The sequence below is a fragment of the Protopterus annectens genome, chromosome 2.part1, assembly GCF_019279795.1.
Source record: "Protopterus annectens isolate FY-2018-M chromosome 2.part1, PAN1.0, whole genome shotgun sequence".
NCBI lineage: Eukaryota > Metazoa > Chordata > Ceratodontiformes > Protopteridae > Protopterus > Protopterus annectens.
In genome coordinates this window covers 642,471,745-642,615,923 of record NC_056729.1, presented here as the reverse complement: position 1 = coordinate 642,615,923, position 144,179 = coordinate 642,471,745, and the positions used below count along the sequence as shown (strand labels likewise).

General features: G+C 44.2%; 1 protein-coding gene across 2 annotated transcripts in view; it reads right to left on the bottom strand.

Annotated features, from left to right (window-relative positions):
* Window positions 1–135,406: 135,406 nt before the first annotated feature.
* The window catches only part of FDFT1 (farnesyl-diphosphate farnesyltransferase 1), a 387,885-nt gene continuing 379,112 nt past the window's right edge, over window positions 135,407–144,179 (bottom strand). For both annotated transcript variants that reach the window (XM_044062382.1, XM_044062381.1), the window contains exon 9: window positions 135,407–136,784. In XM_044062382.1, coding sequence (XP_043918317.1) covers window positions 136,569–136,784 — 216 coding nt within the window. In that variant the 3' untranslated portion in view covers window positions 135,407–136,568. The remainder of the gene's footprint in view (window positions 136,785–144,179) is intronic.

The window sequence follows — 144,179 nt, the reverse complement described above, 5'->3', positions numbered from 1 at the left end:
TGCTCAACAGAGGCACAGCAAAATAATGGGTATAGTTCCCCATACTAAAGGGGTGGCGTAGTTACAAAAACTAGCTATAGGGCTTGTAAATGCCCTCGGGCAGATAGCCTAGTATGAACCTATGAACCTATGAACAACTGGTCACTACTCCCACAAGAGGGAACAACATATTGGACCTGGTCATCACCAACATGGGGACTCTCTGTTCCAAATCAGAGGTAAACCCCTCATTGGTAAGATCAGACCATAAACAAATTTCCCTGGACATCCATATCCCGTCCCCACCCCCAGCCAAGGAAATCACGGTAAAGAATTTCTCAGAAGCCAACTTTGCACTTCTCAAGACTGAGGTGGAATCCTTCAAAGCCCCCGGGCCAGAGGATAATACAGCCCAATCCGCAGAATCCTTTACAAATGCATTCTATGAGCACCTGCAGGAATGCATGGATCATGCTATCCCAAATAAAACGAAGACTCACTCCTCCAAAAACAGACTACCTGTCTGGTGGACCCTGGCCATAAATAAAGCTATACAATAGAAGGAGAAAGCTACTACATGACAGAGCAAAATCCCCAAAAGGGAAGGCATCCCTGATCAGTATTGGCAAGAAACAAGAAACTTCGATCCCTCATAAAATCATCAAAGGCCAGTTTCGAAAGAAAAATTGCCCTAGACACTAAAGATAATCACAAGGCCTTCTTTAGTTATGTCAGGAATATGGGTGGAAACTCCCAGATATGCTCTGAATTGTTGCATAACGGTACAAAATATACCGAACCTACAGACATAGCCAACATCCTGGCAGACAGATTCAACGCAAACTCCCCCCCCCCCCAAAGGAGCAAATGCCTATCCCAACTGAATGTAACCTCCCTGACATCACAGATGCACAGGTGAAAGCTGCCCTCTCCAAAGCAAAAAACACAGTATCTATGGGACTGGAAGGTGTCCCAGGCTGTGGCTTACACGAGTTCCAAGAACAACTTAACCCTCACATTGTCACTGTTCAAACTTAGCCTTACTACAGGATATGTACCCAAAGAATGGCATACAGCTACAGTGGTCCCACTCCACAACGGACCCCGGGAACTATCGCCCCATAAGCCTGACTAGTCTGGTCTTTAAAGCTACGGAGTGTTTTATCATGGAACTCATAAACAAAGACATTGGGAGCCTCCAGACACTGGGCCCTACCCAGTTTGGCTTGAAGGGCAGATCTTGCCTCTTAAACCTAGCTGATTTATTTGAAACAGTTACCAAAGCCATAGATGAGGGCAAGGTAGTCCACACAGCCTACCTGGACCTCGCAAAAGCCTTCGACACAATACCCCACTCGGGCATCATAAATAAGCTTACCAGCGTAAATATCAACCCCTATATCACAAGATGGGTTGCAAACTGGCTCAGGGAAATTACCCACATGGTCAGAATCGCAGGTGCCATGTCCGAATCCAAACCAGTTACAAGTGGCATCCCACAGGGCTCAGTTCTGGGACCTCTCTTGTTTGGTGTATATACTTCTCTGAGGTTCAGGCTAACACGGGGGGATTATGGCTGACAAAGTTCGCAGATGACTGCAAACTGGGGGCCATAATCGAATCTCCAGCCGACACAAGCATCCTCCAAAAGGGTCTCACAGAGACGAATGCTTGGTGCCAGAGCCACGGCCTCAAGCTAAATTCTAAAAAGTGCATAGTCTCCCCCTTTGGGAAAAACAAGGTGCCCACAAATTACCACATAGGTGGTAATCCATTAAGTACAGAAGAAGTAATTAGAGATTTGGGGACCAACGTAGATAGTAATCTCTCCTTTGATAATCACGTTGCCAAAGTGGTTAGAAAGACCTTCTATATAGCCCACCTTAAGGGTTCGCATCTAGATCGAGAGGTCATTGTGCCCCTCTACTCGTCACTCATCAGGCCCATAATTGAATACAATGCCCCATTTGGGATGTACCTTACCCGACACCTGCAGCAACTGGAGAGACCCCAAAAGTACCTCACCAAGAGGATCATGGGCTACAAACAGATGTCCTATGCAGCTCGACTAAAGAAACTCCAGCTCTACTCAGTTGCTTACCGCCTACTCAGAGGTGATCTATGCCTGACGTACAAAGCCATGTCAAACCCAGAATTAATGGACATGCTCCACCTCAAAAAATCCAAGTCCTTTAGAGCCACACGCTCCAGGGACTTAAACCTCAGCACAAAAATAAATAGGACATGCTGGAGGGACAGATTCATTTCCCATAGGCTCCCCTCACTCTGGAATAGAATCCCAATTCATGTTAGACATAGCCCCTCACTGACCCTCTTCAAGCGAAATCTGGACGCGTGGATGGGAAATCGCATATTCACCCCTGGGATCTCTTCTGTGTCCCTGCTAGACAGAGGCACAGTAAACTAATCTTAAAGGGTACCTTCTGTGACCTACTTTACAGAGGCACAGTAGGCTAATCTAATAGGGAGGCGGAAGCCAAATACACTCTGGCTAGGCTTATAAATGCCCTAGGGCAGATAGCCTAGTATCTACCTATGAACCAAGTTCCCCTGATATATTCTCACTATTGCAAATCGGGTTCCAGTACCTACTGATGTTTACTGAAAGCTCGTTTCTCAGAGTTCTCCTTAGCTCCATAATACTATTTTTCTTGACTATAAATACTTGCCAGCATAATCGTCCTCCCTTACAAGTACCCCTTAGTAGTTACCATGGTAGTTTCCCCCCCCCCCCCCAGCACAGGAGCTCCTCTTGCAGTCACTATTACCCCCTTTTCCTTTGTCTTGGATACTGTTCTGAAAGTACATCCTGAAATCCTTTTTATCAAATTCACACTTATTTCTATCCAAATGCATCTACTGTAGCATTGCTATTTGTACCCTATACTTAATATAATTAAATACAATTTTGTCTGTACCTGTAATGACAGTCATAGATATGCTGATTAAATTAATAAGATAAACATTTCAGTTTCAACATTTTTTTATATATGATTTTACACATGAGTTTATCGGTAGAAGTTTTTACTTATTACTAATTAATTTCTGATGTCATTTTATGTGTGTTTAAATAGGTTCAAATGAAACAAGTGTTTATTCTGATGAAATCCCCGGTCAGGGGATGAAAGAGCTCAATCCGGTGGTTTTCCAGTTTTACTATTAGTGGATTTTATTGCTGAATTCTTTGGTTGCTGGTATTTGTGTTAGACTACACAAGAAAACCTTTTTGAGATGTCCTGACTGCTGACAGTGTGTGTTTTGTACTAGTGGTTTTGGTCAACACTTTTCACTCCATTTTGTACATTGATGTACCTGTAATGCCACTTATATTCCATGTTAATATTGACAAAAAGATATTACTACCACATTGTGTGCATCAGAGTTCTTTTTGAGTGTTTCATTTTGCAGCTTATATGCACACACTAGTGTTTGGCAAGCTGATCTTTGTAGCTGCTTCTCCTAATCTCTGAACCCATGTCAGATTTTCCGGACTTTTTTTTGGTTCAATAAGATATCTGGGGAAAAACTACATTTTCAACCCAACCAACCCCTTTTAACACACAGCCAACACATAAGGCAATACTCCAGATAGGAGCAGTTGCCATGAATTGATGGCTAAAGTCATTTTAGAGCCTCTGTTCCCAGTTGTATAGGTTTCTGTCTGTTGTCTTACTGCCATTTCCTTCTCATATGTAAAATATACAACCTGAATGATTTTAGTAAGCCTTAACCTTTAGCCTTTAGAAAGTGCAGTTGCCACACTTAAACTAATTGTACACTAATTTGCATTAAAGTACGGTAGCCGATGGAGATGCAGCTACTTGTATAATTATTCTGAACCCTTAGTTTCAGAATTCATATACTTTCACTGAACAGCATTTAAATTTCCTATAAAAATGAAGTACATTTTTCTGTGTAAATTTCACTTGGAACACTGTTCAGATCTTTCACAGTTGGTTCTCTGCACCTGAAGATCAGAAAGTAATTAATTTTACAAAAAGCAGTAAGGATCCCTTGTAGATTTCATTTGAAACACAGGTCAGACTTGTCATGATTAATTTCTTGTACCTATTTGCCCTTTGTCCCCAGTTAAAAGCAGATACTGATGGAAAAAAGGCATCTAATAACACTGCAAATGCAACAAATCACTACCATATTTTCATGCCTTTCATCATTTTATTTTGTTTTTGAAGCCTTTTTGCATAAATCTTGTCTAACTTAAACTAAGGAGATTTCCACCTCCATAAAAACAAGGGAAATTTAAATTATATGTATAATATGGTCATTCACTTTCACTACCTGCAGCAGCCAAATGACATTAACTTTTCTTTCCATCCTTTACCTTATAAATCCTGGTAAGTTGCAGTTAAGCAAAGGTACCATATTTTTTTTCACTAACAATGTGCAGCAGTCGCTGATAAACTCCCCCATCTTTCATTTAAAATATCTTTGGCTGCATATTGTACAGAACTGCTTTACAATATAACACACACTTGAAATAACAAAAAAAAAGCCACGGTGGTGCAGCGGTAGCATTGTCGCCTCACAGCAAGGGGTTCTCCCGTTTGATTCTCGGCTGGAGCGCCTTCTGTGTGGAGTCTGCATGTCCTCCACGTGGTCGAGTGGCATTCGAAAGACATGCGTGAATGGGTGTGCCTTCGTTGAAGGTTGGGGGTTGGGCTGGCACCTCAGCACTGTAAAAATCTACTGCCAATCATTAGCGGACCGGAGTTCCGCTGTGGTGACCCCTAACTGGGAAAAGCCGAAAGAGCAAGAACATTAAGAAAAATGTTTTACTTATTCAGTCTCATCAGTGTCCCTCTAAACATTAATGACAAGGTGGGATTTATGCTGTAGAATTCTCCCACCACTTTAACACAATCAAATAATTTTCAGCAACCTGTTGCAGAATCACATCTTAAATGTTTAAAGTACATCTAATGGGGTTCATGCTTTATACTTCTCCCATTTATTATTGTTGCTGGTTTTCATGATCATCTTGACCTCCAGCACTGATGTCTGAAGGTACTCCTGATTCTTGCGAGCTCCTGTCCTTTTTTCTGTCACTCAGTGGGAGCAATGGCAAAGGTTTCACAGGCAAAATCTCTCTAGTTTTTATTACTGGTGATTGAGGAGCAGAGCCCCTTTCAAATTGCCGGCTTACTGTTTGTTGGCTAAATGCTATTTTCTTAGCCTTTTTCTGCATCCAAAAATATATCTGATCCTCCAGGAAAAAAAAACTGAAAACCGTTGAGTATAGAAATTTAAGTGTCTGTGCCTGTCTGAGTTTCCTGATTTTTGGGTAAACTTGCTTATTTTTGCATAGTTTATGGAAATCCATTTCCACAAACACTGTAGCATATACCCATTTAGTCCTTTTCCATCTGTAGTTTTGTTAGGCGCAGCTCTTTCTGTTGGTGTGATTGCATATTTACTAATAGGTTTTAACTACTTTCTCTGTCAGATTTGGTGCATACCCATAAAGTACACTCTGAATTAACACATCTGCTGTAGAACACCAGTCCAGTTGCTTGTTTTCTTAAAATTAAAGTTTTTTTTCCGTACAGCTGTTTTTGAGAAACTTTGTTCAGCCAGTCTTTCCTTTATCTCAGCCTCTGATTTCTGCATTTTTTATTGGGTCATTTGAATAGCTGCTTAAAGCATGTTTTTTTTTCAGACTTGTCATTTGACTTTATTCCTTCGTCTTTCTTACTTATTTTAAACAGAGTACATTTGATTTATTTTTCCTCTAAATTACTGGAAGCCATTTTTTATTCTAAAGCTGAAAATTTTTGCTGACCATTTGCAAAGATGTTCATCGTGTTTCACTGTTGCAGTCCTTACAAAATGGGTTATCTTGTCCCAGGTAGCCTGCAGCCGCCTGGAATACCAAAGTCCTTGGTATGTGACATCGGCTGCCTTTGGATTAGGCCTGATGTCAGAACATCAGGTACGAAAGAAGGCAGCAGACGCCATTTCCTTAGTCTTTCTTGCCGCGGAGCCCGAAGCAGAAGCGTTTTGCACAAGTGCCGGTCGGCAGAGTACCTTTTGTATTCCGACTGCTTAGTTGAAGACATCTTCATAAGTACCCCATTGGGGACCCTCTTTTCTTACTTTCTCTGACATTTGTTAAAGCAACTGTTTTGCCTGTGGAAAACAGATTCCGCACCATGATTTTCACTCCTATTGTATTACTTGTTTGGGCCTTGAGCACGACGTCCCTAATTGTGTTCTCTGTGCTTTTTTCAACCCGCATACCATACACTGTAGAGCTAGGATCTTGTTCAAGCATTTTGGTGTTTGGCTTAAGTTCGTTGGTATGGCGTCTTCTGGTCTCCCAACTTCAGATGTTCCTAAGAAGCGCAAGGATAAGGACTGTGACAGGCTTAGGGTCAAATTAGCAGACGACGTCCCTGTTAAGTTGGTTGTCGGACCAGCGGTAGATAGTGAGCCGCTTTCTTTGCCCCTGCAGTCTGCGGAGACCTTTTCCAAGTCCTCCATACCGCAGGCTTCCACTTAGTCTTCCAACCCTCTGCTGGTCGCCGCCTCTGGATCCGGAGCCACTAAGCAGGCGCTGGCTTCTGAGCCCTCTCTTCTCTGCCCAGAGACCAGATCCAGACAGACTACCTTAATCCAGACTTCTGTGGTGGCTAGGCCTTCAGAGTCCCTCCGGCTTTCTAGCAGACCATCCAGCCAAAAATTTACTCCTAAGTAGGCATCTGCCTCACCTCAAATGCCTCAAGCTCAGATGGTTAAAATGGCTAGTGATCTCTTGACCCTTATCAAAGGCTCCCAGCCTCCTCCTCCTGAAAGGATTAGGGAATTGTCCCAGAAGTTTTCTTTGCCTCAGATTCTGAGGTTTCCAGCAACTCTGCTGATGAAGAGGGAAACTGCACTTTTTTCTGGTTTTAAGGATTCTAATGCAGAAGACTCCATCCCTTCTGCCTCCCTTCCAGAAGATTTTTCTTTTGGGGATACTCTAAATACTCTTAGGGAGCATTTCAAATGGGAAAGTCAGGACCACCCACAGTCTGAGTAATGGATCAGGGGATTGTTGGATTTGCCACAGCATAAGCCTTTGGCTATCCCCCCAGTTTTGGAAGTTGATGTTTTCATTCTGTTCTTCTTGCTCCCCGAAAGCCTGACCGGTATTATAGAGTTCCTGATTCTTATCAGTTCCTTTTCAAGAGTCCTACTGCTGATCCAGAGATTATTTCTCAGGGCCATAAAGGTGTTAAAGCCACAGTTGCTAAAAATCCTGCTCCTTCTGACAGGGAATCTAGGGCCTTGGATAGGTGGGGTAAAAATGTCTTTACCTCTTCCACCATTGCTATTATGTCTGTTAATTGTCCTTTTCATATGCTTAAGTATCAGCGGCATACTTGGAGGCTATTAAGGCTAAAATTGCTGGTGTTCCTTCCCTGATGGGAGAGTAAGGACTTGCATGATTTATTGAATTCTGCCACTCTTGTCACTAAACATTCTTTACATTGTAGTTTTGATACTTTGGAGGCTTCTTGCAGGGCAGCAGCCACTGGTTCTGTCATTAGAAGATGTGCTTGGCTTAAGGAACAGCCCCTTTCTGAACCTGTCAAATCTAAATTACTGGATGTGCCTTTGCACAAAGAATCTTTTTGGTAGCAAAGCAGAAGAGGTGTTTAAAAAGTTGGAGGAGAAGCCCAAATCTATGCAAACTGTTAAGGACTTTCTGCAAGTTCAACCTCCTCTTTTAGTAGACATTACCCTTCTAAGAATTGGACTTTTCCTGACCCTAGTAAGCAGTCGCACTAGGTCTACGAGTTACAGGTCTTCTAGGTGGCAAACTTCCACCCCTCAAAAGGCTAAACACTGGCAGGCTTCCTCTTCGAAATCAGGGAGTTCTAAGCAAACTTCCCAAAGCAAGCATTCCCAATGACTCCGGCCTTCCCCTGCCTGCCTCTTTGGGCCCAGGGTTTCCTTTGGGGGAGGGTTAGCCATCTTTGCAGATGTCTGGTCTGCCATCACAGATGACAAATGGGTGCTCAAGATAGTATTCCAAGGCTACAAGTTCTCCTTTCACACCTTCCCTGCCCACCAAAGGTACCCAGATATCCCCCCAAATCAAAGGGCAGAAGCAGAAAATAAAGTTTCTTCTTTGCTAAACCTGGGAGCAATAGAGCCATTTCCTGCACCGCAGATAGGCCAGGGTTTCTACTCAATTTTCCTGGTTCCCAAAAAAGGGGACACTTGGTGCCCTCTTCTGGATTTGTCCATTCTAAACACCTTTCTGGTGATTCCCATGTTCAAAATGCTCACTCTTCAGCAGTTGCTGCCAATGCTGGCCAAGGATTCCTGGCTGGTGACTTTGGATCTCAAAGAAGCTTATCTGCACATCCCAATAAGGGAAAGCTGCAGGCAGTTCCTTTGCTTCCGGGTGGGGAACAGGCACTTCCAATTCTCTGCACTGCCCTTTGGTCTTCTCTATTGCTCTGAGTTTTTACAAAATGCCTGGCTCCAGTCATTGCTTTTTGCAGACAAAGAAACATTCAAATTTACCCATACTTGGATGATTGACTTTTTCAGGAAAACTCTCCAGAGCAACTTCTGAAGGATTTAGACTTCTTTGGGCTTACACCATCAACGAAAGTCAAAACTGGTACCCTCAAGGGAGATTGTATTCATGGGAGCGAGCCTGAACACAGTTGCCCAGATAGTATTTCTCCCTCAAGAGAAATGAATGGATCTTTCGAATTACTGCATATGAGGAAAATACAATGGTACTCCAAAAACCTTTGGTGTCAACACGCTCAGGATTTAGACTTGATACTTCCTCTGATTCCCTGCCTGCAGATGGAGCTCCTTTGGTGGGCGACAGCCTGTGCACAGAACGGAGGCATGCCTTTGTCCACCACCTGCCAGCCAGACTCTCACCACAGATGCCTCTGACTACTCTTGGGGAGCACATCTGGAGGGCAGATGCATTCAGGGGACTTGGAACTTTCAACAGGTGCATTTGCATATAAATCTGAACGAATTGATGGCAGTTCAGAAAGCTTTAATGGCGTTTAAGCATCTTCTATCTCCTGGTACTCTTCTGGTCAGGACAGACAACACCACAATCATGTGGTACATCAGCAAGCAGGAAGGGACCAACTCTTACCCCCTGTGCAGACAAAGCATAATACTATGGTCCATAGCAGCTTCCATGGGCATTCATCTGATAGCGCACTTTCTTCCAGGAAGGCTCAACACCTTGGCAGACCACTTGAGCAAGGCGGGTCCTGGATCTTCACGAGTGGCAACTAAACAAGACCATCCTCTATCACATCATTCAGTGTTGGGACACTCCCCAGGTGGATCTCATCTACAACCAGCCTTCTTCCAACCTTTTGCACCAGGGATCTTCACAACAAAGCTTGGAAAGTGGATGCTCTGTCCTTCCCCAGGATGCAGCTCTTGATCTATGCATTCCCTCCTCTGCCTCTTCTTCCCAGGGTGTTAAAGATAAGGGACAAAAAAAAAACCAAGGGCCATAGTCATAGCTCCAGACTGGCCCAGGCACCATTGGTATCCACTACTTCCCAATCTCTCCCAGTTTCAGCCTTGGGATCTGCCCCTGATACCAGATCTCAGGAAGGGGGGAGAATTCTGCATCCTCATCTTCAGACTGCATTTGGCAGCCTGGCTCATCATTTGAACCTTTCCCAACAGGTGGTGGAGGTCCTTTGTGAGGCCAGGAGGTCTAGCACTAGGAAATCTTATGCAGATAAGTGGAAACTATTCTCCATTTTGATGCAGGTCAGAGGGGAAGACCCTTCTCAACCTTCTCTTCCTCTTAATCTTGCCTATCTGGCAGGCTTGCTTAATGGTGGACTTTCCTTTTCTTCTGTCAAGATTCATGCTTCAGCTATTTCTGCTAATTGTTTTTATGAGCAGCCCGTTTTCTCTCATCCCTTGATGACAGTTGCTCAGGGGAGCTAGCAATTTAAAGCCTCCCAGAAGGACCCCTAATCCTGCTTGGGATCTTAAGTTTGTACTTGAGAAACTTCTCTGCCTCCTTTTGAACCAGCTGCCTCAGTAGATTTGACGTTTCTCTCCTGGAAAACTGCCTTTCTCTTGGCTATTACTTCAGCTAGAAGAGTTTGAGCTGCAGACCTTAATGGCAGTAGAGCCTTTTATCATCTTCCATGTGGATTGGGTTTCTCTTCAAACTAACCCCTCCTTTATGCCTAAGGTGGTTTCTAGCCTAGCTCTTAACCAGTCTTATACACCTGCCTACCTTCTTCCCTAATCCTCAGAATAAAGGGGAAAAGTTACTGCATTCCCTGGATGTGCATAGACAGCTTAGATTTTACCTGGATAGGACTAAACCTTTTCAAAAGTCTGATCAGTTGTTGGTCAGTTTTGCTCCTGGATCTCTGGGCAAAGCTATTTCTAAACGGACCATTTCTAAATGGATTGCTCAATATATTCACTTTTACGTGCAGCATGGCAAGGTTCCTCCACAGAGTACTGGGACCCATTCTACTAGAGCAGCTTCCACCTCAGCAGCTTTAAGAGGTGTACCTACTAGGGACATACTGGAATCAGCTTACCTGGTCTTCTGCCCACACTTTCACTAAACATTACAATTTACCTTTGTTTTCTAAATCCAGGGCTGGTTTTGCCACTGCAGTGTTGCAGGGCATCCTCACCAACCCTTAAACAGTGGGTGTTCCTCCTCTCTTTTGTTTTTTTGTCCTGGGCTTTGGGAATCAACCCATTTTGTAAGGACTGCAACAGTGAATACACTCAAACATCTACAATGTTCTTCATTCCACATTGCTGCAGTCCTAACTATTGGGTAGTCCGCTGTCCAGTCGGCCCGAATACCAAAGTATATGGCTGACGTCGGTCAGGGCGCATTAGACTGACGTCAGTACGTCAGGGTACTAAGGCGCATGACCGACGTCATATCCTCAGTCTTTTTTGCCGCATGGTCCGATGCAGAAGCAGTTTTGCGAGTGCAGGTTGGCGTTCTGAAATTTTCTGAAGTCGGAGTTTCAGACCGAACCAAAGTTGGCTAAGTACCCCGTTGGGGAACATTTTGGTTTTTTCTTGCCTCGTAATTTTGCCGGATGTCAGCATAAGTGAATAACTGTATTTCTTGTGGGAAACAGATAACTCATAGGGATTACCATACCTTGTGTATACCTTGTTTAGGGCCTGAGCACGACGTTGTTGGATGCCGCTCTTGTGCTAGATTTAACAAACGCACTATTAAGAGCGGTTAGACTGTGCCAGGTTAGTGTTTGGGAAGCGTTGTAATTATAAAATGCCGTCGGATGCTCCGGCGCCCGCTTCAAAAAGCGCAAGGACAAAACAGCGAAGCCTAGGGTTGATGAACCGGCAGTCCCGGACGTCGGTTCTTTAGAAGGCTCGGTGGAGCCAGAGGTTTTGCCAGGAGTTTCTTTGGAGTCTCAGGCAGAGACTTTACTGTTACAGGATGTGCCCTCTCAGGAGGTAGGCCAGGCTGAGGGGGCTTCTTAGGTAACTGTTCTTCCCTCTCTTCCCAAGGTAGTTAGAGCCTCTCCTTCTGTTTCCAAAACTTCTTTGAGAGGTAGGCCAAGTTTAGCTTCAGGGGGGGCTTCTCCTAGCACTTCAGGTTCTGTGCCTAAGAAACATATGCTTAAAATGGCAGAAGATTTGATTTCTATGATTAGAGGTTCCATGCCCCCTCCTGATAAGAGGCCTAGGGTGGAACTAGAGTTTGAGAGTTTTGAACAGTGTTCAGAGGCTTCTGAGTCTTCTGCGGAAGACTTGCAGGAGTATCCTCCTTATTCTGATTCTGATGTGGATGATTCCACTCCTACAGCTTCTCCTCCTGAGGATTTCTCATTTTCAGAGACTCTGCATTCCATGAGGGAGCACTTTAAATGGGAAGGCCAAGATTACTCTGATTCAGGAAAAGGCTTAGGGAATTCTTGTTTTACCCCAGCATAGGCCCTTAGCTATACCTCCTGTGTTGAATGTGGTGGAAGATGTTTTGCAGAGGCTTCCCTGAACCCTGATTCTTTGCCTCCTGCTCCTGTTAAACCTGATAGGTACTATAGGGTGCCTGAAGCTCATAAGTATCTTTTAAGAGTCCTAGGGCAGACCCGAAACTGTTTCTCAGGGACCTAAAGGTGTTAAGGCCTCTGTTGTTAAAAACCTGTTCCCACTGATAAAGAGGCAAGGGCTTTGGATAGATGGGGTAAGAAAGTGTATACTTCTTCCACTTTAGCCATGAGGCGTTGAATTGTCAGTTTCACATGCTAAAATATCAAAATTATCTCCTTTCACAATTGAAATCTAAGGTGGATGCTTTGGCGGAAGGTATTGAGTGTAAAGAGTTGCTGGATTTAGTTCATGTGTCTGAACAAGTAGGTAAGCATTCTTTGCAATGTGGTTTTGATGCTGTACAGGCCTCCTCGAGGGTGGCTGCCACTAGTTCTGTTCTTCAGGCATGCCTGGTTGAGGGATCAGAATTTAGCTGAGCATGTTAAGACAAGGATTTTGGATGCTCCTTTACAGTCTGATGTGTTGTTTGGTTCGCCTGTGGAAGCAGTTTTAAAGAAAATGGAGGACAAAGCTAAGTCTATGCAAACTGTTAAAGATTTTTGCAGGTGCAGCCACGGAAGTTTAGTAGAAATTGGCCTACTAAGGGATGGACATATCCTGCTTATGATTCCCAGTCTAGGCGTAGGTCTAGACGTGGTAGGGGCAGAGCTCAAGGTTCTTTTAGGCCTAGAACAGGGAGTTCACCTGCTCAGACTTCTGGTGAGGGCAGGGGTCAGTCCTTTCGTAAACAGACCCAATGACCTGCCTTTTCAGCTGCCAGTAGATTCTCGTCTGGCAGCTCCTTTGGGAGGAAGACTGTCTCTTTTCAAAGAAAATTGGGATTTAATTACTCAAGACAGATGGGTGTTGGATATCATTCACCACGGTTACAGGTTTTATTTCCATACTTTGCCCCCTTTCAAAGGCATGCCAGACGTTCCTCCTCCACAAAGGAAAGAGGCTCACAAGCAAATTTCTCTGTTACTCCAAACAGGGGCCATTCCGCCAGTCCCTGTATCAGAAAGGGGCCTAGGATTTTATTCTCGCCTGTTCCTAGTACCAAAGAAGGGGAACACGTGGAGACCAATTTTGGATTTATCTATCCTCAACACTTATCTGGACATTCCCAAGTTCAAGATGTTGACGTTACAACAGCTTTTACCTCTGCTGGGCAAAGATCACTGGATGGTAACTTTAGATCTCAAGGAAGCTTACATTCATGTGCCTATAAGACTAAGTTGCAGGAAGTATCTGCGTTTTCGAGCTGGAAATTCTCATTATCAGTTCTCTGCATTGCCCTTTGGCTTATCTACTGCCCAGAGTATTCACAAAGGTTCTGGCTCCAGTGATAGCTTACTTCAGGCTAAAAGGAATTCAAATCTATCCTTACTTGGGCGACTGCCTGATTCTGGCTCAAGAAAAGGAAGACCTTCTACAGCATCTGGAATATGTTATAGCAGTGCTAAGATGCCTAGGGTATTCTATAATCGAAATAAAGTCCAGTCTAGTACCCTCTCAAGACATGTGCTTTCTGGGTGTGAGACTGAATACAGCAGCCCAGATGGCCTTTTTAACCCCGGACAAACAAAAGAGTCTATCCCTTTACTTCCATCAACTATCTCATCAGTCCGTGCTGACTGCAAGGACAGTCCTTCAAGCATTAGGGTTCATGGCATCTTGTATTCTGGTGCTTCCCAATGCCAAATTGCATATGAGGAAGCTGCAATGGTATCTCAAAAATGTATGGACACAGCACTGCCAGGATTTGGACACTGTCATTCAAATAATACCTTGCCTTCAAAAGAATTTTTGTGGTGGGCTCAGGAATGTCACCTAAACAAGGGACTCTCTGTGACCCGGCCAGAGGCGAGTCAGATTTTAACGACAGATGCCTCGGACATTGCTTGGGAGCTCATCTAAATGGAAAGTGGATACAAGACAAGTGGCCTGCCAGACTACAGCATCTACATATCAACATGAAGGAGATGTTAGCAGTCCAGTTTGCATTAATGGCTTTCAAGGAGTTACTTCTTCCAGGGCAGGTGTTGATTCTAACAGACAACACAACTGTCATGTGGTACATCAACAAACAAGGGGAACACATTCTTATCCTCTATGCAGGCAAGCAATGATTTTATGGGAGACTGCGCTCAGCTTGCAACTAACTCTTCAGGCAAGGTTTCTGCCGGAGCACAGAACTCCTTAGCAGATGTGTTAAGCAGACAAATCATGGATCCCCACAGTGGAAACTGGATCTTCATGTATTTCAGAAATTGACAGTGTCCTGGGGAACTCCAGACATAGATCTGTTAAGCTTCTCCACTAAACCACCAGCTGCCAAAGTTTTGCACAAAGGGGTTTCATCACACAGCTTGGAAAGTGGATGCTCTGTCTTTCAGTTGGAAAAATCTTCATGTGTATGCCTTTCCACCTCTGCCTCTTCTTCCAAAGGTGCTCTTAAAGGTCAGACAAGACAAGCCAAGGATGATTTTAATAGCTCCAGATTGGCCTCGGCAACACTGGTACCCACTACTAAGGAGTCTGATAAGGAAACCTCCATGGCCTTTACCTTTGATTCCACATCTGTTATCTCAGAAGGACGGTCATCTGCTCAATGTCAAGCTTCACTCTCTTCATCTAACAGCCTGGCATATTCTGTTGAAACACAGCAGGTCTCAACTTCCTCAACAAGTTTTAAATGTGATTATGGAAGCTAGAAGACCTAGTACCAGGAAAGTGTACGCAGAAAAATGGAAGAGATTTTTATTTTGGAGTACAGCAAAGAATTTGGAGATTTCTGAGCCTAATTTGAGTGTGGCTCTTCAATATCTTACTGAGTTATTGGACAAAGGTTTGTCCTTCTCTTCCATTAAGATTCATGCTGCAGCAATTTCAGCTCACTATGATTGTGACCCACCATTGTTTTCGCATCCTTTGTTCAAGCAGTTTCTTAGAGGGCAAAGAATATAAGACCCCCGTAGAGCTCCTACTCCTGCTTGGGATCTCAATTTTGTGTTGGAAAAACTTACTCTACAACCTTTTGAGCCTGCGGCTACTGCTGAATTGAAATACTTGTCATGGAAGACTGCTTTTCTGTTGGCTATTACTTCTGCAAGAAGGGTGTCTGAGTTGCAGGCCCTTATGGCAGTAGAGCCCTTTTTGATTTTCCATAAGGATAGGGTATCATTACGTACTAATCCTTCCTTTATGCCTAAGGTGGTTTCTAGTGTGGCTTTAAACCAAACTATTCATTTGCCTACTTTTTATGCAGACCCCCAAAATAAAGGGGAAAAGATTTTGCACACTTTAGATGTACACAGGCAATTGCGTTATTATTTGAGCAGGACTAAGGATTTTAGGCAGTCTCAGCAGTTGTTTGTTTCTTTTGCTTTGAGTTCTCAGGGCAAGCCTGTGTCAAAACAAACTATTTCTAGGTGGATTGGGTTTTGCATTGCATTTTGTTATTCCCATCATGGCAAGGAGATTCCAGCTGGGATTAGGCCTCATTCCACTAGGGCTACTGCCACTTCAACAGCATTTCTAAGGGGTGGCAACTAAGGATATTTTGGAGGCAGCTACTTGGAGTTCAGTGCATACTTTCTCTAAGCATTATCACCTTCCTCTCTACTCTAAGTCTAGGGCTGGTTTTGCCACAGCTATTTTGCAAGGCATGTTGTCAGCTCCTGCTTCTTTATGATTTGCCAGCCTCCCTTACCTCTGCTTTGGGATTCTACCCAATAGTTAGGACTGCAGCAATGTGGAATGAAGAACATAGTACAGTTTGTACCTACCATAAATGTAGATGTTCGAGGATCCACATTGCTGCAGTCAATACCCTCCCTCCTTCCCCTCTGTGTTTAGGGGTGGTTGTGTAGGTGAGGTTATATGCTGATAATTTTGTATATATTGTACATATTTTTGGTGCAGGTATATTGGGCCTTGTCTTTTTAGGGTCTTCTGACATCTGGGGCAAGAAAAGACTGAGGATATGGCGTCGGTCATGCGCATTAGTACCCTGACGTACTGACGTCAGTCTAATGCGCCCTGACCGACGTCAGCCATATACTTTGGTATTCGGGCCGACTGGACAGCGGACTACCCAATAGTTAGGACTGCAGCAATGTGGATCCTCGAACATCTACATTTATGGTAGGTACAAAACTGTACTTTTATGGTAAGTGTACACAACTGTACTTTCTTCCTATACAGAGCTGCTGCTGCTTCTCTTTCAAGCTGATTTTCTTGTTTGTTTGCTGGCATCCAGGCTGTGTGATTACTAGCCAGTAACTGAATTTTACCTAAATAGATCGTTAAAAAGCCAGTAAAAGGTTCAGTTTTCACACTGGGAGAGGTTTATTCAACGTGCTGCTCTGTGCACAACCATCTTGGAAGTTGTGGGTTTATACCTTAACTGACTGTTGGGCAGTCCCTTATTAAGCCCACCCCCTTCAGTGGCAATCACCGTGGATGCCTGTGCCCTAGGGGAGAGGGGTTGGATTATTATCAAGGGCAGACTGTCTGTGGAGTATATGGTCACAGAGGCTGATGCCATACTAGTGGTTTCTATGCTAATCAGTAGCACAGAAGATGTTCTGTCACTGGTGGAAAGCGTTCATGCAATTTATTTGAACCTTTGAACCCATGACTAGTGAAGCAGTTTCTACTTAATTTCTTCTCAGCATTTCCTGGATGTACTTGCCTAACATGGCCCTCAGAACTCCTTTACACTTTACTCTGAGCAAGATCCTTCTTGTAAGTTCCATTTTTGGCTTTAAGTGTTTCCTCTCTGTCTTGGCCTACTCTCCTAGAGAAGCTTCTACGTTAGCAGTTCTTCAGAAATAGTCTTGACCCACCCATCCAACAGGCCTCATCCAGTCCTTCACTCCCTTTGTCTGCCTGGTTACTCCACTTTTGATAGCCAGGAACCGTTCTTACTATGACATATTGTATAGATTCTTTCCTCTGCTTAAGTTTCAGGAATCTTCTCTTGACGAGCTGAAATTTTAATGCAGAAGGGGTGGAGGTCAAGGACCTGATGCAACTAAGATAGGAGATGCTTGACTTTTTTGCTTTCTCTACCATGGTGGCTAGACATAAAAAGAACACTATCATAACACCATGCAGGGCAATGACTACAGGGTCACTGATTCATATATATGCCTGGTTGGTGAGACAGTACCTGCCAGATTGTGAAGCTGAACTCCTTAATGCCCCGGGACCTCCTCTTTGTACCTCTGGCTGGGAAAGTTTTTATGAAGCTTGGGTACACTATATACATAAGGTCATTTTTTTTTTCTTTTATTTCAAGGTTTCAAAATATAAATAGAACTACTAAGTCATGCTTCCCCAGGTAAGAGAAGCAACATAAAGAGGAGGCACACATTTGCTGTCTGACAGATGTTGGCAGACAATGCAAAAGGGATAATCTGATGACCCTCGGGACCAAGACCAGAGGCTGTTACAAAGTCCCCCCCAGGAAATCTCACTCCAGCCCTTCCATTTCCTAGATCTAATCCCCATTCCTTGTCCTTCAATAGACCCATGAAATGCGCTATTTGGGTAGGAATAGGAAAAATCACCCAGGACAAGTGAGTCTTCGACATCCTAAGACATTTAAAGAGCAGGCCCAGAAATTGGTCTTCCCCTGTTCCAAAGGAGCAAAATCTCCTTGTGCCTCTTAACGACCTCCTAAACCAAGGATCTATAGAAAGTACCTAAATAGGAAGAAAGTGGGGTTCTAAAACAAGCTCCTTTTAGTGACAAAGCTCAGAATGCTAAACTTAAAGGCCTGTTAACTCTTCTAGTCCAACTGGCCTTTTTGGTCACCTTGTAGCTAAAGGATGTCTCCACATTTCCATTTTAAAAATGCACAAGAAGGAATTTAAGATAAGCAGGAGGAGCTCACTTCCAATTCACTTTGTCTGCTGTACCTGGGGTTTTCAGAGTACCTGGCTCTGATGTAGCATTTTTGCCAGGACCAAAGGCAATGTATACTTACACTTATCTGGATGGATGACTCAGGTGGTCTTGGGGAGAGGGGATTCAGAAAAACTTTGCTATTTAACCTGGCAAGACTAGATCTGTGAACCTGTCCATCACAGGTGAATCCCTGCAAGAAAACCGCTGTTACTAGGGCATTAAAGCATCACAGAAATGACTTTCTCCCTGAGGGCCAAATACTCTGTACCCTTTTCTCTGTAGAGTTTTGGAAAATAACACTATCATAACAATGCAATTCTGGCCTGTATTGCATTTTGCATATTATTGGTCTCTCTAGTAAGACTGCATATAAATAGTTACAGTGGTACCTCAGAAATAACATTGTTGCCTGCAGATGTTCATAGTGCTATACTGCTGCAGTCATCACACTTGGGTTATCCTGTCGTCAGGTGGTCCCGCAGTCGGCCGAATCCCAAAGTCCTGGTCCGGCGTCTGTTGTCATCGCCTCTTCCCTGACGTTAGTGTGTCGGAGCAACCGACATCAGCAATGATTAAAAAAAACGCAAAGATAAGGACCGGCAGCCAAGGCCAAGACCAGACACCGAGGCCTCAGCAAGGCCAGATGCCGGTTCTCCAGTTTTCAGCGAGGCGCCTTCGCAGCCCCTGACTACCGTTGATTCAGAAATTCTGACGGCATCCCAAACCGAAGCAGTTGGGCCTCAAGATCCGGTTCCACCTCACTCCTCGGACGCCAGCCCCGACGGGGATCCAGAAATTTTGGATAGGCCTTCGGTCTCTGAAGGTGTTTTCAAACCGACAACTGTCTCTGCCAAGCCTTATGCTAAGCTCAAAGCCCCCTTGAAAGTTAGAAAACCGGGTGCACCCCCCCCCCCACAGGCCCCTATTCCTAAAAAAAACAGATGCTTTAGATGGCTGAGGATTTAATTACCCTTATCAGGGGATCCCAACCCCCACCTGACAAAAGGCCTAGACCGGAGGAAGATATCCTTCCTCTGACCAATCATCCATTTCCTCAGGCAACTCTGATGACCAGGATTACTCCTTCCCTCCTTATGAAGACTCAGATGCTGAAGAGTCCATTCCCTCCGTCTCCCCCCCCTGAAGACTATTCTTTTGGGGAAACTTTACACACCATGAGGGAACAATTCCACTGGGGAAGGCCAAGATTACTCTGACTCCAAAAAAAGACTCCGTGAGTTTCTTCTTCCACAGCATAGACCCCTGGCAATTCCTCCAGTTTTAGACATTTTGGATGATGTTTTCTCTAAATCCAGTTTAAACCCAGATTCCTTACCTCCAGCACCAGCTAAACCAGACAGATACTACCGAGTTCCTGATACTCATAAGTTTCTATAAAACTACACAAAAGCCCTAATGCAGACCCCGAGACCATTTCCCAGGGCCCCAAAGGGGTTAAGGCCTCTACTGCTAAGAATCCACTTCCTTCTGAAAGAGATTCCAGAGCATTAGAAAGATGGGGAAAGAAAGTGTATACGTCTGCCACTTTGGCCATGAGGGCATTAAACTGCCAATTCCACATGCTAAAATACCAACAGTATTTGATTACACAGTTAAAGCAGAAACTGATCCCTCAGACGGATCAACTTGATTTGAAAGAGATGCAGGATTTGCTGCATGCAGCAGAACAGGTGGGAAAGCATACCTTACAGTGTGGTTTTGATTCATTGGAAGCCTCATGTAGAGCAGCTGTCACAGGGTCTGTCATATGTAGGCATGCTTGGCTTAAAGAACAAGCCTTACCAGAACATGTCAAAGCAAAGTTATTGGATGCCCCATTGCAGAGAGATGTGTTATTTGGTGTCAAAGCAGAGGAAGTTTTAAAGAAAATGGAAGAAAAGGCAAAATCTATGCAAACAGTTAAAGATTTTTTACAGGTACAACCTCCTCGTTTCAGCAGAAACTGGCCATCAAAAAACTGGTCCTTTCCTGCATCAGACCGACCCCAAAGAGGTAGGTACAGGTGCCCAAGGGGCAGAGGCCAGCCACAAGGTTCTTTCAGGCCTAGACAATGGCATACAACAACTCAGAGGTGGAGACGAAAGATCTCAACCCTTCAGGAATCAAACACAATGACTTCCCTCTTCGCCTGCCAAGCAAAATGGCCCTGGCAGCACCTTTGGGAGGGAACTGGCTCTATTTCCACAAAATTGGCGCATCATAACAAAGGACAAATGGATTCTGGACATTATTACCCGAGGCTTCAGATTTCATTTCCACACTACCTCGGATGACAGGCATGCCAAATCTGCCTCCAAACCAATGGGCAGAGGCTCAAAAGCAAATTTCAGCTCTCATGGATATGAAAGCAATTCAAAAGGTACCTACAAAGGAGCAAGGTCAAGGTTTTTACTCAAGACTATTTCTAGTCCCAAGAAAGGACAAAGCCTGGAGGCTCATCTTAGACCTCTCAATTCTGAACACATACCCGGAGGTACCCAAATTCAAAATGCTCACACTACAGCAGCTCCTTCCCATGCTGGGCAAGGAGTCTTGGCTGGTAACGTTGGACCTCAGAGGCATACCTGCATGTCCCTATCAGACAAGATTGCAGAAGATACCTCAGATTTTTGGCAGGTACAACGCATTATCAATTCTCTGCATTGCCCTTTGGCTTATCTACTGCGCCCAGAGTATTTACGAAATGCCTGGCATCAGTAATTGCATATTACAGACAACGAGGAATACAAATTTATCCATATCTGGACGACTGCCTGATCCAAGCGGACAGCAAGGACATTCTATTACAGCATCTGGCTTTTGTAACACAGCTGCTCAGTTGCCTAGGGTACACAGTAAACAAAAAGAAGTTAAAACTAATACTCTCGCAACAGATAATATTCGTGGCTGCCAGCTTAAATACAACGGCCCAGATGGCTTACCTCACGCCAGACAAACAAACAATTGACTCAATACTTCAAAAAGATAGCAACTTTTACCCAGCTCACTGCAAGGAAAATCCTGCAGGCATTGGGGTTCATGCCATCATGCATTCAACTAATCCCATATGCAATGAGAAATTTACAATGGTACCTGAAAAGTGAATGGTCTCAACACAGGCACAGCCTTGAAACAAATATACCTATCATTCCCTGCCTTCAGAAAGAGTTCCTATGGTGGGCTCAAGCATGTCAAATAAACAAAGGTCTTCCTTTCGTCTTACCTCCAGGAAACCATGACAACAGATTCTTCAGACTACGCCTGGGGAGCACACATGGCAGGACAGTGCATACAGGGCAAATGGTCTGCAAAACAAATGCATCTTCACATCAACCAAAAGGAGATGCTAGGTGTGCAAAAATGCACTGACAGCCTTCAAGGACCTCTTGCATCCAGGACAACTTCTAATAAGGACAGACAACACAACAGTTATGTGGTACATAAACAAACAGGGAGGAACACACTCCTACCCTTTATGCAGACAGGCTATAACCTTATGGAACACAGCATTGACCTACCAAGTACAACTACAAGCACAATTCCTGCCAGGAAAGGAAAACATATTGGCAGACGAATTAAGCAGAAATATGGCAGACCCTCACGAATGGAGACTACACCCACAAGTATTTTCAATGATAACTCAAAGATGGGGATGTCCAGACATAGATCTATTTGCCTCCCCCAACAATTGCCAATTACAAAAATTCTGCACAACGACGTATCACTCCCTAGCCTGGAAAGTGGACGCTCTATCATTCAGTTGGACAACACTGACAGTGTATGCCTTCCCTCCACTACCTCTATTGACCAAGGTATTATTGAAGGTCAGATCAGAGAGACCACAAATGATCCTCATTGCTCCGGACTGGCCACGCCAGCACTGGTACCCATTACTAAGGAACTTGACTCGCAGCCCTCCATGGATCTTGCCTCAATTCCAACTACTGTTGACTCAGAAAAACTATCAAACCCATCACAGCCAGCTCAGAACTTTAAATTTAGCTGCATGGAGAATTCCTTAAATTATCAATCAACACTTCTCTCAAAGGACGTCCTGAATGTCATTTTGGAGGCCAGGAGGCCCAGCACCAGGAAGACTTACTCAGACAAATGGAAAAGATTTTGTGCATGGCACCAGGCTAAAGGTCAAAATCCTTGGATACCAAACATTCCTCAGATACTGCAATACCTAACTGAGATGCTACACAAAGGCCTTTCCTTCTCCTCCATTAAGATCCATGCTTCAGCCATTTCAGCACAATATAATACGGATCCCCCAATTTTCTCACACCCTTTACTTAGGCAGTTTCTCAGAGGGGCTAAGAATATAAGACCCCCCAGAAAACCACCAACACCAACTTGGGACCTGAACTTCGTTTTAGAAAAGTTAACACTACCTCCTTTCGAACCAGCATTCTCAGCAGAACTACAATACTTGTCTTGGAAAACAGCCTTGTTACTTGCTATTACCTCGGCACACAGGGTCTCAGAACTACAGGCACTTATGGCAGTGGAACCTTTCATCATTTTCCATCAGGACAGAGTCTCTCTACGAACTAACCCTATCTTCATGCCCAAGGTAGTATCCAGTGTGGCTTTGAATCAGACCATTCATTTACCCACCTTTTATCCTAACCCACAGAATAAAGGAGAAAGGCTCCTTCACTCTTTGGACATTCACAGACAGCTACGTTACTATTTTGATAAGACAAAGATCTTCAGAAAAACTGACCAACTCTTTATATCATATGCTGCAGGTTCACAAGGAAAGGCTATTTCAAAACAGACCATCTCCAAATGGATAGCACATTGTATCCGCTTTTGCTACTCGCACCATGGGAAGGCAGTGCCTGTCAATATTAGATCCCATTCTACCAGGGCTACTGCAACCTCAGCAGCCTTTCTCAGAGGGGTTCCAACCAAAGACATTCTGGAGGCAGCTATTTGGAGTTCACTGCACACCTTTACCAAGCACTACCACCTTCCATTATACTCAAAAACCAGAGCTGGTTTTGCCACTGCAGTTCTGCAGGGCATCCTAGCATCACCTAACCCAGTTTAGTACCAGCCACCCTTCCATAACTTTGGGATTCTACCCAAGTGTGATGACTGCAACAGTATAACACGAACATAGTACAGTTTTGTACCTACCATAAATGTAGATGTTAGAGTGGTTATACTGCTGCAGTCCAGGTTACCTTCCCTCCATTCCCTCTACATACCAGGGTGTTAGTTACAACTCCATGTACATCAATCTATTGGATGCATGTCTATATGGTGTATTTGCTAAACAGCTAGTACTAGTGCTTATCTACTAAGGTATTGTTGCATAGCTATTGTATTGCCTTCCTAGTTGGGGGCACCTGACATGTGGGGCAAGAAAAACTGAAGAAAATGGCGTCGGCTGTCTCTCTTATAACCTTTTTGCACTGATGTCAGGGAAGAGGCGACGACAACCGACGCCGGACCAGGACTTTGGGATTCGGCCGACTGTGGGACCGCTTGACGACAGGATAACCCAAGTGTGATGACTGCAGCAGTATAACCACTCTAACATCTACATTTATGGTAGGTACAAAACTGTACTTTTCAGTTTTTGGAGATCCATCCCTATTCTATCTTGTATAGAGAAGAAACCCTCATGGTGGAAGCATCAGGTACATCTCAGCCTGATTTACCTTTCAGATTGGCTCAGGAAGCTCAGACCCTTTTCATACATTCCCCACATAATGCACAGGGAGCCCATGTAGGAGATCTGCTGGTCCAGGGTATGTGGGACAAGGACATGAGAATAAATTTAAAGGCAACAGTGCCAGTCCTAGGTCTAAATACTTTTGGACGCTGGCGAGACTGCACATCCTTATGGACAGTAACTGTAATGTGTTTCAACAGGCAGGAGTGGGGTAACCCATTCTTGCGTCCTCTGCAGACATGGGAAATGGGCCAGAACTCAGGCTTTAACTGAGGGCATGTTACAGTCCGTAGAAGAATGTTTTGGCTGGCTGAGCAGGTCAGTCAGCCCATCAAGAATGGGTACTGAAGAATGTGTTTCCTGTGTTTGTTCATATGTGTCGTGTGACAGAAGTGGACCTTTTTTGCCTCTCCATTAAGCAGGCAACTCTCAAACCTTTGCTAGAAGATGTCAGCTTTAGGAGGCTGGAAGATCGATGCCTTCTCTGCAACTCTGTTTTTGTGTGCTGCCCTGCCAATATGCATGATTCAGGAGGTATTCTCAACTGTCAAGGAGGCCATTCCAAAATACTACTAATGGCTCCTTTTTGGCCAAGGCAGCACTGGTTGATCGTGTTTCACTGTTGCAGTCATTACTCTTGGGTTATCCTGCTGGCAGGCGACTCGCAGTCGGCCCAAGTTCCAAAGTCTTGGTCCGGCGTCGGTTGCTGTCGCCTCTTCCCTGACGTCAGTGCGCCAGGGGTATAAAAGTTGCAACCAACGCCATTTTCTTCAGTCTTTCTTGACGCATGGTGCCAGAGGCAAAAGCAGTTCGTAAGTGCCGGTCGGCCGACTCCTGAGTTTTTCAAAATTGAGTTTCAGAACCGAAGTCTTCAATAAAGCTAAGTACCCCGCTGGAAACTTTTTCTTGCTCCAGACCGATGTCAGTAAAAGTTAATTGTATTTCTTGTGGGAAGCAAATACCACTGTATTCCTTGCCTAGGCCCTGACCACGACGTTACTAGTTGTTGGTTTTGTGCTGGATTCAATAAACGCACTAAACGTCTGTTTGATTTTGCTTTACATTATTTTGGCCGAAGGTTTAATTACATAATGCCGTTGGAACAACCGATGACCGGAATATATAAAAAACGCAAAGACAAAGAAAAGGGAAGGCATCCGAGGTCCAAAACAGACTAAGCCTCTTCTAGGCCAGTCACCGGTTCTCAGTGAGGCGCTTTCGCAGCCCCTGACACCTGCTACCTCAGAGCCACAGGCCTTTACCAACAGCCACGTGGAGACACCGAGGCCTGTGGAAACTCAAGGTACTGGGCCTACGGAAACTATTCCCTCAGATGGGTCTGGAGTCGCTGAGCAGGCATTGGCTTCTGAGGGTGTTTTCAGACCTTCTCAGCTTACAATTTAGCCCACTACAGCAGCAAAGGCAAAGTCAAAAGCACCATTAAAGACAAGGAAACAAGTGCAGCATTCTCCAGAACAGCCATCCATGCCAAAGAAACAGATGCTTAAAATGGCCGAAGACCTAATTACTTTAATCAGTGTGCCCCCCCCCCCCGACAAAAGACTTAGGCAAGACACTGACTGATTCCTCTGACCAGGTTTCCATTGCCTCTGATTCCTCTTCTGATCAGGGATATTCTCTCCCTCCCTATGAGGACTCTGATGCAGAAGAGTCCATACATTCTGCCTCTCCACCTGAGGATTATTCTTTTGGGGAAACCCTGCACACCATGAGGGAGCATTTCCATTGGGAGAGCCAGGATTATTCAGAATCCAAGAAAAGGCTCAGAGACTTTTTAGTGCCTCAGCACAGGCCCCTGGCTATCCCCACTGTCTCCTGATTCTTTACCCCCTGCACCAGTCAAGCCAGACAGGTACTACAGGGTCCCCTGACTCTCATACATTTCTTTACAAAAATCCCGCTGCAGACCCAGAAACAATTTCTCAGGGCCCTAAAGGGGTTAAGGCTTCCACTGCTAAAAATCCTGTCCCCTTGGATAGGGATTCCAGAGCTCTGGACAGATGGGAAAAAAGTTTACACTTCTGCTACTTTAGCTGTAAGAGCTTTAAACTGCCAGTTTCACATGCTTATACCAACAGTACCTCATGTCATTGTTAACAGAAAATGGTTTCAAATACAGAAAGTCCTAACAGTAAGGAAATGCAGGATTTATTGTATGCAGTTGAACAAGTGGGGAAAGCATACTCTGCAATGTGGTTTTGATTCATTAGAGGCTTCTTGTAGAGCTGCAGTTACAGGCTCTGTTATTCGAAGGCATGCTTGGTTGAAGGAACAAAGTTTACCTGACCATGTTAAAGTAAAATTATTGGATGCTCCATTACAGCATGATACTTTGTTTGGTGTTAAGGCAGAAGAGGTGTAAAAGAAAATGGAGGATAAAGCAAAGTCAATGCAGACAGTGAAAGATTTCTTACAGGTTCAACCACCTAGATTTAGCAGAAACTGGCCTTCAAAAAATTGGTCCTTTCCAGTGTCCGATGGGCCACAAAGAGGCAGATACAGACGCACAAGAGGCAGATCTCAGCCCCAAGGCTCCTACAGACCTAAACAATGGTGTGCTTCAGCCCCCAAAGGAGGGGAAGACTAATCACAACCTTATAGGAAACGGTCCCAATGACTTCCCTCTACAAATGCCAAGCACATAGTTTTGACAGCACCCCTAGGGAGAAAGCTAGCACTTTTCTCAAAAAATTGGCACATAATCACCCAGGACCAATGGGTACTGAATGTTGTTTCTCAGGGTTACAGGTTCCACTTCCACACGCTTCCAAAACCAAAAGGTATGCCAGACCTGCCACAAAACCAATGGGCAGAGGCACAAAAACAGATTGCTGCTTTTATGGACATGGGAGCTATTCAAAAAGTTCCACAACAAGAACAGGGGCAAGGATTTTACTCAAGACTTTTCTTAGTACCCAGAAAGGACAAAGCCTGGAGACCCAATACTGGATCTGTCAATCCTAAATACTTTCCTGGATGTTCCGAAATTCAAAATGTTAACACTACAGCAACTGCCCATGCTGGACAAGAAGGCTTGGCTAGTTACTTTGGACCTCAAGGAGGCATACCTGCATGTCTCAGACAATCTTGCAGAAGATACCTCAGATTCATAGCAGGCTCAATGCATTACCAATTCTCTGCACTGCCCTTTGGCTTGTCTACTGCGCCCAGGGTCTTCACAAAATGCCTGGCACCAGTAATTGCATTTTGCAGACAAAAAGGAATTCAAATATATCCCTGCTTGGACGACTGCCTTATTCAAGCAGAGAGCAAGGACATTCTTCTAAAGCATCTGGCATTTGTAAAAAGATTGCGAATTTGCCTAGGATACACAGTAAATGAAAAGAAATCAAAACTAGTGCCCTCTCAAGAGATAATATTCCTGTGCAAGCTTAAATACAACTGCCCAGATGGCTTATCTCACGCCAGACAAGCAAAGGCAACTGACTCATTACTTTCAAATGATGGCAACAAAGACCCAGCTCCCTGCAAGAAAAATTCTGCAGGCCCTGGGCTTCATGGCATCCTGCATTCTACTAATTCCATATGCATAACTGCATATGAGGAAACTACAATGGTATCTAAAAAGTGTTTGGACTCTGTATTGTCTCAGCCTGGAAACAACCATAACTTTAATTCCCTGCCTACAACAGGAGTTTCGATGGTGGTCCCAGGCCTGTCACCATAACAAGGGACAGCCTTTCACCTTACCCACTGCCAGGCAGACAATAACAACGGATGCATCGGATTATGCCTGGGGGGCACATATAGCAGGAAAATGTATTCCGGGCACATGGCCCAAGGAACAAATGCATCTTCACATCAATCAAAAAGAGATGCTAGCTGTACAGAAGGCCCTGACAGCTTTCAAGGACCTAATTCATCCAGGACAACTATTAATAGACAGACACCACTGTTATGTGGTACATAAACAAGCAGGGGGGCACACATTCCTACCCCCATGCAGACAAGCCATGACTTTGTGGAACACGGCACTGACCTATCAAGTACATCTGCAGGCACAATTCCTGCCAGGAACAAAAAATACACTGGCAGATGAACTAAGCAGAAATCTCATGGATCCTCATGAAGAAGCTAAATCCACAAGTGTTCAGCATGATGACGAGGAAATGGGGGCTCCCAGACATAGATCTTTTTGCCTCCCCTCACAATTACCAAATACAGAAATTTTGCACAAGAACTTATCACTCTCGAGCATGGAAAGTGGACACTCTATCATTCAGCTGGAAAGGCCTTGACAGTCTATGCCTTCCCTCCGATGCCTCTTCTTACCAAGGTGCTACTAAAAGTCAGACAAAGGCCAAAAATTATCCTGATTGCCCCAGACTGGCCACGCCAGCACTGGTACCCAAATCCTAAAGAGTTTTTCTCCAGGCCCAGCTTGGCTTCTACCTGAAATTCCTCATCTTCTGACCCAACAAAACAATCAGATTCTGCACAGTCAACTCAGAACCTTAAACCTGGCAGCATGGCAGATAATGTAGCCACTCAGACTGCACCTCTCTCTAAAGCGGTTATGGATGTCATTTTAGAAGCCAGGAGACCCAGCACTAGGAAATCTTATGCAGAAAAATGGAAGAGATTCTGTGCTTGGAACCAGGCACAAGGGCTCGAACCAATTTACAATACCTAACTGAGATGCTGGACAAAGGCTTCTTTCTCGTCTATTAAAATCTATGCGTCTGCCATTTCAGTTCATTACAATACAGATCCTCCAATTTTTTCACATCCTCTACTATGATGGTACCTCAGGGGGGCAAAAAAGACCCCCAAGGAAAGCACCAGTACCTACTTGGGGCCTCAATTTTGTTTTAGAAAAACTCACACTGCCTCCTTTTGAACCAGCCAGCACAGCTGATCTAAAATTCTTATCATGGAAAACTGCTCTGCTCCTAGCAATAACTTCAGCAAGAAGAGTCTCAGAGTTACAGGCATTAATGGCTGTGGAACCTTTCCTCATTTTTCATCAGGACAGGGTTTCTCTTGGGACAAACCCGACATTCATGCCAAAAGTGGACTCCAATGTGGCCTTAAACCAAACCATTAATTTACCTACTTTTTACCCAAATCCCCAGAATAAAGGGGAGGGACTTCTGCATGATTTGGAAATACACCGACAGCTATGATTCTACTTGGACAAAACAAAAGCTTTCAGAAAAACTGAGCAACTGTTTGTAGCATATGCTGCAGGATCACAAGGAAAGCCTATTACAAAGTGGACAGTCTCGAAATGGATAGGACACTGCATCTGCTTCTGTTATGCACATCATGGCAAATCAGTGCCTAAGGGCATTAGGCCTCATTCTACCAGAACAGCAGCCACTTCAGCAGGAGTGCCAACCAAAGACATTTTAGAAGCTGCAACCTGGAGCTCAGTGCACACTTTCACCAAGCACTACCACTTACCTCTACTCTAAATCCAGAGCGGGCTTTGCCACTGCAGTTCTGCAGGGCTTGCTAGCCTCTCCAAACCCAATTTAGACCCAGCCACCCAACCTCAGCTTTGGGATTCTACCCAAGTGTAATGACTGCAACAGTGAAACACGATGAACATAGTACAGTTGTGTACCTACCATAAATGTAGATGTTAGAGTGTATTCACTGTTGCAGTCCAGGTTACCAATCCACCATCCCCCTTTTTTTATTGCTGGGACTTTTCTGTACTTTTCATCTCTATACTACCTATGTGGTGTATTTGCTTGTAGATGAAGGAAATGTTTATAGTAATATATGCATGTTTTTTGGCATAATTTTATCTTTACAGCCTTCCTATCTGGGGGCACCTGACATCTGGGGCAAGAAAAACTGAAGAAAATGGCATTGGTTGCAATGTTTATACCCCTGGCGCACTGACGTCAGGGAAGAGGCGACAGCAACCAACGCCAGACCAAGACTTTGGAACTTGGGCCGACTGCGGGTCGCCTGCCAGCAGGATAACCCAAATGTAATGACTGCAACAGTGAATAACACTAACATCTACATTTATGGTAGGTACACAACTGTACTTTGAGTATAGTAAGGTCAGAACAAATACGGTTACCTCAGTGACTGTAATTCTTGACTCCGGGGGGGGTCCTTGCTGTGCACCCCAGACAGCATTGAGGTTTGACAGCTTGGATGATCCACCACTCTTCCCTTCTAGACATGTTTTCAAAGGTTGTGCTAAATATTGAAGGCTGGGAAACCAAGGACAGGAAAATTATACCTAGTAAAGTAGAAGATATTCCCTCCCTCTGGTACCCTGCTAGAGACTAGTACCCAGATTTGGTGCATCCTTGGTTCTCAACTCTTGGACATCTGCAGAAAAGAACCATCTTTTATGCTTCTTTGAATGTGCCTATTTAGCTCTGTCAGCCTCTGCCTCTAGACCTCCCTTGTATTCGCTGATAACCAGTTAAGCAGTTCCCAAAGTGGGCTTTTTCACCTCAGACCACCCAAAAGGGACATTACTCAACCATGGGGCCTAAATTATGTTCTGAAAAACACTTGGCACTGTTTGAAGCAGCTGCTTCCACTCATTTTTGGTATCTTTCTTGTCAGATTATGTTAATTTTGACTTTTCCTTCTGCTAGAAGAGTTTGAGCTACAAGCCTTAATGTGCAACAAACCCTTTTTACATTTTCACAAAGGCACAGTCTGTCTACACATTAGCCCTGCTTTCATGCCTAAAGTAGTGACGGAATAATTTTGAATCAGGCTATTCCCTTTCTGGTCTTCTTTCCAAAGCCTCAAAATAAAGGGGAAATAACTTTACATTCTGCGTGTATATAGACTACTTGTATTTTGTTTGAACAGAGTTAAAGAAATTAAAGCAATTATCTGTCTTTGGGAAAGAGAGAACAGTCTTAATACATAGACATTGTCCAAGTGGTTTGCTCATTTTATTTAGCTTCTCTTCTTGAAAGACCCATGTGAAACCATGTCGAGGACCATTCCACTAGACGGCATTCCTTGTGGGGTTGAGTCAGTATCCAGTCCATTTTGGAAGTCACAACCTGATCTGCTTATCCACACCCTCAAACACTAAAGTTTAGAATTTGCATCCAGGTTCAGGGTAGGCTTTGCTGAGGCCATCCCCAGTTGTCTGCTCATCTAGTAACCCATTCAGGACCAGCCACCATCTTGTCCTTTAAGCTTTGGGAGTAGTCTTAGAATTATTAACAGGGAGTTACAGTAAACGTAATGCATTTGCATTAAGAATTTGCCATAGTCGTAGATGAAATCATTAGACTTGTCTATCCCTAGTCCCCCTCACTTGCCCCTCTACTTTTAATTTTGGACACTTGTAGTTCGTGTGGATCCTCTATTCGCCTTATGCCCCACCTCTTCCTTCTCTCACCAGGCAAACTCCTTCCTCTGACTTTGTCTAGTGTCTGGAAAAGCAGATTGTTGCCCATTGGTCTTTGTCCTTTGGGGATGTATTTCTTTAGGTCCACTAGTGCTCTAGTGCCTAGGACAAGTCAGGGAAAGAAAGATCTGAAAATGGTATCAGGCAGTACCCCTTCTGTACCACTAAAGGCCTTACATCTGAGTGGCAGGAAATCAGCTGAGGCCAGTAGGGTGAGAAGAGTTCTTTAAGTTGGACTCTGGCATCTGGTTCCTGCAGACAGCAATCCCAAAACTGCTGACTGCAACAGTGAATGCACTTATCTGCAGTTATGGCAAGCTCCTAACATAACTACTACTTGCATGAGTAGGTCTATTCTCTGCATGTCCACCCTACTTCCCTTTGCTTCAGGGCATATGAGGTCCAGAGGGATTTAGTGTGCTATGTGAATATTGCTAATCTGCCGCAGAGCAGACCAACAGAGATCTGGAAAGGAAGGTTGTTCACAGAACATGATTAGAGAGGAGAGGTGAGGGTAGTAGCCTGTGAAAGCTTCAAATGCTAGTTGATCAAATGCCTCTAGCTTTAGTCCTGATTGTCGAAGCTGGACCTACTCATCGAAATCTAACATTGTAACCACCTGACTTTTTTATTGTCATTTTTGATAATTGGTTCCCACTAGATCTTGTACAGGAAATGTATACAAAAGAAGAATCCAAACTTAACAATACAAAGAAACTGATGGAATGCACCAATGGGGAAATAAGCAAAGGATCATTGTTTGGATATATTAATGGAAAGTTAATGTACTGAACAGAGAATATACTCCATTATGAAAGGTGTTCAGCAGAGAAAGACAGAAAACTGGATGTTTAGTGCTGGAAGGAGCAAATCTGGCCCACTTTGAAAGGGTACAGAAGTAATAGGGTTATGTTTTTTTTTTTTGTATATTGGGACAGATGACCTGTTGGACATTGGAGATTCTAAATCTCTTTCTGTTTTTTTGTTCACTGAGGTTATGTTGCGGTCTGAAGTCACAGTACATTGGACCATTTCAGCAAAAATCAATTCAAAAAGTCAGCCATGGGTAAAGTTGGGGGGACAAGACACTTGGGATCCCTGGGTGAAGGGTGGTAAGCCCCCCATGGCACCCTTGTTTAACAGTATTCTCAAAGGTCACACAGCCTTGGCAGAATTTTTTATTTTCAATTGCATGGTCCATCAGTGTATCGGGAGTGTACTATGCATGGGCTAGTCATTGGAATTTGTGTTACCATTACCTTTTGCACAGTGGTTTAGAAAGGGGAAGTATCAGCCTGTACTTTCCTTTAGAAGAAATAACTTACAGCTCGTGTAAGTAAAGTAGTTTGTTCTGGATTTTATTCATATTGGACCTCTCTATTTCTATGCTGGACTTCTAAGAGGTTTCATGCTTTCATAATGGTGTGGAAACAAGTTGGACTTGTTTTCTGCTTAGATGTTTCTGACTGGGGCTGATAGGAAATGGGTGCTTCTCAGCATGACTGAGAATATTTTAAAATGTTTGCAAGTAGGGTGTGTCCATTTGATATAACCCAGTGATGTGCAGTTTTGTAGTAATCATGCTGTATCTACAAGTCTGTAGTGTTGATTTAATGAAAAGTAAAATGCTTTGGAGTTATAAACTAGAAGCAGGTTTGGAAGCACTAATTTTTCGCAACCCTGGTTATGTAATTTGTATTCTGCAAAAACTAGCATGGTTTGATTTATTTTAATGGACTGTACAAGACTAAAGATCATAGTCCAGGTTGCAGTCTTTGTAGAAACCTAATTGCATTTGCTTGCAGAGAACTGTAACTGCAGAAGTGTTAGCAATTCTTAAGAGGGATGTTGAATAACCAGCTAGTGTGTGAAGAAGATGGGATCATAGGAATATTCAGTAGGCTATTGGCCCTGAGGCCCTTATAAGCCTAGCCAAGAGTTTAGCCCATGTTTAGGTAAGTCAGCACCCAATGGCTCTGTCCAAGAGAGACAGGTGGAATCCCAGGGATGTATTTTCTGTTTTCCATCCAGTTATCCAGTTTGCGCTTAAAAAGGGGTAAAGAGGTGCTCTGCTTGGCATGGAGGAGGAGTCTATTCCACAAATAAGGGAGTCTATGGGGCACAAGTCTGTCCTGCCAACAAGTCCTATTGATGTCACAGGCCAGGTTCAGCCTGCACTTGTGGGTTGAGTGGAGCTTGACTTTCGGATATGCAGCAGTCCCATCAAGGTGGGGTCTGAGATCGCCTTGTATGCCAGACAGAGGTCACCTCTGAGGAGTCTGTATGAAACCTGAGTAGAGGAATAGGGCTTTTAGCCTATCCATGTACGATAGGTTTTTGAGGCTCTGGATTGGTGAGGAGCCTCTATGGGCTGTCCAGCTGCTGCATGTGCTTTGTGAGGTACATGCCGAATGGGGCATTGTACTCAATAATGGGCCTTATAAGGGAGGAATATAGGGATGTTATGACCTTGTCACTGGATGAGATACCCTTACATAAGAGGTGGGCCACGTAGAATGTTTTCTGTACAGTGGAAGCAACATGGTGGTCAAAAGTCAGGTTGCTGTCAACCTGGGTTCCCAAACCCCTCATAATTGACTGGATGCTTAGGACATTGTTGTTAATGTGATAATTTGAGGATGTCACTCTCCTCAAAGCGGATGATGCATTTTTTGGTATTCAGCTTGAGGCCAGGTTTCTGGCACCAGTCATTTGGTTTGGGTGAGACCTTCTTGAAAGGATGTCCACATCACTAGGGGAATTGGTGACAGCACCCAGCTTGCAGTCATCTGCAGACTTGGTCAGCCATAGCCCAGTGGATGTTCGTGTTTCACTGTTGCAGTCATCACATTTGGGTTATCTGCTTGCAGTAGCACTCAGTTGGCCTGATTATCAAAGTCTTGGGTCCTGCGTCGGTTGCTGTCTTATCTTCCAGTTAGGTAGCCAGGGGTATAAAGTATGCAGTTGACGACATTACATCAGTTTTTCTTGCCATGTGATGCCCAAAGCAGAAGCAGTTTGCAAGTGCTGGTTGGCAGACTCCTGAAATTTTCGTTTTTGAGTTTCAGAACCGAAGTCTTCAACTAAAGCTAAGTACCCCATTGGGGAAACTTTTTCTTGCTCTAAACCGATGTCAGTAAAAGTCAATAATTGTATTTCTTGTGGAAAGCAGATACCTCATAAATATTTTCATTCTTACTGTATTCCTTGCCTAGGCCTTGAACACGATGTACCTCGCTGTCAGTTTTGTGCCTTATTTAAACAACAAACTATTCATCATCTGTATATTTGCACTTGTAAATATTTTGGTACTATGTTCAATTACCCAGATATGGCTTCGGCAAGCCACCGGACTACCGACATTCCAAAAAAATGCAAAGGTAAAGACACAGGCCGCCTAGGTCCAAAGCTGCCGACGACGCTTCTCCTAAGCTAGTTGCCGGTACTCGGTGAGGTGCTTTTGCAGCCCCTGATACCTGCTACTTCAGATTCGCAGGCCTCTACTGAGACCCATTCGGAGTCCGGTATGCCATGAGATGCTTCAGCTGTGGAACCTGTGGATGTCTCTACCTTGGATGGGTCCAGAGCCGCTGTGCAGGCACTGGTTTCTGAGGGTGTATTCAGGCCTACTGACTTTCATATTAAACGGACGCCATCATCAAGGCATAAAACTCAATCCATGCCTAGAAAACTGATGCCCAGACCGCATGGTCAAGCCACTACACCTGAAAAACAAATAAGAATGGCTGAAGACCTTATTACTTTAATCAGGGGAAGCCAACCTTCCCCTCTAAGAGATGTAGGACTGAATTTGCTTATGATTCTTTTGATCAGGATTCTGAAATTTGTTTCCTCTGATGACCAACATTTACCCTTATCTACCTATGAGGATTCTGATGCAGAGGACTCTATTCCCCCTGCTTCCCCTCCAGAGGATTTCGCTTTTGGTGAAACCTTGCATACTCGGAGCATTTCTGCTGGGAAAGCCAGGATTACTCTGATTCTAAAAAGAGGCTTAGGGATTTCTTACTCCTGCCCGAACACAGGCCTTTAGCTATTCCCCCTGTACTGGATATTGTTGATGCCTTTTCTGAATCTAGTGTGGCCCCTGACTCCTTACCTCCTGCTCCCAGAAAACCAGATAGATATTACAGGGTTCCTGACTGTCTCAAGTTCCTCTCTAAAAATCCTACTGCAGATCCTGAGATCATTTCACAAGGACCCAAGGGCATTAAGGCTACTACTGCCAAAAATCCTACCCCCTCTGATAGAGATACCAGGGCGCTGGATAGACTGGGTAAGAAGGTATACACTTCTGCAACCTTTGCCATTAGGGCCTTAAACTGCCAGTTTCATGTGTTAAAAGTATCAGCAGCATATTATTGGATTGCTTAAACAGAAAAAGATGTTGATTCCTGACTGTGCTGAAAATAAGGTTTTACAGGATTTAATGCATTCTGCTGAACAAGTTGGAAAACATACTTTGCAAAGTGGTTTTGATTCACTAGAGGCATCTTGCAGGGCTGCTGTCACTGGGTCTGTACTTGGAAGGCATGCTTGGCTTAAGGAGCAATCTTTGACAGATCATGTTAAATCTAAATTGCTGGATGCTCCCTTAAACCAGGGCCGCCCGTTTGGCAAACAAAGCAGAAGTAGCACTTAAAAAGATGGAGGAAAAAGCTAAATCTATGCAAACTTGTTAAAGATTTCCTGCAAGTACAGCTTCCAAGATTTAGTAGGCATTGGCCCTCCTAAGAATTGGTCCTTTCCTGCCTCTTCCAGGCCTTCTCATTCCAAACCCAGAACAAGCAGAACACCCAGGCTTCAGTCCCAAGGTACGCATAGGACTAAGCAGTGGGGGGCTCCCACTTCCAAAGCAGGGAGTAGTAAGACTCCCCCCATGATAAACTGTCTCAATGACTTAACTTTAAAACTTCCAAGCCCTTCTCAACTGGCTGCTCCTTTAGGGGGAAAGATTGCTTTGCAGGCAAAAAACTGGGAACTCATTACCCAGGACAAATGGGTTTTAAATATAGTTTCCCAAGGATACAGATTCCACTTCCACACTACCAATCCCAAATGGTTAGCCAGATCTACCCCTAAATCAGTGGGCAGAGGCTCAAAAGCAAGTTTTCTCCAGAGTATAAGGGCTATTCAAACTGTCCGAGAAGGGGAAAGGGGACAAGGTTTTTACTCAAGACATTTCCTGGTGCCCAGAAAAGATGACAACTGGTGTCCTGTCCTGGATCTCTCCATCCTAAATACTTTTTTGATGATCCCAAAATTCAAGATGCTTAACTCTTCACCAGTTGCTTCCTATGCTAGGCAAGGATGCCTGGTTGGCAACACTGAATTTAAAGGAAACCTACCTGTACATCCCAATCAGGAAATCTTGCAGAAGATGCCTACTCTTCAAAGCAGGCTTCATACACCATCAGTTCTCTGCACTGCCCTTTGGCTTATCTACTGCGCCCAGGGTATTCACAAAATACCTAGCTCCAGTCATTGCATTTTGCAGGCAAAGAAATATTCAAATATACCCATACCTGGACGATTGTCTAATTCGGGCAGAAAGCCAGGACATACTTTTGAATCATCTGGCGTTTGTACAAAAGGGGTTAACGTCTCTGGGGTACCCCATAAACTAAAAGAAATCTTATCTTGTACCCTGCCAATTTGTATTCCTGGGAGCAAGCTTGAATACAACTTCCCAGATGGCTTTCCTCACACCAGAGAAACAAGTTCATTTGACAGCTTACTTCAAACTAATGGCCACAAAGACCCTGCTATCTGCAAGACAAATACTGCAAGCCTTGAGGTTCATGGCCTGCTGCATTCTCCTAATTCTATATGCAAGACTGCATGAGGAAACTACAATGGTATCTAAAACGCCTATGGTGTCAACATTCTCAGGATCTAGAAGCAATGATTCCTATCATACCGAGTTCCTTTGGTGGGCAGAGGCCTACCACCAAAACAAGGGACTGCCATTCACTCTGCCCCCTGCCGCCCAAACCCTAACAGATGCATCAGACTATGCATGGGGGGATCACTTGGCAGGGAAGTGCATTCAAGGCAAATGGAATCCAAGTCAAATGCACCTGCTTATCAATCAAAAACAAATGTTAGCTGTACAGAATGCTCGGACAGCCTTCAAGGACAACATTCTTCCAGGACAATTAATGGTGAAGACTGACACCACCACTGTTATGTGGTTCATAAACAAGCAGGGGGAACCCACTCCTACCCTCTCTGCAGACTAGCCATGGCTCTGTGGAACACAGCCTTGAGCTTACCAAGTGCACCTACAGGCTCAATTCCTGCCTGGAAAGCTAAATACACTGGTAGACAAACTAAGCAGAAATCTCATGGACCCACATGAGTGGAAACTGGAATCAAAGACATTCAACATGTTTATAAACAAATGGGGAAGCCCAGAGACCTGTTTGCCTCCCCCCAGAACTACCAATTGGACAAATTCTGCATAAGGACTCTCCACAAACAAGCTTGGAAAGTGGTTGCCCTGTCCTTCACCTGGAAAAATCTTATCAGTTTATGCCTTTCTTCCTCTCTCTCCTCTCCAAGGTACTACTAAGGATCAAACAGGACAAACCAAGGACGATACTGATTGTACCAGACTGGCCATGCCAACACTGGTGTACCCTCTCTTGCACAGTGTCACTACTGGCACCATGGCACCTGCCTCAGAACCCTACTCTGCTGTCCCAGCAGGAGGGTCAGATTCTGCACCCTCAGTTTCAAACCCTGAACCTGGCAGCCTGGCTAATTACCTAATCTGTCTGTTACCATCCCTCAGTAAACAAGTGTTGGATGTCATTCTGGCGGCAAGGAGGCCTAGTACTAGAAAATCTTATGCTGAAAAATGAAAAAGATTCTGTTCCTGGAACCAAGCTCAGGGGATGGGCACAGCAGCACCCAATTTACCTCAGATTCTTCAATACTTAACTGAGATGCTTCACAAGAGCCTTTCCTTTTCCACCATCAAAATTCATGCCTCAGCCAATTCAGCTCATTGCAACACAGAACCACCCCTCTTCTCTCATCCACTGTTTAAGTTCCTCAGAGGGGCAAAAAACCTAAGACCACCCAGGAGAGCCCCAACTCCAGCCTGGGACCTTAACTTTGTATTGCAAAACCTCACTCTACCTCCTTTCAAGTCAGCTGCAAGTGCAGAGTTGAAATTCCTTTCTTGGAAAACAGCTTTCCTTTTAGCCATCACTTCAGCAAGAAGGGTGTCTGAATTACAGTTCCTTATGGCAGTGTGGAGCCTTTCATCATCTTTCATGCAGACAGGGTGTCCCTCAGGACCAATCCCTCCATGCCCAAGGTAGTATCAAGTGTGGCTCTTAATCAGTCCATTCATTTACCAACCTTCTTTTCTAATCCACAGAACAAAGGGGAACATATACTGCACTCCTTGGATGTGCACAGATAATTTAGATTTTACTTGGACAGGACTAAACCTGTCAGGAAATCTGAACAGCTGCTGGTGGCATTTGCTGCAGGGGCAGAGGAGGCCATTTCAAAGCAAACCATTTCTAAATGGATAGGCCATTGCATTCATTTCTGCTATAAGCACCGTAGAAAACCTATCCCACAGGGGATAAGACCACATTCAGCCAGGGCTGCATCTACCTCTGCAGCCTTTCTCAGAGGTGTCCCCTGTACATACATTCACCAAGCATTACCATTTGCCAATTTTCTCTAAATCCGGAGCTGGCTTTGCCACTGCAGTCTTGCAGGGCCTTATAGCTTGTCCTAATGCTAATTTCCTCCTCCCATCCTTAGCTTTGGGAATCTACTCAAATGTGATGATTGTAACAGTGAAACACTAGCATAGTACAATTGTGTACACTTACCGTAAATGTACATGTTCAAGTGTATTCACTGTTGCAGTCCTGGTTACCCTCCCTCCAACCCCCTGTCTTCTTTTGGCTATACCTTTTCCTTTTTACTATGTTTAAAGCTTTTTGGTGTATTTGCTTTTTTGTTGGAGGTGTAACCTTGTATATATATTTAATTGCTTCCCATTAGGGGGGCACCTGACATCTGGGGCAAGAAAAACTGATGTAATGGTGTCGGCTGCATGCTTTATACCCCTGACGTCATGGAAGATGAGACCGCAACTGATGCAGGACCCAAGACTTTGATAATCAGGCCGACTGAAGGCTACTGCAAGCAGATAACCCAAATGTGATGACTGCAGCAGTGAATACACTCTAACATCTACATTTATGGTAAGTGTACACAACTATACTTTTTGGCCTGAATCTCAGAAAAGTGTATCCCAAATAACAGAAACCGTAAGATCGAGCCCTGGAGTACGCCACTCGTTAAGGGTCTACTGCTTGAGGTGACTTCCCCTGTTTTGACTAGGTGGATTCCGTCAGTGAGCCAGTTAGCTACCCATCTGGTAACATACAGATTGATGCCTAGTTGAGAGAGTTTATTATGCCTGAGTGGGAAATAGTGTAGAAGGCTTTGGCCAGGTCAGGGTAGGTGGTGTGCACAGTCTTCCCCTTGTCCATGGCTTTAGTGACTGTTTCAAGTCGACCAAATTTAACAGACATGACCTCCCTTGAAGAAGCCAAACTGTGTGGGATAGAGTGTTTGGAGGTTGCCAGTGTCCTTGTCTGTGAGGTCCATGATCTGTTCCATGGCCTTGCTGATCAGGCTAGTTAGGCTGATGGGTGTCTAATTTCCCAGATCGGTGGACTCCACCTTTGTGCAAAGGGATGACCATTGCTGTCCTCCACTCAGCTGGGACAAAGCCGGTACATAGGCTTTGGTTGAATAGGGTGCCTAATGGTGCTGCAGGCTCCTGCCTGAGTTCATGTAGAATGCAGCCTGGGATGTTATCTGGTCCCATGGAGGCTGTATTTTTTTGCTTTTGAGAGAGCAGTGATGACCTGTTCCCTAGATATAAGGGGAAGGGGGCAGATACTAGCAATGTCCTGATTTACTGATGGGGGGACAAAGGGAGGAAGTTTTCACCAAATCTGTCAACCAGCACCTTTGTTATATCTACAGCATTTGTATATGTGGTGTCCTTGACCACCAGTTCTGAACAGATCTGGGTGCCTCCTTTGAGATTGCAGACATATGTGAAGAAGACCTAATTAAGTCTTGTACATATTCTTAAGTCATCTGACAATCTAATGAGTGTTTTTCTACTATTGGAGAGTGTGGCTTGAACTTCTGTGAGAAGGTCTTTGCCTCCACACACTTATAGGTACTAGTTCCTTCCACTCTAGTGGAATAGATGAGGTACAACTATGGCGTGGGTTTAATTAGTAACTCAGGCAGCTCAGAGTGGCAGGGAGAGTAATGGACATCCACATCTTGGGGGGGGGGGGGGGTTACAGCTCACTCCACATGGCAGTTCTTGGTGAAGATTGGGATAACATGCTGGGAGGGTGTTGTCCTTGGAGAGGAAGAGTGGCGGGTCTGGCTGAGCTGCTGCTGAGGTGGGGGAGAGATGCACTATATCCCCACCCTTTAGACAAAGGTGCTAGTGTTTTGTTTTTACATAAAGTCCCAAGGACAACAACAGTTAAGAGTAGAGATTATAAGAATGAGCTGTGTAAGTAGACCACAAATTGTGAAGTAGCAAGAAAACTGTTGGTATGAAAGCTACACAGTCTTGCCAGGGACCCACAAAGGGCAAAACTACCTTGGTTTGATATTCCAGCTTGGTGGTTTTCTGTAGATACCAAACTGTATTTGGTTGAGCTTTCAGGTTACAACACAAGGTGTCACTGTATATGCAGATTAGTAATTCTAAAAATGTTTTTTTCCTTCCAAGTTTAAAATACATTTGCCTTTTCTCTTCTGATTTCCCTTGTGCAAATGATGTGTACTTCAGATCACTTGACTGTCGCTTGTTAGCCAATCCCGAACTTCTGTTGTAAATCCTTCATTAATTTCCCACAGATGGCTGTACACGTTCATAGGCTGGAGCAATCACCCCATGGGTGCTTCACTTGTTTGCCTTTAATATCCACATAACAGTATTGTAGCATTCTTAAGTCACACAACTGAGGGGAGGGATGGGCAGAGCATTAAATTAACTATTCTGAAAATTCTGTTCTACATTTTTGTTTCTGCAGGCTACTTCAAAATCCTCCGTGGGCAGGATCATTGTGGTATCGAGTCTGAGATTCAGGCTGGAATTCCAAAAAATGCAGCAGAGCTTTCTAACAGCATCCTCTTTTGAAAAGTACAAGAAGTGTTTTGCAGCAACAGTCGGAGAGAACATTACTGAAAATCACTGCTTTTATTTTTAAATTTAAAGACTTTTTAACTGTTATAATGAAAGCCAGTTCCAAATCATGCTTGCCTAAGTGCATTTAGGTTTTACATTTTTAATTGGATTAGTTTTAGACTTGTGTTTACGTGAGACTGCTTATAAGAATGATAGCTTTTTATAACTGACCATAAATTGAGAACCATGTTTTTTTTAAATCGGTACATTCAAATTGGGAGATCTTTTTGTTCTAATTTGTATGTAAACTGTATTGTAGTCCCAAAGGCGGGGGGGGGGGGGGTTGCAGTGACTGACTTTCGTCCTGCTTATGAGAAGTGCCCACTGTTCTAGCAGTCTTGCTGATTTCGGAACACTACAGATTCAGACATTCATAGGACATGGCATCATTTAGTTCAGGAAATGTTTAACGGGTGGCATGATGCTAGGGTAATCCTATGGGCTTGGCTTGTAAAGGCTCCAGTGCCATTAGCCTACTGCACACGTATGAACTTACCTTTTATAGCAAAAAAAATTATGACATTCAGTAATGCTTATTGGCAAGAACAACCAGTAAAATTGCTCCTTGTGTAAGAATAAATTTTTGGTTGTGTGGAAGAGACTAAGTTCATTTTAAAGTACCAGGCATTGGATGACCTGGATGAGAAGGGATAGATGCCGAGTAATCAGTTGTCTCCTCACTCATTGTAGAGAGGGTTTGGTTTACTCTTGTGTACAAGTTCCACCTTTCAAAGTACATGGTGCTAGTCTCTGATTAGTTATGTGGCAGGTGTGTAGTATTTGCAAGGAATTTTCACTTTCTAATTTGGGCAGGAGTGCAGTCCAGTACATAAGTCCCAAATGATACACCAAGGATTATACTGTAACCAAGAGATAATTAGTCTCCCCAGCCAACCAGCTATACTGTGGAGTTTTTCACTTTTGTTTCCTTTCACGAGTCATAATCCAGTCTGGGAGGGCAAATCTGTCTCTCTGACCTGTGTGATAAAGGGAATGATCATAGTGTTGTAGTGAGCAAAAAAGCATTATTGGATTTGAAGCGTGGAAAAAAGTTTGCATGTTAATATCACATTGCCAGGGAACTGCGTATAAAGTGTAAAAATCCTCCCATCTCCAGAGAGAAATGTTTTTCTAGACTTTTACTAAGATCATATGGCATGTTTTGACCAATGAGGTTATAGTATTTTTCTTTGTAATTTGATCTGGAAGGGAAAGTATGAAATACAGATAAATATTATTTTGCACTTTAGGTTTGAAATCTGTTTTGAAATTGGAGTATAGCAGAAATATTTTCCTTAAATGCTGCACAATTAGCTAACTGAACCCCACTTCATATTAGAAGTGTCATATGTGGGATACCCACTCACAATTAATTTTGTAATAAATGTGCAAGTTTTCCTTAACAGAATTTTTTTGTTTCAAGTCTTGTGTCTGTAGCCATTTTACTGTACAGAGTAACCACCCCTGCATAAGCTAAACAATAGAGAAAATATTAGCTCCTTCAGTCCCCTCCTTTTCTTAGATTCCAGAACAAAGTATATTAGATATGTTAAAATTCTTAACTAATGATGCTCTCTGGACACATTTCTCGTATTGTTGAGTGTGTATGGTGCCTTGCAGAGAGGTACCTTGACTGAGTGACGTACGTGTTGCACTACTGTAGCAAAAGGTGGCGAGATTGACATGTGTATGTCATCCAGAACTGCAGTGCCTTGCTGCTACTCAGAAGTGCCACAGAATGCACGGTCTTTGACACTGTTCAGTTTGTTTTGATATTTGTTTTTATTAATTGTATTTGAAAATTCAGGGATGCTTTCCTTATGTGTAAAATGTGTATACTTTTAACTTTATTGTTTTAAACTGTCACAAAAAGTGAAACTGGTTTCCTGTGACCTATACTGACAGAATGTAGTAATGGAACTTCTCTGTATTTTGAGACAGAAACACAGTTTGTAGGGCTGCACAGTATACTATATAGTTGATCAGTTGTGCCATTCCCTTTTATGCTGAAAAGTGGTAACTGAATTTTGTTAATTCAGGAAAGTTGCAGTCTGAATGTGCTTCCACTACAGCTGGCATACTAATTTGTAATGTTTCCAGGTGTGGTCAAGTGGTCTGAGAGTTGGAAATCTGCCCACTTTTGTGGGATAAAACTAATTTTTACATGAGGGCTAGAGAAACGATGTACACTTCTGATTGTAGAGCTGTCAGAAGCTAATTTCAGCAAGTATAATTTAATTTGCAGATAGACTTGTAGTTAAGGTGCTTTTAATTGCAGTAGAGTTGTATGAAATTTCTGAATGCCTTTAAAAGCACACCAATTTTGTAAAAAGTGAAAGGAGTTAAAGTAAGAATTGAGCGGTGTGTCATGTTTGTCTCACTGAAGTGGCAAGACCTTGAAATCAGAAAAGGAAGTCTAATCAACAGGAGAGCATTGCATTTTTCTATAAGAAAGGAATGTTTTAAGGATTCTTATCAGATTTACAGGGACCAAGATTCCTGTAAACTGCTGACATTTTCACTTCATACCAGTGTGTGAGAGCATATTCCACATTGCAAAGATGCCAGTTTTGTATAAAATGGTTTTAATAAAGGCTTTTAGTTTTGTCACTGTACAATAACATTGGTTGTTCTTTCTTTATTTAACATTCTTGTCCGTATTTGTTTCTGACCTGGATCATTAAGTATGTCTTATGGCCTGGCATTCAGTCTAGTTGTCTGTTCAGAAAATATGTTTAATCTTAAAGATTTGGTTAATTCTGAAATGCGAGACTTGAAACACCCAAAAAGGTTTTTCATTTTCCTCAGCTTGATATCTGAAACCATTTAAGCTGTACCTGCTTCTGTATTGCAGTAAAAGAATGAATATTCATTATGCTATGACCTGAGTATGTGTTTTTATCTACATATAAATTGTAACAGTAAATGTCCTATTCCAGTGTTGCAGTATTCTACTTGTGGGTTTACCCTTCTTCCTGTCCAAAGATTTTTCAGTCCCTCTTGGTTCGTCGGATGTCTGTTGTAGCTGCAGGATTGTGGGCCATAATTGACTTCTGCACGCACCAGCTCTCAGAACTTTTCAGCCGCCAATCGTACTCCAGGTGCTCCTCCTCCTCTTGGACATAGGATCGAAAAATATTCAGGTAAGTACCCTGTTGGGGATTCTTTCAGTCCTACTTTGTGGGAATCTGCCGACCACACTTGCCCTTACCATATGACATTAACAGACAATTAACAAAGACACGCATGACTAGTGTCTTTCTTGTCTAGGCAGGGAACACGCCCACAAGAACTGTGCCATTTGCTGATCGTTCATTCCCTAAGACCGTACGCTGCTGTTTGCAGGCCTTACACTTGTATCTGGAGAGTCAGTGCTTGAAGCAAATGGCGTTGGGGATGGAGGCCGCACCAGACAGCCTGTCTGAGCCAATTAGGAAGAGCGTCAAGTCCTCGCTGCCTACTTAGTCTGCTGTGCCTCAGTCTGTAGCCAATGTCAGCTTGACTGAGGATACTGCATCCACTGGTGTAGATAAAGAGGGGTACCTCTGAGGAAGCCACACAATCTCAAGTGGGCAACACATCCACAGAGTATTTACTGGCACCTGCCTTAAATGCCGGTGGGAACCAGCATTCACTCTAGGCCCATGCCGCCTCCGCCATTCTGACAACTGACCCAAGGCCTGTTCCTAGCTAGACTCCAGCAAGGCCTTTAAAGAAAAGACACCTCACTCCAACCTCTGAAAGCATGCCGGATTGGCAGGCTTTCAGACAGAGTTTGTTCAATGCTTTCATGGTCCTTGGGCCTTCTACAGAACCCCCTGCCACTGCTTCTCCCCTCCTTAGTCCCAGACCTCCAACCCAGGAAAGGAGGGTAGATCAGCCTGAAGAAGAGGAATTGTCTGATTTCTCTGAGAATTCTTTTCTTACTCCTCCCAGATATCATTCCCCCCTGGGATATGGATCTCTACTCTATAGGGTGGCTCTGTTGAACATGACTCCCCTGTAGAGGATCTTACCTTTGGGGAAACCTATTAATAAAATGAAAGACCACTTTAAGTGGCAATCCTCTGATATGTCTGTACAAAAAAGGTTTTATGACCCAATTCAAATGGACTCTCTACCATTTCTCCCATTCAACCTGCATTTTTGGATGCTTTTGCCTCAGCCTCCATTAACCCGGACTCCTAACTGCCAGCCCCACATGGAGCAGACACACTGTGAAGTCACTGAGATGGAGAAATTTCTCTTAGTGCCCTCGTGCTGATCCTGCCACTATATCCATCTCTATGGACAGGGCCTCCAAGCTCATGTCTACCATTACTATCCTCCCTGCTGATAAAGACAGCAGGACTATGGAGAGGTTGGGAAAGAAAATTTATACTTCTGCTACCCTCTCATTTAGAGCCACCAACTACCAAACTTGTTTGACCAAATACTCCTTAGCTCTGAGGGAGAAAGCCACTAAAGATTTAGATGACATCCCTGACTGTGCAACCAGGGCTTCCTTGTCTCCACTGATAGCATTCCTCTCCCAAGTGAATAAACACTCCTTGAGATGCAGTTGTGATGCAGCTGAAGCCTCAGCCAGGTCAGCTGCATCAGCTTCAATTCTAAGGAGATACTCATGGCTGCGACTACTGTCCCGGAGGACTTTAGGGCCAAACTCCTGGATGCACCTTTGGATCACTTAGCCCTAGGCTGACCTGTTCAAATCCTTACAACACAAAAGAAAAGAATTAAGGACCTAAAACATATCCTGGTCTCGCCTATTCCTTAGTTCCAGAGGAACTACCCGGCAAAGACCCAGTTTATCAGGAAAACCTCCAGGCCTGCAACTCCTCTGTCTGCCTTCCAGCCAAAGGGCCCACTTTCCTGATGGGACAGGTAGTGTCTGACTGCCTATCAAAATTTCAACTCTCACCCCACCCATCTATCCCCCTTTCTCCCTGCCTCTGTCTCCCTGCATGGTCACTCATTACTACAGATAGTTGGGTCCTACCCATCATACAGGACGGATACTTCATGTTCTGGAATACCCCTCCTGCAAGACTGGGTGTACCATAGCCCCCCTCCCAGTCAACTACTCCTCCATCAGGTTTTGCAAACTCTGCTACTACAGGGCACCATAGAACCACTTTCTGCACAAGCAAAAATAAAAGGATTCTGCTCCAGAATCTTCTTGGTACCCAGAAAAGAAGGGCATGGAGGCAGATTCTAGACCCTCTCACACCTCAACCCCTTCCTAAAAGGTCCTACTTTAGAATGCTCACCCTACCCTCTCTTTCCACTCATCCTTCCACAAGGTTTCATGGCAGCCCTGGACATAAAAGATGCTTACCTTCACCTCCCTGTAAAGCCCACCTTCAGGAAATACCTGAGATTCCTGGCAGGCTCATCTCACTTTCAGTTCTGTGCCTTGCCCTTTGGGTTATGTTCATCGTGTTACACTGCTGCAGTCATTACACTTGGGTTATCCTGCCATCGGGCGGTCCCTCAGTCGGCCTGAGTTCCAAAGTCTCGGTCCGGTGTCGGTTGCTGTCGCCTCCTCCCTGACATCAGTGTGACAGGGGTATATAAGATGTAGCCGATGCCATTTTCTCCAGTCTTTCTTGCCGCGCAATGCCTGAAGCAGAAGCAGTTCGCAAGTGCCAGTCAGCAGACTCCTGAGATTTTCATTCCGAATCCAGAACCGAAGTCAAGAGCTAAGTACCCTGTTGGGGAAACTTTTTCTTTATTTCTTGTGGGAAGCAAATACCTCAAGGATTTCCACTCCTATTGTATTCCATGCCTAGGCCCTGACCACAACATCACTGATTGTCAGTTTTGTGCTAGGTTTAACAAGCGCACTATTAAATGTCTGTTTGATTTTGCCCGACATTATTTTGGTAGAAAATTAAATTACACCATGCTGTCGGAAATCCCGACTACCGCAATGCATAAAAAGCACAAGGACAGGCATCTGAGGCCCAAAACTGACTAGGCCTCTTCTAGGCTGGTCGCCGGTTCTCCAGTTTTCAGCGAGGCACCTACGCAGCCCCTGACTACTGCTTCCACAGAACCACAGACCGCCTCAGACTCCCACGTGGAGCTGGCTGGGCTTTCGGATGCACTATGTCTTCAGCTTACCGATCCTTAACCTACAGAGGGAACCGAAGTAGCTGAGCAATCCACAGCTACAGAGGGTGTTTTCAGACCTACCAAGTTAACCATTAAACCCTAAGCCCCCCTTAAAAGCAAAGAAACAGACACAGCTCTCTCCAGGACAGGCTTCCATGCCTAAGAAACAAATGCTAAAAATGGCTGAGGACCTAATCACCCTGATCAGGGGGTCCCATCCCCCTCCTGATAAAAGGCCCAGACAGGATGCAGACTATGAATTTTCTGACCAGGTGTCCATTTCCTCAGACTCTTCCTCGGACCTAGGATATTCTTTACCCCTTATGAGGATTCTGATGCTGAGGAATCAATTCCATCAGCCTCTCCGCCTGAGGATTACTCCTTTGGGGAGACCTTACATACCATGAGGGAGCATTTCCATTGGGAAGGTCAGGATTACTCAGAATCCAAGAAAAGGCTCAGACTTTCTTTTATTGCCTCAGCACAGACCCCTTGCTATCACGCCAGTTTTAGACATTGTGGATGATGTGTACACTGAATCCAGTTTGAACCCTGACTCCTTGCCCCCAGCCCCAGTTAAACCTGATAGATATTGGAGTCCCTGACTCTCACAAATTTCTGTACAAAAGCCCTGTTGCTGACCCTGAAACTATTTCTCGGGGACCCAAAGGGATTATGGCCTCATCAGCAAAAAAACCCAGTTCCCTGTGACAGATTCCAGAGCATTAGACACAGGGAAAGAAGGTATATACGTCTGCAACTTTAGCAATGAAAGCCCTGAATTGCCAGTTTCACATGCTAAAATATCAGCAATTTTTGATGTCTCAGTTGAAACAAAAGATGCTTCCAAATTCAGATCCTCCTAATTTAAAAGAAATGCAGGATTTATTGCATGCAGCTGAACAACTGGGAAAACATACTTTGCAATGTGGGTTTGATTCCTTAGAGGCCTCCTGTAGAGCAGCAGTTACAGGCTCTGTTATTAGAAGGCATGCTTGGTTAAAAGAACATACATTACCAGATCATGTTAAGGTCAAATTTATTGGATGCACCTTTGCAGCGGGATGTGCTGTTTTGAGTTAAGGCAGAGGGGGTATTAAAGAAGATGGAGGATAAGGCAAAATCTATGCAAACGGTGAAAGATTTCTTACAGGTTCAGCCTCCTCGTTTTAGCAGAAATTGGCCAACAAAGAATTGGTCCTTTCCAGTCCCAGATAGACCTCAAAGGGGCAGATACAGATGTCCAAGAGGTAGAGGTCAGATACAAGGCCCTTACAGGCCTCGACAATGGGGCACACCAGGCCAGAAAGAAGGGGAAGACAGGCCTCAACCTTATAAAAAAAACAGCCTCAATGACTTTCCACTACAGCTGCCAAACCGTTCTCTCTTGGCAGCCCCCTTAGGAGGAAAGCTGGCACTTTTCTATCACAACTGGCATTGCATCACCAAAGACAAATGGGTTCTCAACATTGTATCTCAAGGTTACAGGTTCCATTTTCACACCCTGCCAAGGCTAAAAGGAATGCCAAATCTGCCATCAAATCAATGGGCAGAGGCTGAAAAACAAATTACAGCACTCATGGACATGAGAGCTATTCAAAAGGTACCACCACAGGAACAAGGACAAGGATTTTACTCGAGACTTTCTGGTTCCCAGAAAGGACAAAGCCTGGAGACCCATTCTGGACCTTTCTACACTAAACACATACCTGGATGTTCCGAAATTCAAGATGTTGACACTACAGCAGCTTCTTCCCATGCTGGGCAAGAAAGCTTGGCTCGTGACTTTGGACCTCAGAGAGGCATACCTGCATGTCCCTATCAGACAAAACTGCAGAAGATACCTCAGATTTCTAGCTGGTTCAATGCACTATCAATTCTCTGCACTGCCCTTTGGCTTATCTACTGTGCCCAGGGTCTTCACAAAGTGCCTGGCACCAGTAATTGCATTTTGCAGGCAAAAAGGAATTCAAATTTATCCATACCTGGATGACTGCTTGATTCAAGCAGAGAGCAAGGACATTCTATTAAAGCATCTGGCGTACGTAAAAAAGTTAAGTTGCCTGGGGTACACAGTAAACGAAAAGAAATCAAAACTAGTGCCCTCACAACAGATAATATTCCTGGGTGCCAGGTTGAACACAACGACCCAGATGGCTTCTCACGCTAGACAAGCAAGGACAACTGACTCGATATTTTCAATTAATGGCAACAAAGACCCAACTCCCTGCAAGAAAAATTCTGCAGGCCTTGGGCTACATGGCATCTTGCATACTACTAATTCCATATGCCAGACTGCATATGAGGAAACTACAATGGTACCTAAAGAGCGTATGGTCTCAGCACTGTCAAAGTTTGGAAACAGTTATACCACTAATTCCTTGCCTTCAACAGGAGTTTTGATGGTGGGCACAAGCTTGTCACCTCAACAAGGGACAGCCTTTCACTCAACCCATGGCCAGGCAGACACTGACAACAGATGCATTGGATTACGCACTGCAGGAAAATGTATCCAGGGCGAGTGGCCCACAGAGCAAAGACATCTCCACATCAATCAAAAAGAGATGCTAGCTGTACAAAATGCTATTATAGCTTTCAAGGACCTACTGCATCCAGGACAATTACTACTAAAGACAGACAACACCAGTTATGTGGTACATAAACAAGCAAGGGGGCACACACTCCTACCCCCTCTGCAGACAAGCCATGACCTTGTGGAACACTGCTCTAAACTACCAAGTTCATCTGCAAGCACAATTCCTGCCAGGAGAGAAAAACACACTGGCAGACGACCTAAGCAGAAACATTATGGACCCACAAGAATGGGAACTGAAACCACAAATATTCAGAATGATAACACAAAAATGGTGGAGCCTGGACATCTGCTTCCCCAAAGAACTGCCAATTACAGAAATTCTGTACAAGGAGCTACCATCCACAAGAATGGAAAGTGGATGCCCTCTCATTCAGCTGGAAAAAACTACAAGTATACGCTTTCCCTCCTTTACCTCTCCTTCCAAAGGTACTCATAAAAGCCAGGCAGGAAGAGCCAATAATGATCCTGATTGCATCAGACCGGCCACGCCAGCACTGGTACCTAATCTTAAAGAACTTAGCACAAGAACCACCCTGGATTTTGCCTCAAATCCCACAGTTGCTGACACAGCACAATAATCAGATACTTCACAGCCAGCTAAAGACCTTAAACCTAGCTGCATGGAAGATTCCCTATTCCAAGCAAGCAATGCCTCTCTCCGAAGCTGTTATGGATGTCATTCTGGAGGCCAGAAGGCCTAGCACCAGGAAAGCTTACTCGGATAAATGGAAGAGATTCTGTGCCTGGAACCAAGCGCGCAGCCTTGACCCTCTTGTCCCAAACATTCCTCAGATACTGCAATACTTAACTGAGATTATGGACAAGGGCCTCTCTTTTTCATCCGTCAAGATCCACGCCTCAGCTATCTCTGCTCATTACAACACAGATCCACCAATTTTTTCCAATCCTTTGCTCAAACAATACCGCAGAGGGGCTAAAAACATAAGACCGACCCGTAGAGCACCTACACCAACTTTGGACCTCAACTTTATTTTGTAAAAATTAACTTTACCTCCTTTTGAGCCAGCTAACACAGCAGAATTAAAATACATCTCTTGGAAAACTGCTCTGCTACTGGAAATAACATCAGCACGAAGAGTTTCAGAATTACAGGCACTAATGGCAGTGGAACCTTTCCTAATCTTCCACCAGGACAAGGGTGTCTAAGAACTAACCCTACGTTTATGCCAAAGATGGTATCAAGTGTGGCTCTAAACCAAACAATTCACTTGCCAACTTTTTATTCAAAACCACAGAACAAAGGGGAAAGACTACTACATTATTTGGACATTCACAGACCGCTACGCTTCTTCTTGGACAAAACCAAAGCTTTCAGAAAATCTGAGCAATTATTAGTAGCATACGCTGCAGGAGCACAGGGAAAAGCCATTTCAAAGCAGACTATTTCAAAATGGATAGGACACTGTATACATTTCTGTTATACCCATCATGGGAAACCTGTTCCTAGCAGCATTAAATCTCACTCCACCAGGGCAACAGCCACTTCAACTGCCTACCTCAGAGAGTAACCTACCAAGGATATTTTGGAAGCAGCAACATGGAGTTCTGTGCATACCTTCACCAAACATTACCATTTGCCTTTCTACTCCAAATCCAGAGCTGATTTCACCACTGCTGGACTGCAGGGCCTTATAGCCACCCCTAATGCCTTATAGATCCAGCCTCCCTACCTCAGCTTTGGGATTCCACCCAAGTGTAATGACTGCAGCGGTGTAACACGATGAACATAGTACAGTTTTGTACCTACCATAAATGTAGATGTTAGAGTGTAGACACTGCTGCAGTCCAGGTTACCCTCCCTCCTTTCCCTCTTACTTTCTGGTACTTACCTAGGGCATCTACCCTTTATTACCTATGGGGAGTATTTGCTGGCAACTAAAATGGTTGTTTGCTTTTCTTTGGTATTTACTAGCAATTTGAATTGCCTACCTATTTGGAGGCACCTGACATCTGGGGCAAGAAAAACTGAAGAAAATTGCATCGGCTGCATCTTGTATACCCCTGTCGCACTGACATCAGGGAGGAGGCGACAGCAACCGACGCCGGACCAAGACTTTGGAACTCTGGCCAACTGCGGGACCGCCTGACGGCAGGATAATCCAAGTGTAATGAATGCAGCAGTGTCAACACTCTAACATCTACATTTATGGTAGGTACAAAACTGTACTTTCTACTTCCCCGAGGATATTTACAAAATGCCTGGCTCCAGTCATTGTCCACTGCAGGGAAAAGGGACTTAGTTATTCCTTTACCTAGATGACCTCCTAATCCAGGTAAAAGACAGGGAAACTCTTCTCAGCTACTCCCGGAACCTTCTGATAATCCTACAGTCGCTAAGGTTCATGATCAATTTCCCAAAAATCCCATCTCATCCCCATGCAGGATATAATCTTCCTGGGTTGCAAGATCAGGACTGACTTCGTGAAGGCCTTTCTTCCAACAGAAAAGGTGGTATCCCTCCAAAACCACCTCCTTACTGCTCTAAAATCAACAGAACTGACTGTAAGACAATTTGAGGCTTCTAGGTTACATGGCAGCTACCATTCCCATGTTGCCCCTAGCAAGGATGCACATGAGAACTTCAGTGGTACCTCCAGTCTGTGTGGACCCAACACTCCTACCCTCTAGAGTTCAGGATCCCATTGCTCCCCTGCTTGCATCAGGAACTAAGATGGGTGTCTCAGGTAGGCCAAAACCCACGACTGCCTCTGCAAACACCCTCTCCCTCCCAGACCATGCACACATGCCTCAGACCTGGGTTGGGGAGCAACTCTGGGGGAAAAAGGAAAGTATAAGGTTTGTGGACAGACGCAAACAAGATCACATAAACAGGGGTCATCCTCCTTGCTCCTACAGGCCTTCTAGTCCTACCTAGAGCAGAGTGATCTAAAGATATTCACAGACAACACCACAGTCCTATGGTATCTCAACAAGCAGGGAGGGACCAAAACCATCTTCTATGCAGACTAGCTCTGCGGGCATGGGAGCTGGCTACCTCACAGGGGGATCAACCTTAAGGCAGCCTATATCCCATCCCTGCACAACTCTCAGGCAGATTACCTAAGCAGAACCATTTCAAACAACCACGAATGGATGCTGCAAAGAGATGTTTTCCTGACTGGTCCACAGGTGGGTATTCCACAAATAGACCTGATGTTCTTCATCTCACATTGCTGCAGTCCTTACATATGGGTAGTCCGCTGTCCTCGGTCGGCCCGAATACCAAAGTATTAGGCTGACGTCGGTCAAGGCGCTTAAAACTGACCATCAGGACGTCAGGGTACAAAAGCGCATGACCGACGTCATATCCTCAGTCTTTTTTGCCGCATGGTCCGATGCAGAAGCAGCGTTGCAAGTGCCGTTCGGCGTTCTGAAATTTTTCGAGTTCGGAGTTTCAGACCGAATCCAAGTTGGCTAAGTACCCCGTTGGGGATTATTTTGTTTTTTTCTTGCCTCAGTGTAGTACCGGATGTCAGAAAAAGTGAATAATTGTATTTCTTGTGGGAAACAGATACCGCATAGGGATTATCATTCTTTGTGCATTCCTTGTTTGGGGCCTGAGCACAACGTAGTCGGGTGTCGCTTTTGTGCTAGGTTCAATAAGTGCACTATTAAGCGAAGGTTAGATTGTGCTAGGCTGGTCTTCGGTAAGCGGTGCAATTATAATATGCCGTCGGATTCTCCGGCGCCCGCTTCCACGAAGAAGCGCAAAGACAAGACAATTAAACCCAGGCAAGATGAGTCGTCTGTTCTGGACGCCGGTTCTTTAGAGGCTTCAGTGGAACCGGTGGGTCCGACGGAGACTTCTTTAGAGTCTCAGGGGGAGACTTTAATTTTGCAGGATGTGGCCTCTCTTGAGGCAGGGCAGGCTGAAGGGGCTTCTCAGGTTACTGTACTCCCCTCCCTTCCCAGGGTGGTTAGGCCCTCTCCTTCTGTTTCCAAGGCTTCTCCCAGGGGCAGGCCAGGTTTAGCATCTGTTGGTGTCACTCCTAGTTCAGCAGGGTCTGTGCCTAAGAAGCACATGCTTAAAATGGCAGAAGATTTGATTACTCTGATTAGAGGTTCTTTGCCCCCTCCTGATAAGAGGCCTAGGGTGGAGCCAGAGTTGGGAAGTTTTGAACAGGCTTCAGATGTTTCAGAGTCTTCGGCTGAAGACTTGCAGGAGTACTCTCCTTATTCTGATGCAGAAGATTCCACTCCTTCTGCTTCTCCTCCAGAGGATTTTTCTTTTTCAGAGACACTTCACTCTATGAGGGAGCATTTTAAGTGGGAAGGTCAAGACTTCTCTGATTCTCGGAAAGGCTTAGGGAATTTTTGCTTTTACCTCAACATAGGCCCTTAGCTATTCCCCCTGTTCTGGATGTTGTGCAGGATGTGTTTTCAGAGGCTTCGCTTAATCCTGATTCTCTGCCTCCTGCACCTGTTAAACCAGATAGGTATTACAGGGTGCCTGAGGCTCATAAATATCTTTATAAGAGTCCTAGGGCGGACCCAGAAACTATTAGTCAGGGACCCAAGGGTGTTAAGGCTTCTGTTGTAAAAAATCCGGTTCCTCTAGATAAAGAGGCCAGAGCTTTGGATAGATGGGGAAAGAAGGTCTATACTTCTTCTACCTTAGCAATGAGGGCTTTGAATTGCCAGTTTCATATGTTGAAATATCAAAACTATCTTCTTTCTCAATTGAAATCTAAGGTGGATGCTCTGGCAGAAGGCATTGAGTGTAAAGAATTACAAGATTTGGTGCATGTCTCTGAGCAGGTTGGTAAGCATTCTTTACAATGTGGTTTTGATGCTGTGCAGGCCTCGTCTAGGGTGGCTGCCACTGGTTCAGTTCTTCGCAGGCACGCCTGGCTGAAGGATCAGAATTTTTCTGACCATGTTAAAACAAGGATTTTGGATGCTCCTTTGCAGTCTGAAGTGTTGTTTGGTCCACCTGTGGAATCAGTCTTGAAGAAAATGGAGGACAAGGCTAAGTCTATGCAGACTGTTAAGGATTTTTGCAAGTTCAGCCTCCAAAGTTTAGTAGGAATTGGCCTGCTAAGGGGTGGACGATCCTTTTTATGATTCTCAGTCTAGGGGTAGATCTAGACGTGGTAGGGGCAGAGCACAGAGTTCCTTCAGACCTAGAACTGGGAGTTCACCTGCACAATCTTGAGTGAGGGTAGGGGCCAGTCCTTTCGTAAACAGGCCCAATGACCTACTTTTCAGCTGCCAGATCCTCTTGCCTGGCGGCACCTTTGGGAGGAAGGTTGGCACTTTTCAAGGAAAATTGATTTAATTACCCAAGACAAATGGGTACTGGATATCATACACGAGGTTACAAGTTTTATTTCCATACCTTGCCTCCTTTCAAAGGCATGCCAGACGTTCCTCCTCAGCAAAGACTAGAGGCTCACAACCAAATTTCTCTTCTACTTCAAATAGGAGCTATACAACCGGTCCCTCTGCCAGAAGTGGGCCTAGGATTTTATTCTCGCCTGTTTCTTCTACCAAAGAAACGGGACATGGAGACCCATTTTGGACTTATCTATCCTCAACACATATCTGGACATTCCCAAGTTCAAAATGTTGACGTTACAGCAGCTTTTACCTCTGCTGGGCAAAGATCACTGGATGGTGACTCTGGATCTCAAGGAGGCTTATCTTCATGTTCCTATCAGGCCCAGTTGCAGGAAGTATCTGCTTTGGCTGGGACTTTTCATTATCAGTTCTCTGCATTGCCCTTTGGCTTATCTACTGCCCAGAGTGTTCACGAAGGTTCTGGCTCCAGTGGTAGATTTCTTCAGGCTAAGAGGAATACAAATCTATCCTTATTTGGACGATTGCCTGATTCTGGCTCAAGGAAAGGACGAACTTCTTCATCATTTACAGTATGTGATGGCAGTGTTAAGATGCCTAGGGTATTCTGTGAGCGAAATAAAGTCCAGTCTAGTACCCTCTCAGGACATGTGCTTTCTGGGTGTGAGACTGAATACAGCATCCCAGATGGCCTTTTTGACCTCGGACAAACAAAAGAATCTTTCTCTTTATTTCCATCAATTGTCTCGTCAGTCCAGGCTGACTGCAAGGACAGTCCTTCAAGCCTTGGGGTTCATGGCATCTTGTATTCTGGTACTTCCCAATGCCAAACTGCATATGAGGAAGCTACAATGGTATCTCAAAAATGTATGGACGCAACACTGCCAAGATATGGACACTGTCATTCAGATAATACCTTGCATTCAAAAGGAATTTTTGTGGTGGGCTCAGGAATGTCACCTAAACAAGGGACTCTCTGTGACCCGACCAGTGGCGAGTCAGATTCTAACGACAGATGCCTCAGACAAAGCTTGGGGAGCTCATCTAAATGGAAAATGGGTACAAGACACGTGGCCTGCCAGACTTCAACATTTACATATCAACTTGAAGGAGATGTTAGCAGTCCAATTTGCATTGATAGCTTTCAAGGAGTTACTTCTTCCAGGGCAGGTGTTGATTCAAACAGACAACACAACTGTCATGTGGTACATCAACAAGCAAGGGGGGACACATTCATATCCTCTATGCAGACAAGCAATGATTTTGTGGGAGACTGCTCTCAGTTTGCAGCTAAATCTTCAGGCAAGGTTTCTGCCAGGAGCACAGAACTCCTTAGCAGATGTGTTGAGCAGACAAATTATGGATCCCCACGAGTGGAAATTGGATCCTCATGTATTTCAAAAATTGACAGTGTTATGGGGAACTCCAGACATAGATCTGTTCGCTTCTCCACTAAATTACCAGCTGCCAAAGTTTTGCACGAAAAGGTTTCATCCCACAGCTTGGAAAGTGGATGCTCTCATTCAATTGGAGCAATCTTTACGTGTATGCCTTTCCACCACTGCCTCTCCTCCCAAAGGTACTCCTGAAGGTCAGACAGGACAAGCCAACCATGATTTTAATAGCTCCGGATTGGCCTCGACAGCACTGGTACCCATTACTGAGAAGTCTGGTACGGGAGCCTCCATGGCCTTTGCCTCGATTCCACACCTGCTGTCTCAGGAGAACAGTCATTTACTCAATGTCAAACTTCACTCTCTACATCTAACAGCCTGGCATATTCTGTTTTAAACCCTGGAGGGTCTCAGCTTCCACAACAAGTTTTGAATGTTATTTTGGAGGCCAGAAGGCCTAGTACAAGGAAAGTTTACTCAGATAAATGGAGGAGATTTTAATTTGGAGTACAGCAAAGGACTTTGATGTTTCTAAACCTAACTTAAGTGTTGCTCTTCAATACCTTACTGAGTTATTGGACAAAGGTTTGTCCTTCTCCTCTAAAGGTTCATGCTGCAGCAATTTCTGCTCACTATGACTGTGACCCACCATTATTTTCTCATCCTTTGTTTAAGCAATTCCTTAGAGGGGCAAAGAATATAAGACCCCCACGAGAGCTCCTACTCCTGCTTGGGATCTCAATTTTGTGTTGGAGAAACTCACTCTACAACCTTTTGAGCCTGCAGCGACTGCCGAGTTGAAATATTTATCATGGAAGACTGCTTTTTTGTTGGCCATTACATCTGCAAGAAGGGTTTCTGAATTACAGGCCCTTATGGCGGTTGAGCCTTTCTTAATTTTCCACAAGGATAGGGTGTCTTTGCGTACTAACCCTTCCTTTATGCCTAAAGTGGTTTCTAGTGTGGCTTTAAACCAAACTATTCATTTGCCTACCTTTTATGCAAACCCCCAAAATAAAGGGGAGAAGATTTTACACACTTTGGATATACACAGACAGTTGCGATATTATTTGAACAGAACTAAAGGGTTCAGGCAGTCTCAGCAGCAGTTTGTTTCATTTGCTTTGTGTTCTCAGGGCAAACCTGTTTCAAAACAAACTATTTCTAAGTGGATTGGTTTTTGTATTGCTTTCTGTTATTCCCATCATGGTAAGGAGATTCCATCTGGGATTAGGCCTCATTCCACTAGGGCTACTGCCACTTCTACAGCTTTTTTAAGGGGGGTGGCTACTAAGGATATTTTGGAGGCAGCTACTTGGAGTTCAGTGCATACTTTCTCTAAGCATTACCACCTTCCACTTTACTCTAAATCTAGGGCTGGATTTGCCACTGCAATTTTACAGGGCATTTTGGCAGCTCCTAATGCTTTATAGTTTTGCCATCCTCCCTTACCTCTGCTTTGGGATTCTACCCATATGCAAGGACTGCAGCAATGTGAGATGAAGAACATAGTACAGTTTTGTACCTACCATAAATGTAGATGTTCAAGATCCACATTGCTGCAGTCCAATTTACCTCCCTCCTTCCCTCTGTAGTTAGAGGTGGTTGTGTGGTTTGGGTTGTAAATATTGTAAATATGGTTAGTGCAGGGTGGTTGGTTGTTTTTGCTGTTTTTGGCTTTGCCTTTCTTTTTAGGGCCTTCTGACATCTGGGGCAAGAAAAGACTGAGGATATGACGTTGGTCATGCGCTTTTGTACCCTGACGTCCTGATGTCAGTTTTAAGCGCCTTGACTGACGTCAGCCTAATACTTTGGTATTCGGGCCGACCGAGGACAGCGGACTACCCATATGTAAGGACTGCAGCAATGTGGATCTTCGAACATCTACATTTATGGTAGGTACAAAACTGTACTTTCTCCTCCATAAACAGGCAGCTTCCTGGCTAATGCACTCAGGACACCAGACCCCAAGGCATTAGCAGCAGATGCCTTCTTGATAACCTGGAAGTGGAAATTCCTTTATGCATTCCCTCCTTCCCATTGATTCAAAGGGTTCTGCTCAAAATTCAGCAGGACTGTCTCAAAATCTTGCTGGTGACTCCCTACTGGCCAAAACGGGACTGGTTCCTTCTCCCAAAATCTTGCTGGTAACTCCCTACTGGCCAAGACTGCACTGGATGATGTCCTTCAAGGATGCATCTGCAGTCCTTACAAATGGGTTGTCCTGTCGTCAGGTAGCCCTTCGGTCGGCCGGATTCCAAAGTCTGGGTCTGGCCTCGGCTGGTGTCGCACTTCACCCGACATCATAGCTGCAGTTCTTCGGGTATAAAGGCATCAGCCGATGCCATTTTCCTCAGTCTTTCTTGCCGCGTGGCGCCCGAAGCAGAAGCTGTTTGCAAGTGCCGGTCGGTCAGAACCAGAAGATTACTACTACAAGTACCGAAGACTTCTAAAAAGCTAAGTACCCCGTTGGGGACTCTTTCTTGCCTCAGCTGATGTCAGAAAAAGTGAATAACTGTTTAAATAGTGGGAAACAAATACCTCATAAAGATTTCCACTCTTACTGCTTGCCTTGCTTAGGCCCAGACCACGACGTAGCAGCTTGTCTAGCCTGTGCTTCTTTCAACCGACGGACGCTTAGACGTCGGTCGGAATTTGCTGAAGAGTTTTTCGGCTCCGCTTTTGCTTACATTATGCCGTCAGATCCTCTGACTTCGCAAATAATTTCTAAAAAACGCAAGGAAAAGGACCGACACTCGCGGTCCGCGGTTTCGGCCGAAACCGCGGTTAAGTCTACCGCGAGTGTCTCGGTTTCGGCTGAAACCGAGTCCACGGTTCTTCCTTCGGCCGAAAGCTTGCCACTTACCGAGGCCTCATCCAGCTTGGCTGAATCTGCTACTGAATTCCCACATGCTCTTGCAGGTTCACAGGATTTATCTGATACTATCCCTTTGGATATTTCTACCCCTGCACGTGGAGCTGCTAGGCCTCCTGCATCCATGTCTATTAAGGCCTTTGCCAGGGCTAAAGCAGCAAAAACTACCAAAACTGTGCCTGCTAAGACCCCCTCTCACAGGCCCAGTTCTTGTTCACAAATGCTTAGTCTAGCAGAGGATCTCATTTCTTTGATCCGGGGATCCCAACCACATCCAGACAGGGCCTCTCACCCCCCTCCAGAGAAGAGGACTAGAGTAGAGCCCCCTGAGCCAGTTTCTTCAGATGGCTCCTCTGATGAATCAGATAATTCTAACCCTCCAGAGACCCCTTTTTCTCCTTACGAGGACTCTGATGCAGAAGAGTCCATTCCTTCTGCCTCTCTGCCTGAGGAATTTTCTTTTGGAGAAACCTTGCATGCTATGAGGGAACAATTTCAATGGCAGGGCCAGGATTTTACAGACTCTAGGAAAAGGCTTACAACCTTTTTGCATTTACCACAGCATAGGCCTTTAGCCATTCCTCCAGTACTTACAGTTGTGGATGATGCTTTTAATGATGCATGTACTGCTCCTGATTCTCTGCCTCCGGCCCCTGCTAAGCCCGATAGGTACTACAGGGTTCCGGACACACATTATCATTTGTATAAGGCCCCTTTTGCTGACCCCGAAACTATCTCCCAGGGACCCAAGGCTGTAGCAGCTACCTCTACCAAAAACCCCCTCCCCTCTGAAAGGGAATCTAGGGCCTTAGAGAGATGGGGTAAAAAAGTTTACACTTCTGCTACTCTTTCAGCTAGGGCCTTGAACTGTCAATTCCACATGATTCAATATCAGGAATTTATGTTAGACCAGTTAACTAAAAAACTGTCCTCGGATGAACCATTAGGCAAAAAATCTGTACAGGAAATGGTACATAACATTCAGCAGGTCAGTAATCATTCCTTAAAATGCGGCTATGATGCACTGGAGGCTTCCTTTAGATCAGCCATGACTGGCACAGTGATCAGAAGACATGCATGGTTAAAACAGTCCTTACCAGACCATGTTAAATCAAAGCTCCTAGATGCTCCCATGGATAAGCTCAATTTGTTTGGCTCCCTGCACAGCAGGTGCTGAAGAAGGTGGAAGAGAAAGCAAAATCTGTCCAGACAGTCAAGGATTTCTTGCAGGTCCAGCCTCCAAGGTTTAGCAGGAACTGGCCTTCCAAGAATTGGTCCTTTCCAGACACCTCCAGAGCTCCGAGAGGCAGAAATAGACGTTCAAGAGGCAGGGGTCAATCCAGAGGTGCCTACAGGGGACGTCAGTGGCAGGCTAACAACCAGCGAGGTACAGCCACAGATCCAGCCACCACCACTTCCACAGGACAATCACAGTGACTTGGCTCTGGCACCGCCTACCAGGGAATAACTAGAGGCACCCTTAGGCGGGAAGCTAGCCCTATTTTCAGTAAACTGGCATTACATCACAGGAGACAAATGGATTTTACAGACAATAGACCAAGGTTACAGGTTTCATTTCCATACTCTACCAAGGAAGAGAGGAATGCCAAACCTACCTCCAAATCAGAAGCCAGAAGCTCTAGAACAAATAACACACTAAGAATGAGAGCTGTAGAAAGAGTACCATCTGTGGAACAAGGGCAAGGATTTTACTCCAGACTCTTCCTGGTACCAAGAAAAGAAAACCAATGGAGACCTATTCTCGACCTGTCCGCTTTAAACACATACCTTATTGTTCCAAAATTCAAAATGCTGACCCTACAGCAGCTTCTTCCCATGCTGGGCAAGGAGTCTTGGCTGGTAACTCTAGATCTCAAGGAGGCATACCTGCACGTCCCCATACGACCAAATTGCAGAAGATACCTCAGATTTCTTGCAGGATCAGAGCATTATCAATTCTCAGCATTGCCCTTTGGCTTATCTACTGCGCCCAGAGTATTCACGAAATGCCTGGCATCAGTAATTGCTCATTGCAGGCTTCAGGGAATTCAAATTTACCCTTACCTGGACGACTGCCTGTTACAAGCGGACAACATGAACAAATTAACAAAAGATTTGCAAAAGGTCATTCAACTACTGCAAGCCCTGGGATACACAGTCAATACAAAAAAGTCAAGGCTGATACCATCCCAAAGGATAACCTTCTTGGGTGCAGATCTGGACACATCAAAACAAATGGCATTCCTGACAGTAGAAAAACAGGAGCAACTCCCTTTCTACTTCATGGCATTAACAAAACAGAACCAGCTAACAGCAAGAAAGGACCTGCAAGCTCTCGGCTACATGGCATCCTGCATAATATTGATTCCACATGCCAGACTACATATGAGAAAGTTACAGTGGTACCTAAGGAATTTATGGTCTCGGCACAAGCACAGCCTAGAAACCCAAATTCCAATAATTCCATGCCTGAAGCAAGAATTCCAATGGTGGGCTCAGGCCTGTCAATCAAACAAGGGACTGCCCTTCCGCACCACTCAACCAGGCCAGACCATCACAACAGACGCCTCAGACCTCGGTTGGGGGGCACACATGCTGGACAAGTGCATACAAGGCTTATGGACTCAAGACCAGCTGCGCCTACACATAAATCAAAAGGAAATGCTGGCAGTAAAACTGGCAATTCAGGCATTCAGACCATTTCTTCGACAGGGTCAACTGCCGATAAGGACGGACAACACCACAGTTATGTGGTACATCAACAAACAGGGAGGCACACATTCATACCCTCTATGCCGGATGGCAATGGACCTCTGAATGTGGCACTGAGCTTCAACATTCAGTTACAAGCAATTTTTGTGCCAGGAAAAGAAAATATACTAGCAGACATCCTAAGCAGAACTACCACTGATGCCCACGAATGGATGCTGCATCCGGACATCTTCAAAACCATTACAGGGAAATGGGGACTACCAGAAATAGACTTATTTGCATCCCCACACAATCACCAACTGAAAAAATTCTGCACAAGGACGTACCACCCACTTGCTTGGAAAGTGGACTCCCTATCTTTCAGCTGGAAAAACCTGACAGCATATGCATTCCCACCTCTTCCTTTGATACTATTGAAGATCAAAGAAGACCGTCCAAGGATCATTCTGATAGCTCCAGACTGGCCAAGGCAACATTGGTACCCATTACTGAGGAGTATGTCTCGGGAACAAATATGGCCTCTGCCCCCAGTTCCCTTGCTGTTAACACAGAACAACTTCAAAACCCTGCATCTAAGCCTGAAAACACTGCAACTGGCTGCCTGGAACATTGCATAAGACCAAATAACCCAGAATTATCTCAAAGGGTTAAAGACATTATCTTGGAGGCTCGCAGACCCTCAAGAAAAAAATATTCAGCAAAATGGAAGATATCTCATTTGGAGTACTGCAAAAGGAGATAATGCGTCACTGGTAAACATAGCAAACATCCTGGAATACTTGGCAGAGCTCTTCCACAACGGCCTGTCCTACTCTTCCATTAAGATTCATGCATCAGCTATTTCAGCAGAATACAACTTGGATCATCCAGTCTTCTCACATCCTCTGCTCAGACAGTTCCTGAGAGGAATTAAAAATGTAAAACCACCTAGGAAGCCACCATTGCCAGCATGGGACTTGAACTTTGTGCTAGAAAAGTTGACACTACCTCCTTTCGAACCAGCAGCAACAGCAGAATTACAATACTTATCATGGAAAACTGCTTTCCTGCTTGCAATCACTTCAGCAAGAAGGGTATCTGAGCTACAGGCATTAATGGCAGTACAGCCCTTCCTGATCTTCCACCAAGATAGAGTGTCCATGAGAACTAATCCTACTTTTATGCCAAAGGTGGTCTCCAGGGTATCTTTAAATCAAGCTATCCACCTACCTACATTCTTCCCCAACCCACAGAACAGAGGAGAAAGACTGTTGCATACCTTGGATGTACATAGACAATTACGTTACTACCTGGACAGGACCAAGAGCAATAGAAAAACTGACCAGCTTCTGGTAGCATATGCAACAGGAATGGAAGGAAAAGCAATTTCAAAACAGACAATCTCTAAGTGGATAGGAAATTGCATTAGATTTTGTTACTCCTACCATGGGAAGAAAACTCGAGAAAACATCAGGCCTCACTCTACAAGAGCTGCAGCCACTACCACAGCTTTTCTACGAGGAGTGGCTATCAAAGACATTTTAGAGGCTGCTACTTGGAGCTCCGTGCATACATTTGCCAAGCATTATAATTTACCTTTATACTCCAGATCCCGAGCAGGTTTTGCCACTACTGTTTTGCAAGGGATCTTAACTACACCATAATCTTATTACTCCTCCTCCCCCAGTTTGGCTATGGTATTCTATCCATTTGTAAGGACTGCAGATGCATCCTTGAAGGACATAGTACAGTTTTGTACCTACCATAAATGTAGATGTCCGATAGGCATGCATCTGCAGTCAGGATTACCCACCCTCCTTCCCCTGTGGTACTCCTAGGGTATTTGCCCATCTTGTAGCTAGTTGGGGAATCTATTATGGTGTATTTGTTTGTATATATGTACATACATGCTTATTTTTGTTTGCTCTCTACTATTTGGAACCATTTGCATTTATCCAAATTTAGCCTTCCTAGAGGGCAACTGGCATCTGGGGCAAGAAACACTGAGGAAAATGGCGTCAGCTGATGCCTTTATACCCGAAGAACTGCAGCTATGACGTCGGGTGAAGTGCGACACCAGCCGAGGCCAGACCCAGACTTTGGAATCCGGCTGACCGAAGGGCTGCCTGACGACAGGACAACCCATTTGTAAGGACTGCAGATGCATGCCTATCGGACATCTACATTTATGGTAGGTACAAAACAGTACTTTCTTCGTGTTTCACTGTTGCAGTCATTGCATTTTTGGTTATCTGCTTGCAGGTAGCACTCAGCCGGCCTGATTATCAAAGTCTTGGGTCTTGCATCGGTTGCGGTCTCTTCTTCCATGATGTCAGGTAGTTGGGGGTATGAAGCATGCAGCCGATGCTATTACATCAGTCTTTTTTTGACGTGCGGTGCTTGAAGCAGTTAGCAAGTGCCAGTCGGCTGACTCCTGAAATTTTCGTTTGAGTTTCAGAAACAAAGTCGTAATAAAAGGTAAGTACCCCGTTGGGGATCCTTTTTCTTGCTCTAAACCGATGTCAGTAAAAGTTAACAATTGTATTACTTGTGGAAAGCAAATACCTCAAAGATTCTCATTCGTACTGCATTCCTTGCTTAGGCCCAGACCCCAACGTCCCTCGCTGTCGGTTTTGTGCCTTATTCAATCCTCTAACTATTCATAGTCTCTTCATTTTCACATCAAACTATTTTGGTACTGTTTAATTATCCAGAAATGGCTTCGGTAAGCCATCTGACTACCGACATTCCGAAAAAACGTAAAGATAGACAGTCCGCATAGATCTAAGGCTGCCGATGACACTTCTGTTAAGCTAGTCGCCAGTTTGCTGGTACTCAGTGAGGCGCTTTCACAGCCCCTGATACCAGCTACTTCAGATTCGCAGGCCTCTACTGAGACCCATTCTGAGTCCGGTATGTCGCGAGATGCTTCGACTATGGAACCTGCGGATGTCTCTACCTTGGATGGGTTTGGAACCGCTGTTCAGGCACTGGTTTCTGAGGGTGTATTCAGGCCTACTGACTTGCATACCAAACAGGCTTCTTCAAGGCGTAAAACTCTATCCACACTTAGAAAACCGGCATCCATTCTGCATGCTCAGGCCCATGTGCCTAAAAAAACAAATAAGAATGGCTGAAGACCTTATTATTCTAACTAGGGGAAGCCAGCCTTCTCCCTCTAAGAGACCTAGAACTGATTTTCCTTCTGATTCTTCTGTTCAGGATTCTGAAATTTCTGATCTTCATGTTTCACTGTTGCAGTCATTACATTTGGGTTATCTGCTTGCAGGTAGCCCACAGTTGGCCTGATTAACAGTCTTGGGTCCTGCGTCAGTTGCTGTCCCTTCTTCCATGACGTCAGGTGTATAAAGCATGCAGCTGACGCCATTACATCAGTCTTTCTTGCCTTGCGGTGCCCGAAGCAGAAGCAGTTAGCAAGTGCTGCTCGGCCGACTCCTGAAATTTTCGTTTTCGAGTTTCAGATCTGAAGTCTTCAACTAAAAGCTAAGTACCCCGTTGGGGAAACATTTTCTTGCTCCTTACCAATATCAGTAAAAGTTAATAATTGCTATATTTGTGGAAAGCAAATACCTCAAGATTTTCATTCATACTGTATTCCTTGCCTAGGCCCTGACCATGACATACCTTGCTGTCGGTTTTTTGCTTTATTTAATCAGCACACTATCCGTCTGTACATTTTTGCCTCTAAATATTTCTGTTCTTGGTTTAGTTATGCAGAAATGTCTGTTAGCCATCCGACTACCGGGATTCCAAAAAAACGCAAAGATAAGACAGAGACAGGCTGCCATGGCCCAAAACTGCCAATGACGCTTCTCCTACACCGGTCACAAGTTCGCCGGTACTCAGTGAGGTGCTTTCACAGCCCCTGATGCCCACAATTTCTGATTCGCAGGCCTCTACTGAGACTCATTCGGAGTCCGGTATGCCGCAACATACTTCAGCAATGGAACCCACGGATGTCTCTACCTTGGATGGGTCTGGAGCCGCTGTGCAGGCACAGTCTTCTGAGGGTGTATTCAGGCCTATGGACTTGCCTATTAAACCGATGCCTCCTTCTCTTAGGCCTAAATCTCAAACCATGCCTAAAAAAGACTTAGGCCACATGCTCAGGCCTCTATGCCCCAAAAGCAAATAAGAATGGCTGAAGATCTAATAACTCTGATCCAGGGGTAGCCAACCCCCCCTTTCTAAGAGGCCTAGGACGGAAGTGGTTTATGAATTTTCTGACCAGGATTCTGTGTTTTTTCTGATTCTTCTGATGATCTGGATTTGCCCTCATCTACTTATGAGGATTCTGATGCAGAGGACTTAATTCCCTCTGCTTCCCCTCCAGAGAATGTTTCTTTTGGGGAAACCTTAAGGGAGCATTTTTACTGGGAAAGCCATGATTTTTCTTATTCAAAAAAAAGGCTTAGGGATTTCTTACTCCTACTTCAACATAAGCCTTTAGCTATTCCTCCTGTACTATACATTGTTGCCTTTTCGGAATCTAGTTTGGCCCCTGATTCCTTGCCTCCTGCTCCCAGAAAACCAGACAAATACTACAGGTTCCCGAGTCACACAAGTTCCTTTTTAAAAATCCTATTGCAGATCCAGAGACTATTTCACAGGGCCCCAAGGGCATTAAGGCTTCTACTACTAAAATTCCTACCCCTTTTGCTAGGGACTCCAGGGCGCTGGATAGATGGGTAAGAATGTTTACACTTGTGCAATCTTGGCCATTAGGGCTTTAAACTGCCAGTTTCATATGTTAAAGTATCAGCAACATGTTATTGGATTGCTTAAACAGAAAATGATATTGATTCCCGACTGTGTGGAAAATAAAGAATTACAGGATCTAATGCATTCTACTGAACAAGTTAGAAAACATACTTTGCAATGTGGTTTTAATTCATCAGAGGCCTCTTGCAGGGCAGCTGTTACTGGGTCTGTGCTCAGAAGGCATGCTTGGCTTAAGGAACAATCTTTGCTGATCATGTTAAAGCTAAATTGTTGGATGCTCCCTTAAATCAGGACTGCCTGTTTGGCAACCAGGCTGAGGAAGTTCTTAAAAAGATGGAAGATTATGCTAAATCTATGCAGACTGTTAGATTTCTTACAAGTTTAGCTTCCTAGATTTAGTAGGCACTGGCCCTCTAAGAATTGGTCTTTACCAGCCCTTTCCAGGTGGTCTCAAGACAAACCCAGATGCAGCAAAAACCCCAGGTTTCTGTCCCGGGGACACAGGGCTAAGCAGTGGGGGGCCTCCACTTTCAAATCTGGGAGTAATAAGACTCCCCCCTATGGCAAACTGTCTCAATGACTTCCTTTTAAAATTTCCAAGCACTTATCAACTGACTGCCCCTTTGGGGGGAAAGATTGTTCTTCATGCAAAGAACTTGGGAACTCATTACCCCAGGACAAAATGGGTTTTAAATATAGTTTCCCGGGATACAGATTTCACTTCCACACATTGCCAACACCAAGAGGGTGGCTGGACCTACCCCCAAATCAGTGGGCAGAGGCCCAAAAACAAGTACTGTCTCTCAAGCATGGGGGGGCTATTCAACTCGTACCAAAAGAGGAAAAGGGACAAGGTTTCTATTCGAGACTTTTCCTGGTATCCAGAAAAGACAATTCATGGCGTCCTATCCTGGACCTGTATACTCTAAACACCTTTTTGGAGATACCAAAATTCAAGATGCTGACTCTTCAATTACTTCCTATGCTAGGCAAATATGCCTGGTTGGCAACCCTAGATTTAAAAGAAGCATACCTGCACATCCCAATCAGGGAATCTTGCAGAAGATACCTATGCTTCAAAGCAGGCTACACGCACTCTGTTCATTGCACTACCCTTTGTGAACACCCTGTGCGCAGTAGATAAGCCAAAGTGCCTAGCTCCAGTTATTGCATTTTGCAGGCAAAGAAATATTCAACTATACCCATACCAGGACAATTGTCTAATTCAGACAGAAAGCCATGACATAATTTTTAATCATCTGGCCTTTGTATACAAGGGTTCTAACTTGTCTGGGGTACAGAATAAATGAAAATAAATCACACCTGGTATCCTGTCAACAAATTATATTCCTGGGAGCAAGCTTGAATACAACTTCCCAGATGGCTTACCTCACTCCAGAGAAACTAATTTGACAACCTACTTCAAACAAGTGGCCACAAAAACCCAACTATATCTGCAAGACAAATACTGCAAGCCTTGGGGGTTCATGGCCTCCTGCATTCTTCTAATTCCATATGCAAGACTGCATATGAGGAAACTACAGCTGTATCTAAAAAGCCCATGGTGTCAACATTCTCAGGATCTAGAAGCAATGATTCCCATCATACCTTGCCTACGCCTGGAGTTCTTTTGGTGGGCAGAGGCCTGCTACCAAAACAAGGGACTACCTTTCACACTACCCCCTGTCACTCAAACCCTAACAGACACATCAGACTATGCATGGGGGCCTCACCTGGCAGGGAAGTGCATTCAGGGCAACTGGAACCCAAGTCAAATGCACCTGCATATCAATCAAAAAGAAATGTTAGCTGTACAGAATGCTCTGACGGCCTTCACTGACCACATTCTTCCAGGATAACTAGTAAACACGGACACCACTGTTATGTGGTACATAATCAAGCGGGGGGGGGGTACACATTCTTCCTCCTTCTGCAGACTAGCCATGGCATTGTGGAACACAGCCTTGAGCTACCAAGTACACCTACAGGCTCAATTCCTACCAGGAAAATTAAATACATTGGGAGACGGACCAAGCAGAAATCTCGTGGAAACTGGAACCAAGGATTTTCAACATGTTGACAAGCAAATGGGGCAGCCCAGATATAGACCTTGTTTGCCTCTCCCGAGAACTACCAATTGGCCAAATTTTGCACAAGGACTCCCCACAAACAAGCCTGGAAAGTGGATACTCTGCCCTTCAGCTGGAAAAACCTATCAGTCTATGCCCCCCTGCTATATAAAGTACTACTAAAAATCAAACATGACGAACCAAAGATGATTTTGATTGCTCCAGACTGGCCACACAAATACTGGCACCCCCTCCTGCACAGTTTGTCACTGTTATCCCCATGGCACCTGCCTCCAACTCCTTCCCTGTTGTCTCAGCAGGGGAACCAGATTCTGCACCCTCAGCTTCAAACACTGAACATTGCAACCTGGCTATAATTTACATAATCTCTCCTTTACCTTCCCTCAGTAAACCTGTGATGGATATCATTTTAGAGGCAAGGAGGCCTAGCACTAGAAAATCCTATGCTGAAAAATGGAAACTATTCTGTGCCTGGAACCAATTTCAAGGGATAAGCACAGCAGCACCCAATTTACCTCAGATTTTACAATACTTCACTGAGATGCTTCACAAGGGCCTGTCTTTTTCCTCCATTAAAATCCACACCTTAACTTTGTTTTGGAGAAACTCACTCTACCTTCTTTCGAGCCAGCTGCTATTGCAGATTTAAAATTTCTTTCTTGGACAACAGCTTTCCTTTTAGCAATCACTTCAGCTAGAAGGGTATCTGAATTACAGGCCCTTATGGCAGTGGAGCCTTTCATCTTTCATGCGGACAGGGTGTCCCTCAGAATCAATCCATACTTCATGCCCAAGGTGGTATCCAGTGTGGCTGTTAATCGGTTCATTCATTTGACAACCTTTTTTCCCTATCCACAAAACAAAGGGGAACAGATACTGCTTTCCTTAGGTGTGCACAGACAACTCAGATTCTACTTGGACAGGACTAAGCCTCAAAGGAAATCTGAACAACTGCTGGTAGCATTTGCTGCAGGGGTAGGGGGAAGGCTATTTCAAAGCAAACCATTTCTAAATGGATAGGCCATTGCATTCATTTCTGCTATAAGCACCATGGAAAACATATCGCCCAGGGGATCAGACCTCACTCCACCAGGGCTGCATCTAACTCTACAGCCGTTCAGGCATCCCTACCACGGATATCCTAGAAGCTGCAACCTGGAGTTCTGTACATACTTTCGCCAAGCATTATCATTTGCCAATTTTCTCTAAATCCAGAGCTGGCTTTGCCACTGCAGTCTTGTGGGGCCTTATAGCTGGTCCTAATGCTATCTAAATTCCTCCTTCCAACCATAGCTTTGGTAATCAACCCAAATGTAATAACTGCAACAGTGAAACATGAAGAACATAGTACAGTTGTGTACACTTACCATAAATGTAGATTTTCGAGTGTATTCACTGTTGCAGTCCTGGTTACCCTCCCTCCAGCCCCCTAACTTCTTTTGGCTATACCTCTACTTTATTTTACTATGCTTAAAATCCTTTTTGGTGTATTTGCATTTTGTTGGAGGTATATCATTGTACTTTTATATTTAATTGCTCCCCATTAGGGGGGCACCTGACATCTGGGGCAAGAAAAGCTGATGTAATGGTGTCTGCGGCATGCTTTATACCCCTGACGACCTGACCATGGAAGAAGGGACAGCAACTGATGCAGGACCCAAGACTTTGTTAATCAGGCTGACTGTGGGCTGCCTGCAAGCAGATAACCCAAATGTAATGAGTGCAACAGGGAATACACTCTTAACATCTACATTTATGGTAAGTGTACACAACTGTACTTTTCTTCTGATGACCAGGATTTGCCCTTATCTACCTATGAGGATTCTGATGCAGAGGACTCCATTTACTCTGCTTCCCCTCCAGAAGATATCTCTTTTGGGAAAGCCAGGATTACTCTGTCTCCAAAAAGAGGCTTGGGGAATTCTTACTCCTACCTCAACACAGGCCTTTAGCTATACCTTCTGTACTGGACATTGTAGATGATGCCTTCTTGGAATCTAGCCTGGCCCCAGGCAATTTACCTCCGGCTCCCAGGAAACCTGACCGGTATTAGAGTACCTGACTCTCAAGTTCCTCTCTATGAATCCTGCTGCGGACCCAGAGACCATTTTACAGGGACCCAAAGGCATTAAGGCTACTACTGCCAAAAACCCTACCCACTCTGATAGAGATTCCAGGGCCCTGGACAGATTGGGGTGATAAAGTATACACTTCTGTTACTTTGGCCATTAGGGCCTTAAACTACCAGTTTCATATGTTAAAGTATCAGCAACATATTATTGGATTAATTAAATGGAAAATGATGTTGATTCCTGACTGCTGAAAATAAAGAATTACAGGATTTAATGCATTCTGCTGAACAAGTTAGTAAACATACTTTGCAATGTGGTTTTGACTCCTTAAAGGCATCTTTTAGGGCTGCTGTCACTGGGTCTGTTCTTAGAAGGCATGCTTGGCTTAAGGAACAAACGTTGCCAAATCATGTTCAAGCTAAATTACTGGATGCTCCCTTAAACCAAGACCACCTGTTTGGCAACAAAGCAGAAGTAGTACTTAAAAAGATGGAGGAAAAAGCTAAATCTATGCAAACTGTTAAAGACTGTTAAATATTTCCTGCAAGTACAGCCTCCCAGATTTAGTAGGCATTGGACTAAGAATTGGTCCTTTCCTGTCTCTTCCAGGCCTTCTCAGTCCAAACCCAGGAACAGCAGACCACCTAGACTACAGTCTCATGGTACTCACAGGCCTAAGCAGTGGGGGATCCCACTTCCAAAGCTGGAAGTAGTAAGACACCCCCTATGTTAAACTGTCACAATGACTTAACCTTAAACCTTCCAAGCCCTGATCAGCTGATTGCTCCTTTTAGGGGGAAAGATCACCCTTCATGCAAGAAACTGGGAACTCATTACCCAAAACAAATGGGTTCTAAATATAGTTTCCCAAGGATACAGATTCCACTTCACACCTTACCAACCCCTAACGGTTGGCCAGACCTACTCCCAAATCAGTGGGCAGAGGCTCAACAGCAGGTTCTCTCTTCTAAGTATCAGGGCTATTCAACCTGTCCCAGCAAAGGAATGGGGACGAGGTTTTTACTCCAGGCTTTTCCTGGTACCCAGAAAAGATGACTCCTGGCATTCTATCCTGGACCTGGACCTGTCTATCCAAATATCTTTTTGGTAATCCCAAAATTCAAAATGCTAACTCTTCATCAGCTGCTTCCCATGCTAAGCAAAAATGCCTGGTTGGCAACATTGGACTTAAAAAAGCTTACCTGCATACCCCAATAAGAGAATCTTGCAGAAAATACCTACACTTCAGAGCAGGCTACATGCACCATCAGTTCTCTGTACTGTCCTTTGGCTTATCTACTGCACCCAGGGTTTTGACAAAATGCCTAGCTCCAGTCATTGCATTCTCTAGGCATAGAAATATTCAAATATACCCATACCTGGGCGGTTGTCTAATTCAGGCAGAAAGCCAGGGCATACTATTAAATCATCTGGAATTTGTAAAGAAACTGCTAAACCTCACCGGGGTACACCATAAACTAAAAAATCTCATCTAGTACCCTGCCAACAAATTGTATTCCTGGGGGCAAGCTTGAACACAATTTCCCAGATAGCATACCTCATGCCAGGGAAACAAGTTTGACAGCCTACTTCAAATTACTGGCCACAAAGACCCAGCTATCTGCAAGAAAAATACTGCAAGCCCTGAGGTTTATGGCCTCTTGCATCTTACTAATTCCATATGCAAGACTACATATGAGGAAACTACAATGGTATCTAAAAAGCCTATGGTGTCAACATTCTCAGGACCTGGAATCAATGATTCCTAGCATTCCTTGTATAAAGACAGAGTTCCATTGGTGGGCAGAGGCCTGCTACCACAACAAGAGACTGCCATTCACTCTACCGCCTAAACCCTAACAGATGCATCAGACTATGCATGGGGAGCTCACTTGGCAGGGCAGTGCATTCAGGACAATTGGAACCAGAGTCAAATGGACCTGCATATCAATCAAAAAGAAATGTTAGCTGTACAGAATTCTGACAGCTTTCAAGGACCACATTCTTCCAGGACAATTATTGGTAAAGCCAGACACCACCACTTATGTGGTACATTAGCAGGGGAGAACCCACTCATACCCTCTCTGCAGACTAGCCATGGCTCTGTGGACCCACAGCCTTGAGCTACCAAGTGCACCTACAAGCTCAATTCCTGCCAGGCAATCTAAATTCACTGGCAGACGACCTAAGCAGAAGTCTCATGGACCCACACGAGTGGAAACGAACCAAAGATATTCAACATGTTGAGAAACAAATGGGGGGGGGCAGAGATGGACCTGTTTTGCCTCCCCTCAGAACTGCCAATTGGATAAATTCTGTGCAAGGACTCCCCACAGATGAGCTTGGAAAGCAGATGCCCTGGGAAAGCCTCTCAGTGTATGCCTTTCCCCCTCTGCCTCTCTCCTCAAAAGATCTACTAAAGATCAAACAGGACAAACCAAGGACAATACTCATTGCACCAGACTGGCCACACCAACACTGGTACCCCCTCTTGGACAGTGTCACTGCTGGAACCATGGCACCTGCCTCAGATTCTGTACTCCCAGCTTCAAACCCTAAACCTTGCAGCCTGGCTAATTACCTGAGCTCTCCAATACCATCCCTCAGTAAGCAAGTGCTGGATGTCCTTCTGGAGGCAAGGAGGCCTAGTACTAGAAAATCCTATGCTGAAAAGTGGAAAAGATACTCTTCCTGGAGCCAAACTCGGGGGGGGGGTGAGCACATCAGTGCCCAGCTTACCACATATTCCTCAATACTTAAGAGATGCCTCACAAGGGCCTTTCCTTCTCTTCTATTAAAATTCATGCCTCAGCCATTTCAGCACATAATACAGAGCCATCCCTCTTCTCTCACCCCCTGCTGAAGCAATTCCTCAGAGGGGCCAAAAATGTAAGACCACCCCAGAGAGCCCCAACTCCAGCCTGGGACCTCAACTTTGTATTGGAAAAGCTCACTCTACCACCTCCTGAGCCAGCTGCAACTGCAGAGTTGAAATTCCTTTCTTGGAAAACAGCCATCACTTCAGCAAGAAGAGTGTCTGAATTACAGGCCCTCATGGCAGTGGAGCCCTTCATTATCTTCCATGCAGACAGGGTGTCCCTCAGGACCAATCCTTCCTTTATGCCCAAGGTGGTATCCAGTGTGGCCCTTAATCGGTCCACTCATTTGCCAACCTTTTCTAATCCACAGAACAAAGGAGAACAAATACTGCTCTTTTGGACATGCACAGACAACTTACATTTTATTTGGACAGGACTAAGCCTCTCAGGAAAACTGAACAGCTGCTAGTTGCCTTTGCTGCAGGGGCAGAGGGGAAGGCCATTTCAAAGCAAACCATTCCTAAGTGGATAGGCCTTTGCATTCATTTCTGCTATAAGCACCATAGAAAACCTACCCCACAGGGGATAAGATCACATTCCACCAGGGCTGCATCTACTTCAACTGCCTTTCTCAGACGTGTTCCTACCAGGGCCATCCTAGAAGCTACCTGGAGTTCTGTTCATACCTTCACCAAGCATTACCACTTGCCTATTTTTCTAAATCCAGAGCTGGTTCTGCCACAACAGTTGCAGGGCCTAATAGTTAGTCCTAATGCTCTATAATTGCTTCCTCCCTTCCTTAGCTTTGTGAATCTACCCAGATGTAATGGCTGCAACAGTGAAACACAAAGAACATAGTACAGTTGTGTGCACTTACCATAAATGTAGATGTTAGTGTATTCACTGTTGCAGTCCTGGATGTTCGTGTTACACTGCTGCAGTCATTACACTTGGGTTATCCTGCCATCAGGCGGTCCCTCAGTCGGCCTGAGTTCCAAATTCTTGGTCCGGCGTCGGTTGCTGTCACTTCTTCCCTGATGTCAGTGCGACAGGGGTATATAAGATGCAGCCAACGCCATTTTCTTCAGTCTTTCTTACCACGTGGTGCCTGAAGCAAAAGCAGTTCGCAAGTGCCGGTTGGCTGACTCCTGAGATTTTCATTCCGAATCCAGAACCGAAGTCTTCTAGAAAGCTAAGTACCCCGTTGGGGAAACTTTTTCTTGCCTCAGACCGATGTTAGTAAAAGTTAATAACTGTATTTCTTGTGAGAAGCAAATACCTCAAGGATTTCCATTCTTATTGTATCCCATGCCTAGGCCCAGACCACGATGTCACAGGTTGTCGGTTTTGTGCTAGGTTTAACAAGCGCACTATTAAACGTCGGTTTGATTTTGCCCGACATTATTTTGGCAGAAATTTCAATTACACTATGCCATCAGAACTACCGATGACTGGAATACACAAAAAGCGCAAAGACAAGGACAGGCATCCGAGGCCCAAAACTGACTAAGCCTCTTCAAGGCCTGTCGCCGGTTCTCCGGTTTTCAGCGAGGCGCTTTCGCTGCCCCTTACAACCACTTCTTTAGAACCACAGGCCGCCTCAATCTCCCACGTGGAGATGGCTGGGCCTTTGGACGCACAACTTTTACAGCCTACCGAGACTAACCCTTCAGAAGGATCTGAAGTAGCTGAACAACCTGTAGCTTCAGAGGGTGTTTTCAGACCTACTCAATTAACTATTAAAGCTTCTGCTAAGTCTAAGACTCCTTTAAAAACTAAGAAACAAATTCAGCATTCACCAGGACAGGCCTCCATGCCTAAGAAACAAATGCTTAAAATGGCCGAAGACCTTATCACTCTGATCAGGGGGTCCCATCCCCCTCCTGATAAAAAGGCCTAGACAGGATGCAGACTAACTCATCTGACCAGGTATCCATCTCTTTAGATTCATCCTGAGACCTAGGATACTCCTTACCCCTTATGAGGTTTCTGATGCTGAGGAATCAATTCCTTCAGCCTCTCCACCAGAGGACTATTCCTTTGGGGAAACCTTGCACACCATGAGGGAGCACTTCCATTGGGAAGGACAGGATTATTCAGAATCTAAGAAAAGGCTCAGAGATTTCCTTTTATTACCTCAACACAGACCCCTTGCTATTTGCCAGTGTTAGATATTGTGGATGATGTGTATAATGAATCCAGTTTAAATCCTGATTCCTTACCCCCTGCTCCAGTTAAGCCAGACAGATACTACAGAGTCCCTGACTCACAAATTCCTTTATAAGAGCCCTGCTGCTGACCCTGAAACTATTTCTCAGGGCCCCAAGGGGGTAAAGGCCTCTTCAGCAAAGAATCCAGTCCCCTCTGACAGAGATTCCAGAGCATTAGACAGATGGGGGAAGAAAGTATATACATCTGCAACTTTAGCAATGAGGGCCTTAAATTGCCAGTTTCACATGCTAAAATATCAGCAATATTTGATGTCTCAGTTGAAACAAAAAATGCTTCCAAACTCAGATCCTCCTAATTATAAAGAAATGCAGGATTTATTGCATGCAGCTGAACAAGTTGGCAAACATACTTTGCAATGTGGTTTTGATTCATTAGAGACCTCGTGTAGAGCAGCAGTTACAGGATCTGTCATTAGAAGACATGCTTGGTTAAAAGAACAGACGTTACCAGATCATGTTAAAGCAAAATTATTGGATGCACCTTTACAGCAGGATGTTTTATTTGGAGTTAAAGCAGAAGAAGTATTAAAGAAAATGGAGGATAAGGCAAAATCTATGCAGACGGTGAAGGATTTCTTACACGTTCAGCCTCCTCGATTTAGTAGAAATTGGCCAACAAAGAATTGGTCCTTTCCAGTTACAGACAAACCTCAAAGGGGCAGATACAGACGTCCAAGAGGTAGAGGTCAACCACAAGGTCCTTACAGGCCTCGACAATGGGGTGCATCAACCCAGAAAGAAGGTGAAGACGGACCTCAACCTTATAAAATAACAGGCTCAATGACTTCCCACTACAGCTGCCAAACAGTACTCTCTTGGCAGCCCCCTTGGGAGGAAAACTGGCACTTTTCTGTCACAACTGGCATATGATCACCAAAGACAACTGGGTTCTCAACATTATATCTCAAGGTTACAGGTTCCACTTTCACACTCTGCCAAGATTAAAAGGAATGCCAAACCTGCCACCAAATCAATGGGTAGAGGCTCAAAGACAAATTACAACACTCATGGTGATGAGAGCTATTCAAAAAGAACCGATGACAAGGATTTTACTCAAGACTCTTTCTGGTTCCCAGAAAGGACAAGGCCTGTAGGCCCATTCTGGATCTTTCTTCTCTAAACACTTACCTGGATGTTCCAAAATTCAAAATGTTGACACTACAGCAGCTTCTTCCCATGCTGGGCAATGAAGCTTGGCTTGTAACTTTGGACCTCAAGGAGGCATACCTGCGTGTCCCTATCAGACAAAACTGCAGAAGAGACCTCGGATTCATTGCTGGTTCAATGCACTACCAATTCTCTGCATTTCCCTTTGGCTTATCTACTGTGCCCAGGGTCTTCACAAGTGCCTGGCACCAGTAATTGCATTTTGCAGACAGAAAGGAATTCAAATTTATCCGTACCTGGACGACTGCCTGATTCAAGCGGAGAACAAGGACATTCTTCTAAAGCATCTGGCATTTGTAAAACATTAAGTTGCCTAGGGTACACAGTAAATGAAAAGAAGTCAAAACTAGTGCCTTCACAAGAGATAATATTCCTGGATGCCAGCTTAAATACGACCCAGATGGCTTATCTCACGCCAGACAAGCAAGGACAATGGACTCAATAGTTTCAATTGATGGCAACAAGGACCCAACTCCCTGCAAGAAAACTGCAGGCCTTGGGTTTCATGGCATCTTGCATACTACTAATTCTATATGCCAGGCTGTATATGAGGAAACTACAATGGTACCTAAAGTGTGTCTGGTCTAAACACTGCCAAAGTTTGGAAACAGTAATACCACTAATTCCTTTCCTTCAACAGAAGTTTCGATGGTGGGCTCAAGCATGTCACCTCAACAAGGGACAGCCTTTCACTCAACCCACAGCCAGGCAAACACTGACAACAGATGCTTCGGATTACGCCTGGGGAGCACACATGGCAGAAAAATGTATTCAGGGCAAGTGGCCCGCAGAGCAAAGGCATCTTCACATCAATCAAAAAGAGATGCTAGCTGTACAAAATGCCCTTACAGCTTTCAAAGACCTTCTGCATCCAGGACAACTACTACCAAAGACAGACAACACCACAGTTATGTGATACATAAACAAGCAAGGGGGCACTCATTCTTATCCCCTCTGCAGACAAGCCATGACCTTGTGGAGCACAGCTCTAACCTATCAAGTTCATCTGCAAGCACAATTCCTGCCAGGAGAGAAAAACACACTGGCAGATGACTTAAGTGGAAACATCATGGATCCGCATGAGTGGAAATTACATCCACAAATATTCAGTATGATAACACAAAAATGGTGGAGCCCGGATATAGATCTGTTTGCATCACCAATGAGAACTGCCAGCTACAGAAATTCTGCACAAGGACTTACCACCCACAAGCATGGAAAGTGGATGCCCTCTCATTCAGCTGGAAGAACCTACAAGTATATGCTTTTCCACCACTGCCTCTCCTTCCAAAGGTACTCCTAAAAGCCAGACAAGAAAAGCCAAAGATGATCCTGATTGCCCCAAACTGGCCACGCCAGCACTGGTACCCAATCTTAAAGAACTTAGCACAAGGTCCACCCTGGATTTTGCCTCAAATCCCACTTCTGACTCAACACAATCAGATACTTCACAGCCAGCTAAAGACTTTAAACCTGGCTGCATGGCAGATTCCTTAGTCAAGCAAGCAATGCCTCTCTCCAAAGCTGTTATGGATGTCATTCTGGAGGCCAGAAGGCCTAGCACCAGGAAAGCCTATTTGGATAAATGGAAGAGATTCTGTGCCTGGAACCAGGACCGCAGCCTAGACCCTCTTGTCCCAAATATTCCTCAGATACTACAATATTTAACTGAGATGTTGGACAAAGGCCTCTCCTTTTCATCCATCAAAATCCACGCCTCTGCCATCTCTGCTCATTAAAACACTGTCCCACCTATTTTTTCTAATCCTTTGAAAAAGCAGTACCTCAGAGGTGCTAAAAACATAAGACCGCCCCATAGTGCACCAACTCCAACTTGGGACCTCAACTTTGTGCTGGAAAAATTAACTTTACCTCCTTTTGAGCCAGCAAACTCAGCAGATTTAAAATATGTCTCTTGGAAAACTGCTCTGCTCCTGGCAATTACCTCAGCATGAAGAGTTTCAGAATTACAGGCACTAATGGCAGTGGAACCTTTCATCATTTTCCACCAAGACAGGGTGTCTTTAAGAACAAACCCTACTTTTATGCCAAAGGTGGTATCAAGCATGGCTCTAAACCAAACTATTCACTTGCCAACTTTTTATCTAAACCCACATAATAAAGGGGAGAGACTTCTGCATTCTTTGGACATACACAGGCAGTTACGCTTCTACTTGGACAAAACAAAAGCTTTCAAAAAATCTGAGCAATTGCTTGTAGTATATGCTGCAGGAGCACAGGGAAAAGCCATTTCAAAACAGACTATTTCATAATGAATTGGACACTATACGTTTCTGCTACACACACCATGGGAAAACTGCACCTAACAGCATTAGGTCTCATTCCACCAGGGCAACAGCCACTTCAACTGCCTACCTCAGAGGAGTACCTACCAAGGACATTTTGGAAGCAGCAACTTGGAGTTCTGTACATACCTTCACCAAGCATTACCGCCTGCCTCTTTATTCTAAATCCAGAGCAGGCTTTGCCACTGCAGTGCTGCAGGGCCTTATAGCGACCCCTAATGCCTTATAGAACCAGCCACCCTGCCTCAGCTTTGGGATTCTACCCAAGTGTAATGACTGCAGCAGTGTAACACGAACATAGTACAGTTTTGTACCCAGCATAAATGTAGATGTTCGAGTGTATACACTGCTGCAGTCCAGGTTACCCTCCCTCCTTCCCTTCTTTCTTGCTGGTACGTACCTGTCTTCCACACCTTACTACCTATGGGGTGTATTTGCTGGTAACTGAAAGTTTTTGGATTGCTTTTCATTTGTATATTATATTAGCAATTTGCATTGCCTACCATTTTGGGGGCACCTGACATCTGGGGCAAGAAAAACTGAAGAAAATGGCGTTGGTTGCATCTTATATACCCCTGTCGCACTGACGTCAGGGAAGAAGCGACAGCAACCGATGCTGGACCAAGACTTTGGAACTCAGGCCGACTGAGGGACCGCCTGACGGCAGGATAACCCAAGTGTAATGACTGCAGCAGTGTATACACTCAACATCTACATTTATGGTAGGTACAAAACTGTACTTTACCCTCCCTCCAGCCCCCTGACTTCTATTGGCTATACCTCTCTTCTTGTTTACTGTGTTTAAACTTTCTTGTGTGTTTGTTTTTGTTGGAGGTGTAACCTTGTATATAATTGCTTCCCATTATAGGGGCATATGACATCTGGGGCAAGAAAAACTGATTTAATGGTGTTGGCTTCATGCGTTATACCCCTGACTACCTGATGTCATGGAAGAAGACTGCAACCAACGCATGACCCAAGACTTTGATAATCAGGCCAGCTGAGGGCTACCTGCAAGCAGATAACCCAAATGTAATGACTGCAACAGTGAATATACTCTAACATCTACATTTATTGTGAGTGTACACAACTGTACTTTCCTTCACCTGTCCAAGGGCAATCACCACGTTACCTCCTTAGTGGACCTGCTCACATAGAACAAGGGGACTCAGATACACCCATAGTGGCAATCCTTGCACTTCATGGCTGATGGGATTTTGATCCCCTTCAGACACCTATATAACTCAGATGTGCTCACTGTCCTTCAGGAGGCCAGGAAATCTCTCTCTAAATGGAAAAGGTTTTCTATTTGGTGTCACAAAAGACAGTTGGACCCATTGGAAGGCAATATGCCTCTCATCCTGTCATACCTGTCAACTCATCTAAACAGGGTTGTCTTACTCATCTCTGAAGGCTCACCTGTCTGCTATTTCTGCCTGCCTCCCCCTGGATCCACCCCTTGCATCCAGACTCCAAAACTTTACCTCAAATTTGTATTACAGTTAAGACCACCAAGGAAACACGCTCCCCCTCCCTGGGACCTAAACTGTTCTAGAAAAACTCATTATAGCCCCTTTTGAGCCAGCAAACAAGACCACCTTAAAGTTTTGCACATGGAAAACTGTTTTGCTGGTAGCTCTGACTTCTGCCAGAAGAGTTTCAGTATTGCAAGCTCTTATGGCTACACCACCTTTCCTAATCTTTCACCTGGACAGGATGACCCTTTGGACCAACCCGTCATTCATCTCCAAAGTAGTGAATGACCCATCCTTGAGCCAGCCCATCCACCTGCCCACCTTCTTCACTAACCCACAGGGGGATAGTGAGAGTGCTACATTCCCTAGACGTTCACAGGCAATTTAGGTTTTATCTTCATTAAACCAAACCCTTTGAGAAATCACAGCAGCTGTTTTTCTCCTTCCACCCCAGGACGTTGGAGAAAACTGTGAGCAGACCATTTCAGCCTGGATCTCCCAGACCATTTCCTTCTGCTACCTACACCATGGTAAGACCCTGCAGGGCAATGTAAAGGCCCACTCCACCAGATCAATGGCCTCTTCTGGAGCCTTCTTTAAAAGGTTAGATACTAACTCGGTACTTGAGGCAGCCACTTGGTCCTCAGTTCACACCTTCACCAAACACTACAAACTGGACCATATCTCCAGAGCCAGGGCTATCCTACACAGATTCCTGGAAACTTCATCTAGGCCACCTTCCAATTCTAAGTGAGCTTTTGCACTCGCCCACAAGTAGAATACTGCAATACTGGAATAGAAGGACATAGGAAAGTTATCTTACTATAACTATAGATGCCCTTCTCTTCCACGTTGCAGTTCCTTCCCACCCACCTTCTCCATTTGTATGGCTGCACTTGCTCTCCCGGGTGATTATTGGACAGGCTATGCCCTTACAGGAATTGCTCTGATTGGGGATTTTACTAGGTTCTGAGGGCTGGTGTGTGCAGATGTCATTTTTATGGCCCAGGTTCCTGCAGCCACATCAGACCGCATCAAGAGGGACTAAAAATCTTTGAAAACTTGGCTGGGCAAACTGGAAACGAAGGAGGATAAACTCACAAGTAGAATACTGCAACATGGAAGAGGACATCTATGGTTATGGTAAGATTTTACACAACTTTCCTATATTTCACTTATAATTCTGTGAGGCAGAACTTTGTCAAAGACTGTAAGCTTTCCTATGCTTGATGAAATGGTGAAGTCATGTAAAGCACTCCAGCATGTGGCTAGTGCGAATCTGGAGTAGTAGTCAATTTAACTGGTTAGGCACCTCAGTTGAGAATGAACATTTGCCTTAGCACACCAAACACTAAATGGGAGTTTCTATCAATCCCATGCCAGCAGAGTGGCATAAGCAAGATGGCTAGTACAGTTCATATAAAAAAGGCCTCTAGTGGTAGTCTAAGTTTATGAATTTACATGGTGAATGCTAATCCTGCTGTTCTGATACAACTGTAGTGGCACTGAGGTCAATATGTGCCATTATTTCAGACCTCTTTTGTTTCACTGTGGATTTCTGTAATGTTGGATACTTGCATAAGTGTCCAAATATTACAATGCAAAAGTTTCATATTAGTTATAAAGTTTATTTGCTGCACATAGTGAAGGCAGTAGCTTGGGTCGAAACATGCTAATATGGGAACATAACAGATGAGGAATTTCTGTGGGTCACAGTAAATCAAGTAAAGTCTATTGAAAATTTTCAGTGACCCAGATTTTTGCCCATTCCCTATGTGACAATGATTTGCCCACATAGAGGAAAAAAAGTTCTGGTCGTCTGAAGATGGTTTTCAGGACAGTTTATTCGGACTGCAAAGAAATTTACTATTGGAGTCAACATGAACTTGCTTGTACTTTGTCACCAAAGGCCTGTCTCAGGAAGACTTTAAAAATGAAAATTAGACGATGCCACTTGAAGTTGCAGTCTTCTGTAAAGAAATTTAAAATCTTATCTTGTCCTTTGTTGTATAGTAGAAAGCATGAGGCTGTACTCTGGAGACAGCCTTGTATCTTTATCAAATCCTGTAGCACTGGCCTCCCTCTCTGATTATTGTAGCTGAAGGGTCAACATTAGCATCATGTTCTTCAGCTTTGGGCAACAATGAACACACCTTGAGATGTATTCCACTAACACACTTTGGGAAAGATCTGAGCCTTGGGCAATGCAGTACTTGCATTTGAGCACACAGCTGTACTGTTTTCTTATCCATACCAGTCTGTAAAATGTCTTGGTAGGTTTCTGTGATTGAACTTGTGCTGAGTAAACCCCCCCCAGTAAGGCAGTACCTCACTGGCAAGGGTTGCACAGGCCACTGTTGACTCTAGACAAGCTTATGTCAGCATCGGATCCTCATAGTTGGAATTGACAGGATGGATGTTCAAGAAACTGCTCATCATGATTTATTACCAAACTCATTGCAAGGCTTTCAAACACTGGCAGTTTCCCTGGAGTGCACCTACTAGCTTATTAGGGTCATTTCAACCATGCTATATCTGTAGCAGGCCCTATCATTGCTCACATGGAATGTATGAAATCAGCCCTTGTAGCAACTAGATGGTGGACCTCTTTCTCAGTCTTTGCAAAATGTTCGTCGTGTTTCACTGTTGCAGTCATCACATTTGGGTTATCCCTGCCGGGGTAGCTCTCAGTCAGCCCGAATACCAGAGGCTTGGTATTTCTGTGTCGGTTGCTTACGCTCCAGGACTTGCGTCAGGTCATCAGTGGTATAAAATAAGGCAGCCGACGCCATTAAATCAGTCTTTCTTGCCGAGGAGCCCAAAGCAGAAGCAGTTTGCATGAGTGCCTGTCGGCCACTACCGGAGTTTGTCATTTCCGAATTGAAGTTGAAGTCTTCTAAAGATAAGTACCCTGTTGGGGATCCTTTTTTCTTGTTCTAACCGATGTCAGAAAAAGTTAATTGTCTTGCCTGTGGAAAGCAAATACCAGACAGACACTTTCATTTTTACTGCATCACTTGCTTAGATCCAGATCACAATGTCCCCTGCTGTCACTTTTGTACTTTGTTCAGTGCCTGAACTATGTCGTCGGGCCCTTATTGTAGATAGATATTTTTGCACTCAGTCCTCAAATTCTGAAATGGCTTCAGTAAGCCATCCGGCAACAGATCTCCAGAAAAAAAGTAAGGATAAAGAAGCAGACCTCATGTCCAAAACTGCCAATGACTCTTCCGTTAAGCTAGTCATCAATTCTCTGATCCTCAGAGAGGTGCTTTCACAGCCCCTGATGCTTGCTTCTATGGATTTGAAGGCCGTTACAGAGACCGGTATGCCGAGAGACACTTCGACTATGGATCCTGCAGATGTGTCTACCTTGGATGGGTCTGGAGCCTCTGAGGAGGCACCAGCTTCTGAGAAAGTACTTCGCACTACCGATACTAGGCTATCAGCCCTAGGGCCTATACAAGCCTAGCCATAACAATTCCCTGGCTATTTCTTCCCACACTATTTACTTCCCTGGACCCCTGTCTAGCAGGGCGACTGACGTGATCCCCGCTGTGAATTTCCTTTCTCCCATCCAATCATCAAGGTTCCTTTCGAAGAGAGCCAAAGAGGCAGTCTGCTTGACATGTATGGGTAATCTATTCCAGAGTCTGGGGAGTCTCTGGGTCAGGAACCTATCCCTCCAGCATGTTTTGTTTATTGTGATGACAAGATTTAGATCCCTGGAGCATGTGGCTCTGAGGGATTGGGATTTCTTTAAGTGTAGCATGTCCAACAGCTCTGGGTTTGACATGGCCTTTTATGTTAAGCAGAGATCGCCTCTGAGTAGACGATATGCAAGAGTATAGCTGGAGTTTTTTAAGGCAGTCAGCATAGGGCATCTGCTTTAGGCCTGTGATTGTTTTAGTGAGGTATTTCTGCAGCCTTTCCAGTTGTTGCAGATGTCTTGAGAGGTACATACCAAATGGGGTGTTGTATTCTATAATGGGTCTAATGAGGGATGAGTACAGTGGGACAATGACCTCCTTTTTTCTGGATGAAAAGCCCTTAGTGATGAGATGTGCCACATAGAAGGATTTCCTGACTGTTGTGGCAATGTGGTTATCGAAGGTGAGACCACTGTCTACCTGTGTCTCTTAACACACTTTCGGTGATTAGTGTACTGCCACCTATATGGTAATTCACGGATACATGTTTTTTCCCAAAGGGGGTAACTATACATTTCTTGGCATTGAGCTTGAGCCCATGGCACTGGCACAAAGCATCTGTTTCTGTAAGGCCCTTTTGTAGAGTATCCACATAATTTGGGGATTCATTAATGGCTCCCAGTTTGCAGTCATCTGCGAACTTTGTTAGCCAGAGTCCCTTAGTGTTGGCCTGTACTTCAGAGAAGTAGATGCCAAACAAGAGCAGTCCCAGGACTGAACCCTGAGGTACTCCACTTGTCTGGAGCTGGGTTTGGAGTTGGCTACTTTTACAGTGTGGGTTCTATCAGTAAGCAACCCATTGGGTGACGTAGAGATTAATGCCCAGCTTAGTAAGTTTATCTATGATTCCAAAGTGGGGGGTGGTGTCAAAGGCCTTGGCAAGTTCTAGATAGGCTGTGTGGACCACCTTACCCTTGTCCATAACTCTGGAGACTGATTTGAAGAAGTCAATCAGGTTCAGGAGACAAGATCGGCCCTTCACGAACCCAAACTGGGTGGGGTCCAGTGTTTGAAGGTTGCCATTGTCTTTGCTTATAAGTTCCATGATAATACGCTCCATGGCCTTGCAGATAAGGCTTGTCAGACTGACGGGACGGTAGTTTTCAGGATCCAAGGTGGAATCCCCCCTTGTGGAGTGGGATAACTGTAGCTCTGCGCCACTCAGTGGGCACAAAACCTGAGGTGAGGCTATGATTAAACATGACACTTAGGTGATTTGCCAGTTCATATTGTAGTTCATGTAGTGCACAGCCCGGGATGTCATCTGGTCCCATGGATGCTGTATTCTTAGCTTTGGAGAGTGCGTTTTTTTACCTGTGTGGCCGTTATTACCGGAATTTGGCAATCTTCCGGTGTTGAGATGGGCCATTTAGGTGGTGAGAGGGGGTGAAGTTGGCACTGAATCTATCTGCTAGAATATTGGCAATATCCTTGGGATCAGTATATTTAATGCCATTCTGTTTTAGCTCAGAGCAGATCTGAGCATTGCCATTTAGATTCTTGACATAGTTATAGAATGCCTTGTGGTTGTCTTTGGAATCTTTGATAATTTTATTTTCGCAACTAGCTTTGGAGGATTTTATGAGGGATCTCAATTTCTTACTGAGGCTGGTAAGGGGTTTTTTTTGCATCCTGGGATTTTCCTCTTTTCTGCAACAGTTTCTTCCTGTTGTAAAGTTTGTTTATGGCAGGGGGCCACCAGATTGGCTTCCTTTTTTTGGATGAGAGCATCTTGGTTCTATTTAGGATGGCACGATTCATGCATGAGTGGATGTGCTCGTACAGTGCCTTAGTGTAGGATTCAGCAGTTGAACATTCAGTTCCCGTCTTCATGGGTGTCATAAGTTTGTCACTTCTGACTTGAGTAGCATGAAGTTGGCTTTGGAGAAGTTTTTTATGGAGGTTTCCTTACTGGGGGGTGGGATGGGATGTGGATGTTAAGGGTGATTAGCTTATGGTCAGACCTAACGAGGGGGTGACCATAGGTGTGGAGCATCGATTTCCTATGTTGGCAATGACCAGGTCTAGGATATTGGAGCCCCTGGTGGGACTATGGATTAGTTGATCCAGGGCATTGGAATTGATGAATTCCAAGAACCGTTGGGCAAAGGTGTTGGTACATGAGTAGTTTTCCCAGTTAATGGCAGGGTAGTTAAAATCACCCAGTATTAGGGTGTTTGGTTCTATCTTAATATTTTCCAGTATGTTTCGAAAGGTGTAGTGAGAATCATGGGGTATGGTGGGAGATCTGTAGCAAGCTACAATTTGGATTGCAGTCTTACCTAGTGTTAGTTGCACCTGGAGAATTTCAGATGCATTGTGTTGGGCAACTAGCCTGGTGGTGTGAATATCCTTGGTGAATATTGACACTCCTCCACCTTTAGTGTTTCGGTCCTGGTTTGGTGGCCGAAAAGTGTCGTAAGAGTTGTAGCCTGGTATTGCAGGGGTGCTCTCTGGAGCCTTGAACCAGGTCTCAGTTACTGCACAGATATCAATGTTCTCCATTTTTAGGAGTGCCTCGAGAGAGTGCATTTTGAGGTTTAGACTTCTAGCATTGCCTTCAGATTTTGCATGCTTGTACCTGTTATGGTGGTGGTATTGTCCTTTGAACTTTACCTAAAAAAGGTACTATAGGGGTGGCAAGAGCCTTATTTTGCGTCTACAGCTCATTCGAAAGCTACCAAGTTTCTAAGGCCCAGGGTATGAACCACACCCAAAAAAATGATGACCCTAGCTCGGCACTTGCTTCCATTGCCTCAGTCTCAAATGCTTAAAATGGCGGAAAACCTTACAATGCTTATCAGGGGAAGCTGAGCTACCCCTTCCAAAAGAAAAAGATTTGTCTCCAGTAGTTTTATCTGAACAGGAGTCCAAATGACTCTGATGCATCTGAATATGAAGATATGCAACCCTTCTCTGCTTATGAGGATTCTGATGCAGAGGAATCCATCCCTTCAGCCTCTCCACCTGAGGACTTTTCCTTTGGGGAAACCCTACATACTTTGAGAGCATTTCCAATGGGAATATCAGGACTACCCCCAGCACAACCCTGTGGCCATTTCTCCTGTCCTGGATGTTGTGGATGATGTTTTTATGGAATCCAGCCTGACTTCCTCCCTCATGCTCCTAGGAAACCTGACTGGTACTATAGAGCTGACTCTCAAAAATGCCCCCCAGACAACAGCCCCAGGGAATGCAGAGATCTAAGCAATGGAGTTCCTCCTCTTCAAAACCAGGGAGTGCAAAGCCACCCCCTCATGGTAAGAACTCTCAATGACTTTACACTTCCGCCTCCTCCCTCTGCCCACCTACTCTTGCCCCTAGGAAAAAAACCACGCAAGCACCTGGGCCACCATTACCAACAACTGCTGGGTCCTCAACATAGTGTCACAGGTATACACATTTTATTTCCACACTCTTCCAACCCCAAAAGGGTTCCCAGATCTTTCCCCAAAACAGTGGGCAGAGGCCAAACAGCAAGTCTTTCCCCTGCTCTTTGTTAGGGCAATGCAGCATGTTTCTGCAGAACAGGTTGGCCAAGGTGTCTACTCCAGACTCTTCCTGGTACCCAGCAGAGGACACATGGTGCCCCATCATCTATCTATCTATTCTAATCACCTTTCTGGTGATACCAAAATTCAAAATGCTCACCCTCCCGCAGCTTCTTCCTATGGTCTCCAAGGATGCTTGATTAGCCACCCTAGAATTAAGAGGCCTACCTACACATCCCAATCAGGGAATCATGCAGGAAATACCTACATTTCAGGGCAGGATTACTGCACTTTCAGTTCTCTCTGCACTTCCCTTTGGCTTATCCACTGCTGCCAGAGTTTTCACAAAATGTCTAGCTCCAGCCATTGCTTTTTTGCAGACAAAAAAATGTTCAAATTTACCCATACTTAGATGACTGTCTGATTCAGGCAGACAGGAAAAGCTGCAAAAAGTACCTGACCTTTGTAAAAGACCTACTGACCACCCTGAGGTATACTATCAATGAAAATAAATCCAAACTAGTACCCACTCAAAAAATTGTATTCCTGGGAGCAAGCCTGTAGACTGCATCCCAGATAGCATTCCTGACAGCCTACTTCTCTCAACTAGCAGCCAGGACCCAGTTATCTGCAACGAAAATCCTGAAAGCTCTAGGGTTCATGGCCTCTTGCATTCTACTCATTCCATATGCCAGACTGCATATGAGGAAACTACAGTGGTACCTAAAAAGCCTTTGGTGTCAGCACTCCCAAGACCTGGAGACTTACACCAATGATACCTTGTCAAAGGAAAGATTTTCTTTGGTGGGCAACACCATACTACCACAAGGGACTTCCCTTCTCACAACCCCACACTGCCCCGACCCTCACCACAAACACACCAGACTATGCCTGGAGTGCACACCTGGATGGCAGGTGCATTCAGGGCCAATGGAGCCATAATCAAATACATCTGCACATCAACCAAAAAAGAGATGTTAGCTGTTCAGCATGCTCTGACAGCTTTCAGACCCTTACTCTCTACTGATCAAAACAGACAACACCACGATTATGTGGTACATCAACAAGCAGGGAGGGACCCACTCTTATCCTCTCTGCAGGCTCGCCATGACCCTTTGGCACATGGGCCTCAGCAATTGCAACTACACCTGTTAGCACAATTCCTGCCAGGCTCTCTAAACTCTCTGGAAGACAACTTAAGCAGAAATCTGCTGGACCCACACTAGTGGCAGCTAGACCAAAGAACATTCACCCTTGTAACCCAGAAATGGGGCACCCCGAAGGTCGACCTCTGTTTTCCACTCCAATCAGCTCAGCAAATACAGCACCAGGGAACCTCACAGCAAGGCCTGGAAAGTGGATGCTCTATCCTTCCAGTCCGTAAACCTCTCAGTCTATGCATTTCCCCATTTACCACTCATTTCAAGGGCACTGCTCAAAATAAGGGAGGAAAAACAGACGGCAATCCTGATTGCCCCAGACTGGCCAGGCCAGCACTGGTACCCACTGCTGTGCAGCCTGTCACCCCTGCCTCCATGGCATCTACCTCAGATCCCAACATTTCTAACCCTGAATCTGGCAGCCTGGTTTATTCCCTGACAACCTCACAAGCTGCCAGTCTAAGCAAACAAGTTATAGATGTTATACGTGAGGTCAGACTCCCCAGCACTAGGAAGTCTTATGCTGACAAGTGGAAAAAAAATTGCACCTAGATCCAGGCTATGGGAGCTGGAATGGCACAGCCCTCAATACCTCTCATCCTGGATTTACCTTGCTGACCTACTACACAGGGGTCTATCCTTATCTTCTATTAAAATTCATGCCTTTGCCATCTCTGCTCATTTCAGCACAGAGCCACCTCTTTTCTCACACCCTCTCAAACAGTTCCTAAGAAGGGCTAACAACTTGAGGCAACCCAGAAGAGCTCCTACCCCAACTTGGGACCTAAACTTTGTGTTGGAAAAGCTCACCCTGCCCCCTTTGAACCTGCAGCTTCAGCAAAGTTTCTCTTGGAAGACTCGCTTGCTTCTGACCATCACTTCAGCTAGAAGAGTATCTGAGCTACAAGCACTTATGGCTGTAGAGCCAATCATTTTCCATGCTGACAGGGTCTCCATCAGGACTTTAACCCATCCTTCATGCCAAAAGTTGTCCAGTGTGGCTCTCAATCAATCCAGTCATTTGCCCACCTTTTTACCTAACCCACAAAATGAGGAGGAAAGGATTCTGCACTCTCTAGATGTGCACAGACAGCTCAGATTCTACCTAGACAGGGCTAAACTGATCAATTACTAGTCAGCTTTGCTGCAGGAGCAGAGGGCAAGGCCATATCCAAACAAACCTTTTCCAAATGGATAGCACACTGAATTCATTTCTGCTACAAACAGCACGGCAAACCTCCCCCCAATGGGGTCAGGACACATTCCACCAGAGCAACCTCCAGCTCTGCAGCTTTCCTCAGAGGGGTCCCCACTGGGGACATCCTGGAGACTGCAACATGGACATCTGTTCATACCTTCAGCAAGCATTACCACCTGCCTATCTTCAAATCCAGGGCAGGTTTTGCCACTGCAGTCTTTCAGGACATCCTAGTCAGGCCCCAGTCTTCTTAATTGCCTCCACCCTTTTCTTCAGCTTTGTGAATCAACCCAAATGTGATGACTGCAACAGTGAAACATGAAGAATATAGTACAGTTGTGTACACTTAACATAAATGTAGATGTTCGAGTGTATTCACTGTTGCAGTCCTGGTTTCCCTCCCTCCATCCCCCTTGTCTCTCTATCTCCTTTCAAGGAAGTTTTGGCATTTACTTTCTGCTGGTGGACGATTACCTGTAAGAGTGAAAGGGAAGTTATACAAGAAGGTAGTGAGACCAGCTATCTTATATGGGTTGGAGACAGTGGCATTGACAAAAAGGCAGAAGTCAGAGTTGGATGTGGTAGAGTTAAAGATGTTAAGATTTGCACTGGGTGTGATGAGGGTAGACAGGATTAGGAATAAGTATATTAGAGAGTCAGCCCAGGTTGGATGGTTTGGAGACAAAGCCAGAGGCGAGATTGCATTGGTTTGGACATGTGCTGAGGAGGAATGCTGGGCATGCTAAGGATGAAGCTGCCAGGTAAGAGGAAGGCCTAAGATAAGGTTTATGGATGTGGTGAGAGAGGACATGCAAGTGGTTGGTGTGACGATGCAGAGGGCAGGAAGAGATGAAAACAAATGACCTGCTGTGGCAACCCCTAATGGAAACAGCCAAAAGACTACTTTCTACTGGTGGTGGTCTTCCACCATCACCCAGTTCTGATGTAATGGTGTCGGCTGCCTTATTTTATACTACTGATGACCTAATGTCAGTTCTGGAGTGACAGCAACCGATGCAAAAATACTAAGCCTCTGGTATTCGGGCCAACTGAGGGCTACCCTGGCAGGGATAACCCAAATGTGATTACTGCAACAGTGAATACACTCTAACATCTATAATTATGGCAAGTGTACACAATTATACTTTGTGGAGGCTTAAAACATCATGGTATCTGTCTGTGAGAAAATCTGTGATTGTTCTTTTTTTTTTTTAAACAACTTTATTAAATTCTTACATTTTAAGATGTAACATTTGTAAGCATTAAAAGAAAAACTATTAAGCTTCCATTATGCAGATACTTTTTTTTTGCTTAACAGTTTTCACTCCAATGTTACATAAAGTTCATTTTCTGCCTACTGCTAAATCTCTTGCATACTCGTGAACATTCATGTATTGTTTCCACAAATTCCGTCTCTCTTACAATGCCCTTTAACTTTTAAGTTGAATAGATTGATAACAAGGCCTTGTTATATTTAGGCAATTGAGATTCTATGTTGCAACCATTTGTTCCCCCACCATTTCTGTCAAAGTACTCTGTAGGGAATTTAAAATCTGCTAAACTTGGTTACATTTCCTAAAAACATATTCCCAACTACCTCTCTGATCATATTTAATCACTGCTGCAGTAGTCTTAATAGACTTGGTTATATCCTGCATGGGATATAACAGCAAGCCCGTTTCCAAAACTTCAGAGCACCTTCCATTCTGCCAAACTGTCAGTCAGCTCAAACTGAGCTGACTAAAGATAAGTTTGGGAGCCAAGCCCTTCAGAGCTTTCCTGCCACTTAAGAATACGTTCTTCTGAGGTTTTCAGGGATCAATGATCAGATTGTGCTGTTCTTTTGCTGGGCAGATAAGTTCCCTTTGTGGAAAAGACTTCCATTTTATAAAATTGTTTAACACTTTCCAGCTCATGAAAGTTATTTTAAAGCTAGGAGTTTGTGTTTTAATGGGCTGTCACAAGACTGCATTATACTTCTAAATAAGAGTACTTTTTCCCTGTTTTTTTTTTTTTTTTTGGTGGATAAACAACTTTTAAACTGTTTTCTTTAAATTGTGTTACCTTTTTGGGCTTGCATAGAGATTTAAAGCACTTCTTACTATGTTTTTATGTGAACGTGACTTTTAAAGATTTAAGACATGATCAGTTTTCATTCTGTCCTCTACTAATGGGTTTGGATCCAAGATGTCTGGTCCGACTTTACCTGTGCAACAGCTAATGGCAACTTTGAACTCTTGAGCCTCTCCCTTTACCATAATGCACCAAATCCCATTACCTCCAATCTCATTTGTCACCATTAGGTGAAAGGTAATTTGGCTCAAGCTAGTTGAGTAGATAAGTGCTTTATTTTTGTTATTCTTCTGCTGTTGTGTATATATTTATATTTGCTCATCTTTTTCTTTAGGACTAGTGTATGGTTGAGACTATTGTTAGTATCCCTATCTCTCTCCCTTTTCCATCTATGCTAGCATAGTTTCTTGTGCTGCTTTTGCAGGTAGTTTAATTCCTTTTTTTTTTTAAAAGGCTTTTCTATCTTCTAGTATACTTGTTGGTATCTGTTAGTTTCTAATTTTCTGTCTTGCTTTTGCTACCATGGCAGAAAAAAAAAGTCATGGTAGGTTTTAAAGAAAATGTAGGAAGTGTGGTCAGGAAATTCCCCTTTCTGACTCGCACTGTGTGTATTGCCTTGGTCCACTTCGCCTACAAGAAAGTTGTGCTGTATGTCTTGTGTTCCATCTAAAGGCACTGGTTGAAGGCAAAAGCCAACTACTTCTGAAGGGGCTATTGCCCTCTTTTGATAAAACTGTTTCTGGAGATGTACCTAAAACGTAACTCCTATATTGAGCTCTTCAGCAGCTTCCTCAAAGACCTTGGAGAAATCCTTGAAAAGATCTTCTTCAGATTATACTGTATTACTGGATCCGTTAAAGAAAACAAAACTCTCTGATCTGACTTCAGATCAAAGAAAGACTAAGAAATTCCCATCTGATCTGACTTTTTTCAGATTCTACGTCTCCAAAAGGTAAGGATTCCTCAGATCCCGAAGGCTTCAGATCAGACAAAATTTTCAGATGTGCTTCCTTTGCCTAGAACAAGGTACCCCCCATCAGTGGACCCAGTCACATCAAGTACCCTGTCCATTTTTGGACAGACCAGAATCGCTTTCTAGGCATTCCTCTCACTCTTCTAGAAGTTTTACTGTAGAGGATGTGGAGAGGGTAGTGAAAGATCTTCTTGTAGCAGAGACAGCCAGCTTTTACCTTGGCTCCAACCCCATTGTATCAGGCAGCCTGTACTTCTACAACCCCATCTGTAACTTTTCTTCCACTGACTCCATCCATGGTCTTGAAGCCCTTGGATCCAAGTCATCCAGGCCCATCTACTTCAGATCAGAGGATTGTTGTACCTTCAGATTCGAGTTTGCTGTGAGCTCTTCAGTACAATTGGATCCAGAGAGCTCACTGAGCTAATTCTACCATGTTGGATACGAGGCGTTTCAGTCAACTGAAAAAGCTTAGGAGCCATCTCTGCACCTCGGAGCCTCGGCAGTGATATGTTTGGCTCTGAGGTCTGTGTCTGGGATACTTCCACAGAGCAGGAAAGGACCAGGGAGCCAAAAGCACTTTTTTCATGGATCCAAGTTCCTATCCCTCCCCAAGAAGGTCTGCCTTTAGGACTTTGAAGAGAGAGTCTAGTCAGCAACTAGGACTGAAGGTGCCTATCTCCCCTAGGGTCCTGTACCTACATCTATCCCACCTCTGTGACAAGAGTCTCAACTAACCTCTTCTCATGGACAGCTGGTACCAAAATCCTAGGACTCCCGTCTGGGTATTCTGACTTCTTCTGATACTTCCCCCGAATATCCCACTAAGGAGGTCCCTAAGAGGAGGACATGCAAGAGGAAGCATTTAGATTCCCCTGAATCTGTCACGGAGGATACAGATTTGGAGGAGGGTGAAGGGTCTCCATAGTCACCTCCTGATGTCTCAGTTAGAAATGTCCTCTACATCCTTAAAGAGAGAGGTGGCTGGAAGCCCAGCAACCCTTCAGAGGAATCTGTACTCTTAGAGGTGTTTGGTACTGGCCAATCTACTTCCTGGGTGACTGCCCACTGACGAGCAACGCTTCAGAGGAATCTGTACTCCTGGAGGAGTTTGGTACTGGCCAATCTACTTCCTGGGTGACTCTGCTCATTGACTTGGTCTCTCAGCAGGCAAGGAATGAACCTGACACCACTGAGCCCATTCTAAGGAAGCCTGACAAAATTATGACCCTGCCCGAGGCTAGAAAGGTGTGATCCACAGGTCTCCCTGTTGATGTCCTGGTGGCTGCCACGAAAAAGGAACTTGCAGATGAAAGTTCCTCTGTTCATCTCCCCAAGGAGTCGCAGACGATGGACAGATTTGGGAAGCATGTCCAGGCTTCAATGACATTTGCCTTAGGGTCTCTGAACTATTTGGCACATTTCACCAGACTACAGAGGGATCTGCTTAAGGAACTTTGATACCCTTGCAGGAACAGTTTTTGAAGAGGTGAAGGCTTCTATCACATCACAGTTGGTGACCCTACAATCGTAATTCAACTCTTCCATGAGGCTTATTTGTAATGTAGCAGAAGGAACCTCAAGGGCAGTGGGTTCAGGAGTATCCATTATGAGACATGCCTGGATGCACTTGTGTGATTTCATGGAGCCTTTTAAGGCTACGTTCGTCAATGCTCCTTTTGATGGTATGTCTCTTTTTGGCCATAAAGTAAAAGACACTTTGCCCAGGTGGGAGTAGGATGGAAAGACCCTTTCTGCTGTAAGAGTACAGATCCTTTTCGAGGAGGAATCATTGAGGCAGTGGAAAAATGTAGTTTTAGAAATCAGAAGGATCTTTCTAGGACACACACAGAGTATTTCCTCAGAGGCAGGGGGGAAATTCAAATGGCAGATGCCACCCTCACAGCAGAGGAGACAAAGGGTCCAGAGAATCTTTCTTTGTCAAATCCTTCCAGTGCTTCTGAAAGGAGGCCCGACTGTCCCCCTCTGGAGGAAATCTGAGGTTGTTTGTCCCTGCACCAGAGAACCTGGCTAGAAAATAAGATACTTGGGTGCAGAGGATAATTTCTAGAGGTTATATAATACCATTTTCTCTTCCTCCTCTCAATTCCAGAAAACTCCCCAATGTTTCCACCCCATCAGAGGGAACAAGCATCAATTCAAATACAAAAGCTACTAGAGAGTCATCCAAGAGGTCCCCCATACCAGAAAGGATCTGGAACGTACTCAAGATTTTTAGTGCCAAAGAAAACGGGACTGCAGACTAATTCTGGATCTCTGCAACCTAAACAAATATGTTCAAAAGACCAAGTTCTGGATCGTAACAGTTTAGTCCAGTCTTCCATTTTTGGAAAAGGATGATTATGTGCTGAATAGATGTCCAGGATATGTACTGTCACATAAAGATGAACAGACAATCCAGGAAGTTCTTAAACTTCCAGCTGGGAGCCAGTCATTACCATTGCAGAGTGCTGCTTTTTGGTCTCACCACACCCCCCCAGGGTGTTTACCAAATGCATGGCAGTAGTAGCAGCGCACTTGAGACTGCAGAGATTCTGGGTGTTTCCATACTTAAGACTGGCTTATTTCTGCCCTGTCCAGGCATCAGCTTATGGCAAGAGAAAAACTTATCCAGACTTGTGCACTGCTAGGAATAATAAATTATGAAAAATCTTATCTAGAACAAAGTCAAAGCCTAGAATTCATAGGAGTGCCACTCGACACAAAATCAATAGCCTCCCTTCCTTTTTCAGAGTTGAAACTTTAAGATCACAAGTAAAAAAAGAAAATTTACAGTACCAGGGTCTTAGCCTGCCTGGTTCTTCAAGCATTGGGATCGCAGCAATAACTTTAGTTCCTTTGGCCAGATTTCACCTGAGGATTCGTCAATGGATGTTGGCATCTCAATGGTCAATACTTCATCTCCCTTTATCTGTTGAAATACGAATCACCAACACGTGCAAGACCCCCGTATAAGCCAATTTGCATATAAACATTCTAGAGCTGAGAGCAGTACTTCTAGCATTGAAAGCGGGATGCTCTCCCATCAGGAATGATTGCAATACAAATGGACAACATGTCAGTGGTTTGGTACATCAACAAACAAGGAGGGACCTATGTCGAAGCACTAAGGGTGTGACAATGGGCAATATCTTCCAACCACTTTCTCTTAGCAACACACATTCTGGGGAAATCCATTGTGCTAGCAGCCAAATTGAGCAGGTGCATTCTCTCACCTCACAAATAGCCCTCAAGCAGAATGTGGCAGAATTGATTTTCTGCAAGCGGGGACAGCCTTGCTGTAGTCTCTTCACTTCTCCCTGAACAAGTGTAGCAGCTGCTTTGCCCTATTCCCCACATGGGGGGGGGGGTCACAGAGGGATGCTCTTCTGCATGATTGGCCCTCCGGTTTACTTTATGTATATCCTCTGATCCCTCTGATTTCAAAGTTCCTTCATAGAGAGCTGCCAGGTTGAAGAGAGAAGTAATTCTCATTGCATCCTTCTGGTCTTAGCATCTGTTTTCCTTTCCTGTCACCTCATTTAATTCATCAACCCTGGATTGTGGACCTAGATCCTAGCTCCAGATCTCCTATCTTACCTGACAAGCATTATACATCCAGACCTTCCAAATGTCAAGCTTGACAGCTTGGTTTCCTCCAATTCCAGTAATACCCAGACAACCAGTGCTCTCATCCCATGCCCACTAAATTTTGTTCTTCCCTTAAACCATCTACAAAAACTTTGTATTAGTAAATGGAAACAATTTATATACCAGGCACTTGAAAACCACGTAGACCCTTTTCTACCCCTATTCATGATGTTCTAGAGTCCATGATGGTGCTGTTCAACCAAGGGGCTAGTTCTTCAACAGCTAGTCCAGTTAGCAGATGTTCTTCGTGTTTCACTGTTGCAGTCATCACATTTGGGTTATCCCTGCCAGGGTAGCCCTAAGTCGGCCCGAATACCAGAGGCTTAGTATTTATGCATCGGTTGCGGTCGCTCCAGGACTGACATCCGGTCATCAGTGCTGGTTAAGGCAGCCAACGCCATTACATCAGTCTTTCTTGCTGCGGAAGCAGAAGCAGTTCGCACGCATGCCGGTCGGCTGGTACCAGAGTATTTCATTTCTGAAATTGAAGTTGAAGTCTTCTAAAGCTAAGTACCCCATTGGGGGATCCTTTTTTCTTGCTCTAACCGATGTCAGAAAATGTTAACAATGGTCTCACTTGTGGAAAGCAAATACCACACAGAGATTTTCATTCCTACTGCACCACTTGCTTAGGCCCAAACCACGACGTCCCCTGCTGTCACTTTTGTGCTCTGCTCAACGCCAAAACTATATGTCATCGGGCCCTTATGGTAGCTAGGTATTTTCGCTCTCAGTCCTCGAATTCCGATATGGCTTCGGTAAGCCATCCAGCAACATATCTCCTGAAAAAATGTAAGGATAAAGACAGACCTAATGTCCAAAACTGCCAATGACTCTTCCGTTAAGCTAGTCGTCAGTTCTCTGATCCTCAGAGAGGTGCTTTCACAGCCCCTGATGCTTGCTTCTGTGGATTCAAAGGCTGTTACAGAGACCAGTATGCCGAGAGACACTTCGACTTAGGATCCTGCAGATGTCTCTACCTTGGATGGGTCTGGAGCCTCTGAGGAGGCACCAGCTTCTGAGGAAGTACTTTGCACTACCGATACTAGACACAGACAGAATTATTTTGCATCTACAGTTTGTTCGAAAACTACCAAGTTTCTAAAGCCCAGCGTATGAACCACACCCAAAAAAATGACGACCCAAGCTCGGGCACCTGCTTCCTTGCCTCAGTCTCAAATGCTTAAAATGGCGGAAGACCTTATAATGCTTAAAAGTGGAAGCCAGGCTACCCCTTTCAAAAGAAAAAGATTTGTCCCCAGTAGTTTTATCTGAACAAGAGTCCAATGACTGAAGCATCTGATTATGAAGATATACAACCCCTCTCAGCTTATGAGGATTCTAATGCAGAAGAATCCATCCCTTCAGCCTCTCCACCTGAGGATGTTTCCTTTGGGGAAACCCTACATACCTTAAGGGAACATTTCCATTGGGAATGTCAGGACTACCCTCAGCCAAAAGAGACTCAGGGAATTCCTAGATCTTCCACAGCACAAACTTCTGGCCATTCCTCCTCTCCTGGATGTTGTGAATTATGTTTTTTATGAAATTCAGTTTGACTCCTGACACCCTCCCTCCTGCTCCCAGGAAACCAGACAGGTACTATAGAGTCCCTGACTCTCGCAAATTTCTATTAAAAAATCCTACTGCTGACCCTGAGGTTCTCTCTCAAGGACCTAAAGGAATTAAAGCAACAACTGCTAAGAATCCCAACCTCAGATAGGGATTCCCAAGCATTAGACAAATGGGGTAAAAAAAAGTATATACCTCTGCTACTCTTGCTATTAGAGCACTAAATTGTCAGTTCCATATGCTGAAATATCAGCAACATACCATGGAACTCCTCAAACAAAAAATATCTTCCTTTCCTGCCTGTGCCAAAAATAGAGTTGCAAGAATTCTGCAAGTCAAGTAACTAAGCACACCTTACAATGTGGTTTTGATGCCCTAGAAGCATCTTGCAGGGCAGCAGTCACTGGTTCTGTCCTTAGAAGGCATGCTTGGCTAAAGGAACAGCTCTTGCCAGACCATGTCAAATCCAAATTATTGGACACACCACTGCACAAAGACAACTTATTTGGCACCAAGACAGAGGAGGTCTTAAAAACGATGGAAGAAAAAGGTATATTTGTGCAGACTTCTTGCAGGTTCAGCCAACGAGGTTCAGTAGGCATTGTCCCTCCAAGCACTGATCCTTTCCTGCCCCCTCCAGGTCAGCTCAGCACAGACCCCAGGGAAGCAGGGCCCCCAGCCAGCAGACCCAGGGAATGTAGAGATCTAAGCATTTGGAGTTCCTCCTCTTCAAAACCAGGGAGTGCTAAACCAGCCCTCATGATAAGAACTCACAATGACTTCATGCTTGCATCCTCTCCCTCTGCCCCACCTGCTCTTGCCCCTAGGAGGAAAACTCTCCTTCCATGCAAGCACCTGGGCCACCATTACCAACGACCTCTGGGTCCTCAACATAGTGTCTCAGGGTTACAAATTTTATTTCCACACACTACCAACCTCAAAAGGGTTCCCAGATCTTACCCAAAACAGTGGGCAGAGGCCAAAAAGCAAGTCCTTTCCCTGCTCTTGATGAGGGCAATAGAGCATGTTCCCGCAGAACAGATAGGCCAAGGTTTCTACTCCAGACCCCTCCTGGTACCCAGAAAAGAGGGCACCTGGTGCCCCATCCTTGATCTATCCATCCTAAACACTTTCCTGGTGATACCAAAATTCAAAATGCTCACCCTCCAGCAACTTCTATCTATGCTCTCCAAGGATGCTTGGTTAGCCACCCTAGACCTAAAAGAGGCCTACCATACACATTCTAGTTAGGAAATCTTACAGGAAATATCTCCATTTCAGGGCGGGATCACTGCACTTTCAGTTCTCTGCACTACCCTTTGGCTTATTCACTGCTCCCAGAGTTTTCACAAAAAGCCTGGCTCCCGCCCTTGCTTTTTGCAGGCAAAGAAATATTCAGATTTACCCATACTTAGACGACTGCCTGATTCAGGCAGACAGGAAGAGCTGCTAAAGCACCTGACCTTTGTGAAGGACCTACTGACCTCCCTGGGGTATACTATCAAAAAAAGAAATCTAAACTAGTACCTACACACAAAATTGTATTCCTGGGAGCAAGCCTGGACACGGCATCCCAGATGGCACTTCTTACACCAGAAAAAAAAAAACCTACCTGACAACCTACTTCTCTCAACTAATCACCAGACCCCAGTTATCCACAAGGAAAATCCTGCAATCTCTGGGGTTCATGGCTTCTTGCATTCTACTCATTCCATATGCCAGACTGTATATGAGGAAACTACAATGGTACCTAAAAAGCCTTTGGTGTCAACACTCCCAAGACCTGGAAACTCTTATGCCAATGATACCTTGCTTAAAGAAAGATTTCCTTTGGTGGGCAGCAGCATGCAACCCCAACATGGGATGAGCCTTATCACAACCCCATGCCACCCGGACCCTCACCACAGACACATCAGACTATGCCTGGGGTGCACACCTAGACAGCAAGTGCATTCATGGCCAATGGAGCCCAAACCAAATACATCTGCACATCAACCAAAAAGAGATGTTAGCTGTTCAGCAAGCTCTGACAGCCTTCAGACCCATACTCTCCATAGGGCCTCTACTGATCACAAGAGAGCATTTGGGAAGGACAACCTCTGTAGCCTCTTAATCCTGCTCTGTTCCTTCCCTCAAAAAAAAAAAAAAAATATATATATACATATTTTATTCAGCTGCTCTTACTGTAACTGTCTTAGTTGCTGTTCTGTGTGATGTTATCTGTTCAGTCGCTTTTACTCTGCACTCATTGCTTGTTAGTAGCCTTCTACGTTACTGCCTTCTGCACTTGTTTTTTAGTCATTTGTTAATTTAATTGCATTTACTTAAACTGTATTTGCCATAATATTGCTACACACTCAAGTCTGCTAGCCTGCACTGCAATTTGAATTGTATTTACTGCTGTTTTAGTTGCTTTTCTGTTAAAAAAAAAAATTCTAAGCTTGTTTCCTGCCTTTCCTGTAACTGGTCTAGTCTTGATACAGACTTGCTGTATCCAGGACTGTTGGTAAGCTTCTGAGCCCCCCCCCCAAGCCTTTCTGTGTTGGAGGGAAGCCTTCTAGCTTATCAGTGGGAGTGGTAAGCACTAGGTAGCCTATCTACCAAGGGAAGAGTGGGTTTTGGCCCAGAAATTGTAGTTCATTGGCCGTTTGGGTAGTTTTTCCATCTCTTTCTACTTTCTGGTTTGAAAGCTGCACTTGCGCCTGTTTCCCACCTTTCCTATAACTAACCTAGTCTGGTTACAGAGTTGCTGTATCCAGGATTGTTAGTAAGCTTCTGAGCCCCCCAAGGCTTTCTCTGTTGGAGGGAAGCCTTCTAGCTTATCAGTGGGAGTGGTAAACATTAGGTAGCCTATCTACCACAAGAGGAGTGCTTCCTGGCCCAGAAATTGTAGCTATTGGCTGTTTGGGCATTTTTTTTCCCATCTCTTTCAACTTTCTGGTTTAAATGCCACACTTGTGCTCGTTTCCCACCTTTCCTGAAACTAGCCTAGTCCAGACAGAGTTACTGTATCCAGGACTGTTAGTAAGCTTCTGAGCCCCACAAGCCTTTCTATGTTGGAGGAAAGCCTTCTAGCTTATCAGTGGGAGCAGTAAGCACTAGGTAGCCTGTCTACCACAAGAGGAGTGGTTCTTGGCCCAGAAATTGTAGTTTATTGACCATTTTGACAGTTTGTCCATCTCTTTCAACTTTCTGGTTTAAAAGACGATATCTGTGCTTGTTTCCCATCTTTCCTGTAACTAACCTACTGGGAAGCACTAGAAAGCCTTAATCTGATACAAGACTTCTAGCTTAGAAGAGACTTTGGAGTGATTATCAGTTTTCTGTACTTACTTGCTGTACTGTTTTCTGCCAAAAGACAGATTTTCAAGCATTTATTGTGATTCAAAAGCTTGTTTTTTTTCAGATATTGTACTTGACTGCCTGCACTTTTAAAAAGTCATTTTTTTGTTTAAATAATTTAACTGTTGTAGGCTACACACTAAAGTGCGATAGCCTTTTCTGATCATTTGTAGTCTTTTAAAGCCATTTTAAGTGTACTTTTTACTGTTTTTGCCTTATCTTTTCAAAAAACAAGAAAAATTCCTCGTTTCCTGCCTTTCTAAGCTAGTAGAGTCCAGTTGTCAGGCTAGTGCTGAATTCATGGCTATGTTACACGTTTCTGAGTTGCCCATACCTTAACTTGGAAAGAAGGAAGTTTCTCTGTTTACCTGTGAGAGAGGGGAGCACTGAGCAGCCTATCTGTCCCTGGAGGAGTGGTTCCAGCCCATAAGTAAGTAGTTTATTGGCCATTTTGGGCTAATTTCTGTGTCTTTCATTTCCCCGCTATAAAGAAACCCGTTTGCACGATTTTGAGTGCCGGTCAGCTAGGGTTAAATTATTCCCGGCTCCACTAAGTCTCCTCTTCAGTTTTTCCCTTGAAACTAGTCTAACTCTCAACCTAAGCACTCAAAAAGCATCCTACAGCCCAGCACTTGCTCAGACCTAATAGCAAGCACTAATATACCCTGGACTGGAGAGTACACCTGAAATTGCATCCCTGGACTACATGAAAAGAGACATGGAAGAGCTCTCTGATCATACAGCCCAGGCTGGTATGACCCTGACCCTAAGTAGCATCCTGCTCTCACCAAGCATGATACCTCAGTGTAAAGAAAAAATTATCAATTTCAACAACTGGCTAAACTTCTGGTGTCATTCAAAGGGGATCCAGTGTCTGTTAGCCTGGGATGACATGCTCAACAAGCAGAGTTGCTTCGCAAGAGATGGCTTGCACCTGTTATCCCTAGGCTTCCGAATACTGGCCAAGGCTCTTGCTGCCCCCATAGTGCCTTTTGTAGGCAAGGCTAAAAAGTCAAACCCACCTCCGTAAACAGCACAATTAACAAAAAACTGAGGGTTATACTACTCAATGCAAGGAGTTTAAATCTCAAAATGTACGTGTTCGAAGCACTCCTCAGTATGGAGAACGTTGACATCTGTGCAGTAACTGAAACCTGGTTCAAGGCTCCCGACAGCACCCCGGCACTACTGGGCTACAACTCGTACCACATGTTTCAGACACAGAACACAGACCGAAACACAAAAGGAGGGGGTGTATCCATATTCATCAAGGATACCTACACCTCCAGGCTAGTGGCGCAGTATGATACCTCTGAGATCATCCATGTGCAACTAACATCGGGTAAATCTGCAATGCAAATTGTGGCCTGCTAAAGATCACCCTCCATGACCTAGGACCACCACTCCACCTTTTTCAAGACACTGGAAAACATGAAGGTCCTACCGAACACCCTGATATTGGGTGATTTCAATTACCCTACCATTAACTGGGAAAACTACTCAAGTACAAATCCCAGGCCCAGCGCTTCCTGGAATTCATTAACTCAAACGCCCTGGATCAGCTGGTAAACTCCCCTACCAGAGGTGAAAACATATTGGACCTGGTCATCACAAACATGGGAGACAGGTGTTCCACACCGGAGGTCAACCAGTCACTGGTTAGATCAAACCATAAACGAATCACTCCGGATGTCCACACTCCACCACCACCCTCAACTAAGGAAACCACAGTAAAAAACATTTCTAAAGCAAACTTCACCTTACTTAACACAGAGGCGGTAAGTTTCACAGCCCCCACACCAAAGGATAATGCTGCCCAAGATGCAGAAACCTTTACAAAGGCACTCTATGAGCACCTTACAATGATGCATGGATTGTGCCATCCCAAACAAAACCAAGACTCATTCCTCTAAGAGAAGGAAACCAGTCTGGTGGACCCCTGCCATAAACAGGCTATACAATAGGAGGAGGAAACTAGTTCAGAAAAAAAGCAAATCCCAAGAAGGAGAGAGATCCCTGATCAGTATCAATAAGAAACTAAGGTCCCTCATAAAATCACCCAAGGCTAATGTCAAAAGAAAAATAACCAATGATTCAAAAGATAACTACAAAGCCTTCTTTAGCTATGTTAAGAATCTAAGTGGCAACTCGCAGATATAAATTGAACAAGTGCAAAATAGCACAAAATATACTGAACCTACTGATATTGCCAACATCCTGGCAGATAGATTCAGTGTAATTCACCCCCAAAAGGGCCCACAACAATACCGGAAAAGAGTAGTGTCCCAGAAATCGCAGACGCACAGGTGAAAATAACCCTTTCAAAAGCCAAAAACACAGCGTCAATGGGCCCAGATGGTGTCCCAGGCTGCGTCTTGCATGAACTACAGAACAAACTACCCCCCACCTACACATGCTGTTTAACCTCAGCTTCTCCACGGGCTACGTGCCCATAGAATGGCACACAGTAACGGTTATTCCACTCCACAAAGGAGGGGCCACAACTGACCCTGGTGACTATCGCCCGACTAGCCTGGTCTGCAAGGCTATGCAGCGTATCATCATGGAACTCATTAACAAAGACATTGGGAACCTCCAAACACTTGGGGGGGGTGTAACGGTTAAGGTGTTTACCTTACAAACACAAGGGTCAGGGTTTGATTCTCACATGGGGTAATTGGCTAGGCTTAAAATGGCTCACAAGGGCAGTTAGCCTAGTGATAACCTATGAACCTGACCCGACCCAGTTCGGCTTTAAGGGCAAATCATGCCTACTAAACCTGGTTGACTACTTCGAGACAGTCAACAAGGCCAAAGACAAGGGAAAGGTTGTTCACACAGCCTACTTTGACCTCAACAAGGCTTTCGACACCATTCCCCACTCGGGTATTACAGAAAAACTCACCAGCCTGAACATAAAGCCCTACATCATGAGATCGGTTGCCAACTGGCTTACAGACAGAACTCATATGGTAAGAACAGTGGGCTGCAGGCCTGACTCTAAACCAGTCACAAGTGGTGCCCCACAAGGCTCAGTTCTGGGACCCCTACTGTTCGGCATATACTTCTCAGAAGTACAGGCAAACACAGGAGAACTATGGCTAACCAAGTTCGCCAATGACTGCAAACTGGGAGCCATAATTGACTCTCCGGCTGACACGGACATCCTCCAAAAGGGCCTTACTGAGACGGACACCTGGTGTCAAAGTCATGGCCTCAAGCTAAATGACAAGAAATGCACAGTCATCCCATTTGGGAAAAACAAAACAACCATGAATTACCGCATAGGTGGCAGCCCTCTTAATACAGAAGAGTTATAAGAGATCTGGGGACCCAGGTAAATAGTAATCTCTCCTTTGACAATCATATTGCCAAAGTAGTTAGGAAATCCTTCTGTGTGGCCCATCTACTTACTTAAGGGGTCGCATCTAGAAATAAAGAGGATATAGTGCCCCTCTACTCATCACTCATCAGACCCATCATAGAGTACAATGCCCCATTTGCGATGTACCTCACAAGACACTTCCAACAGCTGGAGAGACCACAAAAGTACCTCACCACAAGGATTACTGGCCTCAAACATATGCCCTATGCAGCCTGACTGAAAAAACTCTGGGTGTACTCAGTGGCATATCGCTTACTCAGAGGTGATCTCTGCCTGACTTACAAAGCCATGTCCAACTCAGAACTGATGGACATGCTCCACCTAAAGAAATCCAAGTCACTGTGAGCCACGCGCTCTAGTGAGCTAAACCTCACCACAACAATAAATAGATCATGCTGATTCCTGTCACAGAGACTCCCCATGCTTTGGAACAAAATTCCAAACTACATTAGGCAGAGCCCCTCACTAACACTCTTCAAGAGAAACCTTGACGAATGGATGGGTAACAAAAAATACACCCCTGGGATCACTTCTTTGGCTCTGCTTGACAGAGGATCAGTTAATTAATCAATGGGGTGGCGAAAGCCGACACTCTAGCTAGGCTTATAAATGCCCTTGGGCAGATAGCCTAGTACCTACCTATGAACCTATTTGATTTTCATAAGGAATGGAAAACAGGATGAATTTAATTTGCTTCTCAATGACTTGAAGATGAGTACAAGTTTTTCGAAATTCATTAAAGGTGGTTTTGGCAAGTCAATTAATTATCTTGATGTGACTGACTTTTGTACAAGAGAAGGGATGCAGTCAGGATTTCCAAGATGGCTGCACACTGAGTAACAGCTTTCTAGCTGTCTCAGCGTGAAAAAGAAACTCAGCAGAGAAGTCCGGTAGACTTGTGTGTATTGGTAACTTTCAGTAAGTGCACTGCCTGGAAGCCAGGACTAAAGAATTACAGAAGACCTGGAAAAAAGTCAGCTACAATAAGTGAGGAAGTAACACTGACTGGGGAAAGTTCTGCAGCTGTTCAGCAAAAAGCAATGCAACCTTCAGACATGACTTCCAACAACCTACAGGAAGATATAAAACAACTGCATACAGACCTGGTTAAAATAAACAAAATGTACAGTTGTGTACACTTACCATAAAGGTACATGTTCGAGTGTATTCACTGTTGCAGTCATTACATTTGGGTTATCTGCCTGCAGGGAGCACTAAGCTGGCCTGAATATCAAAGGCTTGGGTCTCGCTTCGGATGTTGTCTCTTCTTCCATGACATCAGGTCATCAGGGGTATAAAGCATGCAGCCGATGCCATTACATCAGTTTTTCTTGACCCAGATGTCAGGTATCCCCAAAATGGGAAGCAATTATATATAAGGGTACGCCTCCAACAAAAAGCAAATACACAGGAAAGCTGAAATACACTAAACAAGAAGAAAAGTATAGCCAAGAGAAGTCAGGGGGCTGGAGGGAGGGTAGCCAGGACTGCAACAGTGACTACACTCGAACATCTACATTTATGGCAAGTGTACACAACTGTACTATGTTCTTCATGTTTCACTGTTGCAGTCATTACATTTGGGTAGATTCCCAAAGCTAAGGAAGGGAGGAGGCCGTTAGAGAGCATCAGGACCAGCTATTAAGCCCTGCAAGACTGCAGCGGCAAAACCAACTCTGGATTTAAGACGCAGGTGTGAGATTCAAACTGCTGTATCTCACTGTCTTCAAGGTATCCTGGAAGGACAAAATGATTTTTGATGAAGTGCATCCTACGGAGGAAATACAAAACTTTGTCCAACAAAAAAATAATGAGCTGTGAAACACGAGATTCTGTTTCTTGTTCCTCTGGTAATAAAGACCACAGATGAAAAGGTTTCACAGGTACAGTCTAAGTATTTCAACATAAGATATTGGAGAGAAGGAAGGGTGCACAAGGGCTGACTAGTAGAATCAAGAGTATGTTGGAAATGAAGCAGAGACATGATTTGACTGATGGAGAACAATAATAAAACCAGTAATTTAATGTGGGATTACAATGCAATAATTATATTTATAAAATATGAGAGAACAAGAGAATCTGGAAATATTGGACTTCTTCAAAATTTGTTGGGGACTCTAATGTATATTCCCTACTTCATGTTATTAATGTTCAGAAAAAATGCTTTGGGGAGGAGAAGAGAGGGGAGAAAGTTAACTAAATATACACAACACTATTTTTTTAATAGTACTGTATTTGTGGTGCATGGCTTTCTTTGCATGCTATTTTTAAGTGTAATGGGAATTGTAAACGGGTGGTTGTGTTTTTATTTTTTTCTCCCCTCTTCTCTCTTTCTTCTTGTACAGTTCTGAGAAATATAGGCAATGCAGTGATTGAAAAATGGAGCCTGGTTAAAAAGGCATGACAAAGTTAAAATTCATGTGGTTTTTTTCAGTCTTCCATGGGGAAATAACTGATTAAGAATGTTGATTGATTAGTTTTAAGAGAGAAAGTAAATGAAAAAAAAATGAATATTATGAGGCTAATACTAAGTAGCAAGTCTGCAGCTGGTCTTCATGGAGACTATCTGATAAAGAGAAACTGGAGACCATCTGGTGGAAGGGGATTGGCTGAGGGGGGAAAAGGACAGATTGGCTATGACATAATGATCTCTGAAAACAATCAGGGGTTTTCCCACATGTGAGAGCCTTAAAGATAATACTAAACCAATTAGACAAAATAAATTTTCTCAGTTTTTGGATTGCAATGAGGATACTAATATAAACATTTTTTTCTTTTTCTCCCTTTGTCTCTTTTTCTTTATTCAGTTTTAAGAAATATAGGCACTGCAATGAAGAAAAAAAATGGAGAGGAAGGGTCTGGTTAAGAGAGTATGACAAAAAAAAAGCAGTGTGCTTTTTCCCATGCTTGCATAGGGAAATGATTGTGTTAAAACCCTAAGCATTATCCAGTAACAAGTTTACTACAAAGCATCTAAATGAAAAAGAATACTATAAGGCTTTTTTCTGGTAAACAAGGTACCCTTAGCAGTTTTGTGTCTGGTTTGCATGTCACTAGAAGACAATTTGATATGGCTTGGAGAAAGTGTTTACTGAAAGCATTCAAGTGTTTTTTTCAGCTGGGAAAACTATAAAAATAGTCTAAATCAAACAGCTCTTACTAATAGCACAGGCTGTACCATATGTCTTAGCATAATTAACTTTTCTTTTTGGTTAACTCTAGCCTGTCTGTGTGGTGATTAACTTAGAAGTTTTGTTCTTATTAGGAAGCAAAAACTTCAATATCTGAATATGTACATAGTTTTGTGTGTTAATATGTTTCAGGGGGATTGTTTGCTCTGTTTGAGGGCTTAAAAAAAACAAAACAAAAGTTATGTAAGATGTGGCATAGGTGCAAATTGCTATGACACGAAACAACCATATAAAAGACCAACCTGCCAAACTGCATGTAACATAAAAGTTGGAACTAGACATTTAACAAAAAAGCAGTTTTACATAATAGGTGGTAATAACTATATAAGAAAATGAGGCTTTCTCTGATGTCTTTTAAAGTGGAATGATCTTACAAATAAATATAAAAACGAAAGAGCAGTGAACTATATTAAAAATGTAGAGCGTTAAATAGCTATGCAACACGAGACATACCTGGAAAGAACTGAGCATATTAATAATGGAAGATACATAGTACTAAGGGGCTACTGGCTAGGGAGGAGGATTACACTGGCATGCATTCACATCCCACCTAAAACTGCTATAATGGAGCATAAAAAATCTTGGAGAAATAATAAATTTTCACCAAGGGCCATTACTTATAGGTGGAGACAGTAATTCGGTTTGCAACAGTGAAGGTATGTCTGGGGGACCTAGAAGTAAAACTATAACAAAGGAGGGTAGATTTTTAAAGAAATTTATGAAAGTGTTTGGCATGGGCATGGAAGATGTGAATTCAGTACTAGGAGTTCGTAATGAATTTACATATTATTCACCAAGGTACAAAAACTAGGCTAGGCTAGATAGATTTTACACCTCACAGGAACATGTGCACTTAATTGAAAGTCTTGAAACTCACCCAATAACTATTTCAGATCATGCACCAATAATAACTAAAATTAAATGCAAGGTAATGAAATAAAAATTAGACACTGGTGCTTTCCCACCTATCGGTTGAAAAGGCAGTAATTTAAGGAATGGGTTTTGCAATTAATTCAGGAGCTACTAGAGAAAATAGATTTTTCTTCTGAAAACATAGTTAGGGAGTAGGATAAAACTGAAGTGGAGTTTAAAACTAGGGTGGAAACAAAAGAAAGGGAGATACAGTTAAAAAGTAAGAATTATTTTGAGGGACTGACGTTAAAGTATTGCCACATGGGGGAATCTCTCAGAAGAAAAGGAGCAACTGCAGAATGATAATCAGAAAATAAGGGATTACCTCGATAATATGCACGAGTTTAGAAAGACTGCTGTTAAGCAACTGTTTTTTGATAATTTTACAGCACAAAAACTTTTAGCACAATAACTCAGGCAACAGATAGTGGAAAGGCTGTCACCAAGCTTAGGGAGCCTATAATAAGGAAGATAACAACAGATCCTGTAGAAGTATTAGAAATATTTCAGAAATTTTATGAAAGTTTGTACAAAGCAGAGAAATATGGAAATCATGAAAAGGTACAAATGGAAATGTTTATGAAAGAATTAAATATGCCATGGAAGTTAGGAGGGGAAAAAAACTGGGAATGATCTGGAAGGTCTTGTTTAACAGTATTTTAAGAGAAGTATCCATATCCTGGTAGAAGGCAGTGGTAATGGTAATACCTAAAGATGGTCAAGATCCATCGGACCCAGTTTCATACAGGCCCATTTCAATACTAAACCATGATTATAAAGTGTCTATAATGGCTAAAAGAATGGCAAAAGTGACAGCAAGATTGACAGATATTGATCACTGCGGTTTTGTGGAGGGGAAGCAAGCATTTCACAATATTGACAGAACACTGATGATCCAGAGGGAAGGAGAATGTAAGAAAATACCACTTTTATTGTTGGGTCTTGGTGCAGTGAAAGCACCCTGATACAATTATAAGGTTGACTAGAAGTATATATGAGGGATCACAGGCAAAATTTAAAGTGGGTGGGGCCCTCTCTGATAACTTCTGCCTGAGTAGAGGAATCAGGCAGGGTTGTCTGCTTTCCCCTTTGTTGTTTGCATTATATTTAGAACCACTGGCAAAGAAAATATGGGATTCCGAAATTCAAGAAAATAATTGGTATGGTAGTCAGGAAAAGCTGGCTCTATTTGCAGATAATATTATTTTACACATACAACTAGAAAGGGACATTACCATGTTGTGGAACATTTTAAAACAGTATCAAAACTTCTCGGGATATAAATTTAATGAAGCTCAAACAAAGGCAATAGCAGTAAATTATGTACACACACAAATTGGTCTAACAATATCCATATTTATTGAGACATGATAAAATGAAGTATTTAAGAGTATGGATAAGAAATTACTCTGTTGTGGCAGCTAAGGATATGTGGGAAGACACTAAACAGGAGAGAATACAAACATTGAGAACCTGGAAGCTTTGTCAAATGGATATGGATACTAAGATACAAGCCACTGAAATGTTTTAGTCCCTTTAGTCTTGTACACAGGTCAGGCATACTTTTATCAACCAGAGGAGAAGCTATGGATAGCAATTAAAGAGTTGAAGGATTTTATCTGGGAAGGGAAGACAGCAAGGGTCAATTGGGATAAGCCGAGTCTTCCAACATAAGGCAGACTAGAATTGCCCAATTTGAGGGGGTATTTTAGAGCAACACAGTTAAGGCTCTTATACATAGCACAAGCAGAAAACTATAACTCAAAGTGGAAAGGTACAATGATGATACAGGGAGAAAGCTCAAGGAAATAAGGAGAGACTGGGATTTTGGATGCAGACTCTTAAGGAGAACGACAATCATACAGGGTATTATATTCATAAAATAGCAGCAGTATTCTAAGAACTAAACCAGGACGAGAATGGAGAAGAGAGATTTTGCCGATAGGAATGACTGTGATTAAGGATACATATAATAGGCAAGATGGGGCTGGAAGTTATTGGAGAAAAGTGGCAAAAGAACCAACATATTGGGAGCAAATAACTAGAAAGGGAAAGATGACAGAATGGGAAGAGGCCAAGAATTTATTTGAACTGCAAGTTAGAGATCGCCTTCCTTATCAAAGACTGATATCAAGTATAGGCAAAAAGACAGAAATAGGGAGCTCCTGAATGAAAGACCAGCACTGTGAGCGTTTTTAATAGAATCTAGAACAGAAGCTGCTTTTAAAAAAGGAATAATTAGTAAAGCATATAAAATACTGCATGATAATTACAAGAATCCATCAGAGGAGCTTAGAAAGGATTGGGAAGAGAGATTGGATAAGCAATTCACAAACAGGCAATGGGGGCATATATGTATATCTCCGAAATAAGCAACAAAGTCTAGAAGATTTAGGATCTTTGCCTGGAAGTGCTTACATAGGTATTTTTAAACCCCAAGTAGAGTCCAAAGAATTTTCCTCAGGTGGATAGCAAATGTTGGAGATGTGACCAGCAAGAAAGAGGTGGCTGGGAACATATTTTTTGGAAGTGTAATGAGCTGGCAGACTTTAGGGATTCCCTGCAGACCGGTCGGTCAATGATCCTGGGTAAGCATATTTGACTGACTGGGGAGATGATTTTTTTTGAGTTATGATACAGAATCAGAATTGCTGAGGAGATGATTTTTTTGAGCTATGATACAGAATCAGAATTGCCTAGACAGTAAAGCCTTGTTGAGTCTAATTATGGTGGCTGCCAAAAAATAATTACAAGAAAATGGAAATCAAAGTCCAGACCAACTTTACTAGAAGTAGTGAATATAGTAAGAGAGATAAAACAACTGGAATTGGGATCTTTAGAAAAGGGAAGGAGCAAACAACATAGGAAAGAATGGGAACTGTAGGAATAATATATTCAGAGAAGGAACAGGTTTAAGAGAAGGATTTGAATGAGTTATATAATGCTTAACTGACAATGACCTGATAAATTACAAGTTATGTATAATGTTTGCAATTAAAGTGATAACACTTTGTTTTTCATTTATATAAATACAAAATTGTCTATGCCATACGTGAAAATTTATTAATAAAAGTGTTTTTTGGAGAAAAAAAAAGAGAAGGGATGAATTGAAAGCTAGATTTCCCATAAAAGTATTTTTCTCAACCAATATTTAACAAACACAGTTTGCACCTCAGCACATGAAAAAAAGTGTTGTAAAGGGTCAGTATTATCAGGTTTAGTAGATTGACTAGTGGCAATGAATGTTTCAACAGTGAACTTGTTTCTCTAAGGGGTTACTTTCTTGAATGAGGTTACAGCAGTGATTGGTTAAACAAAATTGAGCAAGAAGTGTTATTACTCAGAATGGATAGGGCAAGAGCTATCCTAAATAAAGTTGAGCTTCAATTGTCAGATTCTTAGGTTATGCCTATAGTCCAGAACAGCAACAAAACTGGTTTCACAAACACCTTTCCCCCCTTCCTATATCTATGGATATCAACATTATACAAAACATCCTGACAGTTAACTGGAAATGTATTTGGGGCAACAGAGACATGGCTCAGATACTATGTTTGAAGCCATTGCTAACTTACAAAAAGAGACCATATTAAAACCATTTTAGAAAAGTCTAAGCAGACAGGCAATACAATAGTAGGGGAAATTCAGGTGTAGACTCTGTAAACAGTGCTGCTATATAGCAAACAGTTCAAGTATTACACTGAAGGCTCGCAACATTGTTTTTACTACACTTCCATTGGGGTAGTTTACTTGGCCTTAGTTCAAGTTTTTATATATGTATAACACGGAGATGTTTAACATGCTTTGATTTGTGAATGTTTTAGGAAGTATACAGTCCTGGTCATTGACTGTAGCAATCCAGGCTTTAGAAGGTGATTATAAGGTCTGCCTGGAAAGCTGCAAATCTAGATGGTAAATAGCATGTAAAGCAGATCGGCCACCACGATTAAATGATTAAATGATATGATTAACATAAAATGTTTTATTTTGGGAGCAAATCATTAGTTTAGAACAAACATGCTCAATCTTGCCTGACTTTAGAAGCTAAGCGGGATCAAGCCTGGACAGCATTTGGATGGGTGACTGTTTTGGCAACATCAATTTTTTACAATCATTTTTTGACAATGGATTTTAACAATTTTTTTTTTGATTGGTGGAAAAAAGGCAATCAAGCTCTAGGACTGGTTCTATTTTCTGATTGGTAAAAAAAAGCCATTAAGATCTAGTTTTGGCTTGTTTTTAGTGTATAATGGTTGGCCCTGAATAATGGGATTTTTTTTTGAGATTTTTGAAACTAATTTAAATATTGTACTTCATTGCATGCATGTGCTTTGAATGGCAGTTGATTGGTTGTGTGTGTTTTTGGCTCAAAGCCTGGACAGTATTCAAATGTTATGGAAACATTTTGTAAAAAGATTATGAGGAAGTTCTATTGTGAAAACATTAAAGAATGAACGCGCTTAATCTTAGAATCAATCTCGTGTTTTGTCCTTTGGAACTTTTTTTTTTTCAAAGCACTGTTACTTGTCTTAATCAACTGCAGGGCCACCGGATCTTAAGAGGGAATGACGACTCATCCAGCAGATACACTTTTTGGCTTCTTTGAAATTTTCCTGATTTGGCCACAGTGATGCATCAGTTGGATGCACTACTCCCATACTCATGATTTTAATAAAAGTTCCTCCAGTATTTTTTACACAGCACACAGACTGTCATCAACTCAAGCAGATGATTCTCAGTATGTTAGCTCTTGTATAAGACAGCACCACTGATGAAGTGTTGGTACGGGAAAACAAATCCATGGTGTATGAAAAAAACCCACATCTTTCTGAACTTCCTACATCACATGTGACTATAAAACCAACACGACTGAAATTTCAGGTAGTGATACTGCAGTAATATAAAACCTCCTTAGGAGTACACACGATACTAAAAAAGTTATGTTCATACCATAACGTTTCATCTGTGTTGTTGTTCATCTTCATTCATTACTGATGGGTGCAGATTCTGTACTTGGAACTGAGTCGACCTTATAAGAAGCTCATGCCAGCCAAAAAACTCTCAAGCTAAGCTTTACCCATAGTGCCCCTCTCCCTGTTAACTCAGACAGAGTTTGCTCATAATAAAGAAAGCAAAGGCTTTTTCTGAGCAGGTCCCCTAATGCGGGATTTGGACCAAATCTGAACCCCTCCAGGAACCCCTTGTAGGGCGAAGGAGGGTGAGATGTAAAGAATGACTGAAGATGAACAACATATATGGAACGTTATGGTAAGAACATAACTTCTTTATCTGATGTTCTTAATCTTCCTTCATTCCTTACTGATGGGACAGAGTCCCTGGCTACTTTATGTCCTGGGATGCCCTTATGGAAGGACATTCCTGAGTACCATTAAACCAAAGGATGCGCTCCCCCTGGAGACCAAATCCAATTTGTAATCATATTTGTAATGAGTGACATGACAGGTAGCCCAAGTTGCAGCTGCACAGATATCATCCATTAAAGCCTTTGAATGAAAAGCAACAGAAGTCACCACTGATCTGGTGGAGTGTGCTTTGATCTTGCTCATTAGAGGAAGTTTATTAGGTTGGCAGACAAAGGATATACAGTTTCTCAGTCACTTAGATAAGGTCACTTTAGAAACAGATTTTCCCAATTTAGGGCCAGAATAGGAAACAAACTGGTCTGATTTATGTACTGATTTAGTTCTGTCCAGATAAAAATGTAATTGTCTATGTACATCCAGCAAATGAAGACAGTATTCTTCTTTAAGTAGTTAGGAAAAAAGACTGGTAGGTCAATTGTCTGGTTAACTGTCAATTCTGAAATAACTTTGGGCAGAAAGGAAGGGTTAGTCCAGAGTGATACTCTGTCCTTATGAAAGACCATGTAAGGGTGTTTTATGCACAAGGCCTGAAGCTGGAATATGCATTTTGCTGAGGTGATGGCTACTAAACATAGTGATTTCCAGGATAAGAACTTTATTTTGCAAGTGGCAGCAGGATAGAAAGGTGATCGTGTCAGGGATTGCAGTACTATGTTAAAACTCCAATGGTCAATCGGTTCGTTGAAGGGTGGTCTGATATGCAAGACTTCTTTCAAGAAGGTTTTACAGAGACGATGGGAGATTATGTTTAAGTCTTGGAATCCATTATGGAAGAGTGAGACAGCAGCCAAATGTACTCAAATGGTGGAGGCTGCTGCTCCTGAATGAAGAAGACCTGACAAATAATCCAAAACCACACTAAAAAGGAGCTGAGCAAGTCTAGTTCTCTTTGTCGGGACCAAATAAGGAATCTCTTCCACTTGCTAACCTCTCCTGGTGGATGGCTTATGTGAAGCCAGAAGGATATTACGTACCAGGGAGGTAAGGTCAATGTCCTTCAAGAATGCAACTGCAGTCATAACATATGGGTTGTCCTGCCTCAGGCAGCCCTCGGTCGGCCCGATTCCAAAGTCTGGGTCCGGTGTCGGCTGGTGTTGCCTCCTCTCCGACGTCAGAGCAGCTGGAGTATAAAGGCATCGGCCGACGCCATCTTCTTCAGTCTTTCTTGCCGCGTGGTGCCCGAAGCAGAAGCAGTTCGCAAGTGCCGGTCGGTCAGCTCCTGTGTTTTCAGTACCGAAGTCATCTAAAAGCTAAGTACCCCGTTGGGGAACATTTTTTCTTGCCTCAGCCGATGTCAGAACAAATTGAGAAAGTTAATAATTGTTTGTCTTGTAAACAAATACCTCATAAGGACTTCCATTCTTACCGCCTTCCTTGCCTGGGCCCAGACCATGATGTCTTGGCCTGTGCTGCCTGTGCTTGCTTTAATAAGCGCACTCTCAGGCGCCGGGCAGAATTTGCCAAAGTCTTTTTCGGTGAATCTTTCGCGTATATCATGCCGTCGGATCAACTGACAACTCAATCTACCCCCTTCTAATCATGCATGTCTCTTGCTGCAGATCTTATTTCTCAGTCTCAGGGGGTCCTCTCAGCCAGCAGTTCCTCTCACCCAGCAGCAGAGAAAAGAAGAACTGCAGAGGCGAGGCTACAACCCCTCTCTCTCTTGCCTCTGGGGATCTTGATCAGATTCATCATTAAGAATGCTTCATCCTTCCAGGCTCCCATGAGGATGAGATCCTCTGAGAATCAGCCTCAAGAGGCTCTCTCAGAGGATTTCTCATTTGGTGAAGTCCCAAGTCCTGGGAACATTGATGAGGGCAGGGAGCAATCAGAGTCCCAGGAGGGAAATCCCAGGACTTCTTACTCTTTCTCCAGCCCACAGCCAGCACAGACCTTTTATCATTCCTCCATTTATGTTTTTTGTGACTCAGTGCTAACCCTGATTCTCTCCCTCCTGCTCCTGTCAAGCACAGACAGATATATAGGGTCCCTGACACACAAACATCTCTCTCTTAAAGATTCCATTCTGTGGAAGAAGAAACTATTTCACAGGGCCCCAAAGGGGCTACTTCCACTGCCAAGAGAATCCCAGCGGATAGGGGGAAGCTAAGTCCCTGGAGAGATGGGGCAAAAAGGTTTATACCTACCACTCTAGCGCCATGGTCACTTAACTGCTGTTTTTTCATATGTTTCAGTACCAGGATTTTTACTGGATGATAGAAAAGGCCCACTGCTCACAACACAAAACACAGGACTGTCCTGTAAAAAAAAAAAACAAAACATCTGACAGGCTGGAGGTTACCATGACTCCTTCCTCTCTCTCCAAAAAAAAAAGAGATCTTTACTTACTACTGCACGAGACACCACCAACCAAAACCTATTCAACCAAGTGGAAGGAATAGCATCTCATCTATGCAAATGAACAGGGGATACAACATTACGAAGTATACCAGATATTGGAATATATTGTGGAAAATGTTTCATACTGGACTCTCATATTCTATATTCTTCTCACGCATTCGGCCCAGCAATCTCAACAAAAATACATCCACCAGTGTTTTTCGTGAATCCTGCTTGAAGACAGTTCCTAAGAGGGATAAAGAAAAATCACAGAAAGGCCACCAGAAACCTGACCAACTGTTTGTAGCCTATGCTGCTGGAGTAGTAAGGAAAAAGCAATCTCCAACAATTTCAAAATGGATTGGACACTGCATCAGATTCTGCTATTCTTTCCATGGGTTTCCTCTAAGAGGAGTGGCTGACATTCTAGAGGCTGCTACATGGAGCTCTGTGCATACATTTACCAAGCACTACAACCTGCCCTTATACTCCAGATCCCGAGCAGGCTTTGCTTCGGCAGTCCTGCAGGGCATTTTAGCTACACCATCCCTTTCTTAGTTCCATCCACCCCCAGCTTGGCTATGGTATTCAACCCATATGTTATGACTGCAGTTGCATTCTTGAAGGACATAGTACAGTTTTGTACCTACTATAAATGTAGATGTCCAATAGATATGCAACTGCAGTCGGATTTTCCCACCCTCCTACCCCTCTGCAACCTTCTTTATGGGTCCACTACCCCTTCCTATTAGCTGGGGGTATCTCCTATGGTGTATCTGTTTATTACTGTTGTGCATGTCTGGAATTGTTTATCCATTCACCAAATTTAGCCTTCCTAGGAGGGCACCTGGCATCTGGGGCAAGAAACACTGAAGAAGATGGCGTCGGCCGATGCCTTTATACTCCAGCCGCTCTGACGTCGGAGAGGAGGCGACACCAGCCGACGCCGGATCCAGACTTTGGAATCGGGCCGACCGAGGGCTGCCTGAGGCAGGACAACCCATATGTTATGACTGCATTTGCATATCTATCGGACATCTACATTTATGGTAGGTACAAAACTGTACTTTCTGCCTGGCGATTACTGGAAGTGGAGAAACCAAGCTGTCAGCTTGAGACCAGATATGTTTGAGTGAGTCAACCCTTGTGGGTGCAAGATCAATTCTGGCGTTGGATCCAGAATCCATGGTTGGCATACTAAGTGAGGCCAAAGGAAGGGAAACCAAACTTGTTGGGGCCATTAGGGTGCAATGAGGATTACTCTGCTTCTTATCCGAAAGGCCTTTTTTTAGAAATTGAGGAATTAGGGGGAAAGGGAGGGAAAGTATACTTAAGTCCCATGGGCCAATCGTGTATCAGAGCATCCCTCAGGGACTCCCCCCTGTGGGGGGATTAAGGCAAAATAGCTGCTGCATTTGTGATTTGCTGGAGAGGCAAACAGGTTGCAGCAAGGCTGGCCCCAGCGGCTGAAGATCTTCGGTGCAATGATTGGATTGAGGGACCACTCGTGAGGCAGTAGGATACATCTGCTCAGCTTGTCTGCAGTCATGTTGGAAATCCCGGGAATATGCATTGCAATCAGAAAGCGGTTGGAAGCCATCACCCATTTACAAATTCTCATGGCCTCTCGACACAATGGTTAGAACTCCTTGTTTGTTGATGTACCACACTTCTGACATGTTGTTGGACTGGATAGCAGGACGACAACCTAGAATGCTTGCAATGCCAAAAGCACTACCCTCAGTTCTAGAACACTGATATGCAGATAGGACTCTATATCTGACCATGTGCGTTGGACCATCTTTCCCTGAAAATGCCCCCCACCCTATCAGGGAAGCGTCCATGGTCACTATGGCCCTGGGTTGCGATGGGGAGAAAGGGCGACTCCATAAGTCTTTCTCTGGCTTCATCCACCAAATTAAATCTTGTCTGCATCGTTTTGTTATGCGGATCTGAAAGGACATATGATGATGTGTGAAGGATACCACTGAAGAAGCTTCATGTGTAGTCTTGCTAGAGGAACTATTGTAATTGATGCTGCCACTGATCCTAGAAGTTGTAGGACCGCCCGAGCTGAAACTTGGTCTTGAGAGAGTAACACCCGGAGATGGGAAGTTAGCCTTTCCAGTCTGTGATCTGGGAGGAGGACCAGCCAAGACTGGGTATTGAAAGTTGCTCCTATAAATTCCAAGGTTTGAGAAGGAGTCGGCTTGCATTTCTCCCTGTCTATAGAGATTCCTAAGTATTCTGCCAGTGTTAGAGCTGTCACCAGTAGACTCTTGGTGGGGGTGTTAAGCAGCCAATCATCTAAGTACAGAAACAACCGGAATCCTTGCAGTCTTAAGTGAGCTGTTACCACTGCCATGCATTTGGTGAACACTCCGGGGGCTGTAGAGAGTCCAAAGGGCAGTGCTTAGAATTGGTAATGACTGGCTCCTAGCCAGAAACAAAGGAATCTTCTGGAGCTTCTGTCCATTTTTATGTGGCAATACGCATCCTGAAGATCTACTGAGCACATCCAATCGTCTATCTCCAGAAAGTGGAGGACAGACTGAACCATGACCATCTGGAATTTTATTTGGTTGACAAATATGTTCAGAATGCTGAGATCCAAAACTGGTCTCGAGTCCCCTGTCTTTTTTTGGCACTAAAAATCTTGAGTAGAATCCGGATCCTATTTGGTCTGGTGGGACTGCTTGGATGACTTTTTTTTGAGACAGCTTTCTCATCTCTTGAGCTGCTGCTTCCTTTGACTGGGTGGAATGTCGAGAATTTGTCTTGATGACTTTGGGTAAATATTGAATGGTATGTGGTAACCTCTGGCTATGATCTTCTGCACCCAAGAATCTGTGGTTCTTATTTGTCAGGCAGGGTGGTGCAGATAGAAACATCCCCAGACTGCTTCCAAAGGAAAGCAATCGGGTCGCTCTTCAGGAGTGCTGGTAGGGCTGTCCAGAGAAGGCATCCCTGGACCTCTTGTTACGTGTGCCCCCTCTGCCTCTGTAGGGGGGGGGTCTTCCAGAAGAGTTACTCCCTCTACCTTGGGGAGTAAATTCGCAACGTGTGTCATGGAAAGGACCCTGGGATTTCTTCTCCCACATCTTTCCACTCCTCTGATTCCTACGGTAAGGTAATTTGGGGGGGGGGGGTGGAAAAACATACGCTCACGGCAGACAGGGTCTTGCCGTCCTTTTCACACCTGGCTGTCTTTCACTTTTGGGCTATAAAGGGAAGAAACTTCCACTGGAGCATTAAGAAAGAAAGACTAAAAAGTACAGTTTTGTACCTACCATAAATGTAGATGTTCGAGGATTCCATTGCTGCAGTCCTGACTATTGGGTATAAGATGTCAGAAGACCCTAAAAGACAAGTCCCAAAAATGTACAATACAACCATATATACAAAAAATATAAGCATGTAAACTAGAATATCCTTAGTTGCCACCCCCAAAATCTTCCCTTTATTTATTCTGAGGATCTGCAAAAGAGGCAAAAATGAATAGTTTTGTTTTTAAAGCCACACTAGAAACCACCTTAGGCATAAAAAGGATTAGTACGTAATGATACCCTATCCTTATGGAAAATCAAAAGGGCTTCTTGCAGAAGTAATAGCCAACAGAAAAGCAGTCTTCCATGACAAATATTTCCCAACACAAAATTGAGATCCCAAGCAGGCTATATTTGCCCTCTAAGAAACTCTAAGAAAACAAAGGGACAAAAAACAAAAAAAAAGGGGCAATCATAGTGAGCTGAAATTGCTGCAGCATGAATCTTTATCTTTAGAGAAGACAAACCTTGTCCTTTGTCCAGTAATAGATATTGATAAGAGCCACACTCAAATTAGGCTCAGAAATCTCCAAATTCTTTGCTGTACTCCAAAATGAAAATCTCTTCCATTTGTCTGCTGTGTTCTAACACAGAATATGCCAAGCTGTTAGATGAAGAGAGTGTAGCTTGACATTTAACAGATGAGAATCAGAGGTAGGCCATGGAGGCTTCTTTACCAGACCACTCGTAGTAGTGGTACCAGTGTTGCCGAGGCCAATCTGTGGAAAGCATAAACATGAAGATTTCTCCAACTGAAAGACAGAGCATCCACTTTTCAGAAAACCTTGCCTGAAGAGTTAGTTGCAGGCTTAGTGCTGTCTCCCAAAACATCTCTTTCATGTTGATATGTAGATGAAGCAACTGAGGAACTTCTTGCTTGAAGGAGGAAATCTTGGCATGAGGAAACAATTGTATGGAAATTGGATCTGTAAATCGTAACAATGATATCTGTATAACTTATAATTCTTGGTAATTAAATCCCCTAAATCTTAATTTCTTTCTTCCTTTTTCTTTGAACTGCCAAGTGAGCTGCCATACGTGGCCCTGAAAGAGACAGAAAAAGCAGTCTGTTCTGAAAGGTTTACAGGAAGGACTGACCCCTCTCACTGAGCAGGTGGCAGAGGTGTTCCTGAGCCTAAGCCTAAAAGAACCCTGAGCCCTGCCCTGCCCTACCACCTACAGACCCACCCTAGACTGGGAGTCAGGATATGTCACCCCCCTTCCCAGGCCAATTTCACTAAACTTTGGAGGCTGCACCTGCAAAGAAATCCTTAACAGTTTAATAGACTTTTAGCTTTGTCCTCCATTTTCTTTAAACTGCTTCCACAGGCGACATCCAAACAACACATCAGACTGTAAAGGAGCATCCAAAATCCTTGTCTTAACATGCTCAGCTAAATTACTGGTAGCTCGAGGAGGCCTGTAGGAGGCCAAGCATCAAAACCACATTGCAAAGAATGCTTACCTCAGATGTTCAGACACATGAACCAAATCCAGCAACACTTTATACCTTTACCTTCCGCCAAAGCATCCACCTTAGATTTCAAAAGAAAGATAATTCTGATATTTATTTAGCATGTGAAACTGGCACCAAAGCTCATCATGGCTAGAGGAAGAAGAAGTACACTTCTTTTCCACCTATCCAAAGCCCTTGCCTTAAAGTGCTCCCTCATGGAATGAGTCTCTCTGAAATGAGAGAAATCCTCAGGAGGAGCTGTAGGGAGTGGAATCATCCATGCTAGGAGAAGCCCCCTAACTGAAAAGTAGGCCTACTCGCAGAAAGAAGGTTTAGCAACAGAAGGAGAGGCCCTAACTACCCAGGCAAGAAAAAAACTAAAAATATTCCCAACGGTACTAGCCAACTCTGTTTTCGTCTGAAACTCCGGTTTCCGCAAAATTGCTTCAGGACCATGCCAAAAAGCAAAAGACGATCGGCCGGGCCGGTGCGCGTGACATCCCCCTGAGTACTGGCAGTCTAATACGCGCGCCTGACCGCCGACTGGGACGCGGAATAGTCAGGACTGCAGCAATGGAAGACGAAGAACATCGGTCTGCAAAGCCACAAAGGCGTATCCAGGCAGGACATCTCGTGACAATGCCTGAACCTGCAGCTCTGGCTGCCCCTTCAGTAGAGTGAGAAATTAACCGCATGGATGAGTTGGATATGGATTCCATGGTCACAAGCTGCAAGGCAACTTTGTCACGTCACGTACCCATCTCTCTGAAGCCTAGTAAAATGTGCCAAATAGTTCACAGACCGAATGACAAAGATCAAGGAGGCAAACACTCACTTCCCTAACCTGTCCACTGCCTGAGACTCTGTTTGGGGATGGACAGTCTGGCTCTCCTCAGTCAGCTCTTTCCTAGTGGCTGCTGCCACCACCATGGTGTCTATTGGTAGGCCCTTGGACCAGTGTGGACTTTCCTCAGGTGGGGATAAAATTTTGTCTGGTCTCTGTTGGACTAGTTCAATTGTATCAGGAATCTTCCATGCGCACTGCATGGAGTTGGACTAGCTCATCTGCAGGCGGGGTCACCCAAGAAGTACAGGGTCGAGCATGAAAAGCCTGCAAGAATACGGACTCCTTTGAAGAAGTGTTGATGGACTTCCAGTCTCCCTGGTGCTTCAAGATTTCTAGTATGTCTCTAAAGGAGACATCCTCTGGGGGTGACCATGGGGAACTCTCCCCCCTTCATCGTAGTCTGCATCTTCGGTGAGGGACTCACCAGGGAAGTCCACGCGCTTCCTCTTGCATGACCTCTTACGTGGTACTTCTTCAGCGGGAGCTTCTGATGAGGACTCCTAATAGGGGGCACCCTGTGGTAGGGTATCTTGTGGTTCTTGTGCTCGATGTCCCAGTGTGGTGGTCTGTGTCAGCTGTGGTTCAGAGAGAGGACATATCTGGAATTCTGATGCCAATAGTTTGCCTACAGAGGCAAGGGGCCTCTCCATTGCTTGGAAAGCTAGCCACCTAAAGAGGGATAGGAGCCTGAAACCGAGAAGTATGACTTCAGAACCAGGGTCACACACTGCTCCAATGGTCCCACTCCCAAGGAAGGAGCCCCAAGAGGACTCAGTACCGTCAGGACTCCTGGAACCATAGTAGACGGCACCGTAGAAAAAATAGGTGCCGTACTAGGGGTCATGGTGCCTGCAGTCATGATCCTGAGGATGGCTCGGCATGAGCCAAAGACCAAAGGGTCAGCTCCGGAACCATGGTGAAATCCAGTGGAACTGAAGAAGTGGGAACCGAAAGAGGCACTGGTGCAGAGTGCTTCAATGCCTGCAAGGAGGTCAAAGGAGGAGAATATGTTGGAGTCCGTGGAGAAGGACTCCCAACTCCAGATGGGAGGGGCATTCTGGAAGGTGTTGGAAGCCCTGTGGCTGTCAGCATCTGATCCACAAGATGCACCACATCCAATTCTGAGAGGCTCCTGGTAGATCTTTTAGTTATGTACTTACCATAACTTTAGATGTATGGGATCCATCTCGCCTACATTCTGTACTGATGGGTTCGGAGCCGATCCTCGGCTCCGACTCGGCACGCTATACTATAGAACAAAGTCTCTTATTGGCTGAGCTATCCCACATCCCAGGATGCACCACCACTGCTTCCCCAGATCTTGTTTGTCCGCATACATGCACACACACACATAGACTGTTGATATAATATTGACAGGTGTTTCAAGATGAAACAGCTGAACTCGAACTGTCCGGTCTCTTCTGATCTCCAAGGCAGGGGGAAGGAGGGTGGGTTATTAGGAATGTAGGCGAGATGGATCCCATACATCTAAAGTTATGGTAAGTACATAACTAAAAGATGTAATGTGATCCTATCTCGCCTACATTCTGTACTGATGGGACAGCGTCCCTAGCACCTGATTCCTGGGTGGCTCACTGGAAAACACTTCTGAGAACTGTGGAACCAAAGGAAGCTCGCCCCCAAGATGCCACGTCCAATTTGTAATGAGAAATGAAGGTGTGAGGAGAAGACCACGTAGCCACAGCACAAATGTCACTAAAGGCAAGCTTAAAATGAAAAGCTGCCGAAGTAGCCATAGCCCTGGTAGAATAAGCTTTCACTGTAGTTGTAAGCTGTTTATTAGAAATGAAGTAAGTATGACTGATACAGTCTCCGATCCACTTGGCAATAGTGACTTTCGTGACGGCTTTGCCCAATTTATTGTCCGAAAAGGACACAAACAACTGATCTGTTTTCCGTGTTTGGTGCGTCCTACCCAAATAGAAGCGCAATTGTCTGTGAACATCCAAGGTGTGAAAGATGTATTCCGGTCTGAGTACTTTGGGAAGAAAACTGAAGTTCCAATGACTGTTGCAGACAAAAACTAGAACAAACCTTAGGAACAAAGGATGGATTCGTTCTGAGGGATACTCTATCCTTGTGAAAAACCAGGTATGCTGGTTTGACACATAGGGCTTGAAGTTCTGAAACTCTTCTGGCTGATGTAATTGCAACTAATAAAGCAGTCTTCCAAGAAAGAAATTTCAAGTCACAAGTTGCTGCCGGTTCAAAGGGGGAAGAGGTCAAAGCAGCTAACACCACATTAAGGTCCCACGGTGGAGCGGGATGAGATATCGAGGGCCGTAACAGCCCAGCACCTTTCATGAAGGCTTTACACAACTTGTTGCTCATCAAAGGTGGTTCTATGCTCTCATGAAAATTGGAAATAGCTGCCAATTGAACCTTAATGGTAGAGACCGAAGAACCTTGATTGAACAGAGAAGCTAAAAACTTCAGAACCTCTGACACCGGGACAGTTATGGGATCTAATCCCTGGAGTTGGGCCCAAATAGCAAATCTCTTCCATTTGCTGTTATACATTTTCTTAGTAGAAGTCTTGTGGGCTGAGGACAAGATATGTATGACTTCCGGGTCCAAAGCATGGTTCCTGACTATGGTCGGAAGAGGAGGAGCCAAGCTGTTAACTTCAACGAGTGGAGGGACTGATGAAGCTGTCCCGACTTGATGGGTCAAGAGATCCGGAACTTGGTCCAGGAACCATGGACCGTCCAGTGCATATTTCCGAAGAAAGGGAAACCAGACTTGACGAGGCCAGTATGGGGCAACTAAAATCATTTTGCTCTCCAAACGAATCGCCTTCTGGATCACCTTGGGAAGATGGGGAACCGGTGGAAAGGCGTACAGCAGGCCGGTGGGCCAAGCTTGGACTAGGGCGTCCTTGGGAATCTCCCCCGGAACTGGGGTGAGAGAGAAGAACTGTTGGCATTTCGTGTTGAGGGGGGTTGCGAAAAGGTCGCAACAAGGAGTTCCCCATCTTCTGAAAATCTGAGTTGCCACTCTGTCGTTCAGAGACCACTCATGAGGGGAGAGAATAGTTCTGCTCAGTCTGTCGGCTATCACACTGGATCTCCCTGGAATGTGTGTTGCTACCAGAAAACGTTTGGTTGCAATCGCCCGATCCCATACTTTCATGGCCTCTCTGCAAAGGGGGTAGGATCTGGTCCCTCCCTGCTTGTTCAGGTACCAGACTACTGACATGTTGTCGGACTGAATGGCAATCATGCCCGGGGGGAGGTAATCGTGTAGTGCTTGCAGGGATAGCAGCACCGCCCTCATTTCTAGTATGTTGATGTGGAGGAGACTCCCGTCGGAATGCCACTTGCCTTGGACTGACCTGCCCAGGTAATGTCCCCCCCACCCCGTCTGGGAGGCATCCGTAGTCAATGTGGCCACTGGAGGTGGTGGACCGAAGGGTAGCCCCTGATCCAGGTTGGAGGAAAGAAGCCACCAACGAAGGTCCTGTTTGCACAGGAGCCACTGGAGAATCCTCATATGTAGCCTTGCCAAGGGGACTAGGAGAACGGTGGCTGACATGGAACCTAACAGTTGTAGGACCATCCTGGCTGGGGCTCGGCGTTTGAGGAGCAAGGCTCGAACTTGAGACTGTAATGTTTCTATCCTCTCTGTAGGAAGATAGACACGCATTTGCTTTGAGTCTATGTCTACTCCGATAAACCGTATGCGCTGAGAAGGCAGCAACACAGACTTTGCCCAATTGAAGTTGATTCCTAGGGAGTTGCCTAGAGATATAGTGGCTGCTAGGTTTTGTAAAAGTAGACGCCTGGAGGTGGCAGTTAGGAGCCAGTCGTCTAGGTATGAAAACACCTGGAATCCTAGACTTCTCAGGTGAGCAGTCACCACCGCCAAACATTTGGTGAACACCCTGGGGGCTGTGGTGAGACCAAAGGGCAGTGCACGGAACTGGAAATGACTGTCTCCCAGGCTGAAGCGCAAGTGTCTCCTGGACGCCTGATCTATCAGGATGTGATAATAGGCATCTTTGAGATCTATGGAGCACATCCAAACACCTTTCTCCAGCAGCGGGAGAATGGATTGTAAGGTGACCATCCGGAACTTGGACTTTTTGACTGAGCGATTTAGCTTGCTGAGATCCAAAATGGGCCTCAAGTCCCCGGTCTTTTTTGGCACCAAAAAGAATCTTGAGTAAGTCCCTAATCCGGTCTGGCCTGCGGGGACCGGTTGGATGACTCCTTTTTGAAGCAGCTTTGAGATTTCGGTGGCTGCAAGATCCCACTGACTGGGTGGCGGGTCCGGGATTTTTTGGGATGGAGAGGGGGGGTTGAGAAAAAGGGATGGTGTAACCTCCGGCGATAATTCGGAGCACCCATCGGTCCTGAGTGATACTCTCCCAGGCCTTTAGGTGCTTCGAAAAATGACCCCCGACTGGCTCCGGAGCTGCACAGTCGGGCAATCCTTCAGGGATGCTGGAAGGTTGAGGAGCCACGAAAGGACTCATGGTCTCCAGTGTTGCGGGGGCCTCCGCCACCTCTGGGACGGCGTCTTCCTGAAAAATTTCCCCCTCCTCTGCCTCTAGAAGGGGGATCGCCCTGCTGTGAGGAGTAAGTCTTTTGAGATTTACGGAACCACATTTTCCCCCCTCTTCTAGCCTTGGGATAAGGCCTGAAGGGAGTGGAAAACCGTGCCCCTACGGCAGTCAAAGTCTTACCCTCTTGTTCACAGCAAGTCAAGGTGTCCTTTACCTTGGGTCCAAACAGAGAGGACCCATCGAAGGGAGCGTCAGCAAAGGAAGACTTGAAGGCTTCCGCAAAATGACACAGGCGAAGCCAGGCTTGTCTCCGTAGAGCAACACCTGTTCCCGCCGCTCTACTCGCCCCCTCAGCTGCATACGAAATGAGCCTCATGGACGAGTTCGATAACGATAAGGTAGCCAGCTGAGAACTAACCGTCTGGGCCAACTGCTCAGGTAGGTTACCAGACAGGGTATCTGAAAGTTCCTTGACCAGATCCCTCTGAAGTCTGGTGAAGTGCGTCAGATAATTCAGAGACCTTAAAGTAAAGGTTGCTGAAGTAAGGGTGCGCTTTCCGTACCGATCCATGCTCCTGGACTCTTTATTAGGAGGATGGATGGACGTTGAAGCCTCTGCCACATCTTGTTGGGTAGCAGATGCCACCACCAGGGCATCTACAGCCACACCTTTAGAGAGAAAATCCTTTTCGGGGGGGGCTGACAGAAATTTATTGGGGTGAGCTGGCACCGGTTCCACAGAATCCGGGTGCTCCCACGCCCTTCGAGAGATCAAATCCAGAAGCTCATCGAAGGGCGGAGACACCCAGGAGGCGGAGGGGCTGAGCCCCAAGGCCTTGAGGAATACCGACTCCTCAGCGGAAGGGGGTTTGGACTGCCAGTCGCCTCATTGCTTCAGGATTTCCAAAATGTCCGCAAAGGAGACATCATCCGAGGACGACTTGGGGGACCCCTCCGCATCATCGAGGTCGGTGTCTGAGGTGAGAGACTCATCAGGGGAGTCGACGTGCTTCCTCTTGCACTGTCTCTTCCTTGGAGGTTCCTCCGAAGACGCTTCGGAGGGACCTTCAGGAAGGGGGAAAACCCCGATGGGGGTGACCTCAGGCCCCAGGGCTCCGCTGTCTTGAGACAGGGGGACTACAAAGGAACCAGTCTCCATGCCAAGGGAAGGTGCCGGTGAGACGGTGGAGGTGGCCAAAGAAGATTTGGCCAAAGCACTCCTCATGGCCCTGAAGACGGGCCCCCCAGAGTCCTGGGAAGGTCCAACCCCCGAGGCCACAACAGTAGACGGCACTCCCGCAGCCGACGCACTGAGAGGGAGGCTCGGAACCGAAAACATCGGTCCCGAAGCGTCACACCCGGGGCCGACTGAGGAGGTCCGTGTACCGAACTCCGACCCGAAGGGCGGGGTTGGAGTAAGGGTCGGAGCCGACCCGAAAACCTCCACCGGCTCCACCAGCACCGACTCCAACAGTGCCGAGGCTGTTGGAGGAGGAACCAAGACAACAGGGTGGGCAATCGGCTCCGGAGCCGAAACCAACTTTTGGAAGACTGGAGACTGAAACAGCCTTTGAAGTACCCTGTCTATGTCCGAATCCGACATTCTCGAAGACAGAGAGGAGATCGAACGAGTTCGAGTCGACTTCTCCACCGGTTCCGAAGGACTGGGGGACCAGCTCCGAATCATCTCGATAAATATCGGTGCCGAGGGAGACTCCACAACCATTGCAATTTCCCTCGGAGCCGAAGTGGACATCGGCGCCGAAGGGGAAGAGCCTGAGCGGGCAACTCTCATCGGCTCCGGAAGACAGTGGAGCCGATGAAGGTGACCCACCTCTCGAAGCTCTAGCCGTCGGCTCCGAAGCCAGAGGAGTCGAGGCTGGAGGCATCGAGGCAGACCGTTCCGCCCTCGGCTCCGAAGTCCATGGAGCCGATGGAGAAGCCTGCCCAGATTTCTTTGTGGCCAGTTCCGACGGGCTGGTCGGAGCCGACTATTTCTTTTTCTTCGAAGGTGAAGAGGAAGAAGATAAAGCCTCCTCAAAAGAAGGTGTAATAAGCCCTTTTAAAATCAATTTGTTTTTCCTCTCTTGGAGGACCCGGGAGGAAAAAGCGTGACAAACGCTGCATGACTCCTGAAGATGTTTAGGGCCTAAAGAATACACACACAAAGAGTGATCGTCCGTTATGGACATTTTGTAACTGCATTTAGAGCATTTTTTGAACCCAGATGGTCTGTGCTCTTTCGACATGTTGGTACACAATCACTACCACAGAAAAGAAACTTCAGTTACAATTTTTCTAAAGAAAATGTGAATTAGGGCAAGACCCCTCTAACAGAAACGGGATACTTGACCAACTAGGCAACAATACTACCACAAGACTCACACTAAGTAGTTCAATCACGCGCGAGGGCAAGGCCCCTCTAACTTAAACGGGATCCTTTCCCTCAAATTAAAGAGGAATTTTACCACAAAAATTAACTCAAACTTAGTCACACAACAACGATAGCTGTTAAAACAGCTTTTGGGTCGATTAATCAAACATTCCTGACAGAAATTTTTTAAAGAAATAAGCACTTAGCTCAGCCAAGTCCGAGACCACGTCTTTGCTGTAAAGCGGCAAACGAGATCTGGGGAAGCAGTGGTGGTGCATCCTGGGATGTGGGATAGCTCAGCCAATAAGAGACTTCGTTCTATAGTATAGTGTGCCGAGTCGGAGCCGAGGATCGGCTCCGAACCCATCAGTACAGAATGTAGGCAAGATAGGATCACATTACATCTGGTTGATATCCCCGACAGAGAATCAGGCCGTTCCAAAAAAGGGCTATACTGCTGCCCAAAGAAAAGATCCACCATGGGTGGTTATCGGGTCCAAGCAGGTTGTCCTATCGGCACTGTGGTCTCAAGACCAGTAACATGTCTGGGGTGGGAGAAGTGTCTGGTGCTGGATTAATTATTGTTGGTGCCAAACAGGGTGGAACAGAAACTGAGGGCACAGACGGTGCCATAGAAATTGTCGGTGCCATGGTCAAAATTATTGAAGACGACACAGAAGTGGAAACATACAGCTTCGGTACAGAAGATGGCACTTTGCAGGGCGGTTGAGCCCCTGGAGCCAAAGTGGTTGGTGCCAATTTTGTGTATTTTTTGTTTAGGCTCAGACTTCCTATCACCAGGGGGTGAGGAAGGAACAGAGCAAGATCTCTGTGCTCTCTCTTTGGACGGATGAGCCCTCCGACCTAGAAATAGCCTCTGAGAAATGTGTTTTTAAAAGGCCCTTAAGTATCAATTTGTTTTTCCTCTCGTTTAGGGTACAACAGCTGAACCTTTTAGATATGTCACAAGGAGGTTGAACAGATAGGTGTGGGGCACACAGACAATATACACAAGAAACATGGGTGTCGGAATTAGGCATTGTGTGACCACATTGGTCACACTGCTTAAAACCTGTTGTCCCTTTTTTCTCTGACATGGCGGAAAACAAGCTGAGTCAATAGCTTAACAAGAAAAGCAGTACCAATATAAACTCTATAGCAAAGTGATAGAAAATGTTTTTTTTTTTTTTTTTTTTTTTTTTTAAAGCAGGAAAAAATACCAACAATGGTATGATGACTACCTCAGAGGTCGGGAGAAGAAATTAGAGGGAGAGAGGGAAGGCCTACCAACGATGGTAGCAAGATTACAGAGTTGGTAAGAAGAAAGTTTCTCAGAAAAAAGGATAAAAAATTAACTACCAACAAGAGAAGGACTTACGATAAATAATTAATGCAAGTCTGTGGAAAAAAAGGTTTTCAAAGTAATAATTCGTATAGTACTTAGCTGAGAGCTGGCTTGACACATCTTGATGGCTAAGTGGCAAATGAGATCTGAGGTAACAGGGAGAGAGGGCACTATGGGTAAAGCTTAGTTCGAGAATTATTTGGCTGGCATGAGCTTGTTATAAGACCGACTCTGTACCGAGGACAGAACTGACACCCATCAGAAAGGAATGAATGAAGATTAACAACATCAGATCAATCATTCTCCAACCATTAGTATCTAAACAGCTAATCTTCAGAATTTCATAAGTTAGATTTAAAAACACCACTATTAGCATCGCTGCCTTAAAGTGCTTGGTTGCCCAATTTAGTTCTCAGCTGAGGTGCCTTCTCCACAGTGTGCGTTTGTCCTTTCAGTGTCTGAATGGGTTTCTGACAGGACAACTCACATGCCAATGGCATGCAGATATAGACATGTATGCGGTGAGCACATCAGTTCATATATACGTATTCTGGAATGACCTGGTGACTTCTCTATGACTGGTTCTACGCCTTAAACTTGAAGCTTGTCAAAAAAAACTCTGGCTCTCGTCACCCTCAGCAAGATTTAAAAAAAAAAATGGTATGAAGAAATAGTAACTAAATGAAAATGGTGCTCCACAGTAAATGCAACTGAATGCAGCTCTGGTACAAGACAATTCTTCGACGCTTTTCATGCTGTTTGCCTTATCGCTGACTTTTAAATGTAAAAACAGCGCATTAAATTTTCCATGCATTATGGTTTTGAAGAACACATGCTAACAGGGTACTGGTTGATTTCAGTTTGTAATTTCTTTCACATGTGCATTTATTTGTAACCTTTTCTTATCAGCAATAAGCTATTTTAGGAAGTATTAAAATTCTTAATTCTATGCATTGTACATAAAAACAAGTAAAACTAATGTTAAGAATCCAACAAAGCATGTTACACAAAGCAGTACAGCAAAACACACCAAATCAAGTATCAACAAATAAACAAAAGCATTAAATTGATTTAGTTCTCCTTAAGTGGAATTATTGCCCCTGCTAGAAGTAAAATACATCCATCTAAAAAGTGGTATGTCAGGTTTGTTGCTAGTTACAGAGGTCAGAGAAAGATATAGAAAATATATGGAAAAAAAAGTCCTGCATCTAGACACCTCAGTTAGGCCTTCAGAATTGCCTGAAGCTACTCATCCGGTGTCTTGAGCTATTCAACTCTAACACACGGTCTCAGATGCTTCTTTATTCAAGTAAGACCTAACAGCATGCAGGGCTCGGAAGCAGAGAGCAAGAATCACAAATACACAGTTGGCTGCAACTGACATCCAGCACTGGTCCCACAGCATAGGAATGATATTGCATATCCAAGTTCCAGTCAACAGCCTGACTGCCAAGGTTCTGTACCACTGCAGGTGAGCCAAATTCCCATCAGAAAACCCAAGACAGAACACAATGGAGTACTCAAGGTGGGATAACAACAGGGCATGAACCATCACTCTGCAGACAAAGGTCCAATGTTGGAATATAACATTTGATCTGCATAGTATTTACTAGATGGAAGTAAGATGTTTTCACAATGGTCTTTCAAAGTCAGCCTATCACCAAGAACAAGGTCCAGATCATGAACATGGCGCAAATTCCATGCATAACTAATACACGAAACAGAGGAACTTAAGATGGATAGACTACTAGTGGAATGTTCTAGCACAGCTTTACTCTTATCTAGGTTGAGTTTTAAATGACTATGGATTATCCACTCAAAGATGGAATCCAGTTTTCTAGAAGTGAAAAATCCTGCGCACACTCTGGAGAGGAGGGGAACAGCTGAAGCATTTGGTTGGTCAACAGCATCTCTTCATGCAGTGATCTCCTTAAGTTGCAGCATATATACAGGGGAAAAACAAGGACAACAAAATCAAGCCCTGAGGTACATCACAATCCAGAAGGTAGCAGCCTAATAAATCTCAATATAACACCACTTGCTGTATCCCAAAGGGTAGAAGGTAAATCACTTTACGGCAGTACATGCAGGTCATTTTCAAGAGTTTGATGAAGATCACATGACTCATCATATTAAAAGCCAATCATAAATCAAACACAGCAAATATGGAATATTGCTAATCTCTCATTACTAGAAAGTTATTCACAACTGTAATGAGGGTGGTCTCCATGCTGCGCTTAGACCTAAAACCAAACTAATAAGGATCTAGTAAGTAGTGTGATATCCAATATGTGCTTAGACCATATTCTCTACCATCTTTAATGTTCAAGACTGCTAATATTCTGGAGAATTATTGCCCAATCAGACACTTTCATGAAGACTGAATAATCAAAGCCTCTTTTACTATAGTTGGAAAAACCCTAGTCCTCAATGAGGAATAAACCATTTATATGGACCGAACTGAAATGAGTTCTCAACAGCATTCCAGATCCAGGATCTAATGCAAGACTGCTCAGCTGTACAGCTGAATTGACTTTTTTTAAAGATGCTCCATCAGCTAAGTCTGAATCACCCAAACTGATGGCTAACCAAACTCAAAGTACATACCAAGGGGAAACAATTATCTGACTATGGTAATCTTGTTTGCAAACAGTTATATGCCTTTCTTATAATCGTTTGAAGAAAAATACTCTCAGTGGTCAGGGAGGCTGTAAAACTTGCCGACCCCCTGGAGGAGTATAGCAGGATGATTAGATGAGGTAGAGATCTCTTCTGACACAAGAATGCCCTTTTCTGGAGAACTCTGTCTAATATAAAGCATGGTGTTCACCAGTAAGAAGACAGTCGGAACAAATCTGCAAATCCAACCTCCACCTGTGCCTTCATAATGACCTCATCTCAAGCTCAAACTATGGTTTGTCCAAAATGATGGCTCTACGGCATACACTAGCCAGGGCTACCAGGTCAGGTGCACTGGCAATGGCACAAATAAGAGAGAGAGTACCAATGCATCTGAACCATCTGCACTGATCTCTTCAGGGCACTGTCAAAGACTTGGCAAGATATCTGAATTCACAAGCCTGAAATTCCTACGCATCCATACTAGGGAAATGAGACTAAGGAAGGCCAAGCCTGAAACTCCGCAAACATATCTCTGATCTCAAGACCAAGCTGGAAGGCTAAGTCCAAAGAATGTCCAGATTTGTAGGTTGAAGCAGAAAATACCTGGGTGAGCCAGGAATCAGATCAGGAAGGCCCAATCACAGTCTTGCAAGTATTACTGACCCAGGCACTAAAATTCCCCACTGTAAGCCATAGTAGGTTTGTGTATTAGGTCAATAAGGAGATCTGAGACTGCTTGGAGAAATGTTCCAATGTATTCTGGTGGACTATACACAAAGAAAGAATCTGCAACTGGCTCCTGTCCCATGATGTATTTAAGAGATGTTAGATCATCCAGAATAGCAAACAGCCACTCATTCAACTAACCAGGTTTGCTTAACAAAGGTAAACTGTACAGAATAAGATGGACAAAATACCAGACTTGTTCAAGAGATGGATCCGGAGTTACATAATACAAGCCAAGACAATGCATTAGGAGGACAAGTCCTGCTCTGTGGCTGGAGGTTGCAGCCATAGCACTGCCACAATACAGACAGGACCTCAATTCGCTGTGGCATTTCACCCATTTATGCAATGGTCTCCTACACAGAAGGCAAGCTGCTTATTATCAAATGAAACTAGTCAACGTAAGGCATACTGTACAAACAGTGGAAATAATCTATGTAAGCAAAAATACTGTCAGTGTGTGACTTTTTTTGTATTAATTTCAAACATAACATTCAACATTCTCAAACTGTACAAAATGTCAGGAAAACAAGGTTAGAGTAACAGTCGTACAAAAGCAAAGTTTATTTCAAAGACTTTAATTATAATTATCTAAAAATACATCATTGAGCAGGACTTGCTAAAATGGACAAAAAAAGTCTCACAACTGCAGATGAAATCTCTGCAACAAATTACAGAAAATAAAGCGCAAAACAAGATCACTTAAGTCAATGCTTTACAGTCTAGCCCCTCCCCCCTGAGCCTTAATAATGCTGCGTTACTGCTAAAATAAAATTTAGCTGAAAGCAGTGATCTTTTACTGGATATCTTTAAGTAAACAAAACCACATCAGCTGTAATACAATTAAATGCAAAGAATGTATTAGGAATATTTAGCAGTTAAGTTTATCTGGAAACAAGAAAGATCTTACAGATTTCTAAACAAAGAATATCCAGTGTATCATAACCGAGTTGGCAGGGCCCAAAAGTAAAAAGTTGCAGTGAACATCATTATTTCACTCAGGATTAAATCCCATCATAAACCCTATGGTAGCAATCTGATTCCATTTCATAAACCCTATGGTAGCAATCCGATTCCATTTCAGTCTTTGAAATGTAGTATATGTCATCTGTGCCAAAATGTAATTTGCAATTTATGATTAATTCACAATATAATGCTTCTTTGGATTCAGAGCACTTCAAAAGCAAAATGACTGTTCAGAAAATGGTAAGTGTTGTGTTTACAGACACTGCTACAACATATAGAACTGGTCAGTGGCTGTGTGAGCAGACATATTTCAGTGGGAAAATTAAGAACAGAACCCCAACACTTTAGGATGAAAGGGTGCCACGACTGCTTGCAGTGGCAATTTAACACAGGCTAAATGGAAGCCAACACTAAATGAAGTGGATACTTGAAGTCAGGTACACAAACTGACAGCAGCATTGTCTCTACCAAGGACCCCAGACTGTGTGAATTTTCAAAACCGGCCCTCACAGATCTTGAGATGGGCTGAAGCTGTCCAAAGCAGATTCTTATGAACAGGAACTCAGAGCATTCTTTGTTAACAACTAATAAACAGGCAGTATGATTTGTCTTTAGGACTGATCATACTGCAGGAACTAGTTGTAGAAATGAGAATCACATACAAACCAGTCTCCTGAAATACGTGGTGAACACTGCCATCCAGCTTGCATTCTGGATCCATAGCTGTCCTTTCTGAAAAGCTTTAACAATAACTGGTTTCAGAGACCTTTGATGTACTCATCTGAAGGCTGGGAGAGGGTACTTAAGTATTGCCAACTCAGGGCCACAAGTAGCATGGCACAAGAAAGGTAGACGGGGGAGAGATATGCCCGCGACACAAAGGGGCTGTTGGTCAAAGTCAGTCTGCTGATGTTTCCTGTAATCTCCTGTATGTGGGTAGTAGATGGATCTGACATGGGAATCCTCAGTTGAATCTGAAAAATAAATAAGTTTCAAAGATATGCAACTACACACTGCTAGCAACTTAACAAATAAACTTCTTTCTATTCCCAAAGACAATCACTCATGCATATACAACAAAAGAAAAGTACAAGCTTAGAAGAAGCAGCAGTTCTAAAACAGTAAATACTTGGGGATAGATTCTTACACAATATGCAATGCAAAGACTTGTACTGTGCAGTAGCAAGTCCAGACTAATTCTAGTGATATCTCGAGGGAAAGTACAGTTTAACAGTAGATTATTTTCACTGTTGCAGTATAAATCACCTATGGGATCTCCTGCCAAGGACATCCCAACATCTGGCCAGTGTGCCAAAGCCTTTACATCCTCCCTGCATTGTACGTCAACTGTATGCTCCCCGCCCAGGTGTAGGGCATAAAGGTAATGTACTTATGCTAAATATTCAGAACTGAAGTGCCCAGGAGAACTAGAGTATCCCCAGGAAAAAGGAGACCATGCACTTCCAGGAAGAAAGAGAAACAAAACAGAATGTTGGTAAAGACCTCCTAGCCAGCAAAGTGTTCCTAACAAAAAAAAGATAAATATGGGGCCAAGAGGGAGGGTTGAATACTGCAACAGTGAAAAGAAGGACAACTACTGTTATGGTAATATTTTACACAACTGTACTATGTCCTTCCATATCCCTGTTGCAATATTTATCACCAATGGGAAAGTACCAAAGCTACAGTAAAGGATAACTGCAGGAAGGCACAGAGAATCCCTCCACAAACCCGTGAAGGATAGCCCTGGCATATCTTGCCCTAGCCCTGGGAATGACATCCATCTTGTAAAGTTTAGTAAAAGTGTGGACAGAGGACCAAGTAGCAGACTCGAGGATGGATCCAGTACTTAAACCTTTGAAAAAAAATCTCCAGAAGAGGCTTCTGCCCTTGTAGAAGGATCTCAAAATGAAGAGAATGCTGTTTACCATGAGAAGAATAGCAAACGGAAATGGCTCTAGAAGTCCAAGAGGAAATGATCAAACCCAATGTCTTGAAATGAAAAGAAACGTTGCTCAGATCTGTGAATATCTCGAATAATACCAGAGTTGTCTATGCAGATCCAATGAATGAAAAACCTTCTCATTAGCAGAATGCAAAAGAAGGGAAAAAGGAAGGAAGCTGGATAGACTGATTAAGAGGCAACTAGCTGACCAGCTTGGGCATTAAAAAAAAAAGGTTTACTAAGCAGAGACACCCTGTCCCTATGACAAATCAAAAAGGGATGAGATACCATCACAGCCTGAAGCTCAGACACTCTCCTGGCTGAAGTAAGGACAACTAATAAAACAGTCTTCCAGGTACAGTGTTGCAAAGAAGAATAAGCAGGCTCAAAAGGAGCCTCAGTCAACTTTTCAAGGACAAAGTTAAGGTACCAACAGGGAGGAATAGGTTTTCTTGGGGGAGGGGTGATGATATGAAGGATGCCTTTAAGGAACTGTTTGATCTCAAAACAACAGGCCAATGGAGGATTCATAGGCAGATAGGCAGGGATTGCTGACAAGTGAGTTTTAACAGAGGAATATGGCAAGCCAGCATGGAGAAATTCACGCAAGTAAGGACCAAAGGGACCCCCCAATGAGAAGGGATCCTGGCAAAGCTTGAGACATCAAACAGAAAACCTTTTCTATTTAGCCATATAGGAATTTCTGGTAGTGCGTTTCCTGGCTTCTTCTAGCACCCCAAGCATGTCCTCGGAAAAGCGATGTCTGAATGGGATCAAAATCCTTTCATCCAAAGAGTCAACTGAAGACTGGACAACTGAGGGTGAATGACAGACCCCTTTGTCTTGTGTGAGAAGATCCATCCAGTGAGGTAACTTATGATTGTATCTGGCCAGTTGAAACAGAAGGTGGTACCAATGTTGTCTGGGCCAAAAGGGAATTACCAGCAAGATTCCTGGAGAGTCGTTTCTAATTTTGTGTATGACCCTGGGAAGTAGAGGAACAGGTGGTTAAGCAAACAGAAACATCCCTTTTCACGAAAAAAACATAATGCCCATCTTGCAAGTCAGAGGACGTGGGACTCAAACAAAAGCATGAAAGCTGCCCATTTAGACAGGCAGCAAACAGATCCACTTGAGGAATACCTCATTGATGTACTATGTCCAGAAACATCTCTCTGTGAAGCAATCGTTCATAAGGTTGTACTCTGGACCTGCTCAGGGAGTCTGCCACAAGGCTGTGCTCTGAAGGAATCTAAATCACCTGAAACGTTACCTGATGGTAGAGAGCCAAATCCCAGGCCTGAAGTGGTAGTATGCAGAGATAAGATCTTGCCCCCCCCCCCATTTGTCGATGTACCACATGACTGTGATGATACCTGCAAAGACCTTTAAAAGGCCTGGAGACCAAAGACAATGGAATGCCTGAACAGCAAAGATAAAAACCCCCATTTCTTTTATGTTGATGAGGTCTGACCTCTGATGAAGAGGCCAAACACCCTGAACCCTCAGATTGTTGGAAGAAGCACCCCACCCCTGATAGGAAGTGTTTGTGAACAACTTGAGTAGGGATGGGGGTATGGAAAGGTAGAAGCAGATTGAGGGAGATCTGCTGAATCCACCAAAGAAACTTGAGTTTGTGACAAGGAAGGAACAGGATTGGAAACTCCAGAGGATGGCAATGCTGCAGCCAAAACTGCCTTCAGGTACCACTGATGCTTTTGCATATGAAGACTGGTAAAGGGGAGCACAGGAAAAGTAGATGCCATAAATCTCAGGACACAGAGAAATTCCCTTACAGAAATGACAGAAAGAGGAAGCAGAGACTGGTAATAGGTTGTCAGAGGCAGCACCTCGGGAGAAGGAACAGAAGACAGCTTTGGAATGGTGTAGATTATGCACCCCAGAAAAATGTAACCTTGAGAAGGAGTCCAACTTGACTTCTTTAGATGGATGGTGAATCCCAGAATGGGCCGTGAATCCCAGAATGGGTCGAAGGATCGTGGTGACATGCAGATCCCATTGATGCCTGAAGAAGTTGGTTGTCCAGATGGAGGAAATACCTTGATTCCCTGAAGCCTGCGAAAGTCTATGACAGGGGCCAGACATCTGGTGAACACCCTTGGGGCTGCAGAAAGACCAAAGGGCTAAGCAGAGAAGTGAAAATGAAAGGAAGGAATAGAGAAATGCAAAAAAACTCCTGAAGAGAAGGTGAATGGGAACATGGACATGGATCCTATAGGTCTAGTGAGACCAAAAAGGCCTGATGAAGTAATACGGGAAACAGAGTCTGGAGGGACAGCATCCTGAAGGAAGAAATCTATAGAAAAATATTTAGAAAGGAAAAGTCCAAGTCTGGTTTCCAAGCTACTGCTTTTCTGGGAACCAGAAACATTCTGGAATAAAAACCCTGTTCCTCTTTGGGAGTGTGGAATGGACTGAATGATGGGTGTCCTGATCTTATAAATCACACAGAACACCAGAAAACATGAAGACGTTGATGTGGAAGAGGTTGAGGGAGCCCTGAGAATGGGGATAGGGACTTGCATACCATAAAATAACCTTGACTGATACTGGAGAGGACCCAGGAATCTGAAGTTATTTGTTTCCAGGTAGGGAGAGACACAGAAAGCCTGAAAGACAGGGGAAACTGAGTGGAAGGAGAGAAAATATTTCAGAGGGAGGCATGTTTTTGCTGAAAAGACAGCTTTTGAGCTTTGGAAGTCTGAGTGGGCTTATAATATACACTTATAAACATTCTTCTCCTTAGAAGTATGACAAGGCTGCCCACGGGCAAAAGCAGACTTAGCAGGATGGTTTCTTTGAAATTTGGGTATGAGAGAACCCAAGATTTGTTTAAGATCCTGCACCATATTAGCGTTAGTCTTAAACAAGTCAGCAGCAGCCATACCAAACAGATTTTGGTTGTCCAAAGGAGCATCCAGCAGTTTGGCTTTAATGTCATCAAACAGAGCCTGGAGGGAAAGCCAAGAGTACCTCCTCATAACTGAAACAGAAGCAGCAGCCCTAGATGATGCATCACCTGCATAATAAAGCACAGCTCTTTCCATAACAGTAAAAATCCTTCTCTTCACTGTTGCAGCATTCTTCACCATAGGGATCTCCTGCCAAGGACAGCCCAATGTCCAGCCAGTATATCAAAGCATTTAAGACCTTGTATGCACCATACGTCACATACTCTCCACTCAGAGTGTAGGGCAAAAGGGTGACATACTGACGCAGTAACCCAGAGCTGAATTGCCCTAGAAGAGAAAGGAGGCTATGCACATCCAGAAAGAGAAAATGCAGATGGAAAAGGACAGCCTACAGAGCTATCGCCAGCTTCTAGAGAAATGTCTGGTGGAGGCTGGACAGCAAGAGTCTGGCCAAGACTTCTTGGCCTTCTTCTTGCTTAACGATACCCTGGGGTTAGAAGATTCCCCTGTACTACCTTGGCTAACAGTTTAAGCCTCTGGTTCTCCAGATAGATGGCCAAAGAAGACAACAGACTTTTAAGAGTCTTAGACACAAAAGCTTTACAAATGCTACAAGATGTATGGTTGTGGGAAGCACCCAGGCAAAAGAGGCACTGTTCATGATGATCCTTATGAGGAATTTGCCTCTCACATTGACATTTTCCCTTCTTGGATGATATGAACTCTAGGTAACAAAAAGGAACAAAGACCAAAGGGGGGGGGGGGGAAGCCCCCAATGGGGCACTTATCTGATGGTGAGGTATTCAGCACAAAGGACATTCAGAATGACTAACAATGATGGCGTTTGGACTGGCATCAAATAAGTCCTGTGTAGCTGCGTACATAAGTCACCTTTATGCCCTACTCTCTGAACAGGGAGTATATGTACGACATACAGCATATACAAGATCTAAAGACTTTGGCATACAGGCTGGATATTGGGCTATCCTTGGCAGGAGATCCCTACGGTGAAGAATACTGCAACAGTGATTCAGAAGGACATCTACATTTAAAGGAGTGACAGACAACCTGAGAAATGGAGCTCAACAAGGACAGGGCAGCCATCATCCCTTCAGAATTAGGAAGGTCAGACAACCCCCCCCCCAAGCTGAGACAAAAAGGCCAAAACACACTTGGTCATACCAGTCTGAAAATTAATGTCACTAAAGGCCAAAGTGATAGAAGTGTACACTTTTCTCTGTAACCTCCCATAGCTTGACTATGTTAATTAGAAGGAAGAAGCCTAGATGATGGAAAAAGCTTGGATAGCTTATCAGCAGAAAAAGAGAGCATCCAAAGGGCAGGAGGAGGACACTTGTAGAGATGCATGAAGGCTTCAGGCACCTTACAGAAATGGTCAAACTTCTAAGGGCAGGAGGATGGGAGTCAGGACCCAAAGAGGCAGCTGAAAATGTGTCCAACAAGGAAACCAACACAGGAGGATCAGCAGAAGGTTTAGGAAATTCCATCTGCAAAAGCTCATAACACCTCTTTTGAATATCATCAACTTATGAGCAATCCCACTTAATATGCGCCATCATGTGACTACGGTCTCCAAATGACAATTCCACAAAATGAGAAATCAGGATTCAAGGAATCCTCTTCCTCAAACCCATAATCTCAAGGAGAAGTAATCTGTGAGGAGTAGGCCAGTGACTCTTCTCACAAGTCCTTCTCCTCATATGAAGAATCAGGTTCTCTAGTCCTTCTGGCATGAGTAGAAGACCAATGCGAAGCAAGAACAGGACACCCCCTGAGAAGGTCTTACAGCCATCAAGACAATGAATGAGCCCTGTGTAAAATCCTGACATTCTCTATGAGAATCCTTAGGGATGGAAGGAATGTACTTAGTTTTCTGCTTCTTCTTCAGTGGGATGTCAGCTTTGACCAACAGAGGCTCCAACTCACGCCTAGACTCGATTTGGGTGCCTGGCACTTTTTCCATAACCAGACTCTGGGGAAACCCCGTAGGCCCTTCAGAAATAATCAGCCGTGGTTCCCCCTCAACCTCCATGGTAGATGTCTGCATAGCCTCAGAGGACATGCGACAAGTCTGTTCCATGCTGGCCCCAGATAGGGTCAGGGCAGAGGAAACCAGTGTTGGCACCCTGGCACTGGAAGGTCTTCAGAGTCTTCACTCACTTTGAAAGAGACATCCAGCAGAGGCTGGACAGCAACAGATTTATTAGCTAAAGACTTCTTGGTCTTCTTCTTATGAGACGACAGTACCTTAGGGTGGGTGGATTCAGCCATGGTACCGTGGGCCAAAAGCTTCAGATATTGGTTCTCAAGGTAAATGGAAGCACAAGGCAGATAGCTGCTAAGCATTTTAGGCAAGAAAGCCTGACAAATGGTACACTGAGTATGACTGTGTGAAGCTCCTAAACAGAACAAACACTTCTTGTGCTGATCTTTATGGAAATCAGCCTCCCCCACTGACATTTTCTTTTCCTGGATGACATAAACCTCAAGCACATAAGTACAGGAAGAAAATGAAAGAACCCCAATGGAGAACTTACCTGTAAATGACTCAACAGAAACCTGCTCAGTGACAGGTGTTCAGACTGACATTTCACTGTAGCGTTCTGACTGGCACAAAGAAAGTTCCAAGTATTCATCATACTTGCATCACCTTAGTGCCTTTCGCTTGGGCAGGATGCATATGGTTGATGTATGATGCAAGGAGGATGCAAAGGCTTTGGTACACTTGGCAAACATTGGGCTATCCTTGGTAGGAGTTTCTATAGGTGAGGAATATTGCAACAGTGTTAAGGAAGGACATTACTTCCTCCTCCCCATGTCAAGCTGCACTTGTACGTATCCATGTAACAAAATGGATCAACAATGCTTTCCCCGGCCATTTCCCAACAGAAAATGCAAAATATGTGGGCGAACATGATATCTAAATATGGGAAGCACATTTTTCTAATGTGTACATTGAAAAAAAAAAGTCAAGGATGATGAACTGCGAAAGTAATGGGTAAGAAAGGGAGGGCTTTTAAAGGAATTGTTGCAATATTATTTTTCTCCTGTCAGTATAACTGTGTGACATACAAATTGCATGGAAATTCCTTAATCTGTTGTATTAGCCAACAATACCTAGCCTCCATACAACTAAAGTCAAAAGCAATTAGCTCCTCCTCCAACATGTGCTGTTAGAGAGCCTCAAAATGCTAACGTAAAAACACAATATGTACTGATGTAGTTCTTTTTGTTGTAAAGAAAGACACCCAGAACTACAGCAAGGTTAGTTACAATAAAGCTAAAATATTTCTAACAGTAAATATGAATCAAATAATACTGGAAGAGCAAATAAAACAACATACACATTTTTCAAGAAACTAACACAAGTAAACAATAAAACAAATGTCTAGTTTACAACATATGTTAGTCTTCATTATAATGACTTACAACAGGGGAAGGCTAATAAGAACAGACCAATATCATTTGAA